General features: G+C 41.5%; 1 protein-coding gene across 4 annotated transcripts; it reads right to left on the reverse strand.

The window, feature by feature from the left end:
* Positions 1-17,952: 17,952 nt before the first annotated feature.
* On the reverse strand, positions 17,953-108,505 carry epha3 (eph receptor A3). 4 transcript variants are annotated; one of them, XM_036541311.1, is made up of 18 exons: positions 108,279-108,505; positions 95,126-95,190; positions 87,930-88,590; positions 60,393-60,548; positions 55,180-55,515; positions 51,394-51,518; positions 46,444-46,606; positions 44,616-44,718; positions 44,053-44,117; positions 43,312-43,437; positions 41,213-41,398; positions 36,758-36,819; positions 33,501-33,710; positions 30,782-30,931; positions 29,679-29,872; positions 25,843-25,998; positions 20,365-20,457; positions 18,186-18,261 (listed from the first exon to the last, which is right to left on the reverse strand). In XM_036541311.1, exons 1-17 carry the CDS (start codon positions 108,361-108,363, stop codon positions 20,382-20,384), a joined length of 2,919 nt encoding a protein of 972 aa, XP_036397204.1. In that variant the 5' UTR covers positions 108,364-108,505; the 3' UTR covers positions 18,186-18,261; positions 20,365-20,381. The 4 variants fall into 4 exon arrangements, with proteins under 4 accessions (XP_036397201.1, XP_036397202.1, XP_036397204.1 ...); XM_036541308.1 differs by lacking the exon at positions 20,365-20,457 and having other exon boundaries at positions 17,953-18,261; XM_036541309.1 differs by lacking the exon at positions 20,365-20,457 and having other exon boundaries at positions 18,156-18,261; positions 46,444-46,603.
* Between the last annotated feature and the right edge of the window lie 35,674 nt (positions 108,506-144,179).

A 144,179-nucleotide genomic window follows, 5' to 3' on the forward strand; every position in this document is an offset into this window, starting at 1 on the left:
TCTGTTAGCATCTCTGTCCATGGAAAACACATCCATAAGATGTATACCATTTTCACTGCTGTTTGTATCTAAAAGGGGATCTCATTTACTGGGGGTTTTAGATTAACAGCACCACTATATCATTGTGATAAAATACTTAAGCTCCATGTAAACAGCAGAGTTTACGAGGCCCCAAGTGCTCAGCACTGATTGATATGTAAACCAAAGCAGTCTATAAAAGCTTTTCTTTAAAGAAAAAGTCAAGAAAATACTTAGCAACCAAAGTAGTTGCAAAGCAGAATCACACATAAACATGAATGGCTGTTTTTGCGGTTGATGCAGACTGAACAAATTCGTGTTTGTTCATGTTTTGGTGGTGGGCATAGGGGAGTTTTCATATTACTGTGAGATGAAGAGGTTCATGGTACGTAATATTTTTCAGAGGGGCACAGTCTGGGGTTACAGAGTGGGGGTGGACTACAGTGAGAATTGGATGTGTGTTAATCAGGCTCTATCTATCTAATATGTGGATTCAACTCATTTCTTCAGAGCATTTAAAACAAACAAACATGCCCATCAGTTAATATAACCTGGTGATTTTTGTGTTAACAACAAAGGCAAGGATTTTTAAATATGTGAAAGAAGCTCTTCTGAACAGAAATGTGGAAAATTGTTCTTCTTAAATTTAGCTTGCTTTCTTTATTTAAGGGTAAGAAAGAGAGAGAGAGAGAGAGAGAGAGAGAGAGAGAGAGATCTAGTCAGTCCAGTCAGTGTTGTAAGATATTTTCAGGTAACCTAAAAGTATGAGGCTTGAGAATGGAGGCGAGTAAATGATGAAAGAGCACTGATCACAGAGCATATCTAGTCCATTCTTTCCATTTCACAGTCATACAATTGGAGTGTGTTACACAGGCCTGGCTTTGAACCAATGTCTCATTCACACACCAAAAGAATAGTCTCATGCTCTAGAAATATAAGACGTTGATTCCACAGGACTTTTGCGCAATGCTGCCCAGATCATTACCACAGCACTTGTCATACTCTATGGACGCAGCTACATATGTTTTTATTCACATAGTAATGAGAGAGGCAGAGGTGTTCATCATAAGAACCAGGCCTTACAATGCTAGTCAATAGGATGTGCAGTATCTGTATTTAACCTCTGCATTTGAAGTTTCCTTCAGTACTGGTCCTTAATTTTCCGGTCTCCATTAGACAGAATGACATGCAGCTTTGAAAATTTGCTTTGTTTATTTATCCAAATGGAAACCACTTCTCTGACAGCATTGCTGTATGGACAGCAGGATGTCGGGGGTGAACAATGAAAGAGATTTTCTGACCCGCCACTGGCAGTGAGACAGACACCTTGTTCTTGTTTAGCTGGCTGAATCACATCTCACTGATCAGCGATATTGCCGTTGAGCTAAAACCACTCATGTTATTAACTAAATGATGGTTAATATGTCATATGAGGAACAGATTTCAGGGCCAGCAGCAGAGTGGCATGATGTAACCCCCCCCCCCCCCCCCCCCCCCCACACACACACACACACACCCGCCCCCCAGCCCACCCCCACCCAGATGTTTCCAGAAACAAAGTCAAGTCACCGGTTCTCTTTCTGACCGACGTTCTTTGTTTGGCCTCAAGTTGGTTTGTTTATGGAAGCGTTCTTGTATCCAATGTGCCGAACAACAGAACGCTGCCGGACAGATTAAAAACACCTGCGTTCTCTGAGCCACGCTTGGCTGGAGCTGTGTCGAAACTCGCCCCTCGTAGTCTCAAACCGTGGCAACACCCGCTTTTTCTGCAACGTTTCAAAGGGAGGTCGTGCAACCATGAGTCAGGAAAACGGCAACCCGAGGTTCACTCTGTGAAATGAAGAGGCACCCCGATTCCCAGCTATCAGTGCAGCAACATCAATAGATGATGGATACGTCTGCCAGGTAAGCAGTGACTGTTGCCATCCTATGATGAACAGCTTCCTTCAGGCCATATTGGCTCAGAGTGTTTCCACTGCTGAAGTGTAGCATAAGTATTCAATAACAGTGGAAAAAAAGAACATGAGGAGATCTACAGTAATCAGTGAGTAAGCACGCCAACCAATCAATTAAAAAGTTATGGGCTGGCAAACAAAACGGATTAAATACGTTTATGAGTCACTTTGTAAATGATCCCCCCCAAAAACAGATTTTCACACCGCACAAAGCAAACAGCCGTAATTTTGCGGATGTTTGTCAGCGCGTATAGACGTGAGTCATAATTGTGGAGGCCTGTCTCAGTGTGTAATTCTCAGCGAATGTGTGACGCGGCAAGAACCATCCTAAAGTCAAACCCAGAGCCATTTGAAAAGCACGCACACATAACCCTGGCCCTTTGCACACGGCTTTGCCAAAGCATTCCTGGTGTTACTGTTCAACGTGATCCCTAAAGACTTCTGGTTCTGTAATTAATTCCCCCAGATTATCTTTGATCATGAGCCATAGGGAGCACAGCGACAAATAATGTTTAAACAAACAGTTTCCCCTTTGTTGTGTAACTCTAACTGTGCTGCAGTGAAGGGTTAGAGCATAAATATGGATTGACATGTGATTTTTAAGAAGTATGAGACAAGGACCCCCTTGTTGTATAATTTGTAAGATGGTCACAATTACTTTTTATCATGGAGACTTAAATTATATGTAAACAAATAGGGTGACAGCTTCTGATGATATAATGTCTGAACTATCACACTGAATCATTTCTGGACCAGATTTGCATTTCTTGAAAGAGGAGCAGTTAAGGATTCAACTATCAACCCAGAGTGCTTGTCAGTTTGTCAGTCTGATTGCCATTTACCTAGATTGATCATGCTCATATGTTGGCTGACAATAATTTATTTCTGGCAAGTTTAAAGACATAAATAAAATTTAGGCCTGCTTCATCAAACTTACTTACACTATGAACACTTATGGACTATTAAAATTTATTTTAATATTATTCAGAAGGATAACTTTTGTGCAATTTTGTGCAAAAGAATGCTGTATAATGCTCTTGGACAGTACTGTTAAGACTTCCACAGATACCACTCTTAGTTAACCCCCAAGATCTAAAATTACAGCCTTGTGTTACTTCACAGACTGAATTTTTATACCTGACTACCGAAGACCAATCAAATTCAACAGAACAGTTTGTGGCATATTTTCAAATGAACTGGTATTAATTAACTACAGACATAAACCTTTTTTTTCTTAGAACCATTTCAGGGATGAGTACATCTTAAACTCTAATTGGGTATTTGTGCCCCTCTCCCTTCACACTTAAATTGAAAGACAAAAGTTATGTGTTCAGTGCTTTATATTGATTATAATGACCTTTTAAGAAGGAGCTGTATTGCGTAGACGGAATGGGAATATATAACTGACACCAGCAAGTTCATTTGTTCACTTGGCAGATGCTTCTGTTTCCTTTGCATCAACAGTGCCCTGGAACCAGTCTTAAATATGAACTGTTAAGGTGAAATTCATCTACATCAAAATCACATCCACCCAAACTGAAAAATTATCTGCATTCCGTATAAAAATGATAGGAAAACATCAGTCAATAGGATTGTTCCAGATTTAATTTTTATTTCCAGAAAAGACTGGAAGCTTAACAAGTATCCTTCTGTGTAAAAATGGTTACCAGAGACCTAGCAATTATTTTTGTATGTTGGTAGGGGAAGTGGGAGTTTTGGAACTATTAGTCAGCACTAGAGTGCAGTCTACACTGGCCTTAGCAACAAGATCAAATATAGAGCAACCTCTACTATCCTGAGTCATTCACTATGATCCTGATGTACTTTTTCATTCATGAATTTACCATTGGTGATGTAGCAGGCAGGTACATCAAACAAACAATCAAGAAAAAAATCTTGTGCCAATTTGCATTTTTGTTCCCTTTGAAATGAGTATTTGATGTGCTTTTCGATTAATTAGTAGCGACATCCCCTGTCTAACATAATTAATTTGTGAACACCTGAGCCTCTGGAGGTGATGGGACTCTCATGGTAATTCAGATACAACGTATGTGCAACCTGTCAGCAGACACAACTCATCAATCATCTCTACTGGTGGGCCTATCAATGCTGATTTCATGGGAACTCTTCACTGATAATGATTATATTTCACAAGACAATGGAATAAATCTCATATTACTGCATTTCCTATAGAACTCCTACCAACTAATAATTCCTTCATTCCTAGATTCCCACATTTCAAATTTAAATTCACTCTGACAAGAGTCATGCATATTTTGTACCTTTGCTATTCGCTATGCAGATAATCACAGATAATTCACATAAAGCATGTCTAAAAAGCTGCTGAGAGTTACAGCCACGCAACAAAGATGGATCCTGTGGGCCACTGGATGCAGGGGATGGGCCTTCCTGTGCAGAGCAACGCAAGCAGTCCAACAGTGCGGCTCCCTCTCCCACCAGCTTCACTTTTCAAGAAAAAGAAAAAAAAGCGCTTTGAATAAATTAACAGTTTGCAGGCACAGCAGGCGGCCGCTGATTATGCAGCAATGAGGCCGTTCGGCAGCGGCGGCTGGCTCAGGTGCGATCGCTCACGTCGCCCACCGCTGTCCCACCCCTGCTGGCAGGAAGCAGGCGCCTGCCTGGGAGACCTCAGAGTGGCACATTGTTGATGGGCTGAAGAGGCAGCTCCTCGAAATCCTTTTTACTGTAAGTCACATGGGCTCCGCGAGGCCCTTCTCGGATCGGGGTGGTCTGTCGCCTCGGAGACACGGTGGGGCCGCCCCTCGCTTGAGTAACGGTTATGGGCTGGAAGTTAATGGACAGTGCAGAGCTCCCTGCGGGGTAACTGGAAACCACTGTCAAAAATCACAGACAGCCAGCGCAATGGGATCTCTCTGTGAAATAATGCTGTTGGTAGGGCCGTCTGTGAGTGCGCGGCCTGTGGTAAACAACGGTATCATTCTCTCACTGCTCAATGGATCAACAGCAGCCTGTCGTTCAGCTGCATGAAAGGGCAGAGGATGATTTAGAAGGAAGTGTAATATTAACATTTAGGAAGAATCCAAGCTTTGTAGAAAACTGAAACTTTGTTGTTTTTTTGTCGCCAGACTTGAAAGGAATTCACCTTGAACTTCTGTAAACAATAAGCGTTCTGAATTCTGCGAGCCACCCCGAGGGCCACACTTTCAACTACTGTAGCCCGTTTTATGATTGGTTACACTCTCGACTCAACTGACAAACAGAGGATACCATTACAAAGTCAATACCTGCCTCATAGCATGTTTGAGTTGTTTACATCCTGCAGGAGAAAAGCCTAAAAACAGCGGTGGCGTTCCACAAATGGGAACCCTGTTGAGCGGGATTGTCAGTTACATCAGATTAGCATTAGGGCTTTGAGTCTGCAGCCCACACACTGAAGCACGCACAATGTTTCATAAATGAAATCTGCTGCCAAATGAGACTGGATACCACTGAATCACGGCTATTTGGATTGCCTTTATCTAAACATGCTGTCAAGATGAATGAGGTCTGTTCGGTCACAGTCAGATGAGAATTAACTTGGGCAGGGCAGAATGTAAAACCAGAGAAGTGCTGTAAAAAGATCCTAAGATATGTTAATTGTTAGTAAAAAATGAGAGCAGAAATCCGCTTGAAATAATATTTGGATAATAATGTTTGATCAATTACAATTTTACAAGCTGCTCAAAATATATTGCTGCATACACTTTTCCAGATGGAAATTCCTGTACAAAAAAGTCACTATGATAATTGTGCTGATGAGCTCTGTAAAGAACAGTGCATCTGTCAGAGACGTTTTATTTGTGGTGATAAACGTGCACTGAAGTGAAACATGCAGCTTTTTATTTGTGCAAATTGTGACCAAATGATTATCTAAGAATCCATTTGATGATTAACATAAATCAACCAGAGACTGATTGCCCAGGCTTAGCCGCACATTTATGATTCAATTCCAAGACTTCCATTCCAATGACATCTCCCTGCACACACATAATCCATTTACAGTTAAACAATAGCTAACTGTAAATTTGACTCTACCATGGAGATGTGCCGGTATGTAACCGGTGTAGGCCTAATGACAAACTGTAAAAGGTTATAAACCTTTTTTTCACTCCTTCACAGGCCGTAAATCCATCCTTCCATAAAGAGACGGCAGTTTCCCTTCATGGCAAAACAAGGAGCAGCAATGTACTGTATATTCTACAGCTCCCTAGAGGGGAGGAAGACTCATTAAATCGAAACCAAATCATTCAAAGGCCTCTCTCCGAGAATCTCAAATATTTCAGACTCATCTCTGAGGGTTTACCAGGTCGGTGTATTGGCACCAGCTGAAACCAGAGAGAGAGAAACCAAACAGTATAGTGGAGTATAGTAATGTCAATTATAGCATGTTGAGCACCAAGGCTGTCCCACCAGAAAATTGAAAATTTAGGGTACATTCTAAATATAAAATTTAGAGGCGCATTGTATCTGACTGGACCACATTCACCACTCTGTTAACGTTTTCCATCAGCAGAAGTGTTACCAGACCATCACATAATTAGCACTGTACTAGCCATATCTCCTTACAAGGAAGAAAAGTCTACTTACTCTATTTGCTTTAAGACAGGCTGCCAAAAACATCTCAGACTCATAAAGAGTGGAGAGGGGAAAGACGGGGCTTCCTTGTGTAAAAGGTCATTATGCCAGATATGGCCTCACTCCATTTTTCCCCAGTAAATACAAACTGGGAAATCATAAAATTGTGGTTAAAATAATGAGAAAAGCTTAAAAATACCTTTAAAAAAAAAGACTGAAAATATTAAATATTTGATGATAATGTATATTAAACAATTGTGTATTAAAGATATGTTCATTATTATTATTATTATTATTATTATTATTATTATTATTATACCCATATCTACAGTGAAATCACTTGGTAAATCAGAGTGCAATTAAAAAGTATACATTTTGCACCCTGTGGGCAGCATCACAGCCATATGAGCAACATTTAAACATGTAATAGGAACCAGAGTTTGTACCATATATCCTACCAATGTAAACCTAATATTTGTCATTATGAACCATTGAAAAGGCATGGGTATCTAACGTGTTAACTAAGTACCTACCTCGCTAGTCAGCATGAACAACACATTAATCTATCTGATCCAGGAGATCTCACCTATAGTGTGGGGTCCTAAGGGAAACATTTATTTCTCCTGGGTAGAATGGGCCTGACTTTAAAACTGAGAGGTTTAGTGAGTAACTCACTGCAGTAATCTGCATAGCAAATTCAAGGAAAGAACATCACATTTACAATAATAGCAAGTGTCCAGTTCACTACTTAGGCAGATTAAATAGCCATTTTGCCTTCATGGACTCACTGTTGAAAGAAACAAGAATACTTAAGTGGATTAAGGTGCAAAAATAGTGGAAATGAGATCTGGGTGAGTAGTTGTGATAAAAAAAAAAATTATTTATATATTTTTTCACTGTGCTGCTCAGGAAAGGAGATATTGTTCAATGCAATAACATCAGCCCAGTTCCAGTGATATGGAGAAAATGGTACTTTTAGACATCATTATTTTCTTCACAATTCAATTAGACTGATAAGCTGGTATGAAATGCTTTAGATGCACTACAAAGCCATCCACACTGGCATCAAGCACATCACTTAAACCATTTGTGTAAATCATTTAGTTGATGACCACAGGACAGGAAATCCCAAAGTAAAAAAAAAATTGGACAAAGCTGGATAAAACCAGGTTCAACCGTTGCATTGTTTTCCCTGGTTATGACATTAATAGGAAATTGAGAAGCTTCATTGTTTCCCATTTAGAACAATGCTTGGACCGACTAAACACCGAAACATGCTCACAAACCCCCTGCATCCAATCTACAAACACTGTCCCTTTAAAGAAGACGATGATCTGAGAACAGCTAACAGTGTTTGACAATCAACAGCACTTGTAAAGGAGTCTCTGCCAGAAACCAAACGGGCAGTAATTGTAAATGTCAGGCAGAATTAAGAGAGGAAAAAATAGCTTTACCTTGGTGCAGGAGGCTAACAAAGACAGGGTGGGAAAAACTGCCCTGACTTCCTCCCAGTGGGGGGCCTTTGTATGGAGTCACTCTCTGCTTGAAGAGGCTGCAGTGTGACAGCATTTAATCATGGGAACATGTTTCGCGTAATGACCAACAGCCTGATTGGGTATTCATATGAAAATCAATCCAGTGCCATTCTCAGGGATTTTCGCCAACCACTTGCCCGGCGTGGTAGAATGGAACCATAATACAGATGTTGGCAAATTACAGATCTACTTCTTTTTATTGGTGTCATCAAATGGATAGAATATAATTTACTCACTATTAAAATTTCCAACATTCAGGTGAAAGTGCAAAACTGTCTATACAGGGCTAATGGTTTCTCCTGAAAGTATTGTTATTTCATTGAACTAAATGGAACTAAATGGTCTTGTGAACATGTCTTGGTCTTGTCTTTTCTGACCACACCTCCAGACTTTTTCATATAATCTTACTTGTGAACTGGTTGAAGCAAGATTACAAAAAATATATATTGGGCCTGATCTGAAAGCCATCCAATGGTAAAAATTCTTCAAGGGTTACTGTGGCTGCGGTTGGACTGGATTTCACAGTCAAGGGTTGGAAAGAATTGGTCACGTCTGACGATTGTGGAAACATACTGGCATGGAGAACGAAGGAAGACCCACTACAGAAGCAAACTAAACTGGAAGAAAATCCTATACACTCTTGAGACTGAAAATTGCAGATCTGGAACACACCATAAACTGTTTTCTAAAAACAAACACAAAAGGAAATCCTGCTCCTGGACCGTGCCCTGTAGGGGTTTGCCGGAACTGCCTGTCTGTGGTCCTGAGGTCGGAGGCGGCTCCATGGTCCCATGTTGTTTTATATGTGAGTTATGGCAGATTCCCCCAGCTTCCTTTATGGCAGTTTAATGGTTGTGCACTTGTGGGCTCCCTTCCCAGCATGCTGCTTCCAGGCTGATGTGTAGCTTCTTTGTCCGCTGTCCGGTTACTGTCTGCGGGGAGCCCCACGCGTCCCCCTGGTTTCCAGATGTTGCCTGAGCCCTGGTTCTCCCAGTGCCACGGCAACGAGGCCACTCGGCCTAATCTGTGTGCAAACTGTTCTCCACTCCTCCCCAACACACAATTTCACTGTTTTACAGGGAGCGCTGGGAGGTGGTTTACTCATCGATCAAACTCGATGATGTTAATCAAAACAAACTCTGGAAATCACCTGTGATGGAAAAATTAATGTTGTGGGACCTGGCATCACCGCAGTATATCAGAATGATAGCCTGTTTTAAGATGTGTAAGACAGGCAAGGGTCTGGGGTAGAAATGCATGGGGGCTGATATTATTTTGATACATAGGGTCAAGTCAGCTGTAAACCTAGTAACAGTTAGCTACAGCAAGCTGCTGTGTCAATGTACTCCACATGATAAAAAATGTTGTTAAACACAATGGTGCCTGGGAGATAGACCCTCCTTGTTCACTGTGTCTGTGCAGGCATTGTACAGTAGTGTCATGGCGCCAGTGCTCAGTGATCAGACTAGCGCATCACAGGGCTGCCACCTACGTGTGTCACGCGTGGATTGTGTAAATGGAGCTGCAGGGAGACCATCATAGCAACAGTAGTCAGTAAAGGGAGCGACAGACTCCTCTCATTGGCATCCAGTCCATGTCATAAAACTCAAAGGCAAAGAGGAGGCCTGCTAGAAGTCTGTAAATCTTCTATTCCGTCCGGTTATATGTGTTTTTGATCTATGGCAGCCCGGGATAAAATACATCTTTAATATCTGAGGGGAACACGGCAATGGGAATGGCGGATGAAAGCCATTCTTTTATACACACCAGTTGTACAGTCTAGAGATGTGTTTTTTTCCTCTGGATTGTTCAGCCCAGAGCCTCCCTGGCACTGATCTCATGGCACAGTCATGCGGCCACTGCCGAGAAAACTGCGGGAGCCACCACAGGAGCCATGACATCACGAGACGAGCAGGCCTTAGGACTCACTCATCTTTTATCTAAAATCAATCGCTGGTGTGAAACAGGGGGTTTAGGGGAGGGGGGGTGCTCAGGGAAATGGCAGACATCACAGGCCCAGCTGTTGCTCCCTCTGCTCGTTAGTTGTGAGATAGAGTCAGTGTGACTATTAGAGCGAACGCTCAAGACAAACATAATTACATGTTCATTTAGTATCTGCCACTTTAGAGTGCCCTCGCCCATGATGTATTGTGGTTCGGCTTAGGGTTTCATAGTAATGAGCCCGTGTTGGTATGCACAAAGCCAAACAATCCTGTCATAATGGATCCAAACAGAACTTTCTCAGAGCTGTGGAATGTTGCCCATTTTTAACTGTGGAAATTCAATTCACAGAGCGTCCTCTTGCTATGCCAAATACATTCACAACACAGTCGTTGTGATTGAGTAGATTCCATTTGCTTCAGTGAATTTGTACAGTAAACTCCCTATAACTGCATATTGGATAATTCCATACTTCCTGTTAATGCATAGACTGAAACTCGTCCCATCACACTGACTTTGCTTTTCCTCTTTGTGAGCACCTGTGCATAGTCTATTTGATTGCATAATATTGACAGTCCCCAGTTCTCATTTATCTGGATAATATTTGTAAATTGGGAGTGAGACCTTATTTCACAGAGTATTGATCATTGATGTAAGAGAAGAGCTGTGCTAGCTTTCATAGAGTATGTAAGTCAGGCTAGTTTGCATTTACATTATGGCATTAAGGCACATTTTCACAATGTAACCACGATGTGATTCCTCCTTAAAATTTACCATATGCCTAACTCTTTGCTGTGAGTTTTGAGGCAAGACAAAGAAATTCGGAAAATCCACAAACATCAATGTGTACCTCAGATGTGCAAAATGTACTGTATAGTTTTGTCTAAAATGTGTACATTAGCTAAATTTCCTTCAAATAGCGGAAAACACTATGCATTAATGCATAAATGCAGAAAAAGAGGCAAACCACCACTCTCTACATCCAACAGGAAACAAAAAAAAAAATCACCACAGAGCATTTGCGATGATAATTTCCCTCTAGCATCTGACAGATCGTTTGTTACGGAGACAAGAGAGAAGAAGTGTGTTTAATCTTGGGAGCAGCTTCTAACTTCAAGTGACACGGAGCTTTTCCCCAGGTTACGGGGAGATTGACGAGCGAGTCAAAGCCGACGATCTGTAGAGATTTGGAGACTCTGTTTCGGTTCCAGAAACATCCGCCCGGGCGCGCGCGGAGGGGGTGCACTCCGCTGCCCTATGGAGCATCTGTGACAGAGTGCTGTGACAGCACTGCATTGGTCCCTGTAGCCGCAGACTACAGACGTAGGACAAGTGTTTATCTGTGAGGTCCCATCCATCACTCCATGCCTAAGTTTATTATGTCACTTTCTGCTGTGCTGTGCTTCTCTCACAATTTCAAATGTTGACGCCATGTATCTTCACTCTAGTGAGTATTTGCACAATGATCTTTGGATTATAGCATCGACTATTCTTAAAATAATGTTCTCTGCACATGCTCTCATCAAGAGGAATATAATTTTTTTTATATAATTAAGAGGTAAGGAGATATAAAGCAGAGAAGTTTTATATTGCATTACAAATATTATTTGTTTGCTTAGCAGAGTCACCATTATCTCACCATTACGTACTGCCAATTTGTACAGCTGGATAGTAACGGAAGCATTTCCAGTTATGTACTATGTGCAATGACATGGCAACAGTACCCTCTGTAGGGTTTAAACCTAAACCCTTTTGTAATACACTATTATGACTTACACAATTGACTCATGAAATTACACTGTCTACATTGTCATGCAATGCAACAGCTTGAAGAAACAAGGCACACTTCCCACAATCCTTTTCAAAAAACAAAATGACCAATTGATTGCTCGGGTCCACTCCCAGACACTTGGGTCACAATAAAACTTTTCCTCCTAGACTCCGGACCGCAGGAGGAGCATAAACAAAGAAATAAAAAAATGCCAGCGAAATAATTAATGCACGGCCCCGTTGTCTTTATCAGGGACCTCTGACCTGCTCAGGAAGTGACTTCTACAGATGACATCCACATGGCTGCCAAAATCCCCCCAAATGACAGACGCTTATGTCTTTGCAAGGTGGTTTCATGGTTTGAACCGCAGCTGCAGACAGCTGGAGATCTTTTAAGAGGGTTAGGAGGGGGATCAGGGTATCTCATAGTGTATCTGAGAGAGTTCTCAGGAAAAGGGGGCAGCTTTGTTTACCATTTCAAACAGCTGACCTCTTGCTGTTTTGGAGCAGGCAAATCTAAGCAATGTCTCCTTTCTTGCTAGTCCTTCTTATTTATTGATTTCGGCATTAACAATGATTCACAGATCTGCTGACTACTCTGTCACAATATTAATTTTACCAATAGGTTGTCCAGTGACCTCGACTGGTAATCTCTCCAACAGATTTCATTGAATGCCACTTGCAGGATGACAGTGAAAGAGAAGCTAAGGCTGCAGATTGAGTGTGATGATACAATATGCAGAAGTTCAGTGAAGTTGAGGCCAATGGTCTATTGGGGTTGCAGTCCTGACAAAGATAACATCAGAACCTGCAACAAATCAGAACTACTCCACACACTATACTGTACAAAAAAAATCTTCATCATTTGCACCACTCTGGAAGAAATGCGGTGCTGGGGGCAACCTCTGAGTACAGCTTAGTGAATATCATCATCACCAACCCCCAAGAGGAACCTTTATTTCAAGCTCCAGCTGCCAGGGGAACACAGAAAGGCAGCACACCTTGTGTGTGACAAATGGAGCTGGTTAACCTCCCCTGCTCAGCTGTATTAAAATATGCTGGATTCCAGCGGGCTCATTCTGTTTGTGCAGCAGTGACATGAAGCCTCCACCTCCACACCTGTCCCACGGGTTTAACTTTAATCTCAATACCTTACTACTTAAGGCAGCAGACGTCCTGTGGATCATTGCAGTACAAATTGGAGCAGCGTCCACCATACTGTTTTCATTGTTCCTCAACCTGGGGGAAGGCGTCCTAATCTCTCCTGCTCTCCTATACATCCTCTACGAGCACATCTGCCACAGCACATCTGGTCCTTCTCAAAATTTCGGGGCAGAGCACAGAGGTAATTCCTCACCCTGGGACGGCCATGTTTGACGGCGCTGGAAACCTTAAAGATCAGTTGCGTTAAAATCACCCAATAAATCTTAACTCTAACAACATATGTAAGGATGTGAAAGGTTTCATGGAGGATGTTCCGTAACATGGCCTTTCCCCAACTAAGATGGTGCGTACTGAGAACAGAAGCTCTCTGTTCATGGGTATTGGGAACTGGTGGCAATGTGAGTGAGAAAGAAAAATGTAAAAATCAGAAAATGCCTCACAGTGGGGGGTGAGATTCTTTCATAAGCAGAAACCTTATCTTAATGGTCAAGTTCATCCTACATGGCAGTTGTCTCATGTATACAATGGAGTGAGTGAGAATGGAAACCAGAACCTAACTGAGCATGTTTCAATTTCAGCAACTGTATCCCTGGAGATGCTAACATTGCCAGACTGCTTTGTTCATACACTAAATAAAATGAAATGAAAAAGCTATTTTGAAATTGAAAGCCCTTGAAATTAAATTCTGGAGAGTAATATTCAGCAGATGTACATCCAAATGCAACGCTGTGTCCCAAACATGTGGCTATGTCCTAGACATCAGTCTGTGTCATTCAGAGTGCTGCTCTATGTCACATAATGTGAGAAACCCTTGTCTTAGATATGGCTACTTTGATCTGAGAGTTGTACGATGAGTCCAATTGCTTCAAAGCCTAGCAAAGAACAGCCTGATTGTCATTATTTTAAAGTTTGGTGCCTAGCTGTTGCCTAGATGTATTTATTGGCAAATGTCCTCCTGTTGTTTTCTGGGCCAAAATTCTCTCATTTGCTGTACGGATGTGATGCTTCAAAATTATGTAAATAAAGTACCTTTTTATTTCCAAATATACCCCTTCTGATGCAAACTTTTTCATTTGATACTTAACTTTACTAAGTAGTTTTATGTTAACTGTATGGAATAATGTCCTGGAGGGCTTTAATATCTGCAGATTTAAGTTTCAGCCAGACACTTGATAAACGAGACTGATCTCTCCGCCCCAATTCTGAGAGCCTGCGGATTAAAGAGAGCTGGGAACCCAGTTGGCTGCAGCCTTAGAGGACCAGACTGAGGAGAGCTGAAACAGGGCATGACCATTTTCATTTATTCAATGTTATGTCAAACTTCTGACAGACAAAAAATTCACAATTATCAAGTGGAAAGGGCATCATTTTGTTTTTAGGAAATTAATTCTAAAACTGGAGTGATTCAGATTCATTGCTTACATACTTTGTAAATAAGTATTAATGTCATTGGTTGGTGTGAATTTTAACTGGCAAATCTATATGTACATGATACATGTCTTTAACAGGCCAGTTTTTGGTTTGTTTGTTTTGTTTTTCTATAGATGTAATCAATCATCTCCTTCATTGAGATTGTTAACTGTAGTATCCTGGGGAAAGGAAAATTCTTTTTTGGTATTGCAGTGGTTATCCCAAAAAGAAAATACCAAAATTATTCCGAATCTGTGTAACTATTCATGCTGCACATTGTAAAACAATATGTTCTCCCCACTGAGAAACACTCTGTAATGTGCAGCCCTCAGATATGTGACATTCAGTGTCAGGGGTGAATCTGTAAACAAACCCAAAGTATAAAAGCACCTGAGCAAATATGAACAAGCACTGCTGAATTAAATATTTAGTGTTCTGCCACACAAAAATACCAAAACATCCATTTGCTACCATAGGTGGCAAAAACTATGTTTTACTAAGGCAAACAAAACTGATTCAATTATTCAAACTGAATTGATTCCAAGAAAATTTACTCATATACTCGCACTGTAAAACAAAAACAAAGTGAGAGACAGTTTCTCATCATTCATTCTTTAAAAAATATTTTCATTACGTTTATTATAAAAATATAAATGTTTCCACTACAAATCATTTTACATTAGTAGAAGGTCATCTACATTTGCATACACACCCACGGACACGCACACAGACACACACACCTAATGAAGAAAGGAGGACGGGGAAGGGCTCATGACAGTATTGCTCTTTGAAAAGTCATGTTTATAAAGTAAATACAGAACACTGATAAACTTGTCACATAAACCATGCCATAACTTATGGTATGCTACAAACAAAAACATTCAAATTTGCACTGTATAGGTTAACAAATAAATAATAGGTAAATCATAATCGCTTTTTTAAAATGTAGAAACAAATATAATACAAAATAAAAAATAGTACAAAGATTTTTTGTTTCTTTTTAAATGTTGCACAAATATATATACAAACATTTGTACAAAGTGATGTCTGTGTAAATGACAGTACCGCTAATTTCACCGCTGCTATTATTACAATGTCATGTTTACATATGTACATGCTAAGGGAAGGTGCAGCGTCACTTACAGGCAAACTGAAGGGGGTGGGGCGGGACAGGGAAAGGGTTTAGGTGTGTTCGCCATAATGGTACCACTTGTTGTCTGCAGGCTTCTACTCTATTTCTAGCAGAAACTTGAAAATCTCTTCAATCAAGAAGCAGAAAAGAGAAAAAGGGGATTTGATGAAGAACACATGCCAGGAGCACCTTCTCCCTACATGACCGGTGTAAGGTGGCACATACCTGGATGACTCAACTGAACGGAATTCTAAACTAGAATATAACATAACGTAAGTATAATGATCGTAACAGGTCATCCAGCCCATCTCATCTCTTACTTTGCCTGTAATATCGAGTTAGTCTATAACCTTGTCGAGTTTGGCCTTGAGGGACACCAGACTCTCTGGCTCTCCTACAAAACCTAGCAACTTATTCCATGCATTTGTAACTGTCTGTGACGGCGTAGTCCGTTGCTTGGTTTAATCTCTCGGTGTCCCCTTTCTCCCTCTCTCTCTCCTCACCCTGGATGAAGAACATGCATCCTGAGATTGATCCCTAAGTAAGGGAAGCCTGAGGTGATGCATCACTCAGGGTTGTTTAGAAACAAAAGTTTCCATTTTATGTACACTCCATTTTAAGACCTTTCCTGTTCAAGTAAGCCTAATTTTAATCTGTGTGAACTCAACAATCTTTAAGGGAAGCACAGTATATCAGATCTGAAAATATTCCACTGTCTACAATTCAAAAGAAAAAAAAAAACAGAAACAGTAATGGATGCATTGATGGCATCATCAGCAACCTGATTTGAAAAGAGGACCATATGGAATTATGTGTGAATAAAGGGTATGGCAATTGTGCTGCAGTCTAAAGCTGTCATTGCACCTATGGTATTTTCTATACACATGGATAAAGGCATTTTGATCAATTATTTTTCATTACTGGGCATTTATTTTAGAGACTTAGGGTACAATACAGTGTTTCATCCTTGCCAGTAAAGAACAGCGAGCAATAAACTGAGTAAAATATTGTTCATCTGAGCCGGTATCTGTAGGCCTGATTTTGGAGCGTCACAGATGTGCAGAGATTCTATGATAGGTTTAAGGACACCAGGCGTAACACTGCCTTATTTAACATTCCTTGATCTTACCTTTTTTTTCAAACTTGTGTCCGAACTATGAAATTCGTTTAGTTCCACACAGTGCTCGGAAGTACTACTAAAATGTATGAAGAGAAAATGTATGTCTGCTGATTACAAAAGATATACCTTGATTATAGTGATGGTGCACTTTCATAGATTGCTCTGTAACTGATTATTTAGATGAAAATGTTAAAGGCAAAATGTGTTAATTGTACTTAAAACATTAACATTGATTATTGAATCATGCTGAGTGGAAACTACAGTTATGTCCAAAACCAACAAACAGTATGTCAATTACTTTTGTGATGCATGAAATATGATAATGTATGGAGATCCAGAAATACTGTATATGCGATTTTGTCACAGGTGAGTATATAGATATAAAAAACAATGATAAATGCTCCTGAAACCATATAAATGCAGCTGAAACACAGTCAAGTCAAATGACCGTGGCTTCTTTAAATGTATAATTTTATTCTGTTAAAAACAGTATTCCTTATATTGACTTTACCCATGCAAGTGGTGGCTAATTCTTGTTACAAATTTCATTCTCAGCCTGACATCTTTTCAGGATTTGGGAACTACCCATTTCCACACACGTTCTTGGACAGGGACACTTGAGCCCTGACCTAGAAGGAAGGGACGGCCAGTCACATGTAAGGGTCCTGAATGAAATCAAGCGAGGACTCATGTGATATTATTGCTGAATGAGTCTCATCGTTGCAACCTCAGCCACTAATAGTAAGAGACAGGGATCTGTCATTAAGTCTCCTTCATTCCTGAGTCCATTGCGTTTTACACCATGGAAGATAGCTCTGTTCTCCTGTGGGTTTTTGAGAGTGAAAGGGCTTTTCTGGTTGTCATGTACTAATTTTCTGCCCCTCCACTGCAGGAGCACACGGCCTAACACAACCACACCAAGCCGTGAGGCGTGAAGGCGAGTCCTTCAGTACAAAACAGAGAATGGCTCTGAAGTGGAGGAAGTAGTTGACTCAACTTTCTAACTTGAATTAATTTATCTTCCCAGATCCAGGTGCGGCCTCCAGCTAAAGGAGCTGTTTTTTTCTGCTTTGCATTACTGAAGGTATTAACCGCTCCCTCGTCGTGTGTTAAGGGCTTTCAGTGGTCACCACTTGGACGAGATCGGACCTGCTCATGACATTTACTGCTTCCTGTCAGCCGTTCTCGTCACGCATGTGCGCAGGCGTTGGTTTCCACGGTGATCCGTGCTTTGTAGACATGCCCACCGAGCGCTGCTGGCCTGCCCCACCCCCAGGTCCAAAGGATTCCCTGGACCCTGTGGAAATGTATCTCTCCCATTGCATGTGTTTCAGTCATAAGGCAACTCGTCGTCAATGGCAAGCCTGGGCCTCGCAAGCCCCGGGGGGCTAGGACGTCACTGTCACCCTTGTGGAAAGTTGCCTTCCACTGCGTAAAATATCTTAACATTTATTTTATGCGTCCTCTTTTTATCCGATCGGTTTAAGTGAAAGCAGGGAGGATTTCTCGCAGGATCACACGGGAACGGGGCCGTTCTTCGTATGTGTTTCAAGTGCCTTGATACTGCTCACAATCTTCTTTGGAGGTCCCACGATCGTCACGCCAACCTTTTTGAAGTCCCTGAGAGGTAGAGAAGAAAGGCTGAGTGAGCAGAACAGGACACCTGCATGACACACCCAGAGACAACGAATGGCATGCCCTCAGTGATGTTCCACGTCTTCGATCTGAGCTGTGATCCATAAGTGGGTCGTCAAGATACTAATTACAACAATTGCTCACGTTCAATACAATTTTATTTGTGAAATTCTTTTGTTCTGAGACAATTTTAAATGTGTACTATATAATATCAAATTAAATCTGACGGATGGACTGATTGATTAATTCATTGACTAGCTGAAATTGCATTGACACTGCTGGAAGACCACTGATATGGAAGTTAGTTATCATTAGGCACCTATGGTGGATTTAAAATACTTGCTGAGACACTATGCCAGCACAACACTGTTTGTTAATAGTACCAAAATCTCACAGACTGCTTGAAACCTAGATCTGGAGCAGCAGTTAACAGTCCAAATATGGTCATAAACTTGTACATCTATTATAGGTCCAAATCTCAGTAGTGATATCTCTCATATCAGGGACAATTCTATTCATAATACTATGTAATAATATCAATAACAACAACAATCATTATAATAATAGTAATTGTAGAAATAATACTTGTTCTTATGAGCTCTTATTAATGAAACATTAAGATGAAACAAACCTGAACATGCTCCTAAAATGGGTATGAAGACTTTGTCTGTAAACACAGCCATACTTTGCCAGAACAGAGGTGTGATTTACAATCTATGTTATTCAAAAAATCCTTAGACGGAATGATGAAATAAAATTATTAGCTACACGTGTACCTAATGAAATTACAGTAGGTTCACGTGGATTTTTATCAAACAAATGACCTAACACCAAAGGCAGTCAAAACAATCGGGCTTTCATCGCTAAGGTTAAACATATGGCTTATGATGTAGGAGAATATCAAAGCTTTACAATTTATATTTGTATCTGAGATGCTCAGCAATATCAAACTGTTTTACAAAAATATAAGCAGGGACTGTCTGTCATAGATTTAAAGAGATTTAAAACATTGTAGCCTAAATCAAAACAGATCATGTTTCCAGGTAGTTGTGGCACTCTCACTCACTCTCTTGCTTTCTTTTTTAATTTGGCAGTCTGTTTTGCATGGTGTGCAAATGAATGTGCACTGCTGTGGTATATACAGAACCTTACAACAGAGCTCTATGTCATATTGTGTAAAAATTATCCCCATACGACTAAAAGGCAGTTATGAAAAGACCTGATTTCTTGTGTTTTGTGAGGTCACGTGAATACTTATGTTACCATGGAAATCCAAACCTGAATTTGTCTCACCTAGGAATAGTGTTTTAATTTCATCTAAAAATTTATCTGAGTTGAGTCCAAATCTCCCACGCCCTGTGAGTCTGTGAAGATCTCTAATGCAGGCTTTGAAAGCATTTTGACTTTTATTGATTGTGTCTCATGAGCAATTTAATAATTGTACCATTGAGAAATTCTACCTAAGTGAAACATTTCCATTCCTTCAAAATACTCATGGATAATTCCTTCTTTGCTGGATCACAGCTCTAAATCTAATGTTGGAACAGCACTGGAACATTTGTGCTCTCTGCCTGGAGAGCAAAGCAGAAAAAAAACTTGTAGGGATCCATTAAATTAGTTCCATGCACTGAGTGACAGCAGCGTTTATTATTTACGGCCTCACTTCTCTCTCCAGACTTACCATGTGGATGCATTCATTCCATGCATTTCGAGGGAAAATGTTATAATAAAGGGCACTGAGTTTGTCACCATCTTCTCTCAGTGCCACTTTAGAACCAGAGACTTTGGAATTGTGTATAATATGAAATAAAAGTTAGTATGTACATTATGTGAGCCACATTGCCACATACTGTGAGATTAGAAATGATGTGGGGGGAAAAAAAAAAACACCACTGCTCGATCCTTGGTGGTCGTACACATTATCAAAGCGTATTAGTATTAGCAAACCTAGGTTAGGATAAGCAGAGCTTGTATGTCCTCGGTCTTGGCATTTGCTGGTCTCTCTTCTAAGCAATCAATTGGAGCATGTGTATGCAAGCGGAGGGTTTGGAGGGCTGTCAGCACACTGTAAGCAGTGGTCAAACCCACCGTCCAGTCTTTAGAGGTTAAAGTGTCGTAATTCCCATGGACTGCTCCCAATCAGGGCAAGTGGCCGCTGGCCTTACCTCGGTCAGGCAGATTCTACGAACAAAGTAAACCTTTAGAATGACAGTGAAAAAGACCCATTTCCCCTTCCCTCTCAACAGGCTGTGCGCACCAACAGCAATAAATGCCCAGAACTGTTTTAGACATATCCTACATGCTCCCAGTGGTGGCAGATAACTGAAACCAAACTAACTAGCAAAAAGCCTTGTCTGGTAACCTGTTGCAGCACAAAGGGTTTCCTAGCAGCACAGCAAACATCACTGTTTGCAGGAATTTGTTGCAAAAAAACCCCCCAAAAAAACAAAACCAAAACAAATATTGTTTTCATTTACAATAATCATAGCATGCCACACGAAACTAAACAGGCACACTCACAGACGGCACCTTCCAAGAATAATTAATACACTAAGATATTCTAAACAGATTGTAAACAGCTGAGAAAACCAGAGAGCATGAGCGCTGTAATTCATTAGACTAGCGTAGCCACACTGTCACAGCATAAGGGCTGTGTCAGCGAGAGGAGCGCCAAATGACAGGAACACAGAAGGTACATGGTGACACTTGTTTGGTGTTCCAGACGATTTATGCTGGTGACATGAACACACACTCGACTCCTCTCCAAGCAAATTAAAAAAAAAAACGTGTACGTGTTTAAAACCGTCAGACTCCTGATACAAGCTCAAGAAAATTATGGAGGGTCGCGTGCTATTACTGCAATATGTCACACAATAAAGACAGATTAATCTCGTGTAACAAGAGTTTGGCCTCCTGTAGTTATCTGTTTGGATGGACTCTTCACCTCACTGTGCCGGGTGTGTGCTTTCCCTTCCGCTGATGCAATAATAATAATTTTGTAATCCATCCCATGATGACTCTGTGTGGTAATGAGGTCGGTGAATCTTGGAGATACAGAGATGCAACAGTTGCAACGCACGTGTACCACATGCTACTTTAAGCAATAGACAGCACTCCAAATTCACACAAACTCACTTGAATGAAAGACTTGCATCATTTCTTGCAATGCCCACACACTTACATTATCCCTAACATCAGGAATGCTATGCATTAATCATTCCATTCAAACAAAACAAACATCTTTGTTCTCATGGAAACTCCAGCTCAAGATTCAAGATTCAAGAACTTTATTGTCATTGTGCAAGCACAATGAAATTGCAAACCATGCAACAGACAGTTTAAACAGCCGTGTTCACTACCCGTTTAATTACCAATGCATTAATCTTAATTGCCTAACATTTTTCAGGTTAATGCATCTCCCAAATGACTCCCATTTAAAAGTCTTATGGGAACTATAGTTTGCTTATAGCATGTCCTATACTAATTAGAGCAAAGACCCTGAGAGCCTCAAATAGACACGATATACAGTATGATATACAAGTGTTAAACAAAATACATTTTGTTCTTGACTGTCGGGTTTCTCTTTAGACAGAGGATACAGCACACACCTAGAGCTCTCAAAAGGATTTCCTCTCTCTCAAGCAATTTCCTGTCATACACATACAACGAAATTAACTGGCCTCTCCAAAACGCCAGTAAACGGGCCACTTCATAAAACAGGGCTGCAGGTCAGAGTCTATTAAAGGTCTTAAATCCGTTCCAATGGCCCTTACAGGGAGAATCAGACAGCTGTGAGTGATCTGTGCATTCGCTGCAGGACTCTGGAAGTCAGGACAGTAACGCAGAACATGGTGGCGTGTCGTAGACGCGCCCCTCCATCCCTTTCTACGGCTGCCTCAGCGTTGACTCATTCGGATCATTACGGATGCCAATCAGGAACTCATTAAGGAGAACAATTCTGATGACTACAGCTGGACCACCAGGTTTCAGAGCCATAATTCATAATTTCCATCTTTGCAACATCTGCTGTTGTGGTGTACTGTTTTTCTGTAGACTTTTCAACTTCACAGAAAAAGAACAATAGGCACACGTAGTTGTGCTGAAACTGCTTACTGAAAATCTAACAATGAGAGTATGGTCTTTCTGCGCTAAAGAAAGCAAGGAGTTTCACGTATATTAAGTTATACGATAACCTGCTTTGTGATGATCAACAATTACAATATTAAAAGAAAAAGGCCACCATTAATTGTTTTGTGACACAAAATACAAATTTAAAACACATCCTTTAAAGGAACTCCAGACATTTTTTCAGTACTGTTTATAGGTTTTACGAATAAAAATGTTAAAATGACAGATAAGGAGGATAAGAATGTTTCCATTTTGTTAGTTATTATTTTAGCTTGATGTTTACATTGAGTGGATCCATGAGGGAGAGCTAAGGCAGATTTATTTATTTTATCCTTTGTGTGTGTGCACAGTCTTGCCTGCTCTGTACATAAATGCATCAGAGATGATGATTTGTGTCTTACTGCTCTCTATGTCCTGTTCTTCAGAAATAATCATGCAATGTTTGTCACACTACTGAATATTTATACCTCATTTTATGTTTATATTTAAATATACAAATATTTATAAAGTATTAACAACTTATGAATATTTCAATTAATTCAGTATTTATCTAGCCTTTTTGTGAAACGTCAATTTCTAGTCTGTGTTCTGGAAGGTAACTTTGTAACATTGCTTCTGTCGAAAAATAGGATTGAATTCCGGACAATCTAGAGCACAGCTGTATTTCCAGGAACACATTATGTTGTAAAATCAGAGACCATTATGTCTTCAGTGTCGGAGGCTTCATTGTACTGAATGTGCTTACTCTCTTGATCTGTTAATTATAGAGAAAATACTAGGCGTACTGTACATTTTCAGAGATTATATTTCCCTCTCAAAATCTAGAAGCATACCCATGTCAAATCTAAGACCTAATGATTGTTTTATTCAAGTCAGGCAATCTGTTTTACTGTACAAGCTGTAATTGACATCAAATGTAGTTGATCTTTTCTCAGGTCAGATGAACTGATTGAAAACATTAGTTTTGAAAAAAAACTATGAAGCAAAAAAAATGAAGCAAAAATATTACATCGGGTAAAAGTTTGCTTATTTCAATGCATCTAAAGCACCATATAATTTATGTGCATTTCTTATGCCCACTACCAAGTATTTGTAGGTTTTCAGTATTGTCATGCATCTGTATAACGTGAAGGCAGAATTACACAGAAACAAGTATTTCTAAAAAAGTCTCCAAATTTCACTCAGTATACAATATTTTTTTCAGAAGTTTATTTTTTTTACCCATGGTAATTACTAGTTTTTATTTGATTTATCATCATTTATATATTTTTTGTAATGCTACTTATCTTCAGACTAACATTTACTCTTAAAGGTTGTTGTAAATATGACATTCAGGGTTACAGCTGGTTGGCGTCAGGAGTCCAGAACAGTGAAGCACGACAGCTGATTAGGTTGTAAATATGACCAAGAGACCTGATCAGTTAATCTCACAATTACAATACATCAGGTGAAACAGGCACAATTTTTTGTGCAAATTGTTCAAGGCCAGTCAAAAGATTAATTACTGCTTATTTAAATATTGCTTTTACTGTGAATTAAATTATCTTCATAAATTAGCAGAGAAAACAATTATGTCACTCATCTGAATTTATGAAAGACTAATGTGACAGTACTACATTTCCAAATTCAATTTAAAATCTGCAATTTATCCTAATCCTGATCTGAAAGTGACTTATTAAAATATGGTTTTGATATATTAGTTATTGACTTGTTCAATTTATGGAATATGATAAGAATGAGTAGTGGTCCACAGGCTCAGACAGGTTTACCACTACTGACTTAGGCCTCTTTCATGAAATAGCTGCCTGTAGAGGGAGGAACGGTAAAAAGTCTTGAGAGGTTATCACAGCATAATGCAAGTTGTACAGAATGACAACATCAGTGCAGAACGGGGAATGTCTTACCTTGTGACAAATCACTGGAACGAACAAAAGGAATCGGCAAATGTCACTTTGTGACAGAAAGTGTCTTTCTGTCACAGTAAATGTGACGTGTTAATGTGCAATGTTCAGATGTAGGGCTATGCAAGGTTTTTTTTTAACATGTTCTCAGGCTCTCTCTACACAGAGCAGAACACTTTGGGTCAGACTTGACTTCTCAATTTAATCTGGGTCATGGGTGAGGGAGAGAAATTTGTACGCTATTTGCATTCAGTTATTTACATTGACATCAGAACAAAAAGCACATACGGACCGCTTCTAATTGCTTACTGGCCTGTGTTTAGTCCCTTCATCCACAAGGTACAGTAAGGCACAGCAGCTGCTACAAGACCAGAGCTCTGATCCTCTTGATTATGAATGTCAAATTATTTACACTGTCAAATACCTTCTCAATTAAGTGGAACAGGGTGTCTCAAGGGACGATATCCGCATGAAGAGGCGGCCCCTGGTGTGCCACAACGCAGCGTTTCCCATAAACCCCCCCAATCAACACGATAGAGCCGGAAAAGGAGTTTATTATTAGAAGTTTGCTTGAGTCAGCTGGGTTCCTTAACTATAGAGCCTGCCAGATTCAATTTACTAAAGCCGTTCCCAGTCGGTAGATTCTGTCAGGACTGCCGTTTTATTTCAGTGATGTCTTTTTTTTCTGCCCTGGTTGGACTTCGAACAGAAGTGAGCATGGCAAAAGCACCGTCATTACCAATTAAAATCAGAGCACGGCTGCCACATTTAAGAGATTACCCTAATCGCTGCCCCCAACTTGATGGAGGCAGATTTGTAAACATTTCTTGTGTCGGGAGCTGTTGGTACTGTACTAAATTTGGTGCGGCTGTAGCACGCAAGACTTTCTTTTTTCCAGGAAAACCATACTGCGCTTGTCTGTGTCTCGTCTGATCTCTTCGAATGGGTTTTAAAGGCTCGCCACAATTTTGAGGCCACATGCACACATTTTTCTTACGGACAGTTCAGTGTGACTCAGTTATATATCTCAGAGCACTGCTGCTGTCTCACCCGTAGTCAGAAACAGGACTCTTTTATAAAGAGAAATGTTTGGGACCACCTCAAAGGAGAAAAACCATGAGTGAATATAAACAGCATCTTTCTGTGAGAGTAAAACTAAGGCAGTCTTTACCATACAGTATCAAATTTTGAATGTAAAAAAAGCATTGATTCAGGAAGGTGATAAGATTGCAGATTATTTTAGAAAATATTAATTCTGGCACATAAAGGGTTGATATACTGTATATGTAGCGTAGCGTCAGCACACTTAGGGTGACATTACTCAAAGAAAAGTCTCATTTCAAAAATGGAAAATATGTAATATACTAAAATTACATAATATCACTTTTGTGGAAAAACAAAATAATTGCAAAATTACATAAATTATCATAAAATTTACACCCCTCCCATCAGTCAGGTCAGACTAGTCTTGCACAACAATAAACCATATGTTTGCGATCACTCAGAAAGGTCAGTATTAAAAATGTGTGGCTCTTACTCAGCGGATGTCTTGGCCAGGGTGTCGCAAGAGGTGTAGCTGACCCCACTGAAGGCGTCTTTGCAAGGCAACGTGCGCACGCCCTCCAGCCAGTCACCCATCGAGCGGAGGGAGGTGATGTCCGTGCTGTTCCGGTCCAGTAGCAGGTTTGCCGGCCTGTGGGAAAAAGAGGAAGCAAGATAGAGGATATTTGGACAGGAATGGTGATGGAAGCACTTCCAGTGATACTGATGAGGATGTGACAAGCAGCCTGTGATTTCAACAGCACCTCGACAGCATAACAGCTTGGCTGTGATGCTGATCTGCCATTACGACCTTGTCCCCCTCACCTGCCAGCATACCGTCCTGAAATATGTCCTTGGGTCTCGGGTTTGATTCCCCAGACTAACCCCCCCCACCACCACCACCTTCCCTCCAACCCCAAAATATGATGAAGTCTGCAATTCACATTAGGTACAAAAATGTTGTCATTGTGAAAACAAGCTCATAAAAGTTCACGCTGCAGAGAGAAAAAAACAAAAAAAAAGACCAAAAACTCGATCTGTGGGCCCCCCTCCGCGGGTCTGCATAAGGAAATACCTGTGGAGAAGCGGGACTTTCTGCAACTGTCTCTTTCTTTAGTGTCTCAGAACACGCTCCCTGCAGTAGGCCCATCCATACCGCAACGTTTTATTTTCCTGACAATTCCTGATGATTTCCCAACATGCTTATTTCCACAGTTTATTGGGAGTGAAGTGCATCTACACATTAATGACTTACACATGTGAAATGATATATGGATACCGAAATAGCGACTCTGACCATTCAGCGTACGAAAATGAGGAATGCAAATGCTGCAAATTTAGTTGATGTTTATGTCTGTATGTATGCATGTGTGTATGTATATATGTAGGTTCATAAATGATTCCCCAAGTTACAATTAAGCAATTTCACGAATTCAAAAGATTACATTTGATTAAATTTCCTCAAAGTGGAAAGAGGAAATTGAGAGAAGACTAACAAAAATGAGATTTGATTAAAAAAGAATCCCCATTTATATGGAATGTTCAGAAATATTTTCTACACATTTTTCAAATTAAATTGATCAAATAACGAAAAATAATTAGATTTGAAATTAAAGGTAAGTGTAACGTAATATAACCCTAAATAAATGAATTATGCTACTTCTTTCTCTAGTGGTAAATATTGTTTTTGAATTTATCTATTTTTTGAGGAGCAGAACCAAATTAAAGAGCAAAGAGATTGATGGAGTTCTCAGAGCGGGGTTTTGGGCACAGCATACAATATGAGCCCTGTTCCTCGTGGTTCATGCTTGCTCTAGCCACAAGAAGGATCACGAATCCACAATATTATCCAATAACATAAACACAATAATGGGACCATTCAGCTCCTTAGACAATACAATCTGGCCCCTCTACACCCCCACTGGGCTGTATCTTCAAGATCAGTTCAGCCGCTCCCTCACCCAAGAGCCTGAATGGCTCCCCAGGAACAATAAGGGGTGTGCAACTGTTTCAATTAATGTTTTGTACATCTGAGCTAATGCCAGTTCACAGGAAGACACACGGTTTACATCTGTGACTCCCATACTCTGGAACTGAGCACCTGATCAGAGCCAGGGAAATACTTCTCAGGAAATGAGATTATGGTTCCCTTAGTGACCTTTATTTTTAGTCCTGTAAATAAACAAATTAGAATGCCAGGAAGTCCCCCCCCCCCCAACACACCCCTGACACACGCTTGCAACATGGTAAAATTTGGGACCATAATCAATGTGAATAAATGTGCACAATCTCGGCTCTGGAGGTGGAATGTGACCAGCACAAAGAGACAGTGCAGACGAGGTCATAATGCAGTGCCGTGCTGTCGGCACGGTTACATCTGACATGCAGAATTCAGCGCCAGTGGGCTGGAGCTTGGGCGACTGCCTTGGGTATGATGGAGGTTTCTGTGATGCAGTTTCTCAAGCTTTTCCCAGAGCAGAGCTTGTATTAAAAAGAACAGTGCAGAGCTGTGCTGTGATCAGAGGAAGGCCGAGAGCAAAAGCAAACTATGTTTCTGAGGCTTGTGTTCCAGCAGGCTTTGTTAGTCATCGTGTTAATGCTATTTTCCAGAGAACAAAGTGAGGGATTACACATATCAAATCGAATAATGAATGAATTAATTTAGGTAACAACTCTGTCACGGGCAATGAAAGCCAGAAACCTTCTGGTCCTGCACTCATACGCTGGACTGTTTTTATTTTTAATCTCACCTATCATAACAACAAAGAGCAAGGTTTCAGGCTGTGCGATTTTGGCACGTACAGTAGGGGGAATATTGATCTGAAAAACTTCACTCCACACAACTTTCCTAACCCCTGCACTGTTGCGGTAAACTGAAGATGACCCTGTTTGCTTTTCTTACGCTATTTTTTTTAGCCTGTTTGTTTTGTTTGTGTCTTTATTTACAGACGCGGCAGAGAATTCTCACTGCGTATCCCTGACAGCGAGAGAAAAAAGACAACAATGAACGCAAAGGCAGGGGGATGAAAAAAAACAAACATGTTTGTGGCTAGGAGCGGACCTGATATCCGCAGCTCTCATGTAAACATCACGTTTTACAGACTGTTGGATTCCAAAGCCTCAGGAGGAGGGAGGAAGAGAAGTAAACACTCAGCGTTCCTGTCTTGTTCCCCCCCCCCCCTTTCCTCGCTCTCTTCCACTCGTGGGGTGACCTCTAAATAACCACGGCTGCGTAGTATCATGTTTTTAAAGCTCTCCCGGGAGAGCGGAGGGGGGAGAGGCTGGCCCTGCTCCTTCATAGGAAAGACATCTGGACAGCTTAGTCATGGACAGGAATGCGCTCCACGCTGTGAGGAGGACCGGGATGCATCCTCGAGGTCCCGTCAAGGGAGTGCCCGCATTTCCCACCATCTGCGCCACCCCCTTACCGGTCACCCCTGTCTCTCAGACAGAGGGGTCCGGGCCCCGGGGTCCGCCCGCGGGGGGATTCCTGCGCCATTAGCATGTACCACGACAGACAAATGAGGTGCGCGGGGCCGAGCGCAGCTGCGGCTGGAGTCCTGCAGCGCCCATCCGCATCTTTTAATACGCGCCATAAATCACCTGCCTCCTGCTCCCCGGCTGCCCGTGTTAAAAGCCAATCAGGAAAATTACACGCAAACTCCCAGGGACCCATTTACACTTTCTTAAGAAATCATTAGTCACCGTTATGCACTTTGATGTCTTCATAATAACAAAGCTCTCCGTTACGCAATAGACAAGTCTCACACGAGCGACGGGCCCCGCGTTGGTCCTCAGGTAGCTTCAGGTCTATTTAAACAAAGGGAGGACAAACAGAGGAGAAATTGAGGGAAATGCCGAACATGTTCTGAGGTGTGGATAGCAAGAGAGCGCGGGATAGCCGACATTAATCACCAAGAGCGCTGCTGTCCTGCAAAGAAGTCACCCCTCCCCTACGAACAGGGGCTTAAAATTCACCCAACACATCCGAGACCTGTTCCTGAGGAAGCAGGAAGCTGGCGACTGTTTACGACAAACTCCGTCTGTCTGCAGACAATGTCTCTTCCCACAGGTTTCTGAAAACAAACAATGCAGGTCTTGGGAAAAAATGATCCAGCGCGAATATTGCAGTATACCAGTTCACTGTCACAGTATAATGCAACTAAAGAAAGGCCAGCTGTTCGAAGAGACAAGCGTGTGACAGAAAGCTCAGGACAGAATGACGAGGCTCAGGGAACCGGTAACCACTTCCTCTCGTTAAAGCTCACGCAGAGGTTAATGGACCGACGAGCAGGATGTGACGTTCTGGGGAACGGGGGGTGGGGGGCGCACCTGGAGGCAGTGTTGGCGATGATCTTCAGGCTGCCGGGGTTGCGGATGAGCTTGTCCAGGATGCTGACGATCTGCTCGAACTTGGGCCGGTTGTTGCGGTCCTTCTGCCAGCAGTCCAGCATCAGCTGGTACAGGGCCGCGGGGCAGTCCATGGGGGGAGGCAGGCGGTACCCCTCATCCACCGCCTTGATCACCTGCGTTCAGAGCAAAAGCGTGGGGGGATAAATCAATGTATTATGACCACTGATTAACATGACACAGCATAACAGATGGCTTATCCTGTGGGGATTTTAGTGCTGTGGTTTTACACTCAATGGCTAAGGTTCTCTGTTGAAACACCATGTTCAACTCTTTTTTATATAATAATAATTGCCTTTCTTTTTGACCTCTATAGTCTTATATAAATTTGCATGTCTATATTTTCATTATGCTGTACATGCCATAAAATTTACTACTAGTTTGAAGAGAACTTTTGTCTAAGATTTCCTGGGAAATCTGAATTTAGAATGATCAGCGATCAAGCTTGAGGTCTTGTAAATCACAGTCAAACGTCCTCTCCCTTCACCACAGAAGCCTGAAAGCGAAACGGCACAGGGGGCCAAAGGGCCGTTCTCTGCTCATGTTTAACAGAAACATGAAATGTGTAGCCGGGACTAAATATCGGAAATGTCTGGCGAGATTTATTTTGCTTTTCCACACTGCATCATCAATGACATGCTAATCCAGTCTAAATAAACTACCATTCAGCCCCCAGTCTGGTAGAATGATCTCACGGAGGCTGTGTGATAAAGTAACCGCTCTGGATCCCTGCTGAAGTGGAAACTGCACGAGCAGACTGTCAACACAGACTTTTTCCTGGTTTATTTTTCAGGGAACTCTGATTTCTTTTTAATGTGCCCAAGGCTAAAATGCTGTGCCAGATTTATTTATTTATCTATTTATTTTTGGTACTCATTTTGGGAGTGGCATTCACCTCTCTGCGTCTGTTGCCCCGGACTTTGCCCCTGGTGACAGATTCTGCCTGCCACCTGGCTTCACCACGTGTCACCTCCTCTCGCGGCGGGAAGTATATTAGCCGCCCTCGCCGACGGCGATGTACTCACGTCCTGATTGGACATCTCCCAGTAAGGCCTCTCTCCGTAGGACATAACCTCCCACAGCACGATGCCGTAGCTCCACGCGTCGCTGGCTGAGGTGAACTTGCGATAGGCAATGGCCTCTGGCGCCGTCCACCTGATTGGTATCTTGCCACCCTGAGAAGCATCAAAAAACAAGGGCAAATGAGCTCCCAAATGAGCCGCCTCGCCAGATACACAGGGTGCTGCAAAGGGTCAATGCAGCCACACTGAGAGTGATACATATTTAATGACTACCTCAAAGAGAAAAAAAGACACAAATGCTCCCCAACAGAGTTACAAAGACCTTCTATTGATTTCCATGCTGTCTGTAATTATAATTATCCTCCCATTTAATTCTATATATGATTATTCATGCAACTTCAAGGTGCCACTTAAAGAGCATGGCATAAAGTCTAGTTGATTTTTTCTGAGTATAGAAGTAGGCTTTGTAATTGTGTGCTGATGCTGTTTCTGAAACAGACTATATGGCTGGTTTGGTCTTGATAAATTAAACCAGAGCTTAGAGTCAATGCGTTACATTCCACCAGTTTATGACAGACGCTTCTCGGTAGCTATGATAATCCTTTTTTGTTCCATTCACAGGCCTAAGACCTTCTATGAGCATGAAGAAAAGAAAATGCCCCGTATTAAAAACTGACACAACAGTGCTGGCTCTACACTTCAGAAATTTCAAATATTTTTTTTAGAAATTGTGATTAAATTAATTAGTTTTAATAAATATTATTTCCAAGAAAGACAGATACCCATATGAAATTTACATGTATTCCTCAAAACACCACTAATGTATGATGATATATAACAATCCTGAATTAGAAAGTGTAAAAACATTTTTCCACATTCTTTATGCATGCGTCTAAGCAATACAATTTGATGCGCTGCTCATGAAACCTATTTTATGTCCAAAGGTAAAACTGCACTGAATTAACCCACTGACGGGTTTCATAAAACAGGAATAAGCCACCAATGCAAATAAAACTGGATTGCTCTCTCTAAAAGGAAAGCCTGGACATCAGCTAGCAAAAAGCCTTTGTTTGGTTCTAAACAAATCTGACTGAAATCAGGAAAACTCAACTTAACACATAAAAAAAATCTGATATAAACTCAGCAGATAGACCAAATTGTTTGGATAATGTTTTGCAGAAATCCGAAGGAAACATGCAACTGTAAAGAGACATGGATGTGATCGGGCCGTATGGTGCTGGATACAGATGTCCCTGTTTCATCTCCGCGGTGTATTCCCACCGGCGGGGCACTGTGTTTGCCCTGCTCTGCGGAGGCCTGCATCAGGCTGCTGGAGTCTCTCTGAGATCCAACCTTCATGCTCGCAGCGGAGGGAGGGGAGCCAAAGCTAACCGCGTCCCCGGCCAAGTCACACAACTCCTACCCCGATTTCTCCAAACACACGACCCCTGAAAAAATAAATCCACTTCAGCGCGGCCCTCCCCTGTGGGCTCAGACAAACAGCGCCTGGCCCTCGGAGCAGGACGATAGCCGCTCATTAATGTAGAATTTGACATCCACGTCACGGATCGTCTTTAGAGCTAATGGAGGGTGGAGATAGAAGTGGGTGGCAAACTGTCAGGTTTTGGGTGAATTCAAGAACATCGAGACCAGACATCACTACACGGTTTAAAAAATAAGCCACTGAGCTGGCCCTCACACTGGAAATAAAGGCACATTCTTGCTTTTGTATGTCTCCCCTTATTTTTAGCATCTAGTTTGACATTAATAAAACAAGCACATGAATGTATAAACGCTCCTTATCGTAAGGCCTCAGTTATGCATACAATAGTCAGGCCGTGAATAAGTGATAGCACAATATATTACTTCAAATACATTAAAATCAGGGGATTCTCAATATCACGAAACCTGCTACCTTACCAAAATGTAGAGTTTAGGACCCTATAAACCAATGGCCAACACTTCTGTTTTTTTAAATAGATGGAAAAAACAAGCATCCTCATTTGTCATGTACTCAGACATTCAGCATCCTCTTTGACCTGACAGCTGTGCTAGCCAGCCGTAGGAGTTGTGTCTCCCCTAATGGTAGCATGTCTTTTCAACGGTCTCTCACAAACAAAAGCATTTCCTGAATTTATGTTAGCTCTATCCTTTGCCTGTTTTTTTGGTTATCATCTCAACCATTTATGGAAGGTTGAGTGTGTGTATCACAGTGACATATGTGGGAATTAATCTCTGGAGCAGAATATATTGTACACGATTCTGGTGTGGGAGAGATAGGGAGGAACAATGGAACTGTGTGGGCTAACAGCTGCGGTCAACATATCAGCCTTGCCCTGATTGGTGCTCAGCGCATGACCACCCTGTCCTATCACAAGCCTGCCAGATTGTGAAGGGCATGGCTACACACACCAACTGTAAACTCTGTTCAAATACAACCAGCTAAGCAACGCCAAAGTACCTCTTAGGTAACCATCTGAACTGAAAACTATTCAATGAGTAAATAACAGATTCTTTGAACAGGCTGAAATGTGTACGTTGCACATGTCTTTAATAAATAATTTGACTGATGAGCTCTCAATGGTTAAGAGAAATATATATTCACAGTCCGATTAGAGCATCCAGTTCTTCCTTACATACCTGTGGGCTGGACCAAACATTTGTACCACAGCTAGTGATGAGGTGGAGCACCTCAGAGAACATGTCTGCGATATCTGCTCACCCTTGTGGTGTAGGCGGCCTCGGGGTCATCCTCCAGCACCCGGGACAGGCCGAAATCGGACACCTTGCACACCAGGTTGCTGTTGACCAGGATGTTGCGGGCGGCCAGGTCTCGGTGGACGTAGCCCATGTCAGAGAGGTACTTCATGCCGGAGGCGATGCCGCGCAGCATGCCCACCAGCTGGATCCCCGTGAACTGGGCATCATGCTTCTGTCACAGGAAGAGACTCTCACTAACGCATACAGACACACATGCACAAACTTCCTGATTCATTTACTTTGAAAAGCTTGCTGCTATATGACTTATTGAGCTAAAAGGCAAAGAAATTATAACTAGCATATGGCATAAAACTGAAAGGTAGAAACACTCGCTGGCATCGGTAAAACACAGCAACAAAGACAATTCCTGCTTAAGCTGCAGTGTTTTGTTAATGAAGTGTTATTTTATCATTGTGTGGCAGAGCTCCTGTGATCCACTAAGGAAAAGTTATTTTCAAAGAAAACAAAAAAGTGAAATAACAGCAAATCCAAGGAAAGCCAAAAAGTCCACTGATAGCTCTTTAAAATAACATTTTTTTCCTCTACGTAGCACTCAAAATTGCCCATCACTGTTTGGTCACACCTTAGCATAGTAAATTCAAGGAAATATTGTTTTTTATGTATGTTGTTACAGTAGTTAGAAATTAATAACTTCAGTTTGTCATTGAAAGTTTAGTCAAATCTGCAAAGCATAAGGATTGTATTCCAGGATTGATTCTTGTTTACAGGAACGTTTCTGCAGGCTCTTCCTTGATTGATTAAACTTGGTCAATTTCCCAATTATCTTCATGAGACAGCTATTGTAAAAAAAAGCATATAACGTGATCTTGTCAGGAATTGTATTGATTCAACCCTGTTCCGTGCAATGAGCTTGAAGAAAACCGAAACAGCATGCCAGAATTGGACTGAAAAGTAAGGACTAATTTAATAGGTATCACCCCTTTTGCTGTGTCCTGAAATTATTTTGTCATTTCTTCTTTCTTAGTAGTAAATCTAGTAAATAAAATAAACCCATTTAAAATCCCCCCAAATAAAAGGAGAAAACACATGAGAATGCTACAAGGTTAGCAGCCCTACACCATTCATTATATTGCAGCTGTACTCTGCAGTATCCATTCCAGAAAAAAAAAAAACATAAAATTGTGATGACTTGACAATGGCACCACTTCATATGTAAATATATAGATCAAAATGTGATAACTTAAATAACTTCTGAATAACCTTCAGCATTTTGGCGCTAATGCTTTGCTCAAATCTGAAAGTAGTAATGCTCCAACCAGACCTCTCAAACTCCTCTGAGCATCTCTTTCTACCTGAGAAATCTGTATCTTTTAGCTTTGCATCTGAGGTAAACAGACCAGCTGCTATGAGCAGCAAAGAAATACAAACAGAGCGAATAAAAACGAGGGAAAAAACAGGCCTCAGAGTCTATATCTGGTATGCACTTCAAAGCACACTGGCATGTAACCACTGTTTACATTGGCATGCCTGAATAGTCAGTTTTAAATTCAGTGATATCTAATTGATGCTTGCACAGGATTTGAAGACAAGCACAAGGGAGGAAGTGCTTCACAGAGGAGAGCAGAGACAGACAGGATGAGTAAGACAGCACACTCTTGACAGAAGGCTCAGGAGAGAGGATGCTTCACCGACACAGGAAAATCTGCAATCAGGATCGATGCCTAGCCCGAGAGATGCCTAGATATGTGTTTCTTTGTCTCTCTGTGAGCGTGTGTGTGTGTTTGTGCGTGCGTGCCCATGTGCATGTACTAGAGAGAGAGGGAGAGAGTGAGAGAGCAAGAGAATGAGACAGAGACAGTGAGAGAGTGAGTGAGAGAGAAAGATCAGGAGCTAGAGATTTGCCAGTGCAGTATGTACATAAGTGAGGGTGAATATAAACTCCAGACCACCTGGTAGAGAATGTAGCTTGACTAAGTTCAAAGAACAGCTAATAATAGCGAAATGAATTGCGGCGAGGAAACGCAGTCAGAAAAGGATGACAGGTTTCTCTGATAAAGTGCAGGCCTCTCCAAAAACATGCAGGAAATTGCTGTATAACTTTGCAACCGTTCTGGATTTTTTTTTTTTTTTTGTGAAATGCTACGCTGTGCAGGCGCATATGGAATACGGTTCAGAAAGGTACTGCAAAACTCAAATTCAGGTCTGTTCGTGCCGATTTAATGTTATGATTTGCTTAATAATTTCAATTACCCGGAACCCCCAATAATGTGAGGTGCAACGAGTAATTCCGGCAACCACAGATCAGTAATACAGCCTCTTCTAACCCACGGCCCCCCAATCAAAACACAACGGCACTCGCTACTAACAGATCCAGTTCCACTTAATATGAACTAAGATCCTGCTTTGCTTTTCAGGGCCCTGACAAAGTAGCACCACAATGAAGACTTATTAGAGGTGTAAGTCCTGCCTGACGCCATGGGCACTAGACTACAATAATATCCTGAAAAAGTAAATGGATGTAAGGGTACTCTTCAGCCCTGTGGATAATGGGGCCATGTACCTGGAGAGCTAGAGCCACTCCTCAGCTGCACTCCGCGAAGGTCACCCTGGCTTGCCTAACGAGCTCGTTAGTTCATTTATCAGCACTTTTCAGACTGGCTACCCCTCCTCCAGCTCCAGAAGTTAAACAGGCCGTTGTTTGCATGTTTATTTTGACGCCGTTTGCGATTCGGTAATGAGGAAGTCATCTGAAGGACGGAGCATGCCCACTCAGTTTTGATTGGCACACGGGGGCTGGCAGGCAGAGTGCCAGCTCCGGCTATGTTTAGCAAATAGAAGCTCGGTTCTCACTCAAACAGAGGATAATGAGACAATAGCAGAGGCACAGCAGTACTAAATCTCCTCTCAGTGTGCAGTGAACGGCGGTACCCTCAGTGGCTATCAGCAGCCCCAAAACACCAAATATACGCCTTTCACCTAACATGACAAAAGCACAGTTCTCCAAAATTCACATCCAAGCAAATTCTTCCCAAAAATGATACAGATTAAAAATAAGTGAGATAAAGCGATGCCATTTGTGTGTCTGTGTCTAACAGGACAAAGCTCTTGCTGTGAGCGGGGTATTAAACAGTCAGCTAAATGGAGCTCACACAGTACAAGATAACAGGCCTCAGGCAAAGGTGGAAGACAGGTGTCTGACACACACTGATATGGAAACACACTGCTCCCTTTGCTGTTTTGCGCCTGCCACATACTCACTCTCAGGAAGCTGTCCAAGGACCCGTTCTCCATGTATTCGGTCACAATCATCACTGGTTTACCTGGGCAGAGACAACATTTTCTCAGTAATACAGTTTAGACTGAATTATCACTTCACCAGGCTGTATTCAGATTAAAAATGTAGTTTATTTATATAGCCCTACCACTGTTGCACACACACACACACACACACACACACACACAAACACACACAATAAAATGACACTGGGAAATTATTATAGATACCAAGAGATTTGGATACAATGTCATAATTCACTTTAAAATAATGTTTGCTTTATAGATTTCTATGTTAAGGTTGTTTTAGATTAATGTATTTTATATAGTGTGATATTTGGTAATTACTGTGTTGGTTTAGTGTCTAATGATCAGTGCTAAGTATAAATGTGCTTTCTGCATGGAATGTGTTTGTCAACAGTTAAACGCATAAACCATCAGTCTATAAGCCTTACCACAGTCACGTGGTGAAAACATGTTGATGATCTCTAAAGAGTTATTAGGAACACTACAATTATTAAGATTTCAGAATAACTGTTATCTGAGTTATCAGAAAAATCACAATTACTCAGAGCCATATTTCAGATATCAGCCTTTAAAATATTTTGGGAGTCTATGAATGCATAATCTTTTAGGCCAAGGTATAAATCCTTTTCAGAAGGTCTGGACTGATAAATGTTGAAAGCGGTAAATAAAGACACTATATTGTTATTAAGCAGTAACTGTCTATTGGTATATGAAATAACACTGCCCGAAATTACAGCGCATGACTTGAATGGAGAATTTATATTGTTCAGGCTGGGTGCATATGGGTGTTATAAAAGAGCGCTGGTTTAACAGCTGTGTTTTTACGGGTTGCAGAGTGAACAGGGTGGAATGGGGACTATGGACCGGGCTGGCCCCAGCGTTTCTAACACGTCTGGGACATTGTCTGGAGCCGGCGGCCGAAAAGGCAGCGGCGGCCGCTGTTTTCGGCCACGGGTTCTCGCGTGACGTCTGTGACAAAGGCGAGTCAGTTGTCGTAACCGTGACTTACTGTGGCCCCCGGTTCAAGAGCGCTTCCTCCAGAATGAAAAGAAGCCACAAATGAATTTCGAAGACCCGCAAGGTCAGCCGTCACTCCCTGACAGCTTTATTCCCCTCGCGCGGCCACGCATAAATTACCCGTTTTATCGCCTGTACCTTATTTCAATCCCTATCGATGGTCTGCGTTAAAAACGAGGGGAAAAAAAAAACGTCTTTAAATCATGAATGCCTGAATGAGCCGCTCTGTTGTCACGATATGCTTGTCAGACAGATGGCTTTATTTTCCGAGCCGTCCTACCGGGCTACGTGTTTCAATGGCGTACCTCTATGAACTGCTACACTTGTGATCTTATCATAAAATACCATATGCGTGCTCGGGCTGACAGAATGAATACAATTTACACCATCAACATAAAATAGCAGATCAATTCAAAAAGAACACTACCACATGTAGAAGTTCTGCATGATGTCTATACATGATGGATCAATTAATGATGACATAAAAATAATACTAGAAATGGTCATCATGCACTAAAAGCAGTTAGTTAAGTTAGTAAATACACAGTAAACAGGTAGTAAAAAGGTAATAAATTACAATGCAATTATCTTGCAAATTATTATTTAAACGTTATTTTAGAGTTGTAGTTCTCATATTCTTATGATTTTGTTTTATTATTTATATATTGTTATGACATTACTTATGAATAACATAGCATAACATCGTTGGATGTCTTCCTTACTGAAGTTTTAAATATACCACAAAATGGAAATAATACTAGCTGCTTCCATGTGGGAATTGAAAAGAACATAGTTCATTAATATATAAATATAAACACAACCTCAAAAAGGTCTCTAAAGTGTGACCTATTATTTTGAGATTGTACAGTAAAACCATCACTGGTGTTAGACAATGGGGAGCACCTCCTGCTTACCAGTGGACACTTTTTTTGAGTTCCGGGGAGCCGAAACTAGTTTGAAAGTGTATAGCGCAAAGTGTGAAAAGACTGACAGTCCCAGCCTGCAACCCGTCAAGCCATTACGCCATTCACTCCTCGTCAGTCCAGGTTCTGATCCAAAGAGTCACACACACAGTTAAACATTTCCACTCCTCTGCAGCCGTGATGGATTTACCCCCTCACTTCAACAGGCTGCTTTTATAGTTTCAGATTTTACAAAAAAAATGTAAAGCCTCCTCAGCCCTTCCTTGCTGTAAAACTTTTTGATGTTGAAACCCGGCCTGTAATGAGAATCGAAGCCCAACGTCCCCCGTGAAACAGCGAACGCAGTCCCACAAACACTTGGCCGAGCGCGAGGGCCAAAAGCAGCAGGTTAAATGAGGTGTGAAAGTCTCTGGATTATTAAGAATTAACAGGGGCCGAGTTAATAAATCATCCAACGTCAGTGGCTTCAGGAGATGCATGCCAACCCCTCTGAACCCCCCCAACCCACTCCCACCATCACCACCACCACCACCACCAACACTGCCACTACCAACCCACCCATCACCATCCAAACCCCAGCCTCTGAGAGCTGCTTTCAATCACAAACATGTGCTCATTGCCCACACCCTTACCTCTGACCCAGCCTCCCAACCACCCCACCACATCCCAAAAACAGAAACAATCTGCAGTCAATTGCAATTACGCTCCACATTATTTACATTCGAAACGTTCACATTGGGAGCGCTGCAAGATTTATTGGACAAACAAAACCTGGCTTTATGAACAATTATATTTAAAAGGCACGTTTTGGATCCCGCTCCGGCCACTATTTAGGCAGGATGAATTTTAAGTTGGTCCTCCTGCAAAGTCAAAAGTGGATCACTACCTTCAGAGGCACGTTGCTGAATAAGTACTCCAATCTGGCCAATAACACTGTTGAGATATGACGTAAAGATTTCCATAAGGGTGACACTGCTTCGTGGAAAGCTGAAATCCAAATGCTTCCTACAGATGCAAGTTATGGCATTCTCATTCCATTACATATCCAAGGCAATATGCCTTCAGCTGTGATCTCTTTCATATGTTAACATCTAAAACCACGCTGAATGTTGGAAAGGTTTGATATCGGTGGTATGAACACATATCGAGCCATTAATAAATTAGGAAAAAACTAGTCATCCTTACTGTTGTAATATCTTCAAATACTTCCACCATGTCACATTTGTTGAAATTTGGGATTTTCTGTATAAGTCAATTTTAAAACGATTTCCCTTTATTAGTTTTAAACATACTGCACATTTATATGTTCTCGTAAGTGACATTTCCGCTATAGGGCTATCTGGATCATTTGGAGGGAGGATAATGGGAGACATTTTACTTTTTACACATGAGGGAGTGAAACTGGCACAGCCGTTTAACAAGCAGGGAGTAAGTCCAGGTTAAGGTGAGCTTTGATTGAAGACTGGAGTTCAAACCAATTATTTCACAGTTTTTTTCCTGACCATAACGCTTTCGCATTCCTTCTGAAGAGAAAAAAATCTAATCTGTGATAATTGTACTTTTGAAAACCCTCCCCAGAGGGAAGCTGGACTATTGATTCTAGACACAGAGGACAGAGCCTTTGATCAGGTAGAATAAAGGGGATTGATCCTATGAGATTTATAGTGTTATATTAATTCCTGCAGCCTGGAAGTAGGCCCAGCAATACATGGAAAGCATACTGCGGAAAGGGCATTACAAGGAAAGCGTACCACGGAAGGGCAATAAAAGAGGGGGCTTTCCTTAAAAAGGAATTTGCCAACTTTACAGTGTGTGTCCATTCATAACTATGAGCAGCCAGTTCTAAATCACAAGCTCTCACCGAGAGAAGCTATGAGCGATATTTCTAAACTTCATAATAAAGCCGTGACCCCCAAAGAAATGATGAATGAGACTTTTGCACAAATTCAACAGAGTCTAAAACACAAGGGAATCACTATGTTCTCCCAAAATAAACTTGACGCAAATCAAATAAGCTCAGACATTTTTGCTTGGGGAGAAAATAATGAGAGGTTGGGCGAAGAATGCCCTCTTCCACGCTGCTACTTAAACAGCACAGAACATGCTGTATGCAGCAGAAAGTTATGCTTACTGGGGCTCCCCCATCCTTCTGTTCTGTGGTTTGTCCTTAACTTTATTTTTTTTTTTATTTTAGTTTACATTTTCGTTAACAGCTGTGTCCACTGTGCTCATAATGTTGTGCAATTAAAGTTAAAAGCAATTTTGCTGCTATGAATTCATTACAGTTATTGGTCTACTGCATAGGGGAGCTGAAAGTCCCTGTAATAAGTTTAAACAGAGGTGTGCACTCCTCTGCAATTTGAGTTGATTTCAGCATGAATAGCAGTATCATGCCCTATTTTTACGTATAAGGTAAGCAAGAAATACTCTCCACCAAGACACATAACATACCGAAGCTTGTGGTTACACTTACTGCGAGTGACCACACCCTCCAGCCTGATGATGTTGGGGTGGTCGAACTGTCCCATGATGCTTGCCTCGCTCAGGAAGTCCCGCCTCTGCTTCTCCGTGTAACCTGCCTTCAGCGTCTTGATGGCCACACAGATTTCCTTCTTTGATGGCAGCTTCAGGCGACCGCTGCATACCTCCCCAAACTCACCTGTGCAGGACAAGCAAAGGGGGGTGGTTTGGCTCATCTCACACGAGTGCAAAACAGAGCAAGAAAGCAATACAGCCATAAATCCAATCAGGAGGAGGTTTTTGGGAAATTCAGCTCATTGGCGGACTCTCTGTGCTCCCGACCCCTGTGCTCCCTGTGATTGTATCGGACTCAATGTATTTCATTTTTTCTGTCATCTGAAGAAAAAATGATTGTATATTTGAATCCCTTAGATGAAGAAGCATTCCTTTATAACTTTGATTTGGACCATGTATATGTCAGCACGCCCAACAGTTTTTACGGATCCCTGTATTGAAAATGGCTATTCTTGGCAGGCAACCATTGACAAGAGAGGGTCTGAAATAACAGTCGAGCACCACATGGCCCCACTCCCCCACATACATTCTCTCTCTCCCTGTCTCTGTACTGCACTTATCAGGAAATAAAAATGTAAGCTATTATAGTAATTAGCACTTTGATTACACTTTGAGAGATTTTCATTAAGGGAGAGCTGATTTTGAACACTACCACATCTGTATGGTATTCCAGCTTGCAGGTGTAAGGCTTTCCAAGGTATCTTGGCTTGACAGTAAGTCTACTTCAAAGTCATGTCCAGCAGTCAGCTGCCTTAGTGAAATGTGTGGTGACAGAGACTTGGACAGAAGAGAAGAATGTGCAGATGAAGTCAAAGGTACCTGGGCACATGTCCAGCCACTGTAATTTTATTTGTAATTATTTCCCATACAAGATTTGGTAAAAAAGGCAAAATGCTACTGATGATATCTGGAAAAACTTAGTAAGAATGATTGCAGTCTGGCTTAACAGCATTGTGACTGGCCAGTGGAAAGCTGATTTTGACCTTCAAGAAGGTCAGGCTTCTTCATCCACCTGATCAGTAAACTATCCTACAAACTGATTTTCTATTAACTTTTTTTAATTTACTTTTCCGATGCACGTTTTCTCATTTTCAGATTCTAAGTGGGCAAACAGGCAAAGGAAGAAAAACATTCAAAAGGGTATTTTGCACATGCATTCAAACAGCAGACAGCAGCCACATAAATTGGAAGCATTTATCAAATTTAGTTATATATATTTTTATTGAGTTGATATATTTGAGTTGAGTTCATATATTTATTGAGTTCATGTAGACATCACAAAGCTACTCAAAGAGTCATAGTCAGGAGATCAGTCATTACAACTTCTTGTGCAGAAGCAGCCATTTGTCTGTTATTGTGCAGTTATATACATTTTCATTCTTTGCTTATCTTTCTCTTGAGTAGTTTAACAATGTATTTTAGAACCCAGTGCGCGCACGCGCGTGTGTGTGTGTGTGTGTGTGTGTGTGTGTGTGTACTTATGTATATAAACACGAACATATAAGAACAAGAATGACATAAAGAAACATTAGTACATTAGTAGTATAGGGGACTCATTTGAAGGTAATAATATCCGAAGTTTGTATGACAGGTTTACTGTAAATGCTTAAAAGCTAACTCTGGAGAGCAATCTCTCATTATTTTTTCTGTGCATTATCTACCCCGCTGTCTGCCGGAGTCATGAATCAGGCGAATTATCTCGATGACTGCTCTCCTGCTTCAGACACCAGGGAACGCCTGTGGCTGTGTGAGAGGAAACCATGGGAGGTGAGATTTAATGTCCCTGCTGGAGGTGTGCTACGGTTACCCAGAATCCCCTGCTGTATCGCAGGCCATCCATTACACCTGGTGAGGTGGCGAAGACTGATGCAGGGAGGACCCCTCCCGAGTCGCAGGAGTTACAATAACAAGAATGCACCTCCAGCTGAGGTGTTAAGTGATTCTCATTTGTACTGACTGGCACAATGCTAAATGTCTTTTTTTAGAAAGCTACAGACCTCTACAGTGAATGGAGATGCGCAAAACGTCCACTCTTACCTGCGCCAACCACCTTGTCGATGGCTATGCACGAGGCATCTAGTTCTTTGGCGAATTCATGCACAGCCTGACTGGGGTCCTCGTAAGTGTGCGGGTCCACATAGGTCCTAATTCCTGGCAGTCTCACTAAAAGAAGAAGGAGAAATTACTTCTTTTTAGGATAACCACACCAATAAGTGTTTCAGATTTTCTTTAGTCTCATGAGAGACTAGAACTCTATGTGGTCTTGTGTTTGACAGACAAGGCCAATTCAGCTTGTACCAGAACATCCAACCTTGACTCGTTGTGTTTTCAAAATAAACTGCATCAGTTTATATATGTGGATAAACCACCATATGCTCTATGGAAAATAGAGGGAATACACGTTCCTATGATCAACAAACATATGACTGGAAAATCTATGCTGGAGACACAAAATGTAGCATTTTATTCAATTCAAACTAACAAATGTTCACTGTGTATGAAAACCAGCACTGATATTTAGCAAAAGAAAGGCATTCCAATGTCCATAAATAAAGAAATTGTTCCGGAATAAATCAAATTGTATTTATTGTTCTTGGAAAAAAACAAAAAAACAAAAATACAGTAATAATTGCAGAACAGTTATTATATTGTACATTGGTGCCCTTTAAGTGAGGGACACCACACAAATAGCATGGATTTGCTGAGACTGCACTCCAGCACTGACTAAAACCAGACATATTTTGACAGACAGAGAGAGTTCGAAAGACAGGCACTTACAATGGCCGTTGCCGAAGTGAAGTCTCTTCTCATCTGGGTGTTTTGATTTGCTGTATCCACAAAACCTGCCAATCAGAGCAGTAATTATCAATTACGAGGACTCTGACACTATTGTGTCTTTGACTTAGACCCACAGAGCTAGACTTCCCAGGATATGATTGTAACATGAGTAACAGGGCCAATAAAAGCTGGGGTAGGCCCAGATTGGCCTCGCTGTTTTGCTAGGCTGTGAAGCGGAACGGTATTTGTGGGTCTTATAACAACCCACAGATTCACGCACTCTCTGCTCGGCTTTGGCCGCCAAGATCAGCTCTCTACACAACCTGCCAACCTAGTCTTTCAATGCCCTTTGTATGACGCAGGCAATGAAGACAAGAAATAATACAGAGACTGTCAGGGCTATATGTAGACAGCTGACATGACAGGGCATGGTCTGCCCTATGGATATGCATATATCGGAGAAGTGAGGTAGATGATGCCTAGGGATATGGTCATCCTGTAGAGTGACAGCTCTGGGTGGGAAGCATTTAAACTCTGTTTGATGCTGGTGGGCCATTACTGACCTGCCTACCAGGACATACACGACCACTGTCAGGAGGATGATGGCCACAGCTGATGAGATGGCGATCAGCACCACCTGGCTGTTCTCACTGGAGATGGAGAACGCTGCAGAGAGAACAGAGGGATGAAGCAGGGTCAACATTTGTCAGCATTAGTCGATACCAGACAGCACAGTCAACATTTGGAATTTACCCAGTATTACAGTCCTAGGCTGATGTCCTACACACTTGCTGGTGAGGTTGAGAGAACTGACTTAAAATCACTCACTTTAACACAAGCAAACAAGTAAAAAGTGCATTTTACTTGTTTTTTTTTCCATAAAAAGAGTATGATGGATTAGTATGAAAGACGGATTGTAGTATGAAAGACTGATGAACTAGATTCATAACACTGACACTGCAGGGATAAAGTTGTTGCTGAGAGTGTAAATAATATGATTTCTCAATTTTCATTTGGTTAAAAACTGTTGAGGCACTGTTCCAGCATTTTTTAGAAGTATTTTTTTTAAGTTTAGAATTAAGAAATTTAGAGTTTATAATTAATTTAGAATTAATTTTGAGAAACTTATTTTTGTTGAACAATGTGATATTTCTGTAGTCACTGGGAAGGGGAAACACCCTCTCACAGAACTTTCACAGGCAGAAGAATGGCAGCGGAAGTTAATTAAAAGGCCCCAAACTGCTGCCTATAAAAATGCTGACTGAGAAGTTCTCTGATGCAGAATCGCATGTGAAAGGAAACTCTGTCATGTGGTGGAGTGATTTTCTACCATTGTTTTCACAGTGAATTAGTCCACAGAAATTACAGCCTGTAACATAATGGGTTACACATCCTTTCAAATAAATATTTGCATTAGTGCACTATTCATGAGTAATTATCTCTTTTAAAACTTTAACAATTGGAAATCTAGCAGAAGACTAGTTATGCAGCTGTGCCTCTCTGAATAGCGGCTCTCTGTTAGCTGATTGGTCTCACTGGAGACCTCCCTACACACTTCAAAGCCAACCCTGGTGATATCTGAAAGAGGTGGCAGTGTGGTGTTGCAAAGAACTAGGTCTGTAACCACATGGGCGCAGGTGCAATTCCAGGTAGGGACTGGAATTACACTGATTTTGTACCCTTCAGCACTATACAGTATTTAACTTGAATAGGTTCAGAAAATATCCAGCTGCATAAATGGGTAATACGTAAGATATATATAAGCTCTGTAAGTCATCATGGATTAGGGGTCGTGTAATATAATGGATAAAGACATTAAAAAAGAAGAGATTCTATCTCCAGCACATCGGCCTGCAGGGAAGTACATGATGGGAAAAATGTGCGCACCCGTTCCCAATCAGGCTCGAGTCCGGGATTGCTCGTTCGCGGGGTGTAGAGTTGCCTGTATTTAATAAGACACCACTGTGCTGAAACCAGCCATTCACCAAAGTGATTCTCCCTGACAGGGAACAGCAGGTTCAGCACGACCAAATGACTGGGGCCTGGGCCACGGTGATGGATTTTACTCACAGCTTTGGCAACACGGTAAATAGGAGACACTCTGCCTGACGCATGTCTTATAACCAATTACCGATGTCCAGTACTCTACATGCAGGAGTACTACTTAACCCACAGGAAAGCCATGATAAAGTCTGCAATACTTTGAGGAATCTTAATGATGATGATGTTGGTGGTGATGATGAAGGCAATCACAGCAGTGAAAATAATTTTAGTGTGTATCCCATGGCCTACATATATCCAAGCATTTATCCACCTGGGATATGAGAGTGAAAAGTCATGGACAGTGACAAGATGTGACCCATGATGGTGGAGGGGAAAGAGATTGCTTACAGTCTGGGCTGGTCTCAAACTCAAACTTGCGGCTGCTAGCGCCGTAGCCGGCGGCGGTGCGGGCGCGTATCTGCAGCAGGTAGGTGGTGTCCGGCTTCAGCCCGTTCAGTGTCACGTTGGTGCCCTTAGACCTCAGGATGGTGTAGCTCGTCTCTTGCTCCTGCTTCAAGGAACAACAGAGACAGCGTAGGGGAGAGAGAGAGAGGTGAGAGAGGCACGTTAAAATCAGACCATAGGGAGAGAGAAGGGATTCGTGTTCTGGGCCCGCTGCCGGCCGCCTGCTGATGCTTGTGCATCCACAATGGACTGAGATCTCTTCATGTCGGGTCAGTCCCCCCGACCAGAAAAATGTGCGTTTATAATCAGGTGCGGCCCCCGACCGGCGGAGACTGTGCCAGCTCCTCCTGATTAATTGCCACCTTTATTTTTTACGGCTTTTCCTAAGGATCTCTGTAAGCGCGCTGATCATCTTTACCGGCGAAACAGCACAGGATTTATTGGCCGTCTTTACATCCAAGCCATTGTTTCCAGATGTGCTTTTAACTGGGAGAGGGGGGAAAAAAAGAGGGGAGAAATGAGAGAGGGGCCGTGCGGATCGCGGCGACGCCGGATCCAGGAAAAACAGAGCCCTTTTGTTAAATGCTACGTTTCTTGCTTCCCCCCCTGATCCTGCCGGACGGTCGTCTTGTGCCTTTGACAGGCTGCTGGAGGCGGCAGTGCATCTCATTTTCGGCGGCAGGCAGAGAGTGGGCTGCACCCCATTCATCATCTCAATTCTGGGTGATGCTCACTGCCAAAATTATTAGCATCGTCATTCGATCTGCACATCGAAGAAATTACTGGAAAATCAGGGTGTGTCATTAGAAAACAGACACGGATTCTCAAAGGCCCTGTCAGATAAGAATAATTGCTGACAACATAATTGCAAGACACCATTAGATTTCAGACATTTTTGACTGATTAGTTTTGACCATCTTTTAAATTACTTCAGTCAAAATCTGACACTGTGTATTTCTTTGATTTAAATAAACCTATTGGAGCAAGTTTGCAACGTGTGATGCACAGCTGCCCAAGTGCATTTCAGCAAATGCCATGTTGCCGCAGCCTGTCTTCCTCCTGAGCCATAGCCACAACCCCGCTTCACTGAAACATGAATGCAGTATAACTTATTGAGTTGCTCAGCGTAATCCGCTACGTTGAATAAAATCTTGATTGATCACACAAATTTATACGAGATGCATGAATCAGTTCAAACATCAGCACCACAGAGCTAATTCCATCTTCTCCTTTGTTTCTATAATCAAACTTAAGAAAAGCCTCTTCACACAGGCAGTCTTAACCGGCTAATGGAGTGCCCCAGCTTTTACGATGCAAGAAGCCCTTTAAAGCGAAATTCACTCTTGATGTCCAGGCAGACGAAAGCAATACCTTGGCGGGGCGCTATGTGTTTCTTCGTTTAAGCCATAAATCTTTTTACAGGTTGTCACTGTTCACTGCTCAGGACACCATGTGATCCCCCACAAATCACACACAGGTGTGTCTGCACTCTCATCAGTGGAAGTGGAGCCCTTACCATATGGCTGTGATCCTGTCCGCTATTCCTGCACGTCAGAGATTGACAAGGCGTGCAATTGTTGCTTTACTGCGTGCATAGATATTAATGGCCTGTAATATGCACAGCAAGGTCTGTTTTGACAGAGTAAATATTGCAATCCGCAGCTATGACTTTCCAAACTACCAGAGGGGAGGCTGTGTAAATACAGGACAAATTTCGGCTTGCATTCCCTGGTACAAGATTGAACAAATAAACACTTTCAGAGAAAATAGCCCTTTTTGTTTCTATTTTTCTCTTTGAGATGAATATGATAACAATGGGAAAATAATCAAAGGAGGACATTCCCACAATCTTTATTTTCATTATGTGTACTGGAAGGGTCTTCCAACAGTTTGGTGTCACGTCAATAAGTTTGCCTGTAGCAATAAACAGTTTTGTCACACATTCAGAGACAATGTGCGTTGACAATATCTCCGATACCCAACCTTTTCATGGGGATTGCAATCTTCAGAAACACTCATGCTTAAAGTTTCTTCTCACCACGGGAGTTGAACATTATGCTTTATATTCATTTTTGCCTTCCACATTGCCTGTAATCAAATAGAAATTTCTCCTATCTGAGGCAGTGTGATCTCCTTGTGTGACTCCAAACTGCAGGAGAATTACAGCTCCCATTGTGGAAGCAATTTCAGCCTTTTAGCAAATGACTTTGACTTGTTTCGTTTACTCACAAATTTAGTGTAATCTAGAACTGCGCTCATTTAGTCAGTGTGGCCTATTGCAGGCGATCTGTATTTCTGTGATCAGTCTGAACACTGTGAAATCAGGGGCCCCCTCTGTTCTGTGGGTGGTAGGGTGGAGACCATTCTGTCATCCCATGCCAGGCCTAATCAAAAGACATCTTTAATTTAATCCTTGGTATTTTTTCCCATTCAGGAGCTCCAACTGTTACCCTTTGGAGGCTCCTTGCCCAACAGCTCATCAAAACCTTCAAAGTGGTGGGTCATTCACAGGCATTAGTGGTGACGAGATTTCACTGTAAAGATACTGAGCCATCTTGGGATCTCCCTCTTCGACCTATCTGTCTACCTGCACCCGGCCACAAATGACCCAGAGTCTTCTGTTCAATGTAACAGGCAGTTTGAGGTGATTATGGTCGACCCTGGCATTCCCGTGGGGTGGGATTTGAAGGTTTGACTGATCATTCACTAACAGACTTTTTCCACATGAAGCCTTGCCAATGCTCGACCTTGCTGAAAAACCAAGCGCTGATGTTAGGAAAGTCTGGGCTCAGCTTCGATCTTTAGAGATCCGCGAGGCTATCTCCACAGAGAAAGGATGACTTTATGTCTCCCCTGAACAAGCTCATAAAATGTGGCAGAAAAACAGTTCTGCCAAACCCTACAAAGGGCCATCGCTCTTGTAGTGATTAAAAATGCCACCAAGGCTAATTCCAGTATCAAATGTCACTGATAGTTCATTGCTCGGCCCATGGAAGGGCTGTAATTTGCTCCGTGCTAATTTTCACACTGAGACCTTGAGGACACATTTACTGTTAGTAATAAACCTGCAGTCCATTAGAGCAGGCCTTTTACCGCTTCTCTGGAAAATATGCCACTGCAGACGAGTAAAGGTCCGAGGAGGAGTCCAAGTCCACTTTAACCCCGTGAGCCCTGTTCAAAGCTTTTAACAGGGAACGCTTCTTATAATTTACTTGCAAGCCAGATGCCGTAGACAGCTCTTCCTGAGCCATTGAGCGAAAGGGAATAACCAGCTTCTTCAGCAAACGTGTGTCTGGAAAATGTGCACAGAAAATGAGCGGCAATCACAATTCACTTCAGAGCTGTCCCTGGAAATTCAGTATGCACTGCAAAAATACTCAAAAGTTGGAATAAAGCAACATTTCCAGACTTTGTGTACTATTATGGATTTGAACTCTATGATAAACCATTTTGGGACTTCATAAGCAAAAAACAGAAGGAAACTATTACATGATGAAGGCATGTGTATGATATGGTGTGTGTGGGTTTGTATCTGCTAGTGTGTATGTGTGAGAGTGTGATCTGTACAAATATGTATTGTGCATTTGTGTATGTGCATCTGTGTATGCACATGTGTAAGTAAATGTGTGATATATACATATGTATTATGTGTGTATGTGTGTGTATATGTGTGTATGAGTATGTGACTGTGTGTGATCTCTACACATAAGTCCGTGAGGGTGTGTGTGGATGTGAGAGAGTGTGTTTTCCCTATCCTTGTGCATGTGTGGCCATACAGCCCCAGTCGTTTACCCGCTACAGCAGGGGAATGTTTTTTCTGTGGGAGAGTTCTGGCCGCTTTCCATCAGAGACTGCTATAGAGCTTTCTTTCACGCCCTCAGATCCCCTGCCAGTTTCAGAGGGGAGAGTCCCACAGTGTCGGGACCTGCCGAGGTGCCAAGCCCAGCTTCCACCACACCGGCCCAGCCTGGGGGAGACATTACCCACTTCACGCAAGAGGACTAACCATCACAGGGGCTGACAGATTGAAAGAGACGAACAGCAGAAGTGTCGGCCCGCTCGGATGGCCGCAGCTGTGCAGGAAAGAGCTGCCCCACGGTAGCTCTCCGGGCTGGAGCGCAGGGGCATATTGAGGCAGGGAAACCGGGCACGTCAGCCCGATCAGAAGTGCTTCCCTATGCACCGCATTAATCATTCGCAAGTTCAAACGGACCTGCGGCATGACCGCGAGGATTGGGTTTCCGCGAGAAAACTCCAGCGCAGGAGAACAATCCCGATGTTGAAGGAAATGTGTTCAAGATGAGGGCGCTTACACTCGCATAAAGTGCCGGGTTTTCACACATTGGCAGACATCAGATCAGTCATTAAGGGTATGAAAGAATGCTACATTTTCCCTGTACCGGGGTTATGCTGTATGACAAGGGAGAGACAACGCTTTCACAGAACATGGGGAACCATTTCATTACGACACAGTGTTCCTGACAATGATGGAGCAAATGCTCACTGAACTCTCTTTGCTGTGGTATACAGTAACAAATGAGCCACCTTTCCAGCTTTCAGAAATTGTCGGTCTTCTTCATTAAGTATCACATGTATCACAAAAAATAACTTAATAGTGAAAATAATAATGCTACTACTCATACTATTAATAATAATAATAAAAATACTGTACAGTATAGAGATACTGCTGATATACTGCCGATATGTCTGTACTAATGATCATCTTTAAAATGAGAGGTAATTGCTGGAGTCAAACTTGATTTCTAGGAGAAGTATCGATGCTCCCTACAATATACAGCACATATACAAATAACATCACCACAACTGTCCCATTTTTTTGATTGTTAAATGTCCCAGTTATTCTTTAAAATGTTAGAGCTCCACCTCCCCCACCTTCTCATAGTACTTGACTTCGTAGTCCAAGATAATGCCATTTGGTCTCTCTGGTTCCAGCCAGGACAGCGAAATGCTGTTTCGGGACGTCCTGTCTTTTCTGATGATGGTAACAGGGGAGGGAGCTGCAGAAAGAAAGAGAGAGAGAGAGGGAGAGAGAGAGAGAGAGAGAGAGAGAGAGATAAAGGTAAGTTACCACAGAAAAGATCTGACATCACAATACACCACTGGTCAGTTATGACAAGAGGTTCAACAGCTCTTTTTCACTTTATTCTAAAATTAATCCTGTAAATACCTGTCCTCATTATATTTGCTGAAAAACTGTGGGAGAGACACAGAGACAGCATCAAAGAAAGAGTATAAAAGAGATACAGGGAGTGATAGAGAGAATGACAAAGTGAGAGAGGTGGAGAGAGTGCAAGAAATAGAAGTAAAAATGAGGGAGGGTAAGAGAGATGATAAGTCACACAATAGAGAGGGAGAAACAGACACAGAGACAAAGCAAACCATTTCCTAACACTTCTTTCCACCTGCATCATGGACCACACTTAAATAATTAGGGTCACAGACCCTCTGACACCCCGTATCAGCCCCTATCCTCCCTATACACCAGGGGCAGCAGCGAACACAGTCCCATGGTGTGCCTTCCTTCGTCTAAAAGCAGTCTCTCAGATGTCTCCTCACCCAGGTCCCCACATGGTCCCAATCTGCCATCGTAACTCAAGTCAGGACTCCCTCCTTACCCTCTCCCTCTTTTTTTCTCCTGCTTTCCTTTCTTTCTCTTTCTTCAATTTTACAGCTCTCTAATTGCAAGGCAGCACCGAGGCTGTAAAGGCATCCAACTAGCCCACGTTTTAATTTTATTAGGCCACGGGAAAAAAAACATGTTGTTCTTTGAAATGTCTGAGCATTTCCTGATTATGATCATACGGTTTCAGAATGCTTTTTTTTAGCTAATGAATCCAGATGGACAAAGTCTGTTTCCACTCATTCCTTGTCCGAAAGGGAGGCAGGATTTAAGTTTTATGGTCGCCACAGTTTATGGTAGCCGTGATTTACACAGTCTGTACTGCAAACTCATCTGACACTTGGTATCTGTCTCTGCTCTCTCTCTGAGATCTGATATTCCTTTAAGGTCTCAAAATATGTACACAATATGTACTGCTCCCTGTAGAACATAAGTTAATACAAGTCACAGAGATATTATTTTCAAGTAATCCAACAAAAAAAGTTTGCTGCTAAATTGTGGAACAGAGGCCAGCCTGCCATCTCCTGATATCCCTCTGCCAGTACTCCACAGACATAAACACAATACGTTTTCCGTACAACTATCTGATAAAGACAGGATATTATTCTCTTTACCATCTAACCGGGTAAAGTACAGAACACGTCTCACTTCAGTTCTCACTAGCAGCTGTACAAAGAGGTTAAATTCAGGTTTCCAAATCCCCAGATGTGCACTTCAGCCTTGCTGAAGCGTGCACCCCGGAGCAGAGTGGAGCTCGGAGTCACCTGTTCACACCTTGTCCACAGATCACTTGCTTCGGAGATGGCCAATAAAAGAGGGATAACTGTTCTCAGAGCCGGCGGCTCTGGTGATAAGAGGAGGTGAAGCTGAGGCTCATCTCCGCACCCAGAGGGCAGCGTACGCGTGAGACCTCCTCTGTGGTCCGTATACGCCCGTGCTGCGCAGAGGTGACAGCCCCAGACAGGGAGGGACACCTACTCCTGAACAGAGCCTGATGTTAGCGCTCAGCCGCAGGGGAGGAGGACAGCGGATTGTGGATTGGTGGATCGGCAGATTGCACATTCACCTCCTCCCTCCATCTGTGTTTTATAGGATCGTAAAGGTAGCCAGATTACTGGCCCAAGAACGAGGGAGTCTCGCAGTGTCAGAAGGGGTTGTGCTCTCTTGAGTTTTAGGCTCTCTGTAGAGGCCTGCTGCTGCTGTAATAAAATACCCATTTAGGCCCTGTATTTATTTATGGAAGGGAACGGGTGCTTTAGCCAGAATAATTCACCCAACTCCCCTCTCAGCGCGCCACAGCCGAGTTCAAGATGTAATGGAAAAGTAATGGAGGAAACATTAGACTGTTATATTTATGCCGGGTGCTGTTTGTGTGTGTGTGTGTGTGTGTGTGTGTGTGTGTGTGTGTGTGAGCGAGTGTGAGTAACTGAAAAAGGCACCCACCGCACTGCAGATTGATATGGACGGCGTATTATTTCATCTGAAAACATTCGTCTTTGCTTGGAAATACAGTTATAAAACCTGCCACTTCCAATGCTGATGTGATATTGTAAATAGATACAAGATCCAGCAAAACAGTGCTCTGCCATGTGAAAATATGACAGGTCCATCCCTGCAGAGAAACATTACTCTGCATGACTGCTGCTGTATGTCTTTTGCCTTTTCCTGTCCCACTCTCCACGGGAGTGATAGATACAGATGAAGAGTCAAGTGACAATCTCTAAATCTGTATTTACTGCCCACTCTTCTGAAACTTTAAAGCTTTGTCACTTCAAAGCAAGGATGTCCAGCATCACAGAGTGCAACGGGCCACAACTGTGATAACACACAGATGGCCCGCCAATCCTCAGACCTGTCTGTGCTGTTGGGTGACTGGAGGAGGCATGCCAGCCTAGCGGTGGCGTCTTGCAGAGAAGCCTCGGAATACTGCCTGCTGGGAGCTTGTAAGAGACGAATGAAAATGCAACATAAGGATCAGAAAGTATGCAACTAAAGGTGCTGTGTGCCTCAGGATAAAGCGTGAAAATATGTGCTCATCAGATGGTATTGCTTCTTTCTCGTAAAAAAAAAAAAAAAAAAATTCTACCGCTTCTGTCTACATACTTTAGGGAGTTAGAGGAAACACTGTTCAGCCTAAAATATTCAGCATATTAGAGATTCAGCACGAATGTGCAGGGACAGCCTACACATCGAAGATCAGCTGCCATTAATATTCTCACATTGTAAAACCCCATCTGCCTTGTCGTATTGATGGTCTTCTGGCAAGACAACGTATCAGGAAAGTGCGGTTTTCTCGCACCATGGGAATAAAGGGTTATAAAAAGAGCCAAAACTCAACTTGTCCGGGTTCCTGTGGCAAAAAGGGCGCGGGGCTGTTAATCTTGTGCCTGTGATCTGCTCCTCTCCTTACTCTACACTACATACAGCTCCTGTGCCTTTTAGACCCCTTTCAAATCCCCGGCTCTAAATCACCTCTCGGTCCCTTCTCCCGTCACCATTAAAAGACAGGGCAGAACCGACAGTGCACTACGCCCCATTGAAGAACAAAAAAGAGACGCCTGGTCGCGGCAGAAACCGGAGCTCGATCAGGAGCAGATGGTGCTGGATGTGGGATCTCGCCGGCTTTACGGCAGTCTGGGGAGATGTGACCTTCAGTCCGGGATACCGCATTTCAGCATTTGAAAGGGGGAGACGTGTCCCAACAGCCCCAATACCGGCGGAAATAAAGCCGGGGGACAGGATAAAAGGAATACCTTATTCATGTGCAGCTACGGCGACTTGTTCGGTTTGCTTGGAAACAGATTTGTGACATCTGCTGCACATTGCTAATTGAGACTTTAGTTGTTTACCACACAAAGGGACAGCAGTAATTTTCAGAGTCCTTTTTATTGTCTGTTGCAATAATGATTTAGAGATGACAAATATCTCCTGCTGGACAGAGCATCTATTCAAAAGGGAGCTGATGAAGCTTTAGGGTGAGATCACGTGTCAGAGAGCGCCGCAGCGGGACCGATCTGAACGCACGAGGCGGGCCTCACCTGCTTGGTTGGTTGTTATGGTGACGGCGGCGAACTGGCGGTGGGCGGGCGCGAAGGCGGAGACTCCGTTCAGCGCCTCGATCTCAAAGGTGTAGTTGGTGTGGGCCAGCAGGTCCGCCACGGTCACCGTGGTGTTCCCGAGCCCGGCGGAGCGGGGCAGGAAGCGCACCGCTCCTCTGCAGGGCTCACACTGCCGCTGGCCCGGCGAGCACCGCTTGCACACCACGTTGAAGATCACGTCCTTCCTCCCGCCCGTGTCCGCCGGCCAGCTCCAGTCCAGGATGACCGACGTCTCGTTTATTACCGAGATGACGTTTCGGGGGGCGGAGGGTGGCCCTGTCGAGAAGGCAAACATGGTGTTGTAAAATATGACATCTCCAGATAAACACACAAACACTAACACTTTCTAATATGTACACAAAAGAGACAGATGGAATTGAATATGAATGTCTGATATTTCAATGTCAAATACAGCACGTAGACTAAATAAACACATACAATTAACAAGCAAATCAACATTACAGCAGACTATACATCAACTTAAAAAGGAAGAAAGTGCATAATTTAAACATTTCAGAACAAGAGACTAAACTGTAATCTTTCAGTGTGGAAGTGAACAGTGCGAGTGTGCAGCTGGCAGGGTGAGTGTAAAATGACAGGAAATGGTGACATGGTGCCTTGTACAAATTATATACAGAGAATGTATTTTAGAGAATATATTTTTTAGCTCAATCAACATATTAGAAATACGTAAATTATTGCCATTTTGACATTTTACAATATATTTCTGCTTTGTATTAGTATAATTTAAACATTATTGGGTTGAACAAAGTATTTCTCTATGTATTTCAATATATTTCATTTTTGTACGTGTGGACATAGACATGAATTTGTGAGGCCTGCTCCATATCTGTTGAGCCTTAGTGCTTTGCTTCGGATCTGGTCATTGTGAAGAGAGAGACACAGCAGGACCAAGTCTTAAGTGTATTAGCACACTCCACCACCCGACGAGAGTGGTCTGCACTTGGTCCCATCTCTTCTGTGAAGGGCTATAGTGTCTCTACAGGCACTCAAAGAGAATCCATCAGAAATATCTGGTGGATTATCCCATGATGAGAGTCTCTTAACCAGTGGCAGAACAAAAGGACCGAAACCAGTGAACAAAATAAACAAACCGTTATTAGCTCATGCTCAGCCCAGGAGTATGTAATAGAACCATTCTGGATTCCATACTGAAGTCTACACCTGCTTTGATAGGAGTGCTTTATGGAGTCCCACTTCCTGTCTATAATGACCATTGGCAGTGTGCGTTCTTATTACGTGGGGATGTGAAATTAGCCCCACATGATAGTTGGACCAATCCCTCCCTTTCCCAAAAATACGTTGTTACAGTAGGAAAGGGGCAGAAGTAGAGCCAGTGAGTTTTCTGTGATTGGAATAGCAGGCTTAAGGGGCGAGCACCACGCATGACAGAGTGACACCAGCCGTCTCCTTTGGGCACACAAGGGCTCATGAGCGAAATCTCAGAAACTGCAGCAGGCAACGGCGGGACACCAATTTACCACAAACCTCAAATTTAGTTTGACATATAAAAATGAAATGTTTTTACTATGAACATACTTTCTGAGTATTTCCAGAATTTAATGTCAGGCCTATGGGTATAATTACACAGGGACTAGACCAAAATTACTCCTGCTGCTTGACGGTGGGGGGGGAGGGAAGGGGTGGGGGAGGCCAGGGCGAGGATTGAGTTACGCGATAAAAAAGCAACGCTTTGGTTTGTTTGATCTGAAACAAAGAATTTACGCTTCTCCGGAGCCCTGTTGCGTGGTTTGCAGAGAGGTTTCCTGTCTCTTTACCCCGAGCGGGGCTCGAACCCCGAGACGCCGCCAGTCACAGGGAGGCAAACGCACACCGGCTGACCCGTCTGCGGGAATTAGCTTTTATACAGCGTGTAATCCCCTGCTTAACAGTGAAAAATGTCCCAGCATTTCATTATTCCATCGCCCTGCCATGCTTTCTGCACACTCCCTGTTTCCCCTGTTTTAATAAGACAACAGACCACAATAGCCAGTACCACTGGGCTCATGTGCAAAACGTATTAGTGGCCACTTAGGGCATGATTTGTCGCTCTCTGCCTCACTCCCCCCATCTCTGCATGTGGAATGGTACACTCCTGAGCTGTGCCATGTCACCTCTATATCCACATAAGTGGAAAGTCCCATTTCGTGCTGTTATAGTGCCTGGGTTTTTATTGGATTTTTGTATTATTATTTCATGAAAAGTTAACTTCTTAAATATTACAGTGTACCTAGATTGTTCAAATTAAACACAACACACTTAATTTCAAGGAGTTGATCATTACATTTTGATGGGTTGAGCTTTGTAATGAGACTGTATGGCTGTTGTTAATCTTGATGTAGTTTGAGTTTTGTCATGCCTTACAAATTTAACCATGCAGCAGCCCAGCAGAGACACAAAATGCATATTAAAAGGTGAAAATTATTTTAAAAAATGTAAATCAGAAAGCAGCAGAAAGAAAGAAAGACAGAGGAGCATGGGTATGCGCATATGAGAAAGAGAGTGAAAACGAGAGCGAGAGAGAGAGGCAGGGGGAGGGCAGAGATTAGACTTTGCTAAAATGAACATGTTTCATGTAGATAAATATTCTCCACAGAATGTAAATTCAAAGCCTCGATGAATCACATTATTCACAGCATCTGCAAAGCAGGGGGGGATGTGATATGATGCAAATTCCACACTTAATGCAGTCATCAGTGCAGACTTCTGCCGGTCATTTCACTCAAAGCACAGCTGAATGTGTACATTTAAAGGTCAGTATGGGAGGTAAAGGAGCAATTCGATACAAGTGTATAAATGCTGATTAGCTGTAGTAAGACAAACATGTCCTTAATTAGCTGATGACTTTGCGCAGGAAGCCAGGCACAGAGGAAAATGAGATGCAAAAGTGCTGAGGCCAAAACAACCATCTTGACTTTAGGAAGGCAGGAAGAAATCTGAAATATAGAAGTGCATCATCTTCGCCTGTGCTGTTCATTCTTAAAAATAAAATTAATTATGATGGGAATGCATGTGTTAATGTTAGCAAGCTGGGAGTGTAGGGGAGCAACATGCCCTGCTAGTGAACATAAGTGGAACTACGCTAAAATATACCTTCTGTCCCATTTCAGGGACCTCTGTGTAACAATGAGCTCAGCCCACAGAGAGAGGGGCTAAGGCTACACTTCGCACCACCAGTGTCACCACAGTGACAACAACACCCCTCAGAATCACGCCCCGAATACTACGAGAACATAAAGATCAAAGGAACCCATGTGTGCACTGCACTAAATTGATGTGTATATAAGACCGATGTGTTATGTAAGACCACCCTTCAACAACCAAAACTTCAGTTTTTTTTTTTTTTAATTGAAATAGTGGTGCTTATGGGTGTGATGTAAAAAGACACTGGGGTATAGAGATACTAAGTCCACCCTCTATCCTTTAATAGTTAGGTTTACTACAAACTACAAAAAAGAGCATAATGTTGTTTTTGAGAACCAAAAGCACAGGCAAAGATGATGTGGTTCTACATTTCGGATTTCTTTCTCCTTTTCTAAAGTCAAGATGGATGTTTTGTGCCTCAGCAGTTCTGCGCCTCATTTACTGTAAGCACATTATTTGGATGTTGCTAAAATATGGCACAAAAACGGGGTAATTCACAGATTTTTTCACATATTTTAATGGTAGATTTAGCAGGCACTGAAAATATAAAGGTGGTAATTTTGCATCAAAAGGCCCTGTGTGTGGAACAAATGATCCTGATTGGTTTCTGTGCCCTCTTACAGACAACAGCTATGCCTTATGAATGCCTCCCGTTACTTAAAAACTCTGATGTCTGTGTGTGAAGCTTTGCTCCACAGTCTTTATTGACTCCCCCTGTTACCTTCCTCTAATTAAAGACCTCCCTTTGAATCGGCGGAATTTTTAGTTTATCCGTGAGAGCCCGGAGAGCTATCAGCTCATCTTCGAAAATGATGTCTCGATAAGGCCTGCAGCTTGAACGCTGTGGCTTCAAGCCGTGTTTTTAATTCATATTCAAATGGGCTGCTGCTTTAAATAGTGCTTCCCGTGGATGCTGCAATTATGAGATTTCTTAATTTTTTCATCCCCTTCCTGTCGGCTCACGCTGACTGATAAAATGAATTTAAGGGACCGCGTTACCTCATGATCTGCGGTTTCCCAGTTATCTTTTAATTAAGATTTTATCAGCGCTTACAGTCAGCAAAATGAATAAACAATGATCAAGTGGACCAGGGGACAGAGCAACATGCCATAACCCAGCTTGTACTGCCAGTACAATCGTGGCAACTTACAGCATTGCGCCACTTTCAGTAATGGTTACTATACTGTATAAACTGCCATGAGGAACATTTGTGATTGGAATTAGGGACTCAAACGTGTGTTGGAAAGAATGAAAAGAAATAACATGTTCAAACTGAGCCTGTCCCACTGTGCCCATTACACTGTGTGTCTTGTAAGATACACTCCATTAAATCTGGCCTCAGAATCCAGCACAGTTCTCAGTGGTTTTATATCATATGAATCAACACTGATAGCAGCACCATGATTTATAGATAATGTGTGGTTTCGTTGCCATCAACTACATCTGCCAACCAGCTGTATTTTCCTGAAAAGAAAGTGGGGGGGGGGGGTGTCGGCTTGCAGCAATAGTCTTGGGAGAGTCAATGGCAAAAACAAATAAACAAACAGACCATAATTTCACTCCACCCCTGGGATTGGGCAGATCAGAGGCTTATATTGTACAGTATCATTATATCATAAAGGCTATACGTACAACAGTCACTTGAGAAATGAGTCCAAATATTTCAAAGTAACACATGAATTGAATTTAAAAAAATGGGAGTGGAGTTGTTTTTTTCTTGTTTCACAGTATTAAACAGGTATTTAAAATTTCAGATATTGTAGAGTAATAGCATTACTTTTGTTATTCTGTTTTTCCTTTTGTTTCTTGAAATTTACATATCTCCAATGAAAAACGCCATTTACGTCCCCTAAATGAACCCTGAAAAATATATTTTTTATATATAGTCTTTTTTCATTGCCATCATTGTCAGAGGTAAATGTACAGCATTTTGTGAGTGTGATCTGGGGATGGGGGATTTGTAGGGGGGTGTAAGGGGGTTACATACGGGTGCAGGCCATGGAGGCTGGGTCCCCTTCTGCACGGAAGTAGTTCTTCTCACAGCTGCAGTGGATGGACCCCTCCTGGTGGGTGTGGCTGTGGGGTGGACACTTTGAGCACTTCAGGTTCCCAGAGGAGGACTTGTAGAAACCAGGCCGGCATGCTGCAAAACAGGAGGAACAGAAGACTCGGCTCAGAGAGAGGCTGGGCATGGGGATGGGGGGGGGGGGGGGGGTCCAGAGAACACCCTGAATTCGTGAACTCTGAAGCTCCTAAATTACCGAATGGCCACTCTGACCTGCCACACAAAGAGACAGTTTGTATACAGACATAGCAGAACGCACCAACAGCAGCTCAACTCCCAGACCTTTGCTGACATAAATAAATTCATGCAATAACAGAGTATAGAATTAAAATGTGCTCATTTCTAATGATCTGAAAAAGTGTGCCTACATACGAAGGAGCCTGGCGATAAAACCCATTTAAAAATTAGTCGCAGCGGTTCTTTTCAGAGACGTGTTCGGAGATGTTGCATGAATTATGCAAATGTACCTCTTAAAATGGAAAAAAGTGCTCTTTAAATATCCCTAGACTTAAATTGTACTTGGCGGCTCATCCGCTTCTATTCATGAGAATCCGTTCCATTATCCCGAGTGAAGTGTGAAAAATCACGGCAAGAGAGCTAATTACAGAGGTCCACGGAAATTGGTATTCATCACCTCTCTTGTTCCAGGTTCCACACATGTCACTTCATTCATTTTGAGGACATAAGAAGTTAGTTAAGTCAGCAAGCAGACTGTCCACACCTATTGAACTTTGTTCTTTATTTGCAGACACCAGACAGGTTAGGGGTAAAAGATTTTTGTTCTTTGAAATAGTGAGCAGGATGTGATTGGATCGACATTGGAATTAAACACAATGAACAAAAGAAGTATATTTCAGTCATAGCCTGCACAGTAGAGGCAGATATCCATACTCTCCATACCCCGTCCCCGATCTTTGTGTCCATCCGTACTGAGAACGATGCACTACTGCTCCAACTTAAGAGGCCTTAAACCCAAAGTTGATTAAAGAGTAGAAGCACGCAGTGTATCAAGTGGATATTGGAGGGTTGTGTGATATGAGGGAAATCAGGTTTAAATTAACCTTCAGTCCCCCGGGAATCCCATAGGAACAGTAAGAAATGGAGCTGACAAATAGCAGCTGCTCTTATTACCGCAAGCTGCAGGAAATCAAATCCGACGCAGCGTTTCCTTGGCAAATGGGCCAACACGAGTCCCAAATGAGATAATCGCGGAGCCGGCGAGACCAAAAGAACGCATCAAACAGGACGCGTCCCTTTCAAGATAGCAAACACAAATGCAGTTTTGTATGTTTACTGACATAACTGTGAACTCGACAGTGACCTGTGTGGAGTGTGAGCATGAAAAAAACAAGTGCAAAGCAACCAAAATTATCACAACATCAGTTTATTGTTATATTTTATTTGTCATGTTAACAATTGCTTTCAAGTTAAATCACAGAATTAGAATTTGATTTACATTACAGTGGAGAGGTTAGAGCTCTGCAAATTCAAACACAAGACACCAGATAATTCCCATAAATATACACTTGTTGAGTTCCACTGGGGATAGAGACAATACATACCATGATTATTATTTGTAATTTTGAAAAGCAACTGTAAAACAGATCATGAATTACCCATTCTGTTTAGTCTGCCAACAGTCCATCATGAATGATGGAAACCAGAGGCCTTTCTCTGCTTTGTCATCATCACTCAAATATGCTATATGTGCAGATGATCTCTGTCCAATTGTCCAAAGTGTTACTTGACATAAAGGCCTGTGTGTTTCAGTAAAGAGGTGCTTGCCAGGAAGCGCTTCCCCTCCCAGCAGCAGGCAGAGTGAGTGCGAGCTCCACACGTTGTTATCGATTGCACATGTGGTGTGTGGAGACCCTGGTGTTGGCTCCCTGGTTAGCAGGTTCGAGGGGGTGGGAGTTCCTATTCTGAGGCTGGATGAAATGTGGGGAAGTGCTATTATCTGCACCTCTCAACGCACGACATTCGATACGAAATGTCTCATGATCTCACCACTGCTGGATCAATGGTGATGCGAAATTCTCTTTTTTTAATCAGTTTTCGCCCAAACTGTCATCACTACGTTCACAAACTCATAGGAGGTAACCTATCTGATCTGGGTCTGAAGAAAACTCTTTTGTTTCATTATTCACAAGCTGTGCAGTGCAGCTGAAGGGCAGTACGACTTGACAGGCACTATCACCATTCCTATGACATGCCAACAAAATCCACAGTGTGACATTTCAGCATAGTCTCAGTAGTCGTTGCCCGTCTGTCAGACAGTGAGATCCCCGCTGCTCCATACTCAGCAGCCCATGATCAATCAATGTAAGAATAAGTCACAACAGGCAGCGAACAGTGGCTGGATTAATGTACTGTAATGTGTTCAGTTCTCAATAACTTAGGGGACTGTGAGAAACAAATGCATTCATTCATCAGGCCCTGTTCAGACTAATTGCTTGTGTAACATAATCCGGCCCAGTCCTGGCTATAATGCAGAGGTTCTTACTCCCCAGGGACCTCAGAACAAGGCCCAGGTCAGACGGCAGTCAATAGACCCATGAGCAAGTGCAAAAGCCTGCCATACGATATGATAGGTGATTTTAAAATGCATTTTTCCTCCCTACTGGCTGTACGATTCATGGATGAGAAATTAGCCATTCATTTGCTCAATCAATAAATTGCAGTCACAAAATACCTTCATTTATAATTAAAGTGTCTACCGTTTGTCTCCTTGCTGCACGATAGATACTAATGCAGATTTTTCTTCTGTATTCGTGGAGGTTTTGGAGATAAGGAATTATCTCATTTAACCTGCTACAGATTAATTCCGTTTTCTCATTCCTGAGTTCGGATTTCATGTAGTCCTTTTAGGAACTTTGAACATTCTCCATACAAGTATGGCTAGATTCAGGAATACATGCTGAAAAGAGTTAGCAGAGAGAATTCCATTTCATCTGAGAAATAATTGCCAGTAAAATACCCACAAGTCACTAGAGAGCCACCTGCTTCTGGCACCCCTTCTTAACATCTGCCATTTACAACATACTCATATCTGCTGTACATTCAGATGGGTGTTTATGTGGGTGTATGGCCTTGAAAAACATAGGCACTTGTAAGATGAGAAGATGAAAGACTTCTTTTCAGAGATGAAGTACTGTATCAAACATAATTACTGGCCAAATTAAATACTGCAGTCAAGACATCCTCTCGGATATGTATTTCACACACACACACACACACACACACACACACACACACACATACATACATACACACACAAACACAAGCACATACACCCACCAATGTAGACACGGAGAAAAACACACAAGGACTAAGCTACAATCTTAGTGCAACAGTACTGCGAGGTTATCTGGCACAGAGCGGCCCATTTCAAACCACGAGCACTTAGGAGTGCTCAGCTGCAGGAGCCAGAGGGTAACGTGGGTAATGTGATCGCAGCTTTTATTTGTGCTCGTGTTTGTCCTGGAGACAGCACAGCAGCACTCTCCCAAGTGAAGGTGGCTGCCTCTCAATGGATCAATAGACGCTGCCTTGTAAACAATGCTGATGACACCCCAATTGGATCACCTTCACTCTCTTTCTCCTTGGTCCTTCAAACTGGCAAACAGCTATTACTCCTGAAAGAATCCTTTCAGTGCCTGGGAAAGGAGAGGTGGAAATGACATCCCCCCTGCTAATCGCAGACACAGAAACATCTCATGGAGAAACAGTGGAGCCTTATATGTAATTGTTTTTTGTCGCTTTTTCTTCTCTCCTCTCTGGTCAGGGGAGGAGAGGGGGAGTTTTTTTGGTACTGATGCACACCGCAGCCCTGCCAGAAGTAAACAGAGCAAGGAAAGCAGGGTGTTGACTAAACAAATGACTTCCTGGTCCTCAGCCGGTTCCAGAGACCTCCTCTTCTGTCCCACAAGGTCAGGGAGATTTTTTACTACCCCCTTACATTCTACCCCACCCCGCCGCCTCTCCCCAACGCGGCTCAGAGTAAAATTAGATTTGATCAGCGCTCCTGAGGGGGAGCCATTCTTCAGCGTCAGAAATGGAAGGCGAGGCCTCCAGTGGCAGGCCCCGCAGGAGTTGGGCCCGCTGGAAATGGATATTAGCATTGTAATGTGCTCAGGCACACCGGGGACTGTTTACAGCTCCAAAACATGTCTCCTTCCTGCTTTTCCCTCCTCAACACAATGCCGCTACTGTGCTCACACCTTCCTGACCCTCGCGACGGGCGCTTTATTATTCAAATCAGCTCCCAATCAGATCGCTTAATTAGGCCTTGGAGCACCCTGGTGCCAATTTCCCAGAGTGCAGCTCCGACGCTGAAGGACCTTGTGGAAGGCTTTTGAGATGAATGAAACCCACTCCAGCGCCATTACCCCGTCGTTACCAGAACAAACACCAATCTGACGCCGAGGAAGGAGGTTTTAATCAGTGTTGTAGCTGCCGAACTGACATCGCTCATTCGGCAAATCAACGCAATTCATTTCTACAGTGGCTGGGGGCGTGCTCTACGTGATTTACTTCCATTGTTCCATGTGCTTGAAAGTTGAGCATCTCAATGTGCAAAATATTGTATGGGAGGCACAGCACACATAAACACTTTCCTGTGTATAATACTGCAGCACACATCTGTACAGAAAACATACAATACCACTTTGTAATGCGTCACTTCTATTATGCCATACCAACCACAAAAAACTGGGCAACAGCAATGACAGCAAAAACATAATAAATTCTTCATATTATAATAACAAATTGTATTATTCCATATATCTTCCATTAAACATGCATTTCTGACTTCACAAAAACAAACAAAAAGGCTGAATTTCTTTGTTTTAAAATTTATAGCACTTACGGTATTTGCTGCTTAATAGCCAGCGAGAGGCGCATTAATTATAATGAACTTACATTCCAAATGGAAGCACTTCAGACAAAGTCAGCCCGTCACTGTTTCAGACAGTGTCACCAGCATACATCATAATTAGGACTAAGAGATTTCTAAAGAAACACATCAATGACTAAGGGGAAGATGACAGAAAACCAACTCAAAGGAGAAGAGGCAGAATAATATCTCATTCCCCATCCTCATTTAAATCAAGCATTGATGGTGGAGGCACAATTACTTTAACGGGGTCCTGCTTTTTCCTGTCACTCTTGCACCATAGACATTTATGCTCGGGCATCATGAAGCTTGGGCACAGCGGTCCTGCTCTTAGTTAATGCAGAGCACCCCCTGTTGGCCAGCAACTTTTTATCAGGTACACCTTTACCCCTTCCAGAACCAAGAGGGGGACCACCTAAGAGGGAACCGCTATCTCCAGGAAACACAACCTTGTTTTGAGTTCATTGGAGGGCCGCCTTGCTCAAAGCCCATGAGGCTGTTCGCTCGCCTTTCTCTGCGAACTCCGAGCGCAGAGTGGAAATTAATTTAATCAAGCCATCAAAGGCTAATTAGAAAATATGCAGAGTTGCTGCGTCGGTGCTACCCTTGAATTCCGAGTTCTGTTGGCAGCCCTCTAGGTGACATCCTGTGTGAGTGTGGGGTATGCTTGGAGGGAGCGGGGGAGGTTAATAACCACAGGGTTTTCGCAGCAAAGGCACTACAGTAAATGTCTGTCATTTGCCAAACAATAAGCTTGAAGGCTTGCTGCTGCAACCTTGCCTCCGATGTCAATGACATCGCATCTGGTTAATGGTCCTTATGTGTATTTGGTGTGGTGTTGGCCCTGCAGCTCTGTGTCTGAGGAGTACAGACTGTGTGCACCTCTCACGGGCACCGTATGACCCAAGCAGGCAGTGGCACACACAGAGGACGCTGTGGCCCTGGCAGTCTAAAGCCCCCCCCGCTCCATTTCCGTGACGGACGAGACGCGGTCACGGAGCATTTTAGGACACCGTCTCACTGAAGTCCCTGGACATATTTCAAAAAGTCGCAATAATGCCTAAATCATATTGTGGGCAAAAAAAAGGAAAGAGTAGAGCTTTGAAACCATTAAGCCTATTAGCATCATTTTCAAAAGCCTCTTGGAATGTTGGAACGCGCTTCCTTCTTGCTTAGACCGCTTGTCCTCTCTGGTGCTATTGTACAGAGAGCCTTGCTTTCAGACAGGGGACTCGCAATGAGATTGCGACATTGGCCACCACCTAATCCCCGTATTGTGGCAGGTTTATGGTCCCCCTCTTTCTCTCTCGGCCGGATCGCTCTGTTCCCCGGGAGCCGGCGGACCACACGGAATCTGCTGCCGCTGATAAATCTCTCTCCCGCACAAAGGGAGCGGGGGTCAGCCAGGGGTCCGAGGATTGTGCCGGTCACTTTAATGTACGCCGACTGTCAGCCATGGGTCTGACTGATAACAGGGGTATTATATTCACCAAGGAGCAGCGAAGAACACCAGCAATAAAAACCATTCGCGCCCAAACGACCTGCTTCAGGCTATTGTGCTGAACAAATGCTTCCGTGCAGGGCTCAGCGGTGATAACTACACCCCACACAAACTGGGGGAAGATGGATTCACCCCTGTGGGAATTAATTACTATCTCCAATTGTATCCTCATGTGAGAATGCAGTCTGGTGCTGGTGATGGGGAGGTTTTCCATATGTCGATTTTGAGGACAGTGGCAATACACACAAACTCACCATCTGATTGTTTTTCCAGCATTTCGTTGTTGTACAAAAAAGTGGGAAAAACAGGAAGAGAATGCATAGAAATATTAAGTATTATAGTCTTTCAACCCCAGACATACCATGCATGGTTTTATGTGTGTGTGTGTGTGTGTGTGTGTGTGTGTGTGTGTGTGTGTGTATGAGTGTGTTTGTGCCTGCATTCATTCATGCGTGTGTGTGTGTGTGCGTATAGGCACTCTTTGCCCCCAGTAGACGCACTCATCTGTGGAGAGGCATTTTGTATGGACACTAGCTTCAGTGACCAGACAGAGTGGGGAGGAAGTGTCCTCCTTTCCAGTGAGCTGAAATAGGTCAGCAAGAACACTCCCCAAAAAACGCAGCACTAGCCTCAATGATGGCCCACTTCCTGTCAGCAGGCACTCACTTTATTAATTCCCCCCATCAGGAACCTTTTCTCACTTCATCAGACCCTTCAGTGGTCACAACCCAGAACAAAGGTAAAAAAACCCTTTACAGTTAAGATAAAATGCATTACACTGTTTCAGATTTGAACTAGTCTCCATTGTGTCACATGACTGTTTAACAAACATTTTTATTTTTAGCTATTTACAATTTTACATTCTGAATATTTACAGGCAGAATTTAAGTACAAAATGTAAATACTCTGCTCAAGGATATAACATCACTACTGTACCTGGGATTAGAATCATTAAAATCACACCCCTCTGTCCATTATCCAGAGACGTTACACACTATGTTCCTGCTCCATGTTCCCTCCAACCAGACATCTTGCCCGCATTTCATCTCATTGGTCATCAATCATCAATCACTATTCGTGATAATTAGCCACAATCATTTTTGTCTACACTGCGCTAATTTGTGTTGTCACTTTCAACTTTCATTCCAATTTGAATTAAATAAGTCTGCGTAAAAATCCTGTTGCTTTGATCACTGTCATATGAGCTCATTTTCAGCTTGAACATGGACACACTTCAGAAAGAAAGAGCTGATAGCTGCAGTCCTAAATCTCAGCTGCCATTTCTATTTTTTTTTTCAGATACGCGTCCAATCGATCCTTCTGCGATTACCCGCACAAGGCGGCAAGTGGGGTCAGAGTGGCAGGACATACCCGCTGCATAATGGGGAAGAGGAGGAATCCAGGGTGTTATTTAGATTCCAGGGGCAGGTGCCACAGTAGCAGTCCGGACAGAGGGGCCCACAAATCAATCTCCGCTGACGGGGCACTCTGCGGGGCGTCCGAGCATTTGTTCAGGTTTGGGGGCCGCCAGCCGGCGCCCATTCATCTCATCTGCGGGGCAGGGAGGCGCAGAGAGGGGGCCCGGCCTGGGGGGAGGCTGTTTTCCCCTCCCCTGGCCCATGGGACGACTGGTACGCTGGAGTGGAGCGCCCATAAATCAGAGGTCCGAGGCGCAGAGACGAGCGAGGTGCTGTCACGGCCAGGAGAAGACACGCCGCCGCAGGTGAGGCCCAGACACCGTGGCAACCGGCTCCACACATCAAGCGTCTCCGCTTACCCTCTCAATGACAGCTGCTCCAGGCCTCCCACCTCTCTCTCTCTCTCTCTCTCTCTCACACATACACACTCAAGTCTGTTTGTTAACATCATCATTGTTAATCACAATGAAAAAACCTCCAATGCAGATCCTGGTACACTCCTGATGTGAGATCACTAATTATAGTGCCTAGCACAAAACCTCTAAAAAAACATCCTGGAAACAACCTCTTGCTTTGTAAGTTGGGCCTTTACTATAAGTGAAATTTAAGAAGAGGGTATCAGCTGAATAGCACTGTTTCTCAAAATCTGTTCGATTGGTTTTTGTTATAAGTCTGCAGGAGCAGCCTGAGGAGGGTCTCTCATCCTCTTGTTCCAGTGATTCTCAGAGCAGAGAACAAATGTAAAGAGAGAAGGAGTCTAATCCCTGACATTTATACAACTAGTGTAACTATCCCTACTAACCCCAATCACCGACAAGGTTCACTACAGTTACGGGAGTGGTTATGACCAGACCATGGAACAACAGCTTTGTTTAAAGGTCATGTAGAGTGTTCCCCTCCAGCTCGCTACACCAGAATCGATCCTTTATCCACTCTTGTCACGGTGATATGCATGGCTCTGCTGTCCCTGTGTACTGACCAATTTGGAATGCTACCAGAGCCCCGTACATTCCCCCTTTCCACTTCATGCTCAGGTCACCCCAGAATTAATCTGCAATATTGAGCTGTTATACAGCAAACAGCCGACCATACAACCGTTCCTCACCCTAACCTGAAACTGTCAGTCTTCGCTACATCAGCACAGAACCCTTCAACACTGAAGGGATACTTATAGTCATACGCACTCTTTCCTCACCAAATTACAAAGCGGCATATTGCACACCATTCTAGGTCCTGTCTCATCTCTGCAAATTTATTCTGCTCTCTTTCTCTGTCTGGAGGGATGGGATACTCTCAGAACTGCACACGCAGCAGAACTGCACTTCAGATATGATGCAGAATAATTGTCAAAGTTTGCATGCTGTGGCAGAGCTTCGCATTGCCAGGGAATAATGACCATTTCTTAATTCTCATCATTATGGTGCTCATGTTCCACCTCCCCTTTCTCACTCTCTCTCTCGCTCTCTCTCGCTCTCTCTCTCTCTCTCCTGGCACAGGTTCTGTACAAACAGACCCGGAGAGCAGAAGAAACTCATTAAAGCTCACCTTGCGCATCGCCTGGCGAAATCATTGAAATTCCAGCACTGTGCTCGATATATCCTTGCTGTAGGAGTAGTTTTCAGTTTTGGTGGTACACAAGGGCTCAGCCCGCTCCGATACAGCATCAATCAATGAGCAATCTTAACTGCACGTTTCTCTCTCCGTTGGATTACGAGGAGTGGGTTGAGGACAATAAAGGAAAAAAAAAACTGCACTGATTTAATTTGTGAATGTGATTTTAAGTGGTACTATAGAAGTATATCTCCTGCTCTCCATGTCTTCTGTCTATTAGTTATATTGATAGATCTCTTAATACATCTGAGAGCAGATTAGAGCACACTTGACTGTGAAAAACAATGCCCCCGGCGGGCTTCACTCCCAGGCCGTGATCGATGCATGGAGAAACAGGGCTTGTCAGGGACGGGGCACTTTGATTGGGCGGTGCTGTAGAACAGACAGTAGACAAGCTGACAGCGGCCCCCTCCTCCACCACCTCCCTCCCCTCTATCGATCTCCAGAGGTCCCCAGGCCCCCATCCTCCTGCCCCACTGTCACTGAGACACAGACACACTGTCTGTCCCCCGCCGCTGGGTGGACGTTGTTGAAATGGCTCAGCGTGTCACCCCAGCGTGACATATACGCGCTAACGCACTCAATTACACTCTCACATTGACACACACATACACACACGTTCACTCACTCACACACACACACACACACACATACTTTCCTTTTCATTTTCTCTCTCTTTAGTATGACAAAGACATGGTCTTCTCAGGATACAGTGATCTCAGGGCTCCCTCACTGCTGTTCAACTCCATTAAAGCTAGGCTTGTTTGTGCTTAACTAGAGTCAACGGTGAGAGCAGCTGAAGGAATTAATTAATCAAGACTGTGACACCACCTTTTTTGTTTCTGCCTTGTATTGCTGGAGCTGGTAGCAAGGAGCAGAAGACTGTACTCAAAGTCAGCTGCACAAAATGTTGGTAGACATTCAATAGCATCCTTCTATGATTAGCATTGCCATTATGTAAAATGTTTTCACTGTATCAGGAAGAATAATTATCATTCTCAATATGATTAGCTATCTAACTTTAGTTTTAAAATTTAGTTTTGGTATATTGATAGCATAGACTCACATTACAATGTCTTATTGTGAAATATACAACCAATCCTTTAGGTGTTACTTTGGCTTTCATGAGTCTGGCACAGTTGAGATCTCACAAATACGTAACTAACCTTTGTCTGCTGGAGAGCCTTAGTCTTACCATCAGCAAGGCAGACCTGCACAGTTTCAACTGACCAGCGCTGTTAATTGTTCTTGTGCCTTGCAAGAATATTAGCTCACTCTCAAAGAGCTTGACCACAAATTAAAAGTCACCACATCTAATTTCTTCCAGCTTCACTGACATTTTCTTTTTCCTTGTCTGTTTAACATCACTCTGGACATATGACATTTTTGGACCACATACTAAACAGGCACAGCATTGTCAGTTTGGTCATGGGCATTATATACACTGTTGTTCCTATTCATTGCAAAAACATCTCTATAGTTAGGGGTTAAGGTTCCATTCACATTTAGCTTTCCATGACATCATTAGGATAAAGACATGAAAACAGAATCTCCGCTGTGGAGACTGGCATTTTCAGGTGGCCTGACTTCCCACCCGTGGGGTGCTTTCCCAGAGTGCAATTCTGCCAACATTCTGCAACAAGAGCCAGGTGAAGGGATGGCTGATGGCAATGGTAATGAGATTTAGGAGCGGCAAGTGCAGCCATTGTTAGTGCATGTGACTTTGGGGGTAATGTGGTTATATCCCAAGTGGTATACTGCTGTTGTGCACTTGAGCAAGGTACACGGTCTCATTTGCTATATTGGAAATCCAGCTGTATAAAAGGGTTTGTGGTGTAAGGCTTAGAACTAAAAATTGCCCTGTATATGAGACACACAAATGAATGATGTCATGCACTAATTTAGTTGCTATAAGGCTGAACCCACTATCTTATTATTTTCAAAAAGGATTGTTGAGATTTAACACTAACACAAAGGGTCATTTCATCAGGTAAGTACCACTTTAGTGGAATGCTTAATTTTCAGAAGTTTTAGTTATCAGAACTTTTAGTCCTTAAACATCAGAACTTTTGGTCCTTAAGCGGTTAATTGTACAATGTCATGTCTGTGAAATTCTAATCGGTATTACTAATTGTTTTTTTATGGGGTAAAAAACACCACAAATAAGTTGTCATTTGTACCACAGTGTGAATACAACACTCAATACTTGCAGACAGGATTCACAGCACATACTCGTCTAGTTATGGAAAACTCAGATCAGTGTTCAATTAACAGTTTAATAAAACCTAACTAATTAGCTCAAAAACAGCAATGTACACAATTTTCCTCCAAGAGCAGGATTGGGAATCAATGCAGTAACAGGTAAAGGGCATAAAAGGACCACATCCTTGCTTTAATGAATACCCCTGTCCTAAATCCTCACCCTCTGCTAAAGAGGCTAAAGTGGTGAAAAAAAACAGTCATGCTGTCCATCACGTGGCCCTAGCACACAACCAAGACCCCACACAACACCAACTCTGATGCAGCCCGGTCCACAGAGGGGAAAAACAGCCACTCTCTTCCCAACGCACCCAAATCCAGCAAAGTGCTACGCCGCTGGTCATGGGAGTAGAGACCGAAGACAATGTGATTTCATCGGACCCTCCAGAGGATGAATGCACTGAGGAAATTGCAGAGCTCGAGGAATGTCCCCCTACTGGGCAAACACATGGTATTTCGCTCCATGCCTCCCCTGCGCCCCAACCATCCTGCTGTTGTTGTGCGGACTGGACACTGGGGCCCACTGGCCCCAGGCCGTGAAAACTGTCACCGATGTGTCAGGGTGTGCTTGGGCCTCATTCCTCAGGTTGACAGAGCCATGTTCCACCCCCTACCCCACCTCCAAGAAATGGGCTGACTGGCTTCTGCGGCTAGTGCTGTTCCCTTGATGTGGTAACAATGGATCACGCATTGGGGAGCTTTCCCACTGGCTGCTTTATGGTCTTTATTTTCAGATAAGGCAGCAGTCCCTCAGACAGCCTTCCCATAAAGCCTGTGAGGCCTCCATGTCAACCAAAGTGTTACTGTTGGACGGCAGTTTACATGTTTAAAAAAAAAAAAAAACATTGTTGAAATACCACAGACCTCACCCAGTAAAAACGTTGGCTTTGGATGCATCCTTACTTGTTTTTTTGCCATGAGGTAATTCTGGACTTTCTAGGGTACTGATTAATCCTAAATACACAGCAGCAATCATAATTACCTCAATTAAAATGATGACTAATAGGGGTGCCCATTCTCTCTTACACCTGGAAACAATTTTCTGCAACTGAGCACACTGGGTTTCAATAATTACCATCGATCTGTTGAGCGCTTTAACATCCGATTTGCATTCCTGCATTGTTCTTAACTGCCGAACATCAATTTACAAGGATTACCACACAACAGGATTATCTGTTCATCTCCTAATAGCAGAGAGTCCAAGAGTCAAACACTCCCATTTATCTTTTTTGTTTAAAGATTGGAAATGAATGGACTGAAAAAGGAAGCAGTTTGTGGAAATGTTATTTGATATGATTAGCACTGAAATATAAAGGACAGACAAATAACTTTCCATTTAATCTCACAGCACATGACCACGTGACTTGTAATATTAATTACAGTTCTAACTCGTAATGCTGACTAGCCTTGCTAATATATTAAAAATATGTAATAATTTAAAAAAAGTGATAAAGGAAGCACCTTAGATTGCAAACAGAAGAAAAAGTTGTAACTTTATAACACACTTAATTTGCTTTGAATTCAAACAAATACATCTCCTGCAGGAAAAAAGTAATCAAAAAATGTAATGGAAACCATGTTTAATGTATGACACTGATTAAAATCTTTTCTCTTTTTTTGCTTGAATTATATGCACAGCTATCATTTTGGTTTTAATTACATGCACAGTTATCAAGTATCTCTGTGTATGACAGTTATTTGCACAGTAACGACATGCAAATGACACTTAGCATGCAGTGACCTTTCGCTATCTATTTAAATGTAAATCAATGTATTAATTGCTGTGCCCTTATTAAGTGTGGCAAGCCGTCAATACCGATCACTCCAATTATAATGTCACAGCCCGAATTGGCTGTGTCGAGAAATTTTTGGTTATGTCGAGAAATTAAACCAGGAGGGACAGGATAAAACAATATAGATAAACCAGATGAACCATAATGAATTTATATATGCAGAGGGAAAACAATATGCAGTCTTAAGAAGCTACTCCAGATTTCCCTAAGAGATTGGAGGCGGAGGCAAATCATACAGAGCAATGCCAATCCAACAGGGGAGAACCACCCTGTGGCTGCTCGATCTGTGCTTTTATGCTTATACTTATACACCCTCACTGCCATCTGTAGCTAATCACACACCGATACGTGTTTGGCAACCAGTCATGGTCTCAGCTGTGCAAACAGAGCTGAGGGAGTCTTTTTGACAAGAAACAAAGAATGTCTTTTGTCACTGTTACACGGCAATTCTCCAGGACCAAAGCGTTTTCTTTGCTATTGTCATCTCGGCATATAACAATAAACAGCCTTAGTATTAAACTTTAATTGCATGTGGCAAAACCCCAAAAAGTAGCTCTGAAAAAGAGGCCCTTGCCAATGTTCCTTTCATGTATGCTTTTGAAAAAAAAAAAAAAGACGACAGGTGCTGATAGCCAAGCATTCCACTGTGAAAGAGAGCAAGTGGATGCCATCTGTAATAGCTGCGTACTATTACTTCACCCAAAGATATCTCTTGCCAACTATGATGGGATTCGGAAAATGGGACATTTACTTTGTTTTGTAGCATCAACCTGGATGAAATTACATTTTATGATACAGCGTTGCTTTGAGCCCCCACAGACTGGCATGCAACTGCCCCTTAATTATTTTCATCCTAATCTCTAGAAATGTAGCATTTTTTATAATATTCAACTGAAAAGGTGTGATCATTTTAATATCAGTCAAGTGTATTAATTCAGTTTTGCCTCACTTTGACAAATACTTCTCTGGCTGGCATTTAACAAAATAATGTTGGCAAAAAAAATTAATAAAAAACGAGGTACAGAGGTAAAAAATGTAGCGCTTCTGGAACATATAATGTGGATACATAAATCTTGGTGGATTCTCCACGTGGCATTTGTGTCTGCCGATAGGGTCTTGCTCCACGCTCTCTCACCCACGCTGTATGTGTTTTTAAAGACATGCTTCAAGGACAGTGTCTTTCTTAAAGGTCACTGCTCATCTCAGAAGGTTCCCTCGACCTTTAAAAGCTGAATCTTTTGTCCCTTCTTTGGGTGTCAGATGAATCAAAGTCCAGTCATCCCTCTGTGTTGGTTCCTCTGAACAGACAGATTACAAGTTCAGATTTTCGGTGTGGATGAAGACACAGGGACCCTCCAGGGTGCTGCGATGCAGCCTTGCTTACAAAACACATCCATACGGAATTCACTAACCTTTTCATAGCTGAGAAGAGAAAACACACACACACAGTCCTGCAGACACCCTGTTATGATACCATGCCAAGTAAAATGTATACGTAAATAAATTGTATTATGGTCATATCACTTGAATTACAACCATGTGTTTTTGTCACAAAAGATTAAGTTAATGCTATGAGGGCAGGTAATGCAACTTTCAAACAACACCAGCATCAATGTCTCATCATGATGTGAAGACACCATGAGACACCGTGAGAATGAGCCATTCTCAATTTCCAGAATTTCCAGAATGCCTGGGTGTAAAGTGACGAGAATTGTGTGAGAACACAATTGCTTAAAAAAAAGTTACATGTTCAGAATGAATGCTGTGCTGCTCAGAACACAACTTCATGTTCTTAGCTGGTTGGTTCCATGCATTGATAATCCTATGCTTTGTTTTCTGGGTAGCCATTCTTGTTCAATGCCCAGAACATTCTGTGTTATGCTTGGCATTCAACGGGGATGACCTGCTAAAAGGTGTGTGAGTGCTGAGACAGGGAAAAGCTTTAATAAGTTGAAGGTGCAGAAAGTGTGATCTGCATGTTCCAAACTTCTTTACACATTGCCCTCAAGACACCTTCCACCCAAGAACTCTTCCAGCAGGTGGAGCCAAATGGGCCAGAACCTTCACCAGTTTGATCCCAAAGTCCTGCCTGAATTCCGCCTCCACATGGAAATTTTCACTCGTCACTACTGAGTTTGCTCCGAAAGCTATTTCATCTTTAGCAAGGAAACATATTTGACAAACAGCACAGTGTCAGACAGGCAGAGGCGTCTTCGTCTGAGAGAGATTCTCTAGAGTAATCTAACCCCCTTTATACATGTAGGCTGACTGGATCAGTTCATGAGGGACCACAGCATGGCTCTGTGCGTTTTTGATGAGGCTGCACTATGTCTCACAGAGCAGAAGAATGCTGGTCTTCATTAGGAATCAAAATAGGTCCCAGTCATTATAACTACCCCTGTAATAAAGCAACAATTCTGGAATAAATCCACTTCACAACTTAATGTTTTCATACCTGTGGTTTTGAGGGAATATTTGTCATACTGCTTCAAATGCGTAGCACATGATTGACTATCATCGAATGAAAAAACTCTTAAAATCAAAGATCACATAAACATTACCAGCTATGACTGAAAACCATTCATGAAATGCTTTTTTCATGAGCCATTCAACCATTTTTATTGTTGCTTTATAGCCACAAACTGGGCAACTTCCACTGTAGCCTTTTGTAAATGCCACATATTTCCGCCTACACAGTCCCTACTCTGTTCATTTCTCACAGAATAATCATTTCTTTTAGAACAATGTGTGATGCAAGACAACTGGGTTTAACACAAACCCAATTGCATTATTGCATTAATTCAAACCTGTAGCCATGTAACTGAAGAAAACACAGTGTATATTATTTATCAAAATGATGGTAATTCAAACCAGATCAGTGCAATTTATTTGAATTCCTGCTCACAGTGTCCCTGTCGGATGGCTTTTAGATACACAGACACATTGAAAATATAGGTTGTTTCATAGACCAGCAGCGCTACCTGTGTTTTGTCAGAAGTCAATGTAGCTATATGTGACATTTTGTGGAGAAGAATACAAATGAATTTGAGTATTCCCATTCTGTTACTATTCATTTTAGTTCCCAGGCACCTGGGCAGAGCACAGCATGTCCACTTAATCACATGGACACTGCAAGCTATCCCAGGAGGCTTAGCAGCAGGCTACCACTGAAGAACTGCGTGTGTTTCCCATGGGGTACAGCCTCGTAAACACACACTGCACAATGGCTGGGCTATTTTATATCCAAATAAACAAATACAGGCAGGTTGATATATGGCAAAATATCTCATCCTTCTTTAGGTCGCTAGTACTTATGGGTTCCCTGAAGTAAAAAGCAACAAAGATGGATCAAACCAACCCTATAATTAATCTGCACAATTACATTCTCCACTGACAGATTTGATTGCAAATATTTGGTGGCTGTCAGTCTAAGAAAACATCTAACCGGCCATCAGGAGTTAAATGAAGACAGGGAAGAGGTTTTGCAGTGGCAGGCATTAAATCAAGCTCCTTCTCTGGTTTACAGTAACGATCTGGCTGCATCGACAGAGCTGTCCGTCGAGGATCTCAGACAAATCCCAGCTGAGATGTTAAGGGCTTGCTACCTACGACATTGATTAAGATGAAGGAGACAAACCATGGTCCACCACAAACTTCAAAAGCACAAGGTCAAGCACTGAAAGTCTGGCTGTGCATGCCCCACTTACGGGCCTGGAGGTGACAGCATCCCACTGGGCAGGATGGAGGCAGAGCTTTAGACAACAGCTCCACACAGCCCTCTTATTGATTCCAAAGAGATTCTGTTTCTGGGTCCTGACGAGCAGAGGATTTAACACAGCAAGAATCTCAAGAATGACTCATTGGTTAAGGTTTTTTCCATCTGTACTTGTAGGCTGTCCAAGGTACTCTCAGGTAAAAAGTGAGGAACAGAATCAGTGTCGGTAAAACGAAAGTTACGGATTGTGTGCCATGCCTTGTCGCCGAACCACAGACATCTATTTACCATTCCAGAGGCATGTGACAGGGACAGAAAAATCACGCCCATTTAAATAATGACCGTCTCCTTCATTAATAACAGTTCAGTCAAAACTGTGAAAAGAATTTAGACGGCAGACTTCCGCCGCCATCTCGGCAAGAAGAACCCTCCATTGTATTCCCCCCAGTGAATGGCCTCGATCCCCCTTGAGCAGCACTGGAGAGGGGTCTCCGTGGCCCCAGTGAGCACTGGAGGGCTGGCTGTCAGCACGGCCTTGTCCCGCTGTCAGGCCCGCACCGCGCTCATCGATCACCGTCACGCCCCCCTCTGCCCCGCGACCCAGCCGCCACCGGGGGTCCGTCCCAAATAAACAGCCCCGTCCACCGCCCCCATCTGGAAACGGAGGGGCCGCATTCCTCGGCCCTGTGGTTACCATGTTTGAAGTGAAAAAAACACAGAGTCCCGGTTTAGAAAGGGTCCTCTCAGAACCAGCTCCCCTATCATCCCTCCCCATCCCACTCCCCTCCAGCCTTCACTGGAAGGTGCGATGATAAAAGAACCATCGGAAAAGCAAACAGGCTTTGATGCTATGAATAGACCGTGGTGGATGAAGCCCTGGGACGGCGCTCTGGTTGGAGCAGGGCCTCAGACGCTTGTTTTGTCTGGTCTTTGTTTTCTTTAGTTTTCATTACAGTAATTAATTCCTGGGTCAGGACTTCAGAATGGTGTGTTCAATAAAAACGCAGCATTTGCAAGCACGGGTTGATGTTTAGGCGCCTTTTTTTCCCACAAGACCCTTCGAAGTTGATTTTGCGTGGCAACAGTGATATTGCTTTGGGGCTTGCTCTGATTTAATTAGTTGTGTTGTAGAAAAGTGGGATGATAGGAATTTTATAAGTCAAATATCTCCCTGGGTGTTTGTCGGGTAGTGTCAGGAATACACAAAATGGCAAAAAGCCCTTAGAAAAGGGAATATACGCAATGAAGCGATGAGCAGCTGAGCCGATTTTGACTCTCTAGTCACCAAAGGGGATTAGTTTGAGAATTTTCCTTCACCACTAAACATTTTCTATTTTACATAGCAGTAGCATCACAATTACACAATTGCAATGAGTCCTGCACTGTTTTACCACGATGTAACCCTTTTGAAAGGAGCTAAAAAAAATGTGTGAGTAACACTGTCTCTTTATGTGACATGACCACTGTACCTCCAGCTCCTGAAAGCATAACTGTTAGGAGCCATTCCCATCTTCAAACAATCATGAACGTTCTGGGTCTAATCTGCCTGTGGAAAATGTCACATCCAGGACTTTGTGAAGGAAAAGCTTTGGGTCAGAGATTTGGAGAAATAACAGCTAGGAAAATACTCATGGAGTAAGAGTCCCCTCACTAAAATGAATCTGAAAACCAAATGGCATGAGTCAGAAAGAGCTGTAATGGGTTCCATCTGGGACCTGTCCTCAGTTTATGTAGGAGAATGCTTCTATGAAAGCCATTCAACAAACTGGAAATTATAGTTACCTCAAGAACAAAGGCGTGTGGCTTGTGAGCAAGCAGCCAAGGTGTCCTGCTAAGGTGTCAAACAATTACCATCTTACATGATGTCATTACTCCAATAAATCCCAAAGACATGAGTCAACTCCTGGCCTGTTCATCCCTTAAAAAAATAACCATGGCAAACAATCAAGGATGCTAACCCAACATGACCTGCGTACACCCCAAGGTAGAGACTTTACCTTCAATGGCAAACACCCCATCATAGGATCAATATTTCCTTGGCCCAAACCGGGCATAAATACCAGCCAACACAATGCTCCCAGGCTAAAAGAGTTCTGTCCAGCCCAAAGTGAAGATGACATTGAGAAGTAATAAGGCAACTGCGAGAGCCTAAGCCGAGATTCAGTTCCAGACATAAACTGGGACGAGCACAACTTACTTCTGAGCCGACTTTAGCTGCTGAGTACCTTTACTGGGTCAGACTTGCTGTCACTGCAAATCATGGTGCACTGAGCAAAGTGACAAAACACTGGCCTCTTGTTCCAAAAGGCCAGAGATCAAGGACATGGCGTTCCTCGACAGAAACTCAGACTCTCAAACAGCATACTGAATATACAAACAAAAGAGTAGCAGACTGCCATGTGGTTAGACTCTCAGCACTGATGCTGTTTGGGAAAAAGCACAGTGTGAGTGGATAATTCTGTAGCTGTGGGCCACCGTTAATGACAAATTCCTTTAAAAATCCCACTGAGGGCTGTGAACACCTGTCAGGTGAATTTGTCTAGCCAACTGATTGATGTGTTCATTTATGAACCTTCATGTTTGTTTTATTCTGTTATTTGTTTTGCATTGCAGTGTTTTACATCACTGTAGCTCGACTGCTTAATAATTTCCTAGTTGTTCTCCCACTTTTTTTTAGTAAGACTTACCCTTACTTAAGACCTGCCTCACAAATATGGATTTGCTGCCTTCTTCAGTGTATTGTACCAGGCATTTTCTACATATCTAATTGTATTACAACACTGGTACAGCACATTCTACAATAGGTGCCATTATTGATTCTAACTGCCGTTCTTGTCAACATTATCCCAACAGAACACATGGTGTCTGTTGTCCCTCATGCAAACATTGAGTCCTCTCACTGTCATCAAGGCTCTACCATCAGCTCAGAACACTGATGCGGACCTTCAGCAACACGTGTAGGAAAAGGTCTTGACAAAGCGACGGAGCGCTGAGTTAAACTCTGAGAGAGAGAACAGAGGGTAAAGCATTTCCAGAGGGTGGGGAGTGATATAAAACACGTGGCATGCGATCGGTACAGAGGCACGCCAGCCGCCAGCTTTGATCCCCCAGCCAGGACCATCATCCACTGGGGCAGCACCGCGCCGCTCAAACCGCCCCGCTGAGTCTCGACAGGGACGCAAAGATGGAAAAAACGACGACCGAATCGGGCTCGAGAAAACCGGCTCCCGGGAGGAGATACTGGAAAGGTTTTACTGCATCTATTTCCACAGTTCCACTCAGTAAGCTATTACGATTTTTTAAGTGCATGCAATTCCTAAGGAAGGAAAACATTTCGAACCACATAACCATCAAAGTCCAAGGTTACGAGCATCATTCAGACAAAATATAAAATTCCGAAATAAAGACTACTGTGTATCCTCTTAATTGTTATGTTCATTGTGTCTGCTGTGCTGAGCAGAAAACTGGCCTGACTGAACACTCCTGAGGAAGAACTAAGCTTAGTAATCAGTGACTGGGGAAATTAATGAGCTCTCCTGCTGCTCGGCTCAAAAACAAACCACGGCAACGGAACATAACCCCCTCCCGAGCCTCCGCTGAACACTGCAATACTTATTATAATTATATGAACTATAATTATACATTCCCAAACCATGGAACTGAAAAACACCTACAGAAAATATATGTATTTAAGCTCTTCTAGATTTTACTTGTGTAATTCATATCCAATGTTATGTTGAGCACACCTAAACTAAATAAAGAGGCTTTAGAATACCATGGAACAAATCAATCAGCGTTTAAAACAAGTCTAACAGGAATTAAAGGTATTGCATTCATGATGAGCAATGCTCAGAAGCTTGGGTCTGCTCTAAGCCTTTAGCATCCCTGACTAAACAGGCAACTCTAATCTAAAGTTTCAGCTGGTGTGGGTACTTCCAGAGAAAGGTAATCACGTCCATCACACAGGATAACATTTAGTCATGACTGCAAGACTAAGTCAGAGGATCACAAGTACAGGTCAACACTCCAATATCCTGGAAAACTAAGGACAGAGTCTGTTAGCCTGCGTTAAATTTATCCCTTAGCCTGGCTGTTTTCATCTTGAGAGTCTTTAGTGGCTTGTTAAAATAACCTGTCGCACTTTCTTCAATGGCATTAATAAGGTCTGATAACTAATCAGGGGATAGAGGGCCTGGGGATTGTGTATCCGGGCAAATCCACCAGGAATGTAAACCACAACCGGTCTCAGAGGAGCCCTGAGGCAGCTGTGAACAAGGGACGCCCCACCAGCCCACAGACATCCGGCCGTGGCTCGCGAGTTTTATGTGTTGTTTTTAGATCGTGTTATGGTTTACAGAATTTCACACAGATAGCCGACAGTTCACCTGCTCCCCAGTCTCATGATGAATGTCAGCCAACAAATCTGCTTGTACCCATGTATGTATTGGGGTGAAAAGCTGGCTTGGCATGCAAGGGACAAAGAGATGACCTATGTTTGAAGATCACAGCAAGGTTACGTTTTTTTTATTTATCCTAGTGATGCCAATTTTCAGAGGTTAAAACATTCAGTCTCACCATGAGTAAAGACACCTCAAAATTGAATTACTTTATAATTTCAGATTTGATCCCAACACCAAAATGGATAATTAAATGATGATCAAATCAAATTAACCCCCTGTGCATCTTAATATCATTGTTCCTTTCCTCTACACTCATTTAAAGTTATGCATCACCTTCAAAGAAATATTACATTCCCTCTATCAGGGTCATGTTTTTCAAGATACCTGACACTGAGGAAATATGTGATCCTAAAAGGAGAAAAAACAGAAGTACTTTGACCCAGTGGGGCTGGAGTTTGATCAAATGTATTACTCCACATGCTACTGAGAATCAAATGCAAAAAAAATGTACAAGACATGAGCTGTTCTATCAGTCAATCAATATATAAATAAATAAATGCAAGAAATATATAAAACAAGAGCCATTCTATCATTTGCAGAGGGCTGTCCTTTCTCTTGGAAACTCAACCTTCTATTTTCACTGGGTTTATAATCTGAGGTCAGCAGTACAGTCAAAGATGTAACTTGATCTGGCTAACCGTTCCGTAAGGCTTGACTGTACAGTGATAGACGGTAAGGAAACTATAATAGGTAAAAGCTATGTGCTTCTTATGAGCTAAGGGAGCACACCTGTATTTTCACAGACGTGAAAACTGATCCCATTTCCTCTGTTTAATCTCAGGAACGTGCAGCATCTAACTGGCATCCTGTTTAAACTATGCATGGACATAGAGAATAATACACATTTTCCGCTCTCAAATTCTGCAGTGGTGCTTCCAGTCTACAGAAAATGATGATACAAAACCTGAATCTGTGAGGAAAAATTACACATACCCATAACCTGCTCCCATAGAGGATCAGTCTCAAAATAAATTGTTGTTTGTTTAATTGCTAATTGTTAGTATGCATTTAAGACCATTGTAAGAGCAACAAAGTCACCCATACCCACTTAGGTAATGATAACATTTTCTTCTCTAACGATAAAAAAAAAAATACACTGGTTCACAATTAGCAATTTAGTAAGCATCACCCACAGCCTTCTGTGCCACCATGTTTTCTTTTTTTAAGTGTTCTTCAATGCAGTCCCACCAGCCTACCTCAAATATTACCCTCAGAAATCACAGACCTATGTGAGTGGCGCTGTGGTGAAGTTGGAGCTGGGCTTGTAACCAGAAGCTTTCAGGTTTGAGTCCCAAGTGGGCAGCTGCAGTCGTATCCTTGCCATTGTACTGACCTCACTAAATATCCCAAAGGTGAGCTACGTAAGCTATCCTGGATAATGGTGTCTGACAAGCAGCAGTCAAAATAAATGTGTGTGTGTATGTGTGTGTGTGTGCGGGCGCGTGTGTGTGTTCGTGTGTGTGGATGTGTGTATATATATATATATATGTATATATACTGTATATAATTTAAACCCACACTAACCAACGTGAGAGGAAATGGAACACGCTGCATCACTTCTCCTCCAAGACAACAGCATATGAAATATTTAACAAAAGGCGCTCTCGCCGCACAGCCAACGTCAAAGTGGGCTGTATGACTCAGATCCATGCTCACAGCGCTGAAAAGTGGGTCTCTGCGCCTCAGAACATCTCTTTTATAACCACAATCGAGCCTCCCGGAGTAATCAATCCGTTAACACGGCGAGCCTGCGGGGCGGTCACACAGCCTCGCTGCTCTTCCTGCCCGGGAAGGCTTTGTGTGCCTGGCTGCAGCTGTCACACTCCGGTAACATAAGCCCTTATTAGCCTCCATTAGCCCACTCTGAAACTAATAAGAGATTGTCAAATACATCCAAACATTCACACAACTGCGCACAAATATGATAACATGGTGGATGGGGATCTTAATGCAAAGCTATCGGCTGTCTGTTCACTTTGTCTCCATCATTTTTCAATCTCTGGATCCCTGCAGTACTGCTCTCCGCAAGGGGAACGCTGCATACTGATATCTGTCTCTCTTAGGCTTTTCAAGAACGTTAACAGCAAAAACGTCAGATCATGCTGCCGCAGTCCCAGCTTGATGCCATAAATCAAGGCGGCAGCCGTGTTCGAAGACACAAAGTTATTCAAAAGGACCACGTTATACCTCCAAATAAATCCTTGGCGGTGCTGTCACTTCCTTTCCAACAGATAAGTATCGATAATCTACAACATGTGTTTCCATCACAGAAGAATGATCTTTTTTTTCTCAAATTTTTACAATTACAAAATGCTCTCTAGTGTTGTAATAGGTGCACTGTGTTCATAGTTTCCTGTAAATGTTCAAATGTGGTATATGGGCAGACTCTGTTATGCTACTCTATTCAACTGAAATTCTAAACCAAATCAACACACGACCATCTCGATTTATTTAACAGTTATCACGCTTTTTGCGGACAGCTTCAACACCATTTACAACACTGCATAATGTCAGCATAGCACAGCGATCAAAGATAGCAAAATTCTTGTGCAGCACACTGAATTGCTTGTCGTGATTTCAGGATACAGAAACACCTGGGTGGCTCGATTAAATCTTTAAACCAGTCACTTTCTGAGTCATGGGACCTGTTTAGTTCCAGCCAAACCACAAGGTAAGAGACTTGCCCGGAAAAATGCATGACTATGCACAGCCATTTAATATGCATGGTCAGGTGTTGCCATGTAGATTTCAGCAGTGCAGGCCCTTTGGCACTATTACCAATTTGCACAGAAGTTACAACTTCATCAGGTCATGAAGTTGCATTTACGTGCTAGAAATCAGTAATGAGTGTGTACAGCAGAATCAAAACCAATGCACACCTATATCTATACCTGTGTGCTTATTTTTGATGATTTTACATATGGAATATGAGGTCAATGTAACATCTCTTCTGTGATGTCGCGACATACCTACAGGAGGTCTCCATTGCACTAAAGAACAGAGATGGCAAAAATGTCTGACACAAAGTCAGAGGATGTGCCATGGCTGTACATTAACTGCTGCGGTGTTTCAGTGCTTGCACCAAGTGCTCAGATGATTTTTATGAGACTCTCATAAAATGGCCATGCATCTACTAAAACAAACATCTATTTAGAAAAGCCCTAATCACGTTTGCATGTGTTTTAAATGAATTAAAATAGATTTGAAATGTGTTTTGTGCCTCAGTTGCAGCTGTTCACTTTGCAGCCTCCCACTACTCCACTCGAACCCTGGCTGTTGCCTCAGCTTCAGACCGAATGGCAGCAATTTCCAAGGGCCCTCTCATCTCGTCAGCACATGCATTTCGCAACACACACAGAATATATCCAAAAATCCCCTCTTAACATCTTTTGACTAAGTCTGAGTAGAGCAGAATGAAGCTGAACACTTTATGAGCTGTGGTGATTTCTCCTGGGACCCGGCTCAACTGAAATAATAACACAGACAGGGCCCAGTTTCTCTGTAAGCCAGCTGCCAGCCCATTTATTATCATACCACAGAGCTACACCAGCTCTGGCAATGGCAGCATTCAGCCCAACCATTTTCCTGTGCCCAGTGTCCGTGCATTTATAGATTTCTGTTAGAGACTCGCTGGGATGTAACCAGACCCCTAAACCTGGACAGCAATGCCATTTTGTATTCATAATGCTGATCATTCCAGTCCTGTGCAAAATAAGTCTATAAAAAGCAGGATGGGACCACTTTATTGTAAAGGACACCTAGGTCCACTCTCAGAGAAATAATCCCAGAGAGAGTGTTTGGTTTGGACATACCAGTTACTTGTAAATCGCATATGCAGGGGCCATCTACAGTGCTTAGCCTATACTTGTTCCATCCTGGCAAACACTTTCCCTGTGTTTTTCTCATGCCTATAACATTGGTGGCTTGAGCATGCCTTTTCCAGGCCTTGAAATACTGTTAGCTACTACTGAAAGCTACTTACTTATAGTGTAAAGAATACAGTGTACTGCAAATATAAAGTTCCAAATGCACAAAGTCTGTGGCTGTAGGTCAATAACTTTGACTATTAACATTTAGCTTTGTTTATTTTTTATTAGGAAATGTTCTTTTTTATCTTGCCTTGAGCATTAAACAACAATGCTATCCTGTTTTCAATCTGAAGTGTGAAATGCATACAACATTCTTGGAAAGACTTGTATATTTTCCCTATTAAAGATGCAGTTGGATAAAACAATGGACATAATTGAGGAATGGGTCAGCCACTCTTTCCAATTTTTTTCAGAATAAATACTTTTCAAGCCTTTTACTTTGGCCAGATGTTTTTGTTTTGCTTTTTGCTTACTTTCATTTTTGGTCCAATTTGCACACTTGGAAGTAAAACTGAATCACGGGTGAAATTTGATTATGTTGGAGAAAAGAAATCCATTTGTCATGAATACATTTTATGGGACTAACTGACAAATTCAAACAGTTTAGGCATGAACCTAGTTCCTGTCATCCTTAATTTAAAGCAACCAATTTAAAAAAGTATGTTTCTTGTTTTCCTTACAGTAGATTGTTTACTTGATCAAGTACTGTACATTCCATAGTCAGTGACAATGCACTTGAGACATGAGATTAAATTTGAAAATGAAACATTAAATTTGTGATCTTTATTACCATATTTTGATGAGATGAAAAGATCCCTGCACTCTACTGTGTAACGCTTGTTTTTTCCTGAAGGCCCATTCTTCATATACTCCTCTGTCCTCCATCTGAAATATGCTGTCCACACACATCGCCCACCTACTCCCATCTCCATTCACCTCCCACTATCCCACATGCCAAACACCAGATGATTCTGCCAGTACCATGATGAGGTGCTGCAGCAGACCATTTCACAACCCTAACTACTTCAAGCTGCTTTGCCTGCAGTACCACACTACTCTCTCGGTGACCAGTGGAAAGGTCTGCATGGACCTGAAAATGAAGCCTGAGCCCAACATGACCCACACACTTTAATGCTCCAGACAAACCCAGAAAAAGATGACAATTTTATCTTTTTCCTAACCTAGCCCAAGCCTGACCTGACCGTACAACGAAAAATATATCCTACAGTAACATTCAGCAGCTTAGCAAATGAACACAATACAGTGTCCTAGTTGGGAAAACAGTGCATTATACAGAGAAAAAGTCTGTACTAGTAAACAAATAAAAATTCTGCTTAACAGTTCTGCAAATCAAACAATCCTTTTCAAAAATGGGGAGCACTTAGGCTAAAATAAGTTATTCATTTTTAAATAAGTAAGTAAATACATTAATCCTCCTTTCAAGCCTGATATGTTTGGCTACCTTGAAAATGAGACTGTAGTACATTTAAAACCTGATATCTAGGAACAATGAGCCCAACCCTACCCAAATAGTGCTATTATGCAACTAAAGGCTCAAACATGTTTCCTTGGGTCCCATCGGGTTTGGGTCGGGTTGCAGGGCTTTGCATCAGAAGTCTTATGTTCCTCTGGACCAGGTCACACCCCTACTGACAGAAATGAGGTGCATTTGTGTTTCCATGTTACATTCTGACACAAAGAGCTGAATAACTACCATATCATTTCTCTTAGTCTTTGATATATGCACATTTTGTAGTATACACTCGGCCTCTTTCAGATATTACAGGCAACTGTGGAAATGACGTTGTTGCACTTATGCGGACTTAGGTGCTGGCAGGGTTTGAGAAGGTATGAGACCAAAGGTAAGATAAAGGACAACATCTGATGCAGATGAAGAAGATGGGAAATCAAAAAGAGCAAGAGAAAGGGCAAACCTTACCTTGGCAGGAGACACCTCGCTCTTCATAGCCAATGTTGCACAGACATTTCCCGATAGGCACCAGCCATTCCCCCTCTGTACTGCAGTACATTTTCGGTGGGTCCTCCTCCTTGGAGTTATTGACACAGGAGCCTCGTACCTCTACCAATGACTGGGAGTCCGTGGGCACCGTGTCAGGAAACATGGCCAGGTTTCTCACTGTGAACGGGCACTTCTTAAAGTAGACCCGCACTGAAACCAGGGCAACACAGGCCCCCACGTCCTGGAAGGCCAGGTAGAAGCCCTTCTTTGTGATGGGCCCCACCTCCCGCACCTCTGTGTTGAGCTTGAGGATGCGGTCACCCAGGTCCATCTGCGTGAAGCTCTCGTCGGCCGCGATCGTGTCGATCTTGGCGAACTGGTGTTCTCGGAATTTTGCCCCTTGGTCCTCTTCGGTCTCCATGTAGTAGAGGTTGAAGGTCTCCTTGCAGGTTCCCAGGACCAAGGGAATGCTGTTACAGTCTCTCAGGGTGAACTTGAGCTCCACGTAGATCTTCTGTGCGGAGTTGCGTGGGATCCAGTTGGTCCTTAGCCAGTTGTTCTGGCTGTACTCCATGACATTGCACACCTGGAAGGTCCGGATGGGTGTGTAGTGCTCATCCACCCCACTGATTTCTTCCCACTGGGAGCAGAAAAAGGAAAACAGTCACACCCACATTCACTAATCCACTGATCACAGTTCACCCTACATATCTGTTATGCTTTGATGTTCAAATAAATCACCTATTCTTGCCATGCAGGTTGACATTATTTTAAAGTATTTCATGATTTATTTTTTGCTAAATAGTTTACTAAAGCATGCTTTCTCTGATCCAGACCTACAATAACACTCAAACCTTTAATAAATTAAAGCTGAAGAGGGAGACATTTTAACAACAGAGATTTTGTTAACCAATTCTCTTTCTTACAAAAAAAGGTTTATACTTTTTTGAATCGTAGTAATTGCTATGTGACAATTTCATGATTAGTATCTGAAAACAATTTTACTGTGTACAAAAATGACTCTGATTTGAGCAGAGCCTGATTTATTAGCCTGCCATTACTAAGTTAATTAAGTGTTCAAAATTACGGGAGCTTTCAGGTCTAAAATACACAAAAGGAAACAAATGATGAACTGAAAGCTTGAGTTCCCTTTTATTATAATAGAAAAAGGGTCTGGCGCTAGCTCTCCCTGAAGTTTAGAAAAGAACTCTGGGCTGAGTGATGCAGTCTCTCTTAAGTGGTTAAAAGCTGTTTGCTACCAAAATGAAATAAGCGAGTTCACTTCAAGCCCAGACTGAAGAATTAGCCGTTTATGTTTCATCTGTGCCCACGGGTTAATGAAACACCAGAGACACAGGCCTGTTTAAAGACCAACCACCGCCAACTACTTAAATTTGCTTTTTCCAAGACGCATGCTAATTGTAATGAAACATCCAAAGATTTCTGAAAACCCACACAAAATATAGTTTTGAAATTTAAGAGTCAACACATTCAATATGCAAAGATGGAGGCCAGTGCAAAAAGTTCAAAATCAGTAATGGGTTTAAGATGTGCGTTGAAAGTTTTTTTTTTTTTTTTAAACATTTTCACTTGGAGGGAACCGTGTATGTGTGCATATGTATACTTCTCAACATATTTATTCATACCCCTGACTAAACAAAAGCATACTAAACACAAAAAGCCAAAAAAGACTAAACATGCATGTTTGATATTTTACTCCTTAAAAAAAAGAATATTAGATATTGGTCATCATAGCATTAACAAAAAATAAATAAGTAGAAACAAATACCAAATATGAATATCATTTTTCTTTTAAACCATGTTTATATCCTATTTAGACAGGTGTGTAAATAAATATGAAGGGCACTTCATATTATTAATTCTGTAAATGTAACAGGTAGATCCGAAACATACTGACTTGCAAAGGCAAAACTATCCAAAACTTTGATTAGCAATTTTTTATCCAGTGCCACCTGAAGCCAGTTATTCTCTTCATCTAGCGGTAACCTATGAAAGCTATTTTGAAATGTGCCCTGTCAGTAACTTTGCAATTCACAACTTTGCTTCAAATATAAATTTTCACTTTTCCTCCTCACCTCTACCAGCTTCATATTTTTACCCAATGTGGGAGTGAGACCTACTCTACTTCCTCCATTCAGCGTCCTGCCAATAGGCATTGTGTATTTCTGCCTGGGGGGGGGGGGGGGACAGCCAAAAGCACAGCGCCAGTGGGCAACCCTGTGATGAACAATGTAAATATAGGCAACAGTACATTTTTAAATTGCACATGTTTTCAGGACTTGACCTTTATTGATTGGTTTTCTAAAGCAAGTTCTTCGATACTGAAGTAACTCAAGACTTGCGATTTCACGCGAATTATTGATGTCCTAAATGAAACCCAGGTGCTTGTGCTGCTGCACATTATCAGATTCCTGAGAATGACTGTGCGTAGAAAACTGCTGCCAAAACAAATGAAAAGAAATATAGGATGTGTAGCTCATATGTTTCAGAATAACACATTGCGTGAACTCCAGGGCAGCACACGACATCACCGTGGTGACTCGCCTGCTTCCCACCCTTCCAGCGGCCACCAACGCACGCTCTTTTTACTTAACATGTGCAAACCCGATGCGTCACATCATGCTCTATGGCAAGCAATATCAGCATATATTCTTCCAGGATAAAATACAAAAAAAGTGACGCATTTCATATCCATTACTGAGTGTTGAGCAGTTAGGGAGGAACAGTCGGCCCTCTCCGAGCTGGAGTTTTACCTGTTTTCCATTATGGCACCGGGCCAGGACCAAGGGAAAAACAAGGACCGCCATCGGCAAGTTTGGTAGCTCCCATGGCTCAAAAAATATAGTTGAAACGCTACTGGGCCCTACCTGAGATGGGCACAATAGTAGAAAAGGACACAGGGGGGCCTTCCAGACTCGCAGGAAACGTCACCTCCCAGCTCTGAAACTAAACACTGCCTCACTTTCTCTTCTTTTTAAGTATCACTGTACTTTAGTAATCCCTAAGATAGAAAAAAAGTTACATCACTGAAAATGTGAAAATTAGCAGTTGGTGTATTTGGCAAACCCCTGGGCCCCAGCTCCTCCTGCGTGCACTCCCTGTGAAGACAGCCCAACTGGTAAATACTTTCAACTAATAGAGTCCCTGGCACTAGTGAACTATCACAACTATCACAGAGCTTGTGTTTCAGAGCGATGTGTAATAAAATTATAATCCTCCACTTACTCAAGTTACAGCACAATTACATTAGCCTCAGAAATGAGTGACGTTTACTATAGCCTTATGGTGCTATCAGCTGCATGACTCCTACACACATGAACATTCAATTCGTTCAATTTCAATCCACATTCCTTGCACCGAAACGCACCCACTGTCAAAAGCATAGCTGAATCTGGTGCCAGGTTTTCCATTACTGCACCATCTAAGGTTCCAGGGAGAGCATTCAAAAGAATAATTAACAAAGGCATCCCAGCATGCATTTGGGTCTCAATACGCACACATGTCCAGCGAGGTGAGAGGGATATCTGGGACAGATGTCACCGTTCAACTGTCAAGCCAGTCAGGGGCTGTTCCAGCACTAACTGATATATACAATGACACTCACTTGCCCTTTAACAGCTAGGCACGGGGTCACACCTGTGAGACTGTGATTGAAGGTCAGAGGTCACGGAGAGGTCAGAAAAAGAGCTTGCTGTTCAAATAAAGGAGGACATGGAAACACACAGACACACTGCCTGGCACACTTACGCCAAGTACTCAATAGTCACTACTCAGTAGTTAGTACTGTGTCCCACCTGGGACACAGCTCAGAAAACAAAGAAGGTAAGATAGAAATGTGTAAGCTGGCCTCTACATTTGGTATAAGCCAGAATTGATATGCCATATTAGATTCGTTGGTCATTTGCTTAACTGCTTTCTGTTTTACCAGCTATATCACAACTTTTCTTTCCTATCCAATTCATTGTTTGTGCTATCAAGGCTGTCTCTAAAACTCAGACTCAAGAAATCTATTTCTCTGCTACCTGAATATAAATATTTTTTTTTTTACCTAAAAATGAAGTCAGTAAATGAAGAACTAAATGGCTAAATGGAGTCCAAGACTGGAAATACGAACTTCAAAAGCAATTGATTTTATTTTTGCTCAATAAGAGAATTGGATGCAGTTCTATTAAGACACAAATCACACAGAGAGAGGGAAACGTGAGACAAAATGAACACAGATGGGGTTTGTTTACCCTACAGGCAAATGTTCCTGTACAGCGAAGCATTCCCACCCCGCTGCTGGAAACCCTAGATTTGACAAGTGCCTCTCCAGCTTAGATTTCCTGCATTGGGTCACAGCAAGCAACTGCACTGTATCAGTCAATGGCTTTTCATCACAGCTTTTTCTGAGAGGGGAACCATAACACATTGTACCCTCTCCATTTACCTCGACTACAGCCCGGCAAAGCGCTAATCCCGGTTTATGATGGTGTTTCTTTTCACTTTGTGCAGCTGTAGACCCCTTGACTTTTATAAAGAGGGAAATTCGTATAAAAGCCTAAAGCTACTAACTTAGGTTTTGAACCTCATATTGTGGTGCTGGACCATCACAAACCAAGGACATTGGCCCCTTTGTGTTTCCAAATCGCAGTCCATATACAAAAAAGATGGAATGTGATGCTTGCTTAGATCTCAGCCTTATTGCTGTAGTTTTTCTCACTGGACTGAACTGCAACATTACAGACTCAACATTTTGGAATGTCCGGCTCCTCTGGCATAATAAGATTTTGCATCATTTCAAATTTGATATGAATTAAAAAAGAAATCTTGCAAAGGAATTTTTCTCTTTTAATATAAACAGAGCATTCTGCAAACCAGTTCCTTCAGATTTCACACAAATTAGGATCTAATTACAAATAAATTGGTTGGAGTTTGGGGAGTGCAGTCACACCAATAGTTCTGCTGCTCTGTTGCCAAGAATAGTCAAATGAGGGCATGTTCTTTTTCCACTCAGTCTTTATGTTGAACATATTCAAAGACTAGTGTCCAATAACACTCCCAAGGTACCCTCTTCAGATTGTGTAATATATAGAATGACTTATTTTAATCAAATGGTGTCCACTTAGTCATATCCTGTAGACATACCAAGAAACTTAAGCAGTTTTTCTGTTTGTCTCTCAAATCCTTTAGGTGGTGCAGTATTATAACCAGGCTGCACAAGGGTGACAGGAAATTCAAAATCCTAATCAATCTCTAATAAATTCTAATAAAGTGCATCCCTTCAGACTTTTCTACGCACATGACCGCTCGCTTTGCAAAAGAGGGGCTGCGCGCACAAAACGTTCAGATGGGTAATCACGGCTCAAACGGAGAGTAATCTGGCCGTCGGAGGATAATGAATCCCAGGTTGAGGCCTGATGCAATTTGGAGAGTCTATAATAAACAGGATTGCGTGTTTAAAGTGCTGTCTGCGTGGAGCGGATTTATATTTACTGCGGTTATCTGAGAGGGTGCCCGAGAAACGGAGCGTCCGACAGGCTTAGGTCTTAATTTGCTTTAACCGGCGCGATTTGTGCTTACACAGGCAGAAGGCGAGCGGGCCATTCGTCAGTGTCAGCAGCGCATCGCCACATTATTTGAAATCATTTCTGAGGGCACAGCTTTCAGGGCAAAATGCTTATCACTCCAAAGGAGAGAGAGTCATGAGTAATTACAGATAATTCACCTTGAGGGCTTGATCTTCACCGCCCTCCCTTCAATGTTAAGGAGAAAAGGAGAGGAAACACATTCATTCTCAAATCAATTAGCATTTTCTGTTATTTACCTGGGAAATTATATTTGTGGTGACATGTATTTTTTTTGAGTACTGATGCAATACATTCCCACATAAATATACTGTTTTAACAAAGATTTTTTATTTGTTGGATTATTTATTATCATTTGATTATTTATTGTTTATATGTTACAAATTATTGTTAATAATTTTGATATAATAATAATAATTCTGATATCATTATTTTCAATATAATACGTTTGTACATAGGGTGTACTACACTGAAAAAAAAAAAATTCTCCTTGCGCCAGGTCTTTAAAGTGGGTTTCCTAAACCCCGTTCCTGGGGGCACACTGTGCATGCTTGCAAGGGTTTCTAATTAATTACATTTTAGATCTTTATTGAATACTGATCTGAGTTTGAAATGACCAGACAGCTATGCTTTATGTCCTTGAAGAGGAGGAATGTCTTGCCAGACAAGTTCTTGTTTTTACAGACAGATATTCTTTGAGAGACATGTGACTATTGAACACAATATTTATTTATTCATTCATTCATTTATTTATTAATATCCAGCCCTCAACGTTGTTGCAGCAGTTTAAAGTAAATTGCTATTCAATTAATGGCCAAGGGCTGTAAAATAGTTAATGGAATACCTATTTATCAATGTTGTGTTTCTAATTTGTTTAAGGGGCAAAAGTGGCCCTAAATATGTTAACACACAATCCAAACATCACATTTCTTTCACAGCTGTCAGGTTATATCAAATGCAGGTCACCATGCAATTAACAGCTCAATCTAATGAATTAAAAACTCAGATGAAAAAAAAAAAAAACAAGCATGCAAAGACTGGCCTCGGGAGCAGGGCTGGGAAACACTGCCTTAAAGCAATGTCTAGTTTTATGGTGCCAACCATAAACACTGCAATGGGAAACAAGGTTTGGCAGGTATATGGAACAAATTACTGGATTACCTTCAAGGATTGCCAGCAGGCAATTTAAACACTTAATAAAGTTTTGAAAATGGTTGAGTTGGCGTTGCCCTAGGGACCAATACTCTAATCGCTGGTCAAATAAACACTGCCATTGCGGGAAAATGATGCGTAGGATCACAGTGAGCAAATGGAGAGGCGTGTATTTCCATTCATTATTATTATTATTGTTATTATTATTATTATTATGCTGCAAGTAATTTACACCCATATTTAGACAGTAATACAAGTAAGAAGAACACAAATGGAGTGAATGATTCTAATATGAAGTACGAATTCTCTAATGCACTGCTCTGAAATGACAGGCATGCCCTAATAAATCCTGGCACGCCTAACTCATGTGATGGACAGGCCTAGACACGCCCATCCCACATGAAAGAGAGAGCAAGACACTCCTGACAGACTCACCCCATGTGACGGATAGGACATCCATCCCAGTTCTCCTTGGCTCGCTTTCGAGTCCAGCAGGTTAACTGTGCGAGAAGAGAAAAACAAGAGAGAAGTGAACTTCGTTTCCCTTTTCTGTCTTGTTAACCTCAATTACCCTCCCTACCCCTCCCGAAAGAGACACATTTCACTTTGAACCCTCTTTCTCAGAACAGCGTTTATTCAGCTGTGAATCCTGTCACGACTCCATAAAACTAAACAAACACGCACACAGGGCCCTTTTCACCATTGTGAAAAAAATCAAAGCACCGCTATAGATGAGACCGCGGGTGCGGTGACTGGTGATGGCTCAGCACCATTGCAGGGCTGCTTGCTTAGCACCGCACTGTTGCAGCTGGGTTGCGTGTGTACTGTCAGGCTTTCTGAAGACAGTTTCTCCCATGTCCAAGCCTTGCTTACCGACCCTTCGGTGTCTGTTTTTCTACTGATAGGCATCTAAAACAAGTCAGGGAAATCAGATTGCATTTCCAAAACAAGCACCATGAGATCAAAATCCTGTTTACGGAGCATGTTCGTTAGCTTTTGAGAGATTTGGACATTGATTAGAGGCAGGTCCAATTTGTTAGAGCACTGCTGATCTGTTTATGTGTCCAGCCATACATAAACTCCAGTGCTGATTGTGTGACCGCTGACTCAGCCCTAACCCGTTTGAATTAAACATCATCATTCCGTCGAAACAATTTCTGATAAAAGGAGCACCAATCTCCAGTGATAATGTAGGTTATGGCGTAATTCATTTTCTATTCATGTTCAATGCAGTGAGCTGTTTGTGCTACATGGGGGGAACAGCGCAGATCAATTTTACCAGCAACGTGAGTAAGATATGGCAAAGATTAAACGGATGAAAGGGATTTAAAACAGAATACTTACACAGTCTAGAAAATATAATTTCACACATTTGCTCAGATAAGATCAATTATTTGACTTGACCCACTTTCAACTTGTAATGTACAAAACACAGTGTTAATAGATGTTTAGGGCGTTTCACATTTTTGCCTTCATTTCAAAAATGAAAAAAAAAAAAAACACTACCATTAACTGGCAATTAACTAGTGATTACCAGTGTTGAATTAACCTGAGCCCCTGCCTGAGAAAGAGGAGGAAAAAAATATTTGGTGGATTTTCTTACTGAATATTTTTCCTCATCTTCATCAGGTTAAGTCAACACTGGTAAAAGGAAAAAAAAAAAAAAAAAACCCTGCAAACAGTGCTGAAAATAGCCTTTTTTTCAAATTATCAGAGGCCAAAAATGCATTTCAATTAATTCCCTCAAAAGGCCAGTAAGGTAAGGAAAAAGCTTGACATGAAGAAACAAAAAGTACCATACAAACCTATCATACAAAAGAACCCTAACTTAAAGTAACCATATTATAATAAAAAGAAATGCAGCAAATATACAGTGATGCGTGAAAAGAATTGAAATCAATTGACTCTACCTTTTTCTGCATCTGATTTAATTCAAAATTAGGGTGATGCTTACTGACACAAGTAAATACACATTTCTTGATTTCTGCAGCCTCCAACTGACAAGGACATCCACCTAGTCAGAGCAGCACACATCAGAGGCTGTCCTGAGAAAGGAAGCATCCAGAGCAGCTCTCACCAAGACGCCGTCTGGCCTCACTCTACCAAGGTCCACGCTTTCATTCAGCCCAAGTCCACACGTACACGGGTATTTGTTAAAACAGGGGTTTTCCTCCTTCGTTCGTAAAAAAAAAATCCCGTTCACACAAGCACTGTTTTGAGTAGCTTTTCAAAATTATTCATACCCGTGATTTCAAAGGAAGAAAAATATTATACAAAAACAGAAATGACATTTGATGTTTTTTCTTCTTAACTAGAAAACAAACACTCTGACTTCAAGCAAAGGAGATAACGGCGCACACTCTGATGCTACAAGCCCAAAACTCACTTTTCCCTGTCTACACGTCAACACTGAAAACGGAGTTTCTGAACATCTTCACCCTGGAAGGAGTTTTGCAAAAGGTCCGTTTTCAGTGACCTAAAACGCAGTTTGCGTGTGGACAAAAGGTCAAAACACATAGAAAAAGCTACAATTTAAAAAATACCCGTGTGCGTGTGGACTAGGCCTCACTCACACACTGAAGCCTCTTGATGCTTGCTTGGAGAGTTAAAGACCTCCACCAATCTACAGCACTGTAAACAGCAGCGGGGGATAATCATGGTTGACATTTGGGCCACTCATCGCTGCGTCTACAGCCACTCAGATAATCGTCCTGCGATTTGCCCTCACTCACAGCAAGAGGAAGTCTGTCTGAAGGACCTAGCCTGGCTAAGGATAATACCAAGGTCTATTTGGGAACCACGGCTGTGACACTGAATGAGCCAGCAACACATCAGTCTGAGGTGTCTGTCAAATGACTGTGAGTTAAACTGATGTACGCTTATAGTACTTTTCTCTGCAAAGTTACACATAGGACAGAATGTGTGTTTTACAGACTGGGATATGAATACTACTATTTGCTCAAGAAGGGAAACAATAGATCCTTTAAGTTTGAGGGATGGTAGCTGTTTTTTTTTTTTTTTACTTTTAGTTGCGTATGCACTTGTACAGCAATTGCTTCTGTGATTCTATCGAAGACACACCTTCAACTTTGACGCACTTTGAAGTTTTCTCACGATTTGAATACATCTATTAGAAATCTCTAGAGGAAACCCCTAGAGAAAAACAAAAAACCTGGAAGGTAGTCAGATGCAGTACAAACTGAAATGGATTTAAAGTCAGATGCAATGTTGTCCACACACTGGAACCATCAGAGGTGGAGTGAAGAGAAAAGCTAATTATCGAATTCCAGTGCAGGACTCTTAAACTGGGCCTCACCTGAGAGCTCGCCAAACAGCTGGGCCGTTCGCATACAGTAGACGGATTTCCATTAAGTGTAATAAAGCTATCTGCTTATGTCAGATAATGGCAGTTCACATCCAGCTCCATTGGTTCCAATTTAAATTTCTCAATGAGCCGAGCCAGCGTCTCAAATTGAGCCGACCAGGGGAATTCGAGAGCAGAAAATGAGATGGCTATATTGGCGATGCGAATTCTCCAGCGGCAGGAACAGGAAATCACAGCTGACGTTCTTACCCCTCCACAATTAGGGTATGGCATAAGGCAGGCCCTCTTTGTCCCCCACAATGCCCTTCTCTCTGCAGTAACTGAAAGTATTAATAGAAACTGTACTGCCCATCTCTGGAAACAAACAGCATGAGGGAGAACAGGTGAATCAATACGGGAGGGAGACAATAATCTTGGGCTGCAGCCACAGGCGGCCCATAGACATCAATCCGACTGATAAATCAACCCCACACGGCTGGCTGTTTTCTCCCTTTAATCAGTGCACAGCTCCACTATCTATACCGAGATCACTGAGAAAAAAAAAAAAAACATCTACGATTCATTCACAAACTTTCTAACAAACAGTGAAGATACACAGTGAGATGGAAAAAAGTAAAAAGTAGCTAGTTCTTTTCTTTTATTTATATATATATAGATCTGGTCAAAAGTTTGGACACGGTTTTATTTCTTTATTTTTACTATTTTCCACATTTTAGAACAATAGTAAAGCCATTAAACCTATGAAATAACACAAATGGAATTATGCAGCAACCAAAAAAGTGTCATAAACAAATCAAAACTATCTTATCTTTTGTAAGATAGACTGTAAAATGTTATTATTTTAAAAAAATGTTTTATTTATCTTAGATTCCTCAAAACAGTCGAAAATTATTTTAAAATTAATTTTTTTTTGGAAAGAAATTCATGCATCAGCATCAACTTCACTATTTCATCAACTTTATATTTGTCTAAGGAAGAAATTTCAAGAATTTAAGCATAAGTCTTTACATCAAAATGTGTTTCAATGCTTGTTTCCCATTATCTTAATCAGGTGTGTCGATTTCATATATATCAGATAAACTGATTCATATTTCAGAATACTCAGGACACTTGGGAGATCAAGAGTTATGGTGTTATAGCTGATGTCAACTACATGCACTTAGCCTTTACGCAGTATTCAAGGATTGAGCCTTCACCGCTCTGATCCAGGACGACCCCGATCCTGCATGTCTTTCAGCTCTCATTAAACCAGCATTCAGATCAGGGAAGGGCCTCAAATTGGCTCAGTCCAGGTTAGGATTAGTTGAATCAGGTGATTAAGTGCATGTGTTGGTAAAAAAAAAATGCACACATCTCAGACCTTTGGGATCTATGCTGATGACCCCTGTCAAAGAGGTATGCTGGCAGCGCTCTGCATCCAAGAGAAGGAGCCCATTTTATCAAGAAAGAAGATAGTTCGTACAGTGCGGAGGAGTTAGGAAAGCGGAAAGGGATGTATCTTTGGAACAGAAAGGTCAAACCTGGTTGACCTCTGAGTTATGATCTGGTTGCATCAAGCTATTCCTCTGCTCTGCAGCTGGTGTTTGTAACTTCAGGACACACAGCCTGCTGGGAAACCTCCAACCTCCGCTTCAGCCAACATACAACACCAACTGTCTCTCCAAAATAAATAACGGAATATCGTCTGATCCGCCATAACAGACTATGAACTAGCTACAAACACTGGGCAATCTTGAAGATTCAAATACATGTGCATAGCTGTACACTTCTTCATTCATAAAAGTAGTAAATGCATAGGGAAATAGCTACAAATACTATATTTGCATGTATTAAAATGTAAATGATTTTTTAAAATTATGTATGCACATATTTAGATCAAATTAGGGATAAGTAAATGTATACACTGAAACTCTTGCTATTATATTGATATGCATGTTCACTTTAATTTAACTTAAATTGTGAAGTTATGACCCAGGTTATGATTTAAATGTTACACTTCTTCTACACAGCATTAAATCGGATATTGCTATAATTGTTCCAGATTACATGTTCAAGTAAGTACACAGATGAATGTAAATAATAATGCAGTACATGTATTATAATAACACAAATAATTACACCTATTTCAAGAAAGATCACAGCTGTTGATTTTTTTGCTTCAACATGAAATTTTAGCATGTAAATGTGTTATTTTGTTCATTATTACCTCTTGTAACAAACTATACACATTTTTACTTTACTGTAGACACTTTCTATTTATTAGGTAAGGAACTCTAGAAAATCTTTTTGTTACCATCTTAAACGTTCTAGAGGACTCATTTTTGATATATTCTCTTATTTTACTACTCTGAAATGGAAAGCAAGAGACATTCCCATATACCTTCCAAAAATGCATGATTGCTTCCACACATCCATTTTTGCATTCCAAAACAATCATAGCAAAACACTGCAAAATATAAACAGAAAAAGGGTAATTATCAAGGGTAAACTTGACCTGAAAGCGGTGTGTAAGTGCTCCACTGACATATTTCAGACACAGTGGGTAACTTTAGTCCCTCACTGGAGGAATTTCAAACTTAAAGTTGTCTGCTAGAAAGAAGGTAATCTGAGAATAAAAGAAGCCCTGACAGTTTTCCATAAATCTTATCGCACACACTCAATAACAATTATAACAGATTCTGCCCATTACAATGGCAATGAAGTATTAAGCTACACGGCATGAATAATTCAGCTTGGTCTCGCTCTATGTGATGCCTCTGGTTTCTCAGCTCCTCTGAACGGTTTGTGACGTTTCACTTGCCAGCCACCTCCGCCCAGAAGAAGCACCTTGTGCGATGGGATCGATGCCCTGGAGATACTGCTGACCGACGCAGGACTATTTTTAAAGTCGAGGCATGTGTAAGCACATTTTTGGCACCCCTGAAAGCTACCATCGCTCACAAAATGCTGCCTTTCCCAGCAGGGGTCCTGATGCTCTGGGATACAGTGCTGAAGCCTCTGTGCCACCGTCTAAAAATACAGGGGCCATCATGGCGTCCAGGGCAGGGACAACAGGCCATGCAGAGCATCAGACAGCCATGTGTATGTTCAATTCAACAGTCCCACAATACCCCAGTCGCTCTTGTGGGTCACAAGGGGTGCCGCTCTTTGGACACAGTTGGGATGAATTATCACACATTACATCAAAGCAATCCCTACGCAAGAACAACTGCTCCATTTTTAAAGGGTGCTCTACAATCACCCTGCACACTCTTGCATGAATATTTTCCTTGTCTTTATTTTCCCACAAATGCTTAAACAAGGCATTAGCCAGTTCCTGTGCTGTTTGAGGTTTAACAAGGCAAGATTTCTCTATTCACATGTATAAAGCACATAACAGCTCTACTGCTGTATCACACCAAGTTAGACGTCCCAAATGTAACACATTATGTCAACACTTTGCTGTACGAGAGGGGTTAATATCCTGCATGTTCTTCATGTTTGTCCAGGACTTGCCCACCTTATAGAGTACCGCTAAATGGCAGAAAATTAATTTGATTCGTTAAACAGAAGTCTGTTTCAGTAGGCAGTGTGCCTAGTTTAGAAAATTATATATGAAACAAGATCATTCTTTCATACCTCCATACGTTGATTATTAAATAAAAAATGTTCTGGAAAGAAACTACTGCATTATTCTGTAGTATTTTTGAGGATGCGACTTATGTAATCAAAATGTTCGGTAAAATGATGTGTTCGAATCACCTTCACTAATAACGTATCCATAATTGTTTTCTTATTTGTGAATTTTTTTAATTTGTCTGCATCCCATTAGTTTTAAATATAGCCTATCTTTTTCTTGGCTGTGTGGTAGTATGATTTATTACATTGAGTTTCCAATCTATTAAGTGCAATTACAGCTAGACTTCAGGGAGCATGAAGTGCAAAACAATGCTTCAAAGAATTGGTAACAAATGAGGCATAGTGAATCATTTCATCTGGATTGTTGTGCAGTCACAGACTTGGGTATGTGTGGTTTAGAAAACTAAACACAAGTACATTAATGTGTATGAATAAATGAGTACATATCAATGTAGGGAATCAGAGGCAGCATTGCTTCCTTTTTAACAGCTCTACCAGACAACTTAATAGCCTTATATACAGTAAAACTCAAAACAGGCAAGGAAAAATCTTCATTTCTGATTCTGAAGACAGGGGGTAGAGGAGTATAGGTTGCCTTAGATCAAACACGAATATAAAAAGTGTACTTGACAAAAACTGGAAAGTGCGGCATGAAACACATGGCCCTCCTCACTCTATAAAATTGTAATATTTAAAGAAACCATTCTGCATGCTCTGGGTCAGATGTAAGTATTCCTGTTCCGTATTTCGACGGAGGTTTGAAATCTTAAGAAAACTCCAGATGGGGATTTTTTAATGTACGTGGATCTGTCAAGGTTATGCCCCTTCTACTGAAAACGAATTACTACCTTTATAAATCGTATCTTCGGGCCGTAATTTAACATTGTTGGGGGTGTGTAAGGAGCTGGGTTTAAGGGAACGTTGGTTCTGTTTACGGGAAAGGAGTCGAATGTAGAACCGATGTGGCTCATAAAATAATACACATTTTTTCCTAATACTTGCTGTCATAGTAGTACTATTATCTAATTGTGTTGTGACTATTATGAAGCCAAAGTCCAAATTAAAAATCATTTTAAAAGCAAACGTTTTAACGGTATTAAATTAACTTAAACGTTCGATTGCGTTTCTTTGAAAAGTTTTGTCGTGTGCAGGAAAAAAAAAAATTAAAATGAAGCACTGTAGGAAAGATATTACAAGATTAATTACTTTCAGATGCAGCGTTTGTGCAGCATCACGCAACCGCTGCACGAATGCGTTAACCCCGCTCCAGACTTCCTATGATACTTAAAGTAGGCCTACAGTGTGCCTGCGGGGAAGAGTTCAAATCCCGGATTGAAACTCTCCCTTGTTTGGATGGATGAAGTGTAACCCTAGTAGTGGTGGTATGTGATAAAAATGTACTATATGTAAATGAAGTAGGCACTTAAAGAATTATATTATTTTTGCCTAACTCGGCGAAGACAAATTTGACCCTTTCATCACTTACAAGTACATGTAAGAACACACTTAATGCAAATTAAAGTTGCTTATTGTCCAGTTTGCTTAGTTGGACATGTCCAAAGAGCTGTAACTTGGCAGAAAACGGGGATACTTAATTTTGACTATTTCTGCAAGAGGTCATTACGGGGTTTGGGAACTCCGTCAAACGCGTCTTTTTCAAACTATCAAACCGAGCCTGCAGTGACCAAGCAGCTATTTGCTTTTTTAATTATTACTTTTAATGTATTTTTACAGGTAATTGATATACTTAGGTCCTAACGTTATCTTTTATGAAACACTAAGTAGTGACAGTAATTACAATGGGTAAATCGACATGTTGCATATGAAACCGCAAAATCAAAATAAAAATAAGGACTTGATGCCACGGATCTGAAAGGAAGTGTGTATTTTATAGAGAGATCGGTCAATGAGTGGTTTATTTCTCAGCGCTCAGAGCTAAACAGGTCAAGTAGTATCTGGAAATAATAGACTAAGATCTCATTCCAAGTTGTAACAGGTCAAGACACTTTCAAAGTGACTAACAAAAGTAACATTAAATTAAGACAAAATTTAAGCAGTTACTACAATCATTGCTCCAAGAAGACTAAGTGAAGCAGAATACAGAAACTACCATTGTGTGCGCGGGTACTTTAAGGACAAAAGCATTATGCGACCGGTTTGTCGTGCAAGTTAAAAGAAAAAAAACAGGCATGGAATTAATTGCGTATTTGTTTTCAAGATACCAAATATAACTACTTGTAGACGTGCTTAGGTAGAATGCCCACTGTTTTTCCGAGTTTGGTGCGTTTATTTGTTAACCCATTGTTGGCAATTCGCCATTAACCTAGTTTGTCCTGCTCGGTAACTAAAACCGCCGATGAATAAAAAGATGCAAGGCCATCTGTGTACGCTTCTCAGGGTGCCGTTATCCGACGGCACTACCAAAATCGCCAGTCATCCGAAGAAATATTTTCTTTCTCATGCTAAATATGGTTATTAAAAACAGATAGTGCGGCCTTAAACTGTAACCTAGGCTCTGACTTACTCGGTGGCCCATTACCATGACATTTGCAATGATCATTTTCTTACTTTCACTTAGATTGAGAACTCAACAATCTCGGTTTAAACTCGGATTTAGTTAGTTCTGGGACAATTAAATTGGTGGTGTTATAAAATTCAGCTCTGTTTAGTCTATCTACAGTCCCACAGTCCTGAGATTATTGTGTGGTCTAGCATAGTAATAATTAACTGCAGCGTAACATTGACGATAAAAGTATAAAAAAACAAAAACATGTTGCAAAGACAAATCTATTCTGAATGCTTGTTGTCAAATTTAAACTTCAAGAGTATGGTTTGTATGTATTGACGCAGTTCCATTGGTGAATGTTTTCAGAAATGTGGTGGGCTTTTTGAAGTGATTATTTGAAAGAACCCGTTTTATAACCGTTGTTTAATTCCAGAGAGATGCACAATACTGGTTCCACTATTGAACATATGTTACGCGGAATGCCTGACACAGTGATATTAGTGCCACGAGAACACTTGAACAAACGCCACGTACATTCCACTTCAGATGCTGGTCTGTGAGCAAAGTTAATTCATTCCATAGCATTGTCTTAAATATGCCTGAATGTTATTATTTAGACAAATATTTTGGCTGCAATACAGCTAAATGATGACTTAAGCATCAAAGCATGGACTGCATTGCGCTTCATGAGCTAGCATTGGCTACTGTCATTTACAGGCCTTTCTCTGCAAATAAAGGAGGGCAAGCTGAAGCTCTGCTTCAGAAAAGGCCCAAGGCATGGTGCTCCTGCATGTAAAGTTCAACTGAAATCGTCAACAAAATAAGTACTATTAGACGAGGGGCACAAATATGACCCAAACGGTCATTTTAATATAACGGATACCATGCTGTGCAAAGTCAGCCTTTGTAATGAGGACGTTTTCATTATAGTTTGTTATACATTTCCTGATGCATTTCATATAAATTCCATTTTTTTTTTGTTCACACTTAGTAGCAGCCTAAGAAAAGACCCAGATCAGCCTCCCGACATGCGATGCCCTTCTCATTTCAATGACTGCGGCTCTATACTGACACTTGCTGGTGGGTCTTTCCTTCCCTATTTCCATTAGGCCCTCTAATAAGCGAAGAAAACACGCAGAAGTACTGTGTATGTATATACTTGAATTCCACACACCTGTCACAGTGCTCAGTGAAAACAACCTACCATCAGACAAGTAAACGTCTACAAGGTTCCTCAACTAAAACCTTTGTGTCAGACCTTAAATATTAAAATAGACCTTAACCTTAAAAGAGACCTTGGCAGACCTTAACCATTAAAATATGTGTGTTGTGGACACTGTATAATAATAATTCTGCATGCTCTGTCCTCATAATTAAGGATAATGATGATACTTTGACCTAAACATATCCGATCAGAAGGCTCCAGCTCCTCTTTTTCAAACTGCATACAGCTAGAAGTGATTGCACACACACACGGAATTGAAGTACGAGTGACTACGGCTCACGACTTGAAACAATAATGCTATGATGTAGTTTACCATTCTTCTGTAAGATCTCTAGACAAATAACATCTAAAACTAAGAATCATTCAGCGTGCTTACACTTGAACTACTGATTTATTATTTCCTCTTTTATTTTAATCCCAGCTCGCGTCAACGTTTAATACATTTCAACTACAGTGACCGCGCACTGCTCGGAAATTTTTAGGAAGCAACTGGACCATTACTTTTCACTAATAGATGGTTTTTAAAGATTATATTAAACAAACGAACCTACTCAAAAATAAAGCCCGAATAGGGTTAATATTGCATGGTGTGTTGGTTGTTTGTGCAGTAATATGAAGTGAAGTCTATTTTCGGCTATCGGTTTAAAGTAGCCTAATGTATGCTGTGAAGTTCATTAGAGGGTATGCATACGCTTTAGTGTATTTTTGTTGATGCACATGTCAAGAATATCCTGGTAATGAAAGATAAGTAAGTAACCCTGATAGACTCTTTAAAGAACACAAAGAAGAGCAACAATGAGAAATGATAATATTCTTTTAAAAGATTTTTTATAAATTGTCTGTGAAAGTAGTTGCTAACTCCTGCTATGCATGAAGCCAGCTGAATAACATTTGTTCACTGAAAATGAAAAGGCAGGATTGAATTCTGCTTACTTTAAAATACTCTGCAACTTGGTTACTACACAATTCAGGTTTACAAAATGTACCCAACGAAGTCAACTCTTCATTCATGCACACAACATACACACACACACGCATAAAATAATTGCCGTCTTCTTCTCTTTTCGGCCACTTCCTTTGTTTTTTATCTAACGGGGACATCTATCTATCTATCTGTCTATCTACTCATCTATCTATCTGTTTATTTATTTAAATGTGGGCTCTAACGACAGATAAAATGCACACTTTGGTCATCTCACATCAAACATACTGGATGGAAGGAAAGAGAGTGGTACAGACTTCAAGGAAGAAGTTTCTTTTAAAAAGCACAAAGATCACGCAAAGTGTGCTCTAAATATTGCCGTGTACGATTCTCGTTGTACTTTTGTTTACAAAAAAACCTTAATTCACTTGAATCTAACTGGACTTTGAATATTTGTCCAGGTGTTCAATGGGGCATCCTGTATAATGTATGTATCCTCTAATAAATATGATATAAGCTGAGATCCGCTGGTATAATGCACGAATAAAATTGGTTTCACTCACTATGCAAGGTAAACAATGGGGCGAAAAGATTACTGAAAATTTGGTGACACATGGACCATCTTTGCTTTTTGTATACATAAATTTAGAGATGGCAAACATGTTTATTTTTTCCGCACAACGTGGCACACCCATATGAATCAAGCAGACTAATGATAACTAGCCTCCTAAAAAATAAAGGGGGTTAATGCTGTTCCAAACTATCAGTCTTCATCGTAGTTCGGCATGATCCAGAAAGTTACACATATTAACTGCAAAATAAATCAACTGCTTATTGCTTAAGTGTACCCCAAAATAAAAATGTTGGGGTCAACATTAAGTTGAATCACCCTAAGAAAAAAGAGCAGTTTACAGCCTCTGAAGGTGTTTGAAATTATTTTAGAAGGACCCCGAGCAGTTTCCAGCATCGCTGTGAAAATAAACCGCTAGACCATACAATTCGTGAGAGATGCGCCGCCTGAATGACAGTTACCATCAGTTATAGATGTGCCATGTCTTTGCTCGTCTTTGTAAGTGTTGTTCTAGCAGATTGTGAATTCAGATATCCATATCTAAAATTACCCGAAGTGATGGGGACAACGACCCTTTGGTAGTCTATAAACACCTACAGTTAGAGCAAGTGCATGCGCTTTAATGTCGCTAAACACTTCCCAAATACAAGCCCCAAACACCCTTGTTACGAACTGTACAGTAGATACAGACATATGTATATTTACACATAACAATACTTTAAGAAGACAGACATAGTCTAATGATAAAGGGAAGCCTTATCCCCATAGCCCATTTCTAAGTCAAGTAAAACAACGACGGTAAGAAAGTCGCTAGGCTATTATAGTGCCCGTACCACTGTAAACATGTACATGTATTCCTCAATAGCAATTGCATAGTACATATCACTCAACATATGATTAGAATGTTTATAACTAAAGTATTGTGTGGCAAAAATGTTTAATATTTCACAGAGATAATTTCGAGATGTTTAATAAACACACAGCACGACGAAAACTCTCCTAGTGGTTATTTTCAACGAGTTCTGTTTTACAGTTTGACCTAATTTAACGATCCTACCATCACCCCAAATAAGGGCTAAAGCTACGAGTCCGTAGGGCAATCAATCAATAAATAGCATTTTAATTTCGTAGCTATTGCGCCCATCACAACGCAGTTGTACTAGCGCGCTCAACCGAATGCAACACAGACTTGATAGCGAAGGAATAACACAAATATTAGAAGGAACTTAAATGTTTGACACTTTTATAACGTTTCTTTTCGAACTATACGGCTCATTCACGGCATCGGTTGTGTCTGGTCCACCTTAACTAATTCCGTAATCGCCTACCAAGCAACGCGGAGTAGCGTCTCATGCACGCTCGAAGTCTGCTCCAGCTGAACACTCGCTTTCAGCTGTATTTCATTTGCAACGTTATCTTACCTTCGTTGGAGGGATGGCTAGTCAGTTGTCCTTGGCAAATGAACGAGAACAGGGAAAGAAAAAGCACAGGGGGTTTGCAATCCATGACGGCAGTTCAGAGGGCAACGAGAGGTACATAACTCCATGAAGCATGCCACTGATGTGAGGGCTCCGATTCCGACACAAGTTACCATTCTCGGCTCAGAGGCTGATGTCAAGTTTGACACCGGAGATGAGGAGGAGTCTGCGCGCTCTCTCCCTCTCTCTCTCTCACTCTCTCGCCGTCTCTGAGACTGGCTAAAGCGAAAGGCTTCCATTTTCCGCTGGGTCCTACCTGCCAGAACGCAAATCTCTGTTTCTTTTTTTTTTTTTTTTTTTAATTTTAGGACACTCGCAAGTTCACCAGAGGTCACATTAGTTTTACTAAAGATAAGGCGAATGTAACTGTAATATTATTCTAATACAATAATAATAATTTTGAACAAAATTTTACATTTTACATTGGCTATATATTTACAATGTTTTGCAGATCTACTAATATTTCATTCAGAATTAATAATAATTAATAATTGTTTTCTTCTTCTTCTCCTTATTATTATTGTGACTGTTGTTACAGTAATGGGAATAGTTGTTAATGTTCTTCTGTTACTATTGCTACTCCTATTTCTATTCAATTAGTTTGTTTTTAGGTAAGTAAAAAGTACACATGTGAAGTATGCATAAAAAATATTCGGTTTCAGTGTTACTATTTAAGGTAGACAGTTTTAAAGATGCAGTATGTTCACATTGCAAAGTTGGTAGTTGTTTTTTTTGTTTTTTTTTTCCAAGAATAAGTATTGTATAAGGTAAAGTGTCTGTGCTTTTTGAACAGTGTTTGGCAATGTGTTGACTCTAATGAGTCGATCTGAAACTATTATTATTATTATTATTATTATTATTAGTAGTAGTAGTATTAGTATTATCATGATCATATTTCTATAATAGGCTTGTAATTTAGAATTATTAGTATTATTGAATACAGTTTTGTACCCAATAATACTATGGAATCAGAGAGGGTTGCAGTGTATTTGCTCATTGCACACCTTAGTTTATATTCATAACCAAGTTTTTCCTCCTTTAGTATACAGGACGTATACAGGAGTATATAAGACGACTTCCGTTGTCTCACAGAAATGACATCATTTACTGCAATGGCTTTATTAATAATGTTTCCTGTAGCTGTGGGTCATTTGTTCACATGATTGTTTGATGCAGCAGATTGTGTTTTGAAAATAGCAATCTACTGGCTCAAATGTCATTATAAATAGGGTAGAGACTCTAAAGAAACATACATTTGCCTTGTTAACGCCAGTCATACACATGCATTTACTTTTTTGTTCACTGTAGGCCTACCACACTTTAGCCAGACTTTGGCCTGCCACATGACAGAGATGGAAACCAGCAAAAGCCAACCAGTTATATGACATTTAAGTGGGCATGTCTGTCAATCAATATGCTAATATTTACAAGCTGTTTGTATGATTTTCCAAACAGTGACAATAGCCTCACATTTCATGACACTTGCCCATCAACTCACTCTGGCTGATCCATGATGACAAAATGGCTGTGATGTCATATGCCCTCAGTATACAATTCCTAACAGCTGTGGGGTGGAGTACATTGAGTTTGATCTAGCGATGGGAGCGGACCTACATATAAATCCACTTTAACAGCTAGCCAGGGGCATTTAAGTGTGCTTGCTTTGTAAACAACACTCCATACTTAGAGAGGTTAGACAGCTGTTCATAAAGAAATACATGGAAATATACAAAGGTATTACAGTGCCTTGGCTTTTGTCTTGTCCTACAGACAAGTTTATATATTGTAAGATATGTGAAAGTAGAGTATTAGCATGGGCTATATTGTAGAGGCTAGCCTTGTATTACTGTGAAAAAAGACACTTTTTGTTAATACTTGCAGTATACAAATTATTTCTATTATTTGCATATTTGTATAAATAAAAAATGCTTTATGTGAAATGAAACTATTCACTCTAATCATTTTCTTTATTTCATCAAAGTTTAAAAAATGGCAGCACGGAAATAATTGTTTGGGTAAGTCGGCACGTCCTCCTCTTGCACAGTGAGGCTGGGATGTTTGTGTTTCAGTTATGTGGGTAGTGAGAGAAATGCATCTAAGCCACTGAACTTCACAAAGTCAGGGCTGTTAGGATACAATACCCCATCTGGTTTTAACAGCCATTTTGTTCCCAGAAACGGGCTAACATTCTTATCCAAGGTTTTTTTGGGGAGGTCAGGATTTGGGAAGAGCCAGGGCTTGCTTTGTGTTTTTTTTTCTCTCCACATAAACTGAAGATAACATTCAGTCAAAGAAAATTCCCTTTCCTCCCAGTTCAGCTGTCACATTAAGCCAAGGATGTCGTAAAAACAGAGCATTATTTAAATGTTTTAGGAATGACGAAAAATCACAATTTCTCCTTTGTAACGAAATAAGCTGTCACTGAACATTTCATTATTATATGCATATTTAAAACAGCTAATTTATTATTATTCAATTACATGTATATACTTTTGTATAAATAGATATTATGTCAGAGCACTAGGAATATTCAATAAAATTATGGATTTATGGTAGGTTTGCATGTGTCGCTTCATTTTGTACATTCTCCTTTATGTCCTGGTTATTTTAATATTGTACTCTGTGAGTAATTTCCTTTCGGTATAAATCTTCACTAATATATTTCATGTGTTGCCAACATCCTTTGTTCTTTTGATCAAACTAAAAACAACGGTGATTGGAAACATGCAAACTTTGTTAAGTTTAGTTCAGTAATGACTTCAGTTGAACTCAGTGAATAATCACTTCTGCATCTGGAAGCAGACAGTGTAAATAAACAGGGAATAAGTAAAAGAGATGATTAAACTGAATCCACTTAAGCTCATCTAAAATACATTAAAGTAATGTGGAAATTGCACAGTAGTCAAAACCATAAAATGTGTGTCCTATAGTGTGATTTATCGTTACTCTGTAAAATCAAATTACAGGAACAAATGAGGAACAAGTAAAAAAAAATGATGTTCCTGGCATATTCTTCATTTTTTTCATATAATTATGTTGTATCTGATTCTGCTTCATTGTCATGAACACAATTTGCATTCCGTTAGATAGCATATATGCATTTTTATGGAAGTCATTGTAAGTTAGCACTAAATAGTCACATTATTTTAGTGTTGATTAAATAGTCATATTGATTCTTTATATAATAAGGCTATTTTAAAAAGTGGTGACATGTTACAACACACTTATAATGAATAAAAGAGATGCTGTTATTGATAATATTGCTCAAATGGAGCTCCTAAACAAGATTTTCATTGAATATGTACAATGCATGCTTACTTTAAGTCAGATTGCCTCCTTCCTCTGTGCGGTTCTGCTAATTAATTTTCCATTTCCAAATTTTGTTGCAGTTTTCACTCCTGTTGACTAATATTCAAGTTGTTATAGTAGACAAAAATACAAATTCCCAACAGTAGACAACATACAATACCACACGGTCTGTCACATTTCAGAAACTTTACTGAATAGTTCCTTCCTCTCTGAAATTATCCTAGCAGCCACTTTTTACCACAAAGCAGTGAGGCAGATGATTGTTATAATGGTGACAGAGCTTTCTGGGAGAAATTCAAAGCTGGTGCACATCCAGGGCCCGAATTCCTTTCCATCACCTGCTGTGATTTGGATCAGGGATCTTTCCATCAAAGCAGGCGGGATTCCAGACGGCATACAGGGACGTTCCCACACCAGTGCGAGCTTCCTGCGAGAGCGGTGTCAGCCGCCATCGTTTCACATCAGACTCTGTCTGCAAGCACTAGCGTCAAGAAGAAAGTCCCAAATTTAACAGTCTGTTCGGGGAGTAAACACGTCTGCAGTGGGATTTAGTTGAGAAAAGCTAAAGCTAAGCTAAAACAAGGAGGCAAACCTTATGAACTGACAATAAAAGAAAGGGGGAAACAACATTTGCTTCTGGTGGTATTGAGGTTTCATCTCTAAAACATATCCCACTAGAGCGCCATGTGTTGAGCTTATTATAGCGTGTGAAAGTGGTTTGGGATAACTGCTGATTTTGATTTGGAGTCAAATGATGAAAACGTCAGGCCTTTGCTCAATCTAACTGCTATGTACTTTCACCTTAACGTTGGAGCAGCACAATTTCTTTCATAATATTATTAGGTGGCTGGCTGCTTATTACATTTTTGCGTAATACTAATTTCTTACAAGGAGGGGAAAGTCTGGTGATTGGTTGATTTTCGTCTTTTATTCTTTGTCAATGCAGGCAAGAGCAACACTGCTCTTGCCACCTGTGCCCATGTTTGGATTTCATAGCACCTCATCATAGAACTGACCAAGCAGATTTGCGTAGCATCTACTTATATGGGGTGAAATTAATTTTGCAATTTGCTAGATTTTGGCTTGACAGCATCACAAACTGCAGAGAAAAATAGATTGGTCTACATGTTGGCAGTAACTAAAGGAGGAGAATGAATTAGTTCTTTGGCCTGACTAAGCAATTAAAATCATAAAATCATATAAAATCATAAAATAAACTAAAATAATAAATAAATAAAATAAAATCATAAAACACCTACATATGCACACATATATACATATAAACACACACACACACACACACACTCACTCAGAGTTTGCACTCATGTTTTACCATGAAAAATGCCAATAGTTTACTTTTCCACAGTGGAACAAAGGATACTGAGTGGTAGAGTATGGCATAGAATGGCATAGTTCTGTCAGCTGCAACAGCTGAGTCTTTCAGTATCCAACAAACACCTCCTTTCAGCCTCATGCTTTAATTGACTTCACAGTTTGTACGGAAGAGCCGCCCTGGTTTAGGTGTGCCAGCTTTGTTCCGGATGCCATCCCTCCACCATCTGCTGCTGGAATGTGCCAGTGAGAGTTTTGAATGGCAGCTCTAGTTCGTCGGCCAATGTAGCACTATGACAGTTGCATTACTGTTGATGAGAAACCTGTTACTTTCCTGTGCAACCACTCTCAGACCCTATTTGTTGCTCTCTTGCACTCCATCCCCCTGACTTCTACATGATGGTCTTCTTTACAGGTTTGTCAGCTGCCTAAGTTGTATGCCCTTCCTGTGGCAGACCTGGGGTACTCCTAAACCAGTCATACATTAATATAAATTTCATGTCTACTACACTAAGGTTTTTTTCTGTGCACACACTTTGTTGTTTGTGTTGAATTTAACTGTTAAATTTATATAAGTTTTCATTTTTCTTTTTTTATTTACTTACACAATATTAGAAGCTCACATATTGGTCAAATTAGTCTAATGTTTACATGCTAAAGCTATAACAAATTTATGTTGAATTACTATAGCCCTATATAAGGGTGTACTGTATGTGAAGGCAATAACATTAAAGTAAGTATTAACATTTCTATTACGTACCCCTATGTGCAGACAAATTAAATTTGAAGGCATAATTATTACAGTTTTGTCACATTTTAGTACTATTTGTGACAATAACACTTAAAAAATAATAGGACTAATAAAATAACACTGTTGAAGTTGTTTTTAAGCTATGACCCTGCTGAAATATCCATTCCCTTTGGCTAACAAAACCATTTAATTTCTCTTCCATTTTCACTACTTTTCCAAGTAATCATTAGTTGCACCAGGCAAGTCACTGTTTTCACTGGCAATAAACAGACATCATACATTTGTAATTTTTAGGTACATGGTTATCCCAAATGCACAAAGTGTACACAGCTGTTAAAGTAAAGCCAAAAGCAATTTAAACGTTTAACAGTGGAGCAATAAACCTACCAAATCAGCGCAGTCTTTTTTGATGGGGCTCAGGTCCCAATCACATACCTATGGTGATTAACTCCCCAAGTCTCTCATTTGCTCTCCACCACCATGTGTAACGGCACCTAATTGAGCTGTGGCACCACTTAACCCTGTTCACCCAGCACATCTGCTCTGTCTCGGCTGCATAGCCGGGATATTCTGGATAACTGGAACCCAGATAGACGTCTCACCGTAGAACCCACCAAGCTGCAGTCCCAGTACTATGAGAGCCAGCCTTGTCCACATAGTCTGGTTTTTCGTGCAGAGACCCACCCAGTCCACAGGCTCCCAGTCGGAGGCAAGCTTCAAAAATTAGCCCTCGCCACTTCATTAATCATAGGTTTTAATTGCCTTTGACTGACTGGTCTTAAGCAAAACAGATGGAGTTAAATCTGCAGGAATGCATAGGGGAAAAACTTTGATACTAGCCAGTCATAAAGAAATGGAATGGAAATGGAAGAAATGGAGCAATTATATAATATTAGTATGATTATTCCACCCAGTGGGTTTATTATTGTCTTTACCTGCTCTGTATACTCAGCAATGTTGTTATTGCAAGGCAGACCGATACATCGAATGAAATACTCTGTTGAATCAGGCTCTTTACAAAATACTGGGATCACAGAAGTTTAGGGTAATATGTATTTTCATTCCAAATGAAATGGGTTAATACAGGATCATTCAGGAACCAAATTATAATGAAAACAGAAACCCCTCGGAAGCAATTCGTTGTTTCCACTCCTCGTTAAGAGCCAAGCGTAATTGCTCTCTAAATTAGACTCACTAACCTGCCACATAGCATGTTTGTTAAAGTAATATAGGGTATTACTGACTACATCAGACTGTTCTGTTCACAGAACTAACTGTGCTCAGAACTATTGAGAGATTTCCATCTCCAAGATTCCAGATATGTTCCCATTGGGATCACCACCAACCAAAATGTAGTTTCTGTTTCAATCTATGAAAGTCTTGCACAATAAGTATACATGATTCATGTTCTAGATGCTCACATTGCAATTAAAGAAAAATCACTAGATTTCTGACATTCTGCTTAGTAGTACAATATTTAGGAAATCCATACATACTGTTTTGTTTAAGGATACCAACCATAGCCTAATACTGTGAATAGGTTTCATTACAAGGAATCACATCGCTGAATTATATTTTTGAATTATTGTTTTGGGCATTATAAATGGGGCTCAGATTCAACAGCCAGGGAAATCCAGCATCAAACACCATGCAAATTTCAAATTCCACTGCTGTAAAAGAACTACATCAAACTCTTTTAACTTTCATAAAAAATGAAGACTGCCTCCCTCACAATGTGTTGGCAAGGGAACCATCTGAGCTCATTTGAAAATAATCTTATCAACGAATAATGAGAGGCTGTCAGGTGCATGATTACAGGCTGCTGAGTCTATGACATTGTTGCTGACTTCTTCATACCAGAGAGTAGGGAAGTGCAAAATTACACTGCTACATAAGCACAGAAGGCACCGTGCAGAGAGAAAGAAATATTCTACCAAATTCTTTTTTTTTCCCTTTGGGGAAAAAAAGTTTTCTCTAAATATAGATGGGCAAGCTTTCCCTCCCTTGTAGGCTGTGGAAGAGGAGCCCTCGAAAACCTACAAAGCAGAGTTAATTACAACAGAGGCATCTGCATACTGAGGGGGACCACTGCTAAAGATGTGGGTTTCGGGGGGTAATTAACTGAACACGGCGTAATTACAGCTGTCTCCCTCTGTTCCCCAGACTGCACTGACAGGGTAGGGCAAAGGGGGGGGGGGGGTGTCTCCCTGCCACAGCCCTTTCTCTTTGTCACACATGTGACAGAAAACATTAAGGAGGCAGGGCACACTGGCTGCAGTGGGGGTCACTGCACGTCTCTCTAAAATCTGCCGGAACGAGAGAGGATGATGTCCAAATTCTTATTTCAAAGATCAGGTAAGAGGTGGGGAACGTGAGGGAGTTGCGTGTCTCTGATTTTGTCTCGGGCTGTGTTGTGCTGAATGTCTTGTGTGTCCCATTCCATGAAGACAGCGTTGTAATGCATGTACAGCAGTGGCATTCAGCTGTTGATGTAGGAGAAATACCTCACATTCTTCAGGATTTCCAGGATTGATTTATATTATTGGCAAGCCAGACAGCATTTTGTTTAGTTTGTAAGTTGGTTGAGAGAATCATTTCAGTACATTAAAGTTGAATCCAGTATTTTAGCAGGTTGGATGTGTTACAGTATGTCCTTCTCACCTTTTAACATTTTGAGGGTTATAAGTGATCACATGTTAAACAGACAGAGAAATAGATTATATATTTCTATTCTATGTATTATACATAAAAAGACAAAACAATTAATAAATAAAACCACAAATACATGAAATAAACACCTCAAATTTATGAAATTATACTATCCATATGTTCAATGATACCTTACTCAAAATTGGGTTTACCTTTAATCCCAACACAGGTATGTATTGAATGTATACCCATCATATTTTAGCATGCAAATTCATGTAAAAATAGTTCTCTCCCAAAAACGTTTGGTAAATATTACCTTGTCGCAAAACATTGAGATATCTACAATTTTATTTGAGCTCATGCAGCCAACTCCCAGCCTGATGTCTGTTTGTGGGGAACAAATCAGCCTCCGCAATTCAATAGTCCAATGCTCCATCCTAGTAATCTGAAGGCTGCTGTCTGTGTTTGTTTGTGTCTGTTCAGCTATCTGGAATCTGAATCTCGGGGCAGCGTGGATTTGATTCCCCGCAGAATCCTGGGCCTGTTGTTGGGCAAACAGGAGAATGGCCCCACCGTCCACTCAACAGCCCCCTTCATTTGGACAGGGAGGAGATTACCCGTATTTATCTTCATCACCATATTAGCTGACTGGCCCCTCATCTCTGCCCAGGGGAGGCCGCCTTAATTGCTGAAAGCTCAGATAGGCCTGCAAATAAACCACAGAAGGAAATTGAAGTTCCAGAGAGGATCCTCACCTTGAGTTCTGTTGCCATCCTTTGAGAGGTGTGGACAGGGTTGAAGGCAAACAACATTGTGGAGCAAATTAATTTGACTCACTATAATAGACAACCCATATCGAGCCCATTTATCAGAGAGTTTCCATGTGGGAGGAAATGGGATTGGTTCTTTCTCTCAAGTGTGATTAATGCAGTTTGTCTCACATTAAGATATGTGGGGGGTTATCGTCAAACATAAAATAGCATAGCCTACTCTTCAATACCGGATTGAATCTTAAAATATGGTGCTATATTTGTATTAGTTTCATTTACTTTTTCACTTGCCACGTATTGTATTATTTGATTAAATAATTTTGATTTGAGCATATATCATTTTAGTTGGTGATTAGAAGAAATTAAATTCATGAGAAAAATGGAAAGTGCTTGAAACAGATTTTTTGAAAGTAAATATTCTTTTAGCATATTACAAACATTAAAATCAGCAAATGACACATCAATACTGTTGCTCCAAATGATAAGCTTTTCCAACTTAATGATGAACTTAAAAGTAAGAAGTAAGTTTTCCACTTCTGATTTAGGTCAGTAACTCTGAACTTCTGAAAGGAGAAGTCTAATTAAAGTGGCATCCAGGGGATTAGGCAGCACAACATGTAACCCACTTAATTAGGCAACTTTTTTAATGGGAAATAGGATGAAGTCAGGTGATCGACTGGTCAAGAATGCCTGCAGAACAGTAAAATGTATCAAACAAACAAGCTACTCACAGAGGCTGTGTTTAATTTGTAAACAGGGATGCTAATATAGATAGATAGATAGAGTATAGATAGAGCTTGCAGGCAGTATTACTGTTGACATGTACAGATCTAACCTCGTTGCTGAAAGTGTGGTACACAGTTTCACATCTTGGAAGTAGAAGGCGAAGCGGAGGCAATGCGTGAGTGTTACTGTCACGGAAACAGGGGCGGGGTGCATGTGAGGGGGTGTGTGACTGTGGGCTCGTGCTGTGAGCTGTTGTGCTGTGGGTTTTCATGGGGAGACGGTAGGGTGGGGTGGGGGTACAGAGGCAGACAGAGGCCCCCGCAATGAGGACACAAGTGCCAGAACCCCTCTTCTCGATTGGTCTGTATACCATACACTCCACACTTACCATGCCCCCCTTCCCCCCACCTCCCATAACACCATTTTCCTTTTCCCATTGAGCGGTTGCTTGCATTCACAAAAAAACTCGTTGAAAGCAACCCCCCACCTCCACCCCCATCCTGATGACACCGCAGAGCTGTAAGGGTCTGTGTCTTTAATGACCGTTTGTGGTTACGGAGGGCTGGGGGAGTTGCGTGACTCCTGTCCTCTCACCCTCGGGGTGAAGGGAAGAGGGGGGAAATGATGCGCGGCCAATGTCTGGGAGGCCGGGGCAGAATGGATGAGGTGAAAATCTTCAGTGCGCCTCCGCGTCTGCCAGCGCAATCACACGGGCCCCCTTTCTCCTGCCAAGACATCCAGCCTGCCGTCTGCGCAGCCGCAGGAGCCAATCACACGTGAGGGCATGCTCCACATTCTGCCAAGACATACCCCCTCGTCTATCTCCTCCCCTCCTGGAAATCTTCTTTGTGTTGACACGCCAATGTCCGTTACATAAGGCCTTACGCATCAGTCAGCCAGGCCTCCAGTGTCACGCGATGGGGCGGGGATATGTCTTTGAACGCCTTTGCAGCCTAATTACATTAAAAATCTAAAGTTCACCCAATGTACAACAACTCAAGACATATCCTGGGTAAATTATTTCTGTCCTGACATAGAAGCGTCTATTTGTGTTATGGAAATGACTAAACCTCCTAAAAATTTCAAATTATGAATGAATAGCCAGGGACAACAGTGTCACAGAAAGCAGATGCTGAAAAATGAAAGCGTGAGGAGACTTGATACGTCCTTTTCACAATGTCCTATTGCCAATCACCTTACAAGCACACCTGCTCCTTCTCTCAGCTTACTCCACCTTTGGGGTGCCATGTCAGCTGAAAAAGAGGGTCCAACTCTAGACCGGGCCATTCCATTCCAGAAGGTTCCGGGAGATAAAGGTATTTATTTTGAAAATATTCCTCCACTTCCACTGAAAGGTGCTAATGAGGAACCATACCGTGCTCATGCCATATCTCTTCCCTGGATTGCACAACCAACAGACAGAGAGACAGTCAGGTCTTTAAAAAATATACAGCACTGGAGGCTCATAAGCACATCTGTGTTACCATATTGCATGTCATTATCTGAGCTCACAGCTTCCTGACATGGGTTTGTTTGTTCTTTTTTTTCATTTAATGGAAGGAGCACAGCACATTCTTGGCACCTTACCTGATCCATGCACGTAAAAAACAGCTGCATACGATATGATTTATGTTGGAATATTGTTGTTCAAACTTTGTATTTACTCAGAATTAATTAGAAATGAGAGCTGAATTTGATGAGGTTTAACCACACATACGGAAAGTGTTATGCTCTAAGAATGACATGATTGTTGTTTTGGCCATGTATTTATATTTTGAGATCCTGTGCGATATGGTGTTTGTATGTAGAGGTGTTCACCTTTTGGCACGGTTTTTAATACAAACACATGTCTTTATTTCTGCTTACTCAGATGATGCCAAAATATAAATTACAAGGAACAAAACTGAACATTTGAAAATGATCACCTAATAAAAGCAATTGCTTGTCATTTATAATTGAGATATTGTATTATTTTTGCTCACTGAGAGTGCTGCACTACCTCTGAATAATGTATCATTCCATTCATTGGGAATAAATAGTGAATACACTGCTACCTATACATATTTCAAAAGAAATGTACAGCATAATTTATCGTGCGCTATGTGGAATAATCCTGAGAGTTTCATGGCGGGATGAAATTTGGAGGGAGGTCAGAGTAAAGCTGCTTTTTCAAAGAGCATTGGGGCGTGGGGGTGGGGAAGGGGGGAGGGGGGCAGTGGATCAGGGGCATTTTATCACCAATGTCCCATTATATGGCTTTGATGTCCCCCTAACAGAAATCTCACCAATAATTCAGACCAGACTGTCGTGATTCAGTTCTGGACATATTTGTGACAGATTGCGTGGCCTGGTGTGACCATCACAAAGCAGAGCGCCTTTGACGGCGTCTCCATGGCCTCTTTACTCATTCAGCTGTTTACTTATCACTCCGTCTTCAGGAAATTAACTCTCCCCATGTGTGTGCGCAGCCGCTACAAATGGCCCCACAGATTACTGCCATAAGTCATCAGCGTTGTTGGGACGTTGGTATGAAAATGGTACCATATCTCAAATCAACGGCTCTGAGGAGCCGGCTATAGCGAGACAGAGATAATGGGCTGCCTGTGACAGCCATGTTTGTCGCTTAATCACTACGCTGATGTGGTTGTGTGGGGTGAGACGTGTGGGTCCATTTTTGAGACTAAATTTTCAGAAACCATGGGCAGCAGATTGCAGAGATCCAGTGTTCCACAGAGCAGGCACACCATTCCTCCAGAATTCTATAGCATCAAGTGAACCTCAATCAAGCGACAGCAGCTTGATTGAAGTTCATACGCTCTACTGTCTTCAGATTGAATGCAGAAAGTGTGTCTGTGAGGGAGAATCAGTTTGAGAAAAGATATTCTGGTACTGGAATTATTGAGTTTCAAAGACTGTTCACTGTAAACCATATAATAAATTTACATTATCATTGTCATTAAATATCATTAGATTCATGAGAAAAAATAATTGAATTCTAAAACCACTAGTTTTAAACATATCTATTATTACTATAAGTAGCAGTAGTAGCATTAGTGTTAATAATAATAACACACAAGAAAATATAATATCATATAAAACAACGGTATTGAAAAACTACTGTGCATACCAGCCCCTTCAATGATTTCAGCAAAACAGTGCTAATTGGTATGAAAGTGTCAGTCATATTGAACTAGTTAAGTGGTAAATTGAACTTGAAGTGAGTCAGGGTGTTTCCGCTGCAGAGCGGGGAGACCTTCTCAGCCAGGGTCGTTAGCCAGGGTCGTTAGCGAGTTGGCCTACATGTTTTCATTCGCCAGTGAACTGCGGGAGGTCAATTGCCCCTAAATTACCAAACAATGCTGGGAAAACATTGAACAGATAATTAGTTCCCTCTCTCCGTCCAGACGATTAACTTTGTTCTAAGAAACGCTCAAATTACGAGGGTACCAAAATTGCAATTAGTTCAATATGTGCACTGAAAGGACGATGCCTCGAAGGCAAAAAAAAAGAACTGGCTTGACTGTTACACAGAAGTGGGCAGTCTATAAATTTGGGTCTGTTCAGTTAACCAGGGGCAGCAGCACAGCACATTTTGCAGGTGATGTGATTGGAGGAAGACCCTTAGGCCCTTCCATAACACCAAACTGTGGTTGTCATTGATACTGTGAGACAGGGGCCGCTATGTAGGGAAAGTTTTAATCCCCAGGAGATGTGCCCTTTAGCAAGTTGCAGGGCTTTAAGTAACTGTTTTCATGTCACCTGCTATGGAAAAAAATGCAGAAACCTTTTTCAAAAAATTGCAATTTTTTAGCTAACAAGCTGAAAAAAAAAGTAGTGTTCATTCATTTGCCAGTGTCCTCCACATTAAGACAGACACGCACAGGAGATGTCGATATGAATTGTCAAGCGTACCAAAATAAGGGAAGCCGTGGAGGAGACAAAAGATATCCATGCTGTGTTACTTCAGCCTTTTTCTTACTGTTTTATAATGATGTCTGTATTATTCATACCCCCAGACAGGAGATAATTAACCTTCAAAGGCTCAAGGGGAGGACATATTTCACACACTCGCTCAGCATATTGGATATCCCTGACGCTGCCAAAAACTTTATCCCATGCAGAGCGGAACTGTGTTTGTTTTAAGCATTGCATTGTCTCTAAGAGAGACAAGAGCATTTGTTTTTGATAATAAGTTATGCACTTTGAAAGAAAACGTATGTTTAAGGAGGCAGTGCTCACTATTTAAACCAGATTCAGTTGAAATGCGGTGAAGGTTTTCTGTTGTTTCGCATAATTGGGGGCTATAGCACTGATAATATTACTTGCCATGCAAGTACTTGTCATACTTGTTGTCTCAGAAAAGCTACTGTAATGTTTCCCTTAATATATCCCAGTGTAGTGTTTGCATATTTTGGTTATTTGACGACAGAAGTATATGTAGAAGTATGTAAAGAAGTAAACCCAGAGCTTGTGTGTTTATTGTGTGGATAGTTTAAGAAAGATAAAACCCGTTCTAAGTAATAAAACTCTTTTTATTTTCTTTCATTTTAAACATTATTTTCTACTGCCTTATATTGATTATTTATTATCAGATTAATTAATCAAACAATCAGTCCATTTAACATTACAGACATAGGAAACATGTTAACCATAACAGCAACCGTTACAATAGAGTAATGAAGAGCAGGCTGTCCTACCTATGTTCTGCATTCATTTTACATTAGGCTTGCAGGGAGAGGAGGAGGGAAAGATGCTTAGGAGCAGGGGGAGGTGAGGAGCTGAGGGATGGAGAGAACAAAGGGAGACTGAGGGGAGGAGAGTAGACCAGGAAGAAGATGAGGTTCAGAGAGACAGTTAGAGGCACATGTCACAGGGCATCATCAGATTGATTTGAACACAGTGCCATATTAACGGCTAATTGGGGAGCACAGAGTCCTCACCACCAGCTGGATTAAAGGAACCACTTTCCTCCTGCAGATCAGTGTTTAGAGACAGAGACCCCAGGAGAGGAAGGCAAGAGAGAGAGGTGAGACGGGTGTGGAGATCGAGGAGAGAAGGGTGGGAGAAAGGAGAGAGGAGGGAAAAAGGTGAGAAGGATGTGGAGATCAAAGAGAGAGGAGTGGGGCAGAGGAGAAAGAGGAGGGAGAGAGGGAGAGACAGGGGAGGCATGGGGGCTTAGTGGGGAAAAGGAGAATGAAAGTAGGGAGGAATTAAACAGTTAATTGGAGAGAGAGATAGAAATAGCGGAAAGAGGGGAAAGCAAAAGAGAGACACAGAGGGATGAGGAGAGAAAACAGTAGGGAGACAGAAGTGAGAAAGAGAGGAAAAGAGGGATGGGAGAGAAATGAGTAGAGCCAGAAACAGAAAGGTGGGGAAGGAGGAGTAAAGCTCATTCCAAACAGAGAAGCAGAGGGAGTGATCAAAGAGTGTGGCAATCAGGAGTGAGTTGATTGGAGGAAAAAAGAACAAAAGAGACAAGAAAAGAAGGAATAATGGCAACATTTAAAGGTACTCTCTCTCTCTCTCTCACACACACACACACACGCACACGTGTGAGCACATGCACACGCGTGAGCACACATGCTCAGGATCCAGCAGACTGTTGAGGAAAAGGAGAAGTTATATTTATAACCCTACTGGGAGAAGGCGCTCAGCTGTAAGGAGCAGCACTGCAATTAGGAGCGTGGGGTGCCGGAGGTAAACGGCAGGTCCGGGCGGTCGCGTCAGTCTTCAGGCAGGGGCACGGTGCCTGTCTGCCCCCCCCAAATGTCTGACCATCACTCAGCTCTGTCACATACCTCAGCCCGTCTGCCAACCTTTCTTTCCCCTTCAATCTCTCTCTGTCCCTCCTTCACTGACTGTTAGACCCCCCTCTCCCTCCCTCCTTTCCCCTCACACCCACACTCTTCCCCCTTTTTTTTATCTCTGCATATTTTTCACCCTTACTGCCTCACACGTTTCCACTTTGTCTCCCGTTCTGTTTCTAATTAAACAGCCGAACTGAGGAGAGACCGGCTGTCAAACACTTCCTACATAACGTTAGCTCAGAGAGGCCCACCTCTGTTTTGACATCACAAAAAAGAAGACAATAAATAATATATAAATGTGGCCAAATAGGAGTGCAGCCACATAAAGGTGCATGGAAATCCATTTGGAAAGTTGAAATAGAACAGTACACTGAACCTGTATACTGAAAAAAACTAGAGCAACATATTAAAACAAGCTCTTTCCATGATGAATACATTAAAAGAATGTGAGAAGTGATGACTGGAGTAAGTCTGAGTTCCCATTAGTGGTCACACTTGTCATTTCTGTAAAATGTCCAGTTTAATTAAAAGTACATTGAAGGAAATCCAACCCTAAATTTCTCAAGGCCCTTGTGCCAAGTAGCAGCCTTTCAACACAATCAGAACGTATTTGGCAAACTGTGGCACAAAAGAGTACAATAAAAACATCCATCTAGTATGAACCATTCAACCACACACATGCTTCCTTCTTGTAATAAGTCTGTGCCACAATAAATACAATGTAGGTGTAATGAATGGGCAGAAGCCAAAGAGCTCTCTGCAAATCCCCATTGTCTGGAACCGAGACAGAGGGACAAACACGCTTATCTTGCAATGTCTCCTGCAGCCGAAGGCCAAGGCAAACAAGCCTGTGACCATGGCCCGTTCCGACCAGGACCACGATGTGTGGACACCTGCATAGGGCCTATCTTAACCTCCCAGACATCCTGTGACCCCCAGGACAAACAACCTGCCTAGTTTCAAAGGCAGCGACCCCTGGAGCCAGCCTGGGCCAGATAGCAATCCCCCAGGGAGGCCTCTACACACCCTCGGAGAAACAAGCAGGGAGAGGACCAAACAGGGCAGATGAGGGCCACAGGGATGACTCCATGGATACACTTCTGCCTCTTTAACAAAGGTCAGAGCTGCTACCAATGCCCCCTGTTACCCTTTGGTAATCATTGCAAGATGTGCTTGTAGCTCATTGCCCAAGAGGGCTAGCACATCACCCGCAGCATGTGACAGCCATGATGCTGTCGACCCATGTTCGCGCAAGCACAGGGTACCTAATGATACTACATGATGATACTACAAAGTGACTCAAGTAGATGAAAGGGTAGATTATATTCCAGGCTGCTATTAATATGAGCTATTGTTCTGGTTCAGACATACTGTTCCCTGTCTAGGGTGGAAGGAAGTCCACATGGGAGCTAGAGTAGAGATTTCCCCATTCCCTGGCCTCTGCGACCCTAAAAACACTGCTGCCTGCTGTCTCAAAAATACAGGTCAGAAGACCGTATTATGTTTCACTCAGCCTAAAGGAACAGGTCAGTCAATGTTATAGCAGTGTGGGTCACAAAGAGAATTTCAAGGCACTACTCAATCTCACATCGATGTGCTTTTCCCTTAAAAACGAAAGTTTATGCAAGTGCAAGTTTAAGCATTTTATTGTTATTGTGTTTTTTCCTTCATACACAATATTTATTCAGTAGTTTCAGCTGTTGCCAGGCTCTAATTATGTGTACAATTTCTTTAAAAAATCTGAATTCAGTAACCCCCACAAAAACGATTCTGTATTTAAAGTAAAAAGTGCATTGTGCTGATGTTGCAGTGGTCTCAGGGATAGTTTCAAATGCATGATAAATGGTTTGAGAATACTGTGCTACTCAAGATGGAGATGGATGGACATGCTATCCTATAAAAAGGGCTGTGGCTCAGTGCTGATGTCATCTCCTCTGGGTCGCCCTTCCCTTCTCCAAAGACACACCGTGTCTGTTTAGATCTCTGGGGCAGTAGTCTCTTTTGCCATGGGGGCAAGGGATCACAGGAATACAAACAGAGAAAACCAAACAAACACCTCACTTCATTATAGCATTCACAAACACAGAGGCACAACATCACTATTACAACTAGTAATAGTTAATAACAAACTAATATAAAAAAGGCTATTACAACTAGAGGAAAGTACAAGTTAATCTGACCATGATGAATGACATGCATTTCTTTATACTGTGACATAACATGTAGTACTTATATTGTGAATTCTATAATTAGATGATAGATTTGGGAAAAGATCAGAAATATATACCACTTTTGAATGTCAAATACTGCCTTCATACTGGGCAGGTTTACTACACTTTTTTTCTGTTACATTTGAAGTGGGGTATTGAGACATAAAAGAGAGACAAAACATTTCTGCTGGGTTCTGAGTGTTCTGAAGATTTAGCAGTGGTAACCTTACAATTTTCCCCAGGAACTTAAGCCCAGAAACATGTATTGTGTTCACTTCCTTCCTCAAACATTTTGGTCCTAGCAGCGTCATCTACCTGCCTTATCTACACTTGTCGACACATTGATATGTTTATGACTTGACCCTAATTGCTGTGTGCTGTGAGCCAGTTGTGTTGCTTAAGCTGAGGTGGGTCTGTTGTTGATTTTGTTCCTGGTTGAGAGAGAGAGAGGCCTGTCTGTCCAGGGAGTAGACCCGGCCACTGCAGGGGAGCACCTGCTCTGTTGCCAAGGAAACAGCAGGTGCTGCTCCGGGGGCCTCAGGGATCAGGGTCTCCTGAGACCACGGCAGAATGTGGAAGTGGGGAACGTGAGCGAACTACAAACGTGCTCACAGCTGGGGCACTGAACTGGACTACAAAACCCAGAGGACTACAGTGCCTACACCTACCACAGAGAACAACACACATGTAGGTTTCAATGGAAGGTGATGTGCTTCTCACACAGAAAGGCACTGTTATGCCAAGCCTGTAATACAAAGGGGAAGTTCAAAAAAATTTAGTTGAAATTCTGATGCTACCTTAAATTAAATCCATTCAATAGTAAAACACAGATTTAGAACATAGTGACATAACAATGAAATTCATACCTGAATGAAAACACAGAAAACACAAATGAAATTTCAGATTGTAAACATTTTAAACTATTTGTTGTACATTGTTATCAATGCAGAAAAAATGATTTATATTACTGAAAATCTCTTGGAAGAGTTGTGTACTAGCATGATTTCATGTCACTGTTTCCTGATCTTGATAAAGAGGAGGTGTGTATTTCTGTGCTTCTGCATATTTGCAGAGTATTTCATTTGCTCTTGACATGAATGTAATTATTCATACTGAGAGTGAAAATAATGTGAAATGTTGTTACAGCTTCATGTAGAAGTGTTGGTATTCAGACTCACAAACTCACATACACGTGTTATATTCTTATCTACATGTACACACACACAAATACACACACACACACACACACACAGAGCTATATACACACACGCAACCAGACAAAGGAACACATGCTCACTCACAATAGCATGTTCTACATCAGTACCTTGGCAGATTGACTTTAACTTAATCTATTTATTCATAGATGGTAATCTCTTATCTGGTCTCCTCCTCTTGTTTCTCTTTGTCTTTCAAATTATGTCTACAGATTTTTTTTTTTATTCAGAATCTGCTGATTTTTGCACATATGCAGTTCAGCTTTAACCTTTGCATTGTTTTGCCTCAATTTCCTGTGTGCATGTGTGCTATTATACATGATTCTAACATTGTTAAAAAGTAATAATTACTGTTATTTTATTTTGGATAGTCTTGAGTGATAACTGCTTGAATTATTACTTTTTCTTTATTTTATTTTGCCATTGCAGTTGAGTGTTTTATGTTTAGTTTGTATCTTTGTTTTTAATTGATTTGATTGTGATTTGTGTGTGCACTATACTGAACATCATAGTGGATAAGGGAGTCCTTTCTTCAATCCAGATGCAATTTATTTTTGTCCTTAACAAATAAATTCAAGCAAGTATAAGCTTTTAAATATGTTTCAGCTCTTTATATTTCCATGACCCAAATGTATAACTTCCTTGAATCTATGATTCAAAATAAATTGAATTTTGATTAATTGTTTGCTTTTGTCTTTGTATTCACAGATGCAATAATGATGTAAATATTTCGATATCACTCAGAAATATAACTTCTCTGAATCTATGAGACTGTAAAAGCATCTGAACATTGTGAATTAAATGTCATAGATAAGGCAGTATTCCAAATTGCTTACATGCGAATTTTAAATAAACTGTACATGTATGAATATGACAAAATAGTACAAAACAAAACAAAATAGTGACTAGTTATTCATATTCATTGTGCAAGTAACTGGCAAAAATGATCAGTTAAGGTTCTAAATGTCTGAAATTTCTAAATGAAGATAGAAGCACAGTACAAAATATATAGGTTAGGTGAATCTAGAAGATACTGTCCAATTGATGTATAAACAAAATGCAATTAACCTCTGTCCTTCTATTTACATATAAAGCTACTACATCCATAAGAGTGAAACTAAATATGTTTCCACTGCCATTTATTAAAATTACCTGCCTGCCTGTAAGGGATAATTATTTGGCATAATGGACTATTTTTAAAATTCAGTCAAGCTAATTCCAATTATGTAATCCAAATGCAAACATTTGGAATTCTTGAGTTTGTGTGGCAGATTAGATGGGCGTACCTTCCACCACTGCAATGGGTGGGTGTGGTTTGATCCAGTGTAAAACACTATCTGATTGTCCCATCTTAGTGGATCCGAGTGGATCCCAGAGGGAATTGGATCTGACCTCACACACGATTCACTGCACCACGCCAACCCCGCCCAGCCTATTTCCATGCAGCTGAGGCCTGAGACATCATTTATAACAAAGCATATGCGACAGGCATGGACACATTAAGACTCCGTGTGGAGAAGCTGTCATTAACAGCTTGGTTTGTGCTTCCCTTTGGTTTTGAAACATACTGTTCATTCCGGTCCATTTTTTTTTTCCGCTGGAGAAAAACTGGGTTTGGCACAGATGCATGTTTATATGCAACACTCAATAAAACTAAGTTATAAAAATATCCCAGCTCTTCCCACCTCATAGTGGTCAAAGGAAAAGACCCTGGAGACTTTTCTATCCACAGTGGGAGTACTGACATCCAATCCTCACATTTATGCGTAATCATTTCATTAAATAAGTGCACCTAGAACTGCACAACACAAAGCCTATTAATTCCATTCAATTACAGCTTGTTTTCTGCAAGTCAAAAGTATAAAATCTAAAAAACTAATAAGTAATTAAAATAAAAATTAGTGTCATATGGTGCAGGATTAGTTCCCATTGAAAATGACCACACCTGTAAAAATCTACAGAACTCCGTACATTGCTACACATAAATAATGCATGTCTCACAATGTTCCAGCAATCATAGTAGTCTGAAACAAAGAGCAGTCATCTGCAGCACCTTTCCACCTTTGCAATGAGACATTAAACATAGATGGTAAAAAGAAAGATTAATTGGCTGAAAACGGTGGGTTTTTGGCGGAGTTAAAAATACACCTGACATGAGTATAATGGAATGTTCCCTTGAATGCAGCTGGTAACAATTGTGAATTCATCACAGAGCTATATTTAGCATTGATAACGTAAATTGAATAATGGAATCGGGAGGTAGATTCATTACGAAACACATTATGATTTAATCAAACCGTGCAAAATTATATTCATTATTCTCTGACAAAAAGCTCATTTGATTTGTGCTCTTTTGTACATTCATGTGGAGCTGGCAGTGGAGCTGTTCCCTTTGGCATGCTGGTTTGACAGTTTGGGGTGGCGTCCTTTGAGTTCTGAAGGTGAAATTCTCCAGTAGCCCACAACAAAAAAATATTAACAACAATTGCTGTATGTTTATGAACATATTTGAATGTCGAATTATTGTGTTTACATTTGAATGTCAAATGAGTGATTATTTCAACTTGTGTTTAAAATTTTTAAAAATTGAGGAAAAAGCTTGATTTCTGTAAATAGAAGGAATGCCGATAAGATTAAAAACATAGTGCTGCAGTGTACAACTGCCACAGCAGGAAGGTTTTAATGCATCAGATGGATTGCTCAAACAAGCATCAGGTCCATGGATGTGTGCCATTCAAAGTGTTTCCAAAGTTTAATATGTTGTGATGTCAAATATATCAATACAGTAATCAGCTGAGGCTAGAAGTGGCCCCCACTTTTATTGGACAGTTTCTTTCTGGATGAAGAATGCTCCCAGTGAAAATGCTGTAAATATTAGCTCCAGGCACAAACATACTGTAAATCTGCCATAATGCTGGAATATTTCACCCCAAAAATGTTTAAGAAGTCTATAACGTTGGCAGCGCGTTCCGAGACAGTAGCACTGTTTGTCTTCTCCCATAACAGAGTACTGTAATAGACCGTGTTGCCTCACTTCATCAATTAAATGCATGAATAAACTAATATAAAAAAGAAGAAAGCCCCAGAGAAAGGTTGGATTTGTTATTGGAGTCGCAACCTTGCAGTTATGATTGTTACGGTGTTATTCTGAATGGCATTTTATGGCCTTTGAGAGCAGGACCATTATGAGCTGGCGTGTCAATCACACGCCACCAAGTCATCATTTCCCCTTTAGTAAATCCTGACACCAAATTAGATCAGTTACGCTTTTCATTCTGTTGTTCAAATTCATATTTTTTGCCCCCAAAATCAAAATGGTTAAAGACCTCGAAGGTAATATTTATTGTCTCCCTGTGTGTTCCATTCGCATGAAAATTATTGTTTAAATGCTCAGAATTAATGTGATAATTATGATGACCTGACAGTTGGACCATGAACAGCTCTCATAATTATCACCACAAAGCACATAAGGAAAAGGATCTCAACCGCAGCCATACACACACACACACACACACACACACACACACACACACACAAAAAAAGCTTGATTCCCTGTGCAGACTGGAATATGCATTGACTACTGCCCTGGCTTGGCTGTGTGTATAGCACATGGACATTTTGCTGGAGCTCTCACTGTGTGGTGTAATTAGGTGACAGTTGGTTCCTGGGCTGAGAAAAGTACAGTTTCAGACCTGCCAAAAAATAGCAATTAAAATAGTAATGTTGCACAGGTTCGCAAAAATGTGTTTTTTCATGTTTTTACCCATTTGCATGGGTTAAATCAGAATAGTAATACAAGGTATAATTATTGACAAAAGAATTTTTTTCTCCTTTTGAAAGGGAAAAGATTTCTTAATTTGCTGCTTTCATATTGAGTTAGCCATGTTTATGCTGAAGCAGCTGGATTTCCGTACCGCCAGGATGGCCTCCAAAAGTTCCGCTCAGTGGCAGTCCAGGAGGGGGCACTGGTTGGCAGAGAGAAGAGCCCATCCCGCGCCCCGCGAAACCCAGCTTCCTCCTCACAAAACGCAGTACATTGCTTCAGGCACCCTTACCTGGGCACGGTTTACCGCAGAGTTCACAAACTGAACTCCACCATGTCAGAAGTCTTCATGGAGCATCTGCACTGTGTCATTAGCCACTGTTACTTCCAAGTCTGTTTCAGCTGACAGAACTTTGTAACTTTTGGTTTACAAAGAGTTAAACTTCGAAGTGGCACAGTTAAAAATATGAATGTTTGAGGGCTTAGTCAACCTGACCATTTAAAGTACACAAAGACGATTAGAAGAACTGTAGGCGAAAAACAATTGAGAAGTTGATACTCACATGTGAATGTGCTTAAACGCTTAAAGATTTTCCCCTGCTTTTCTCCAAAAGATCTGGTTAATTTTAGGAATAAACAGCTTTGATAGAGGAGACTGGTAGTGTTTACCGTAAGTGTTACACAGTACCACACTTTTGTACCTCTGTTTTACTCTAATCAACCTTATGGTCCAGCAGCCTTTTTGTGCCCAGAGCTAGCTTGGAGACCAGCCTACAATACAAAATATTCCCATTAAAGTTCTTCAGCCTGCACACCCTTGTACAGGAACCGTTTTCTATGGCCTGTAGGATTAGGCTGAGCTCTGCTAAGAGGGGGAATAAGAGAGTTATTGTCAGACTTTGTCACCCACAGAGAGAGAAGGTTGTGGCTCCACTGCACTTTGGCCACGGCCCAGTTTCACCTGCTTCCTGTAGCACCAGATCGGCGCTGTGGGGAGGATTAGGTCGAGAAACACTAGTGGTGGCTCGGAACAGTGCGGTCTGGAGCGGGGGCCATCTGGGCGAACCCCAGCATGTGGGGCCTGGCTCCTGGCGTTTGTCCCAGAGAGGCCGAGGCCCTGCCCCTCTCCTCCGGCCCCGAGGTTTACACGACCCCGGGTGCGATTAGCCAGGACCCCCAAGCTCCCGAAAATACCTCATTCCGATGCGCACTTAGGAAAGTAAATAACATTTAAATAATAATAAATTAGGTAATCCAGGAGCAACCTTTTCTCCTCAACCCCGGAGCTCTGTGCTGAATGTGAAAACAGGCCTACCTACTCTTTTATGTTAATCTGGACTTTCGACTGGCTGAATAGCGCTGTGAATAGGAAACACATGTCCTACTTGGGAGCAGACAGCACAAATCACTCATTCATTCTGTGGGCATCAGCCTGAGAAACAGCAGCCTGGGCCAGTTGTTAAAATAATAGTTTGAGCGCCGAGCCTGTTCTCCGGTACTTAATGGGAAGGAAACCTTTTCACCTTGAGTCTGTTTGCTCATTCCAAGCCCACTGGAAGCGCTGTGGAATAATTTATATGTGGTGCTATGGGCGGCTAACCGGGGGGAAGTCAAGTGATGTGCGTGTGTGTGGGTGTCACTAAGCAGGTGTCTACATGTAAGAAGTACACACACACACACACAAATGTGTTCATTGTGTGGCTCTGGCACCTATTATCATGAATGGTGACTGCAATCGAATGTGTCCTTGGTTCTTTGTTTTAGGTAGAAACGGGGTAGTGTTATGAAGACATTGTGAAGAAGAGCATGTTTGATGGGAAGCGGATTCTCAGATGACACCCTGACTTCCTAAACACTACTCTAAACACTTGACGCTGTACAAGTGTTGTGAACAATGTTTCTAGACAATATTGAGGGTCCTCTGAAAGCTCTGGTGTGGGGTGCTTGAGTGCTTTGTGGACAAGGATGGACGACAGCACGCAACACCACATTTGACAAGTGTTTTACTTTCAGATTAAATCCTTAGAATATATTAGTATGCCGTGCATCCATATCCATAAATACAGCAAACGCGAGACAGGACGCCTGACTTATTAATGCTTGGACTCGACAGTTTTAAATAAGATGTCATTTTTCCCACAGCGGCAACACGTTACAATCTAACCCAGTGGAATGTCTCACTTGTCTATACAGATGGTTTATGAACGTGGTTATATAAGTTATACCTTTATATGCTCGATTTGTGGGTGACTTTCTCTATTACCCAAATCATTTTCGCCAATGGCCAGTGTTTCCAGATGGTGTTATATTAATTAAATGTATAGATTAGTATAATTGTTTCATCTGTTGCTCAAGCTCCATGTTATTTATCATGCAAATACTGCAAAGTTCAATTCACTCTTCATAATTGAAAGATTCTTTTGAAAAATTTCAGACTTTAGCATACTTGCTAAGTTGTTACTCTGTTGGTACTCTTTCGTGGGGTTTTTCAAAGGTTTTTTTGCATTTTACATAAACATTGTTGTCTTTAATCTGCATATAAATGATAATTATGAAGCGCTTTCACAGTTATTTTTGTAAAACTCATAATGGAATGAATACAAACTCATGATGAAACTCTCTGAATGACCTGTAAATTTCAAGGTCATATTTTTATTTTATTTATTCATTGAGTGGTATCAAACAAAAAAATATACTATACTATATAGTATATATACATATATATATACTGTATGTATATATGTATATATATATACATATATACATATATATATATATATATAGTATGTATATATATATACTATACTATATAGTATTCTTCATGAGTATTTTTCACATTGAGTAATCTTATTTTTCCACCTATGCTTTCTGACCCTCAGCGACACAGTGGTATCTGTCATAAGAGAGCAGAGATGGGGAAAGCAGATATGTACACACATACATGCACACATGTTCAAATAAAAGAAGAACAAAGGCAGTCCAGCACTAGTCTTTATTATCAAAACATACTAATTTAAATTTACAAATGAGCTTTTGTGTCTAGCTGTAGTGGCCTTGCCCTCCAATGAACATGTTAAGGTTGAAAATGCAATCTATCCTTTAACCTGATGAAACTTCACTTCATTTAGAAAAAAACACCTGATAATAAATTCTGTTCAGTTAGTAGCATGAATCAATACAATCCTGGGAACTGGATGATTGTGGTAAGAAATGCTTTAGAAGCCTGTGCTTCTGATTTATGATTCCGAAAGAGCCACAACGTTTCAGATAGGGGGTGAAAATGATTTCCCACCAGTCTCAAAATCAACACATCTGCCAAAAAACAAATCCCCACAATTCTCTCCTGTGTTAACAGGATGCCTAAATCCATAAGTGTGTCGGAATTTTCCAGGAAAATAACCAAGAAAATGTAAACAGAGTAAGGTAATATCTAGGGCAGTGGAATCAAGGTGGTGTGGAGATTTGTTTAAAATAATGAACAATGTAAACACCTTCTGAGTCTTTAGTAGATAAAAGTTGCACCTCTGAAGAAGTGGTTTGAAGATACTTTGTCACCCATTTGTGTCTTATACATACAGAAGGGGCAGAATAGGATTAAACAGAATTGTGCCTGCCCCTAGTGGATAACTGGTCGATTGCCTGACCACACATGGGGAATGAACTGCATTCAACTCAATCAGTTCACTCCCACTGGCAGGCTCATTCAATCAAATAACATTGGAGAATCACTGAAAAAAGTTATCCAGTATTACTTGGCCCGATTGTAATACCAGACAATATCAGCCGTTTCTGTTCCAGCATCAACATGATAATTCAGAGCCTGAAGCAGAGCTAAGTATTGTGTCATTTTAGTTTATTTATGTGATTGTAAATATATACATTTGACAGGTAAAATAATCAAGAGTGTCCTCTGTTCCTTTGTTCTAGCACAAAGAAATTATATTTCCCCAGGTTATTTTCATGACTTAATGACATAAATCAAGGGGTATAACTTATCACTACGTAATGGATTAGCATAGTTTACGAGCAGCAGCCAAGCATTGTGTTTGAAATATTTGTACGACATCTGAGCCGCCTCAATTCATCACAAGGAGGAACAACACAGGTGACCTGATCAAATGAACACTGTATGCAAGACATGCCCAATTTGTGACATTAACTCAGTGGGTGGTGAAAAGAGAGGTGCAAACCCAAATCCTCATATTTGCAGACACAGACCTATTTCTCCCTGCATTTTTGCAAAGAAATGAAAATGCACAATATTTCACTTTCCCTATTATCACAAACCCAATGTTTTTTTGGACTGCTGCAGTTGTATAGCATTGGATTATCTTTGCATAAAAACTCATGCATTGGTCAAGAATGAAAGCAAAATAAGCTTTAAAGCTCTTTCAATTGAAAATGATTTATATGAGAAGAAACTGAGAAGATTACAGCCAAACTTTGTAATCTAATTGGTTGGGTAAAGTACACAGTCTGAAAATAACCACTTGGTCACACCTCCATAAATCACAGAAAAAAGCTTCAGAGGAGGCTCAGCTGCTAAACAGCACCTCGGTTGTATGATTGGTTTTACTTATTCTCACATTTTTTAAACTTCCTGAAAGGAATTAATATGAAAGTCAAGGATCATATAAGTGCTATTACACTAATTCGGCATTTTCCCTTTAAAGTGTTGGCAGAGTGAAGCTGAGCTGAGAATAAAGTACAGTTTGTGGCCAGATTAGTTCTTTTTTTTTTTTAGTATTATTATTATCTTTGCTTGTAGCTGTCTCCATGCCACTCCAGCCTCAGCATGTTAGAACAAGCTGAACACTGAGGTGAGTGAACTGGAAAGCCAAGGAACAGGACGGAACGGAGCAAGAACAGTACAGAACCCTCTGAAGCCTGGGGAAGCCGGGTCTCCTGCTCTGGGTTCACACTCGTTCCCTTTTCTTTCACGGCGGCCCCGCGTGTCACGCTGGAGTTTTTTTTTCGAGGGGCTTGTTAGCAGTAATTAACAGCAGCGGGTTCCATTGTACGCCCAAGTAATTTCCCCTCCTAAGTACCACCGCGGCTGCCATGAGCTTTTCATTTCCATCCCGGGCCTCCCAAAAGCTCCTTTAAGTTGGTGAATTTTCCCATGATACCACTGCGAGCTGCGGCGGGACGGGGTCGGGACAGGACGCTGAGTGTCAATGTGGGGCTCAGACGCAGGGTCAGGCCCGACGAAAGCCTTTCACAAACAACAGCCTGAACTCTATTACGGATGCAAATCCAAGCTCTAAGTGAGGATTGTTTCAAGGGTATAATGGAGCCAGAAGACTTGAAGAGCCCCAGAAAGCCCCTCCTTCCTCCTCTGTAACACCCCCTCCAACTTAGCACCCCCCCCTTTCAGCTCATAGGTTCCTTTGTGTGAGTCTTAGCAAATTTCTGCAGCCTGTTTAAACTGCCACTATTGTCCTCGCGCCTTCATTGATTTTTCTCCCTGCCAAAGCCTCACAATGTCCTCGTATGAACAACTTTGTTACTGCCATTGTACTGTATATCACAGTAATGTTGCCACAGATTGCGCAGAGCTGGAAGAATTAGACCTGCGCTGCACATTGCCAAATGAATTGTAGGATTTACATCTCATTTCGCTCGTTTTTTTTTTCCCTCCCAGCTCCTGAATACCTTCGCATCGCTAAAGCCGTTCATAAGGAGGCAGCATGACAAAACAGGAACAGATTTAGATGCACAGTGACAGCTTAATATACCGGATGCTGCCATTTTCATCATTCAAAAAAAAAAAGGGAGGAATTTTTACCCAGACCTCACGCCCCCTCAGTTAAAGGAGTGTCTCTCGATTAGTTTAGGGTGTGCACAATACCTCCGCAGGATGACCTGCTAAAGACAGACTATTATTTTCCGCCTGAAAAGAATTTTATTAACCGGGAACTGAGAGTTCAGTGGCCTTTTGAATTAATGGCTGAGGCAGCAGCGGTTGGGACATGTCTCTGACCCGGTGCATCTCCATCCAGTGGGACCCTGTGTGACTCCATCCACCTCTCCTGCTCAGAGGTTATGAACCGGACAGAGGTCTTTGGCATTAGCTGTTCCTTCCACATTTATTACCATGATGACGTCTTTGGTGTTTATGAATTTCCCTCCCTGTGTTCTTACTTATCTATCATTAATCCAACATCAGAGCATGGTTTACTAGTGTGTGGACATTTTACAAGGGGAAATGATACTCCCCTTTGTGGGAGTGGACTTCCTTCCAGTTGGACTCTCTAAAGAGAGTTTTTTTCACATCTTTAATATTACAGCTTTATGATGGGCCTTTATGCTGAAGACACTGCCAGTTTGATACTCAAACAATACCTTCCTGGTCCTGGAAATTTTTATCCCCACAAAGGATGAAGAAAGGTAATAAAAAAGAAAATACACAGTGCAGATATCTTAGACATTTTTTTGTAATGTTGGTTAACTGATATGCATGTCCTGTTTATTGTTGCTTTGCCTTTTCATATTAAAACGAAATATTTGCAAACTGTCCAAAAATCCAAATAAAAAGAGAATAGAATTTTTCCATTTGTGCAACCAGTGTTGTGCCAAGGTATGTTGGGTTAATTCATACTGTTTTGACAGGATGACTTTACAACTCACTTCTCATGGGTAAAAGCTTTGGCTGAATCAATTGGCTAAATTATGCATTTGACACCACCCTAAGCTCCCTTTTGGCTACAATTTATATGACTGCACTCTACATATAGACAGTATTATGATTGTTGTTTGGCCTGAAACGAAGGGCATTGTGGTTACAGTTATTTCACAAGAAATCATAGCTTGATGTCTTTGTCATTTGTCAGCAAAGAGCACTTGGAAAAAATATAATTAAATCATATAAACAACTGCAGAAACCAACAAGGTTATGCAGCACACTGATACAGTACTTTCATTGTTAGTCTTCTCGACACCCTAGTTTACTCTGAATACAATAGAGTGCGATTGAATTTAATCTGCCAAACAAATTTAAAAACAATTAGCCTTTTACTTTAAAGTGGTTTTTATCCTAAGGCTTGATCCCCAGGCTGACCAGCTTTACCAAGATTTTAATACAATTAGAGTATTCCTGTATATATTTTTTTTATTTATAAATATGTACATATGATACATTAAACATCTTGATTGGTCTATTAAAATGAAGCCCAGATGTTACATAGAAACAGGGGCTAATCTTGGAAGGAAGGAGTATTGTTCTGATAGCAACCACAGCAAAGCAGCACTGACCATGGATATCATTGTCAGATTGTTTTCTGTATTTATCACTGTGCACATACCACACAAAACACAGAAAAACCACATGTTTGACTGTATGGCCCCTTTAAGGAACTGATGCCTATTTAAATAGAAGATGTGACAGCTTGCACTCAAGATGGCCTGGAAGGCTTTGAACAGTTGTTGTGTCTTCAGATGACCATATCTGAGGTTATGTTTATGACTGACTTCATGATTTCATTTATTTTGCCATATGCCACCTGGATAGTCCCTTTTTAAAACAGTGTGGTGTCTGTACTTCTGACATACAGTGATTTATACAAAAGGATTTTTGAGAGCAGAAAAGTCCTTTTCAGTGCATTTGACTTTGAAAATTATATTCTATACCGTGGATGTGGACTTCCTTCCAGCTGGACAGTTTAGAGACAGTTGTTTTTCATATCTTTACAGTTACCATATTTATTATTGACCATGATGATGATGCTGGTCTGATAAGCAAACAGTATCCTTCTAGAGCTAGAAAGTTTCACATGCCCAACACATGGCTAATTTAATGGAATGTGATATATAACAACAATTTAGCCTTGAATGTGAATTCACAACAGGAATCAAGATTAATTGATAGGCTTTCAATCTAGATTTGATATTCACAGCCAACGGTAACCTTCTGTCACCTACTGTGTTAAAAAGGCTTGCAAGCCAGCCAGCTAACTCTTTAGCTTGCAAGCTAACTATGTTTCCATTCAGTGGGCTTGTTAGCGACCTCACTAGCCAGCCAGTTGCATCACTATCTAGTTAATTGTTTTGATTGATTGATTGAATGTCAACTCACAGCAGGTATCAAGATGAAACGATAGGCTTTCAATCAAGATTTGATATTCACAGCCAACTGCAACCTACTGTCACCTTCTGGGTTAAAAGGACTCACAAGCCAGTCAGTTAACTAATTAGCTCACAAGTTAATTATATCTTCATCCTGCAGGTTAGCAATGTATCTTGCTAGCCAGCCAGTTGCATCACTATCTATTGAATTCTGTTGATTGATTGATTGATTGATTGATTGATTGAATGATTGATTTCTGTACAACTGTTCACAACTGTTTCACAAGTTATTTCCTTTTCCCACCCCAGCCTACAAATTGTAAGAGCAAGGCTATAGTCATGTGTCCATTTGCTAGATAGTCCACTAGATAACTTAATAGCTAAGTCAGTGGTGAGGTTGCAAGCAAGTGGGCGCAATGAAAAACAAAGAGCACAAAATAAAAGTTACACAACAGAATCTGAAATTGTTGAAACATTGGGCACTTTTCTTTTGGAATACTGATGGTCCAGTGTGTGTGAGATAATGTCACCCCAAATTGTTTTTGTTTTCTTTTTTGTTGTGGAGTTACATTTTACACTACCTTAAGTTAAATTCTGCAGCGAAAGAGAAAAAGGATAGTGTTAGCAGTATTTGGTCTGAACCGCATTGTGGTCAGAATATTCGCCCATGAGAAATCGTGAGATTCAAGATCAAAAAGTGGGAACAACAACACACGCTCACATGGTTCAAGCCCTGGCCTTAACATTGTCCCCGGGGATTCAGCAAAAATCGTGGGGCTGTTTTCCTTTCTTATCCTCACAATAAGCAAACACTCTGCACTTTTTTCATGCTGGACTTTGAGAAACCCCTGACTATTCTGTCTGGTCTGGTTGGGGCAGGATCTGCCATGGTCTGTTAATGACATCGGTTGAACACAGTGTGGCTGGTGAACTGTCACCCTTGGCCCCCTTGTCCTAATCCTGTTAATGAAGGAACACCTCTGAGCTCTGCCCCCTTTCCTCCTTTTATATCATTATCCAGCTTCATCTATTCGGCTCTCATCCCTCCATCACAGATCCTGTCGCACTGTGTTTTTTTTTTTTCTTTCTTTCTTTACTTCTTTTTTATTGTCCAGTACCAATTGGTTTTGGATTCTCTGGGGCCCCATTTGTGATACACGGAGCTTGGCGTTTTCTTTTCTTTCATTAAATTGAAAATGGGGCCAGTCCCAGGGGAGGATTGCTGGGCCTTCCCTGACCATTGTGCTTCAGTTGCACAGACGGCCAGGTTCAGTGTTTTTTCCCCCATTTTTCCGGGGAGATCCGTTGCCGTGAGCAAGGGGGATTTACATAAATTCGGGCACTTCGGGGGTCAGTCTCTTTGTGAGGGTGCCATTATTTGGAGAAATCTGCAGCAGCAGTTTCCCAATTGTTCCTCTCCCGTTCTTCAGCTAAACGTTCCCTCTTTGTCCTCTTGAATCGGACAAACAACAATAATGCAGGGTGAAATGCACTCCTTTGCCCTCTGGTCTCCCCGATATCTCCATTAGTGAGCCCAAAAGAATGTTTGCAGTTGGAGCGTCGGGGTCAGGCCATTTCACAGAGCAAACGATCGGCCCTTTTGAGATCGGGGCTTGTGTCTCCATCTGAAAAACAGACAATTAGCTGCTCTGAAAGTGAATTAAACTTTGGTCAGGGTGCAATTAGATTCTTTACTTGACCGCTCTATAACTTGTGGCCTGCGGTAATGCCCAGCGATTATGCAGGTCTTAAACTGTGGCTGTGTTGCTAAGGGGCAGTCCGGTTGTACAGCCCCCACTCAGATATTTAACCCCAATTTTATGCCCCATTACTGCAACAAAATGATATGCCTTATGGATCCAATATGAGGGCTTTTGCGACGTGCATCATGTGATAAGGTAAGTCTGGTTGTGGTTAAAGCCTCCATCTTGTGTGGTTTCACATGGTTAATGCATGCAGCTCCAACAAACGTGTGCGCAAAATTGCTTCTACCCCCCTCCCTAAAATGTAAGGTAAGAGTTCACAAGGAGTCAATTACAGTTTAAATATTTATGAGTACTACTTAGGGATTGTAATAGTTTACACAGAACCAATGTGTTGGGGGCATTTATCCATCTCAGAGACGTGAGATTTTGAGTGATGTGGCATTAAAAGATCAGGATACACCTCTGAATATATTACATCTGAGATGTTTTCTAAGTATTGCACGGTGAAGCAGTTAAAAGGGTGATATGAGGTTCACACTGTGTAATTTTAAGATTCATATGCCCAGAATATTTTTCCAGTTGCGGAACACTATAATTTGTTTTCAGTTCCTAAATAGGTTGCATTGCTGGTTTTAATTTGAATCAGTGAATTCTTTGTCATTACCAAATCTGTCACAGGCTTGACTATGTCATACTGTAAAATATGACCGTATATATATAAGACTGTGGTGAACACATTGCAATTTGTTTATTTCAGTATCATCACTGCAAATTAATTGTTATGGCATGGTGAAGATATTAATGCCTGTCACATATTTCACAAAAGAATGAACAAAATGCTAGCAAAGCTTTCCATACTTGTGAGCGTAGCCCCTGCCACAAAAAGCCAAACCTGTTTCTGGGCTGCTAATTTGAACTGCATTACACTGGCTGGATAACTGAAGCAGCACTCTCCACATTGTCTTGCAAAGAACTACTAAGCCTCACTGTCTACACTGAGTCCTTTTTAGGTACATTTATCACCACCAGACCAGACAGTTAGGAGGAGACATCCCTGTGGACACTCTCTCAGTCCTCTCTAGTTCTGCCATGGAAGGACACGTACCAAAGACACATCTGTTACTGTAAAGGGCTTTCAGGTTGAATAACAACAGCAGCATTGAACACTTTTAAAGCAGTTGGCAGCAGGCCTTGTGTCAGGCATTAGCTTCGTCAAGGTCTGCTTACAGAAGACACTGCTCTTCTCTACTGTGCAGCATGGGAAGGTCCCACTCACAGTCATGATGCTGCACACTGTCCATACTATTATGGTAAACCACAGGCATTTGCTTTGTAAGGTGGTATTGTGAATGATGATGTCTGGCCATAACAGATCTGTTATGCATATCTGAATGTGAAATCGCTATATTTATGTTTTCCATGATGCAGGAAAACCCAGCAAAGGGGAAGCTACTGTGATGTGATTTTAATGGAACCCAGAGTAATAAACCATAACATGTAACACAAATACACATCTGGATAAAGAATTACATTTTCCTTCAAAGATCATGGATATTAAGTAATTACAATAACCCTGCAACAAATGTTTTTTTTTATCTATATATATATATATATATATATATATAAATCAATAAATTAAGTATAAAGGATTTATTAAAACTGGAAAAAATGTAGCATTCCATCTCCTGTAGAATATGTCAGTGAAATCTGAAGCATACAGTGTGCCTTTAACAGGAGTTATCCTGATATTCTAAAAGCAAATGAAGTGATACGCAATACTCAATGTGTTTCAAGAGTAACACGAATCTGAAAAGTACACCACAGAATTGAACTCCTCAGGAAAGTTCAGGGCCATTCAGTCGAGCTCAGAAGCCTTGGCTGAATATACAGGTCTTTGTACACAAACACTGTCTGCTATTGTCAGACTTCAGTTCCCACTGTGGCTTCGCCAGCTTGGAGCTCCCTGCTCCGCCTGGCAACATGGTGTAAAATCCTATTTGCATTGTATTTGTCCTTGGAATCCTTAAACCTCTGAGCAGCAAATCACCCCTTCGTCCCTGCACTCACCCCAAAAGACACACACAGATACACGCACACACTCTCTGTCCTGTACTGTCTCACACACACATACATCTCCTATTCACACACACATACACATTCTCTTTTTATACACACACACACAAACACCTACTGTCCTTAATCAACACTGCTCTGCCACTTGGATGACAAGAGTTAATACTGACGAAAATGAGCTGAACCCCGTATGCTGATTGCAGTGTTCAGTCTTGCTTGAAAAGCGTAATAGGATTTGGAGCTGCTCTAACTGGGCTTGATTGAGGAACCTATCCAAGGACAGCACCATCAACCCCCTGACCCTCCACAAATATGCCCTCCTAGATCCTGGGCTGACACGGATCTGCCAGAGGAACAGAAGCCTTGAGGCCTGTGCCCAAAAGCACACATGGCCCCCCTCCCAGGGAGTCACCGTCCACATTGAGGGACTGCCAGGCAAGCTCTTCATTTACACATTCTGGCCTGGGCGATACACCGGGGGCTCAGAGGAGTCTGTATTGCAAGTAATGCAATCAAACAAAAGCCTCATGAGACTTCAGTCACACACAACATCTGGAGGAGGCTGAAGTGACCCTTAGACCACTGTAGTTTCCATCCACTTCCACAACGGTCTGTCTCAGAGGACAAGCTGTGTTTCTGCAACAAACAAAGATCAGTCAAATGCTTTTTTTGCGGAATGCGGGATACTGATGTCATCATTCACAATATCCAAGAAACGATTATCCAGATAATGTACTGTAGTTTGGAATGAATGCTATCGCGTGCAGTTTGAGGATGTTTCACAGCATCTCAAGAGCAACATTTCACAGGTCGTTTCAGAGTTCACAACAGTTTGGCAAGAGTGCAGTGTGCCTCTTACGAAAACCACCACAGAGGAGCAAAACATACATCAGCGCCGGAACAAGAGGAAATAAGCTCTCAATTAAGTCTCCTGAAAGAGGAGGAGCAGAGGTTCTGTTGGTTGTGCTGCGGGCTTCTATGGTCCTTTTCAGCGCTGACAGCCCATGTATGACGATGATTAGCGTCATGTCCCATGTCTTCATTTAGGACCCTCGGGAGAAAGGGGCAAGAGCGAGGGGCACATTGTCATGGCGATCAGGCCTGCTAGGTCCCCTGCTGTGGGAAGGGACTGGGATATAATGGAGCTGAGTAATGAGAGACGACAGAAAACCCTAGCGCCGCTCGACTCTGTCTCTGGTGTGGCCTGGCAGAGCAGGTGCAGGGAGGACAATGAGCGCGAAGCTCGGCCCGATCTACAGAGGGCCCCATCTAGCGAGGGCCCCCAGCCTGGCAACAGGATTCCTGCGTTCACCAGCAGAGGAGCTCGGTGGTGGCTGGGAATGCAGAGCTTACATGGCTTCTAACCCCTGCTCAAGAGCGGGAATCTATTACTCACATATCTCATTACTCTGCATTTACGGCCACTGTTGCGGGGTGCAGCCCCAGTGTAAATGCATGCCAGCATTTCTA

The sequence above is a fragment of the Megalops cyprinoides genome, chromosome 11, assembly GCF_013368585.1.
Source record: "Megalops cyprinoides isolate fMegCyp1 chromosome 11, fMegCyp1.pri, whole genome shotgun sequence".
NCBI lineage: Eukaryota > Metazoa > Chordata > Actinopteri > Elopiformes > Megalopidae > Megalops > Megalops cyprinoides.

What these genes read in the sequence shown, in the direction of transcription:
- epha3 (XM_036541308.1), bottom strand. Translation starts at nt 108,363, where the DNA reads ATGGATTGCAAACCCCCTGTGCTTTTTCTTTCCCTGTTCTCGTTCATT. An exon ending in TGTCCTATCCGTCACATGGG is followed by an intron (nt 88,591 to 95,125) that starts GTGAGTCTGTCA and finishes TTCTGCTCCCAG; the next exon opens with TGGGAAGAAATCAGTGGGGT. An exon ending in AGCCTCCATGGCCTGCACCC is followed by an intron (nt 55,516 to 60,392) that starts GTATGTAACCCC and finishes CCTTCTCGACAG; the next exon opens with GGCCACCCTCCGCCCCCCGA.